Below are 140,731 nucleotides of genomic sequence, written 5' to 3'. Positions count from 1 at the left end.
AGATATAGCCCAGACCTTCACAACATCCTTCACATCTTCAATGGTACGATACTTTGCCCCTTGTATGACCTCATTCACTCTGTATTCGAACTACGGATATCTAATATCTTGTACAACTGGATTTCCAAAACCCTCTTCACGCCATTCACCTAGCACTGGGAAGCGCTCATCGTTCTCATCGTCCGATGAGTCCCCACATTGCTCCATTATTTGTGCATCCTGGTCTTCTTTCTCCATTTCCTCCACAATTCCAGGTATCCGCTCGCCTTCATCTGCTAAACCTTGTGGTTCTGGTTCTGTAGCTTGAACGTTCTCTTCTTCTTTATCCTCTTCCAACTCTTCATTCCAGTCATATGTTGTGTGTGTTGATCCTTCACCTAAATCACCGACCTTCTGGTGAATCTGAATTACCATTGCGAGAGGCCACCCTCTTTGAAGAGCTGCGTGCATGTAATGTTTCCATTCTTCCGTACTACTTATAAGCATCAACTCCCAGAAATCCCCATTTGTTTCCCAGGAAGTCACGGTATGAACCGTAAGCAAATGAGTCTTTGGATTCACATTGAACTTCCCGTGAAGCCATTTGCGTATGGAACCAGAACTCCTCTCTAGGGGTATATATAGACTGCACTGTCTTCATTTCAATGCTGATAGATTTACTCCATAAGAATCACGAGTAATTCTATAGAAATCACCGTAATGAACTTGAAACGCCACCTTGCTCGACATATCTGGCCATCCAAAGATTTAATTTTAATTAAACCAGTTTCTAAAACCATGGTACGGCTTCAATTATAACTACTAATCCGAACCCTAAGCGGTTACAATTATAAAAAACCACTAATTATAGAATTAAAAATACAAAAAATTTAGAATGACAAAGTTGATAAATATTGGTTACCTGCGGTTCGGATCTAAAATCCGGCAGGGCTTCGCTGTTGCAACTCCCTCCCTCACCCCACGTCTCTCCTTTTTCCCTCTATGGATGTTGTTTGCTGCAAATGCAGGTGTGGGGGGGGACCTCGCTTTTATATAGGGGGGAGCCTGCCGCCCCCCTGCCGGGCGGTAGGGGTCTAGACCTGTAAATTGTGAAACCGAAAATATATTTCTGTAAAAAATAATTATGAAAAATATAAAAATAAAAAAAAACGCAGAAGCCGAGCGTGGCTGACAGGCGGTGGCGGATCCGGCGGCTGTGAGGATGACTCAAGCATCGCATGGATATAATCCTGCGAGCCAGAGCTTATGGCCCATGTTCTGGATACGGGTCGGCCTAGCTGGTAGCCCACAAAGCCCAGTGGCGCGTAGCCCACTCTGCACCCCAGTAATGTCGCACAATGGAGGCAGCAGACTCCACAGAATCAGACAACTGTGACAAGTGGAGGGTATATAAATTGCTGACAAGAGAGAAAGAGTCTTGTTGTCTTCTTAAGATATAAATTGCGGTCGCCTGCAATCTCCTTCATCTCCCAAAGCCGGAACACTTGCCGGCGGCTCACTTTGATACTTTTGTCTTGCTATGTTGCTGGCACATTTGGAAGCGTCGCAATGGGATCGTCTTCCGGCAAGAGAGCTTGAACCTTCCACAATTTTTTGCAGAATTGTAAACTTGATGCTAGAGCGTGGAGCTGTCGCCTCCCGCGGCAGGATATGGGGGTTAGTGACCACTGGTGCAACGCTCTTTCTTTAGCAATGTAAAGCTACAAAACACTTGTAAAACTTTTCTATCCGGCCATCATGGGCCAAATATAATGGAATGATTTCAGGTGGGGGATCCTCGCCCCCCCCGGTTGACCCTTCAAAAAAAAAGATATTGTTTACACCTGCTGATTTTGCGTCCATGCCATGTATAGTCGTCATCCTTGAGCCGAGCAACTCCAACAGTTTGATTTTTCCCTTTTCCCTTTCTCATTTTATAGGGGAATCCCCCATCACAATTTTAGTTTATTGGGGAGATGTGCTCCATCAGATTGATTTTTTCCTTTCCCCTTTAATTCATGAGTGTTCAGGATCTTCTCATGCATGTGGATCTTGTGGCTAGAAAAGAATGGATAGAAAGGAAGAAGGTGGAATTACCTTTAAAAAGTGGAGAGGGGAGGGAAATATAGGGGAAAGGGGAAACGGGAAAAGAGAAAATCAATCTGTTGGAGCTAAATTTTTTCCCCTAAATCCCCTTTATGGCTAAAAAGTGGAAAGAGGAAAGAAGAAAATCAATCTATTGAAGTTGGTCTTACCACCTACTCAGGGAAGCGTCATTCTTCAATCCTCCAAGCTGAACCGCTGAAGAAGAGATAAACAAGCCAGCTAGAGTGTAGCATCAGATACACGTACCGTGTGTTTGGTTGCGGGATCACTGGGTTGGGTTGGATCCAACCCGGATTTTGGGGACGGAACCAACCCATTCATTGTTTGGTTGCACTTCTAATTTTGAGGACGGAGTGAACACATTCCATGTTTGGTTGAAGGAATTGAGAATACGGGTTGGATGACATGATAACACCGTTAGTGAGGGTCCCACTTGCAACCAATGGACCCCACCTGTCAAGCTCTCATCTTTTTATTTTTTTATTTTTTTCCTCTCACCCTTTTCCTTTTTCTTTTTTTTCTCTCTCCCTTCCCTTTCCTTCTTCCTCAGCCCGAGCGGGGGGGGGGGGGGGGCTGCCCGCGCGGCTCGCTGTGCCCGGCGAGGGAGCGCGTGCGTGCCGTGGCCACTCTGCCGCCGCAGCTCGCGGCGCTCGCCCATGGTCGCGGCCGCTCGAGCAGGGGTCATGGGACCCGGCGCGGAGGGAGGAGAGAGGTGCGGCGGAGGAGCCGAGGAGGACGAGCGCTGTCCCGTGGGCTCGCCGCCGCTCCGCGAGCCCGAGGCCACCGTCCCGCGGCCGTGAGCTCCGCCCCGCCGAGTCGCGGCTACTCGCGCGCTGGGGCCGCTCGGCCCGCCCGCGGCAGCAGCTCGCGTGCTCGGCCCGCTGCTCGCCGCCGCAGTGGCCGCTCCGCTCGCCCGCCGTGGCCCCTCCGCTGGTGGCGCCTGGATCCTGTCGCCGGCGAGGGATGGGGAGGAGGAGCGCCGGCAAGGGTGTGGGAGCGACGCGGAGAGAGAGAGGAATGGGAGGGAGGGGGAGTCACCGAGGGTGAAAAGGGAGTCGCGAGCACAACGGACGGAGAAGACGGAGAGGGCGACGGGAGACGCTGACGTGAGCCAACCTGGTTGGAGCGGCTCCGTTAGCCAGATTTCGAGGGAGGAGTCGAGCCCGCATCTAAGGATAATATTCCCCTCTGGAGCCAACCCTACTCTCCTCATCTCCATCCAAACAGCTATGGGAGCGGGTTCGCTCCATCCCAACCCGCCCCAACCCCCAACCAAACACACGAGTAGATGTTTTGCTGATGGAAGAGTAGGCCATGGCCATTGGCAGGAGCAATCATGCATGTGAATCCTCTCTCCCAGTTCCAGCCAAATATGTGGCATCAGCAAGGTTAAAATTAAGTGCTAAACTTTAGCACTTTAAAATATTAGCACTCGATCCAAACATCCCCTTAATAATATTTTCTCACTATTCATTACTAAGCAATGTTTTAAATAGCGGGATAAGTCATTTAGCTATCGATGTCCAAAAACGGGCTATAGCCAGCTATAGCGGGCTATAGTGGTGGCTAAGAGCTAAATTGTACGTGAAAAAATTTAGCTAAATTTCTTTCAAACAGCTATAGCCGGAGACAGCGGAAGCTATAGCCGGAGATTTAAAACCTTGTTACTAAGGCGGCTAAGTAAATAAACTATATACATAAATGTAGCCTCGTGACTAAATTAGTCTGCATTTCATGGACTACTGACTATGTCTATATGCATATCAGCCATGACTAATGACTACATACTTCTGAAAAGTGCACATACATACTTCTGACAAAGTGCACATTCATGGAGGGTGTCACCAGCGGCGGCGGCGTCCGGGTCGTCTCGCGGCGCACGGTGCGGCCGTCGACGCCGCCGCTGAAGGAGGAGGTCGAGGTGATCCACCTCACGCCATTGGACCTACGCCTGATCCGCACCGACTCCCTCCAGAAGGGCGTCCTCATGCCCAAGCCTCCGGTCTCCGGCGCCAGCCTCGTCAACGCCCTCGAGCCCTCGTTCGCGCGCGCCCTGCGCCTGTTCTACCCGTTCGCCGGCCGCCTCGCCGCCGAGGAGCGCGGCGACGGCACCTTGACGGTGTCCTTGCGGTGCACCGGCGAGGGCGCCGAGTTCGTGCACGCCACGGCTCCCGGCGTCGCCGCCGCGGACATCGTCTCCTCGGTCTACACGCCGTCGGTGGTCCGCGATGAGCTCCACTCGTTCGACCCGGCTCTCGGCGCCGACGCCGCCGTCGAGGCACTACCCTTGGTGTCCGTGCAGGTCACCGAGCTCGCCGACAGCGTCTTCATCGGCATGACCTTGAACCACTCCGTCGCGGACGGCGCCGCGCTCTGGCACTTCTCCACGCCGGCGCCGGTGCTCCAGCGGTGGTTCGTCGAGACCTGGCCCGTGTCGATCCCTCTGCCGTTCGGCAAGCTGGAGGACATCGCACGGCAGGTCAAGCGGACGACGGTGCGGGAAGCCTTCTTCACCTTCTCCACCGCGAGCGTCACCGAGCTCACGGCGAGGGCGAACGGCGAGATCGCTGGCACGGCCGCCACCGCCGCCGCCGCCATCTCGTCGCTCCAGGCGGTCCTGGCGCAACTCTGGCGAGCCGTGTGCCGCGCGCGGCGCATGCCGCCGGAGCAGGGCACGTCCTACTCCGTCCTCATCGATTGCCGGGGGCGCGGAAAGGGCATACCGCCGGGGTACGTCGGCAACGCCGCGGCGTTCGGCAAGGCGGAGGCCACCGTCGGCGAGATCGAGGGCAGGGGGCTCGGCTGGACGGCGTGGCTGCCGAACCGCGCCGAGGCCTCGTTCGACGAGGCGAGCGTGAGGGAGTCGGCGGCGCGGTGGGTCCAGCAGCCGGAGCTCATGTTCATCACCGACCTGACCTCCGCCGCCACGGCGTTGGCGACCGGAAGCTTGCCGTGGTCCGACGTGTTCGGGAACGACTTCGGGTGGGGGAAGCCGGTGACCATGCGGAGCGGCGCGGGGAACAAGACGGACGGCAAGGCGGCGGTGTTCGAGGGGCCAGAGCGGGGAGGGGGCATGTCGCTGGAGCTGTGCTTGGCGCCGGACGCGCTGGAGAGGCTCCTCACCGACGAGGAGTTCATGGACGCGGTGAGCTTGCCGGCGTGAGGGTCGACCGCGCAGTGATGGGTCACTTTTAATTGACAAACTTATATGTAAGTCAGTAAGTGTTGTGCTTTTTCTATAATTTTTTTTAAATGCGTGTTCTATAATTGTTGGTGCAGTGGTGTGAAACATTTTGACATCGCTCTGTTCGGCTGGCTATGGCTGGTAGACGGTGCTGATTTGTTGTCAGAGAAAAATACTGCTGACTGGCTGGTGGCTGATGCTGATTTAGTGTGAGAGAAAAATAGTGCTGGCTGGCTGACAAACTAGCTGAACGGAGCGAATTAAGGTCGTGATGGGGAGTATTGATATAATCATGCTTTGCCACTCTTACTATTCACTCTTAAGGGCTCCTTTTGAACTATAAAAGGGAGAGGGTCTCCCAGGTCGGAAGGACATGTTCACATATCACATTCAATTCAGACATAGGCATTCAAACGTACTCATACTCACTCGTGAGTTTGTAAGGGTGTGTTTAGTTTATTTTGTGTTTTTGTAAGAGAATCTTCAATATTTAAAGTACTAAATATAGACTAATTGCAAAATTAATTATAGATCTCGTCTGTAAATTACAAGACGAATCTAATGAGTCTAACTAATCCATCATTAAAAAATGTTTACTGTAGCATTACTGTAGCAATTTGGTGTCTAATCACGTCCTAATTAGTCTCATTAGATTCGTCTCGCGATTTACAGTCCATTTGTGTTTCATTTGTGTAATGCGATTTATTTTTCGACTACATTTAGTACACCATGCAAGCGATTTACAAAAAATTTGCATTTTGCCTTTACATATCTAAACACGGCCTAACTCCCCAACCTTCTGAGCACTTGGACTCAAGCAATACAACAAAGCAAACAATGACCGGACTGGACAAGGGCATTCAAGCCTGAATCAGTATAAATTTCGAGTCAGTTTGTGCTAGACCATCTCCAATCACAGTGCACGGCACACCCTAGCGAGTAGCATTAGCAGTCGGCTATTTCTGGAACCGACAAAACTAGTTTAACAATGTTATATGAAAATGTTGAATCGTTGTATCAAAAATATTGAATGCATGTATCCTAAATGTTGAAAGAGCATATTTAAAATGTTGTACTTTCTTTTAAAAATATATTAAGAGTTAAAATATATTCATCTTGGATCTTGTTTTGTTGCATAAATTCTAATTAGGGTAAAGTCTAAATTACAACCTTATACTTGTCATGGTAGTCTAAATTACAACCTAAAACCACAAAACCAGCCAAAACACACCCTTGTACTCTTAAATCCGTCTAAAACACAACCTTGGGTGGTTTTGTGGCCGGTTTTCGCTGACGTGGCACTGTGGGGCCCACGCATCATGACGTGGCACACTTCCCGAAAAAAGAATCTCGCATGCATGAAGCACTAAATGAAGTCTATTCGCAAAACCTTTTTAGGGATGGGTGTAACTTTTCGCGATGAATCTAATGACGGTAATTAATCGATGATTTGCTACAGTGGTTTTAAAACCAAATGGGGACACTGCATAGCCCACTCCACGGCCCACTGACATTGCACACGGAAGAATTCCAAGCCATACGGGGAGGTTTCTGGTCTGTCCGTTCCCCACGCTACAGTAGCCGAGGGCGATATCGAAGGCGATCTCCATTTCCGCCCCGATTCCGCCGTCGCTCGTATGTCAGCGGCGTCCTCTGTGGGCGCGGGGCGGATGGGGGCTACGGAATCGGCGTCCGGTGTGTATAGCCTAGCTATTTAGCTTATGAATAGGTAGGTTTTGCTTTTTCCTCCACGTTTCCATTCTCTTCGGCGATGGTGTGGTCGCGGTGGCCGGCTGGAAGTCGCGGCGACGCCGGTGTCGGTACTGCCGCGGTGCTCTTGCTGGGCCCGAGCTGGCCGCGGTGTTTGCCGTGGCCTGCCACCTCGTCTAGTTCGAGCTGGGGACGTCAGATGGAGTTGCTGGAGGTGGCCGTCATGCTTCACCGACAGCGTGTCCTCGTGCCAGCGATGCGGAGGCGCTGGCGCGTCTACGGAATAAGCTTCCCAATCATTCTCCGTGTCGACGGCGTCTTCCTCTCCGGTGCCGTCGGTGGGATTGTGGAGTCTTCAGGAGAGTTAGTCGGCAGTGGTCGTCGGCTCGGTCCAGCTGTTGCAGAGATGCAGCCGGTGGGTTCCGGCGGTTGGCGGCGCGGCTGGCGCTGGTGGCCTGTCTCCGGCGTCTGGTGGTGTGTTTCGTCCGACGGAGCTGGCGGCTCCTCTGTAATCTCCTGGGACCTTCAATCAGTACACTCTCTCACGCGTGGTGCCGCAAGAGGGAGTGCAACATGACTATTGCCTGCGGAGTTCAGAGGACTTCGTCGATCTCAAGAAGGCCGCGTTTGTTTTAGTGTTGTGTAGTTGTAGGTCTGATAATGTAGGTAGAGGTGCGTGTGTGTCTCTACGTACATGAACAGATTTTACAATTATGCAATGAAGTGTGAGAGGGTTCAAAAAAAATTGGTATACGAATCATCAAGCAACAAGTTCTGGTATAAGTATCGCATATATATATATAGTTGTCTGTGTATTAGTTTATAGTGATTTATGTGATTGAGTCGTGAATGGAGAGCAGGTCCGACTCGCATACGGGATGGACTAAGGCCTACTTGTCAATAACATAGGACAGACCAAACTAAAATTTTTGATAGAAATCTTACTTGCTTTAGAAATAGGTATAGATATAGATAAAATATTTTACCAAAAAAAGTTCTCGGGAGAAAATGACCGCAGGTACTATGTGCATGCCTTTTGCATTCATTGTTACATCACACCATGGGCCGCTTTACAAAGTGATTGCCCAAGCTTACAGTTTAAATGCCAGCGAATCTGAACCCATTTCTAGCCCTATAAATCCACCAGTCTTTTCTTTCCTATGTCTACCCCACAAAATCTCCTCCACTGAGACGTCATTCCTCCATCCATCCCATTTCATACACCCAACAAAACAACTCCATCAAAATCGACCGTCCAGATCGATTCTCAGAACTTCTCTCTCTTCCTCACTCAAATCCAACCGTTGATGTTATTTGGATCATCCAACTGCTTCATTCGCCCCTCAAAATCCATCAGCTGGCAGGCGAGAACACGGCCGGCGGTGGCCGGTTCCAGCGGCCGCCGGCGTTGCTAGGATGCGGGCCCCGGCGCGTGGATCTGCCTCAGGTCAATTTTTTTTTCAAGTCAAATGTTTTAAACTTTAATCATAAATGGTAAAAAAAATAAATCCCTCCATACTCCATACTTGAAAAGAAAGTCATTTTGGGTAATGTTTGGGTCAAACGTTGGCAATATAAATCATAAATAACTTTTAAGTTGTTGAGTTTCAAAATACAAAAATCATATGAATAGATTTATCTTGAAAAATACTTTCATAAAATATAATATATCACTTTGCAATAAATATTTTTATAAAAATAAGAAGTCAAAGTTAAGGTTTGAAGACCGTATCACTGTCCAAAATGACTTTCTTTTCGAGTATGGTGGGAGTATAAAGATTGACAACATAAAATAATATCATATTATTCGTAATGAAACCAATTATCAAAACATGTAATATTTCCTATTTAAAAATAATTATTTTAAAATATTATTGGTCAAAGATGAAAATATTTGACTTTGACCAAGCCAAAAGTTTTCGGCCTTTGCAACCGCCAATCCTATTTTGTGAGTGTCTGAGTGGTACCGTGCAATCTCAACAAAAGAAAAATTAAAGGCGCATTATCATACGGTGCCTTAGCTTAATGCTTAGCCCGCAGGAACACATTTTTTTCTTCGAAGAATAGTCCAAATAAATCTGCAACCTAGAAATAGCTAGCAGCCCTCTAATGTGAATCCATAACAGCATGCGACCTCACTTTGAGGTGGTTTTTCCAGCTAGTAGTTCAATCAAAAGCACAGTACAGACACGAGGGAGAAGCCCTCCTCCAATTAACCGCTCTGGAGCGCCTGTACCGGCATGACTCTTATTGTTGCATGTAAACTTGCATGCCTTCCCTGCAAGAGACTGCCGAGCATGTTTGGCGAGATTGTGCGCTTTCTTGTTGGCACTCCTGGGGATTTTGACGACCCATCTTCTGGCCGAGTTGCCATGCGCCTGGAGAGTTGTGACAAGCGACTGGAGCGCCAAGTTCCGCTGCAGTAGGTTGAGCCGCGACTCCCCAGGGATCTAGCGCGTGCCGGCCGTGGCCGTGACGATGGCCAGGGGCGGAGCCAGCGTGGGGGCAAGGGGGCTTGAGCTCAAGCCCCCCAACCCCCAAGAACTTCATTGGAAGCAAAGAGGAAGGAGGAGGTGGAGAGAAGGGAAAGGAGAAAGAAGAAGAGGGAGGAAAAGGAATGAGCCCCCTACGTGATGGGGCTGGCTTCGCCACTGACGATGGCTAGGCCGGAGCCCCTGGTGACGGCCAGATCTATGTTGGAGACGAGGTGCGTGCGCGGCAGGAATGCCGCGGCGTGCTGTAGGTCCAGCATCTCGTCGGCGAGGTCCCGCGTGAGGATGGTCTGCGCGATGGCCATGCCCACATTGCCAGCGCCGATGACGGAGACCTTGGTCAACCTCTGGCGGTGCGCCGTGGGCGTGGCGCCGCCGTCGGCGACGGGGCGGAAGAAGCCCGAGGACGCGTCACCAGTGTCAAAGCCCAGCTCCGAGAGCGACGAAACCTTCCTCATCTTTCCTGTTGCCGATGTTGATGAACTAGTACTAGCTGCAACTTGCTTAGTGTTGGGGATCTGATTGAGGCAGGGAAGAGGCAATCCCTTTCCTGCTGTCCAAGAAAGGAAGGGGAACCTTGTCTAAACCTATATATAAAAAAAAGGAAGGGAGAAGAGAAATGACTGAAACCGCTTATTACCATATACCATCGAATTCACCATGTTGTTGACTTATTGTGGATTCCACTCTCATTTTTTTCTTCTCGAAGAGGCTAGAAGGGGCTGGAAGCCCTGAGTTGGATTGACCCGTGTCGAATACAAAGAGGACCCTGGACAAAGAAAGAAAATACAACCCACACCTTCAAACACAATATCCAGGGACTGAAAATTACACAGAGGACCCTCAAGAAAGGTAAATTTGTAACCAAAGTCCCCGTGCCCCACACTTTGTTGATGACCAAAATTGGCAGACTGTGCAGACCGGTCAAGGTGATTTTGTCAAAATGCAAATTGGAATTCACCATTGCATAGCTCTCGTCGAGACGAACGAAATGCATATGTAGAACGCCCTATTTGGAGTTGGAATTCACCATTGCGTAGCTCTCTCGAGACGAACGAAATGCATATGTAGAACGCCCTATTTGGAGTTCGGATGAGAGAGTTATGGCTTCTGAAAGACTTGACACAGGGTCGGACCGGTCAGACCGGACCGGTCCAAACTACGCAGTCCGGATTTGGAGTTGTATTTTGACATGAGATTTGTATAAAATTAGACTCCTAATGGGTTACGGCCTCCCCTCCCTATAAATATAAAGAGCCACGACCGATTGAGGTGAATCCAATCGATCAAAAACACATCTATACATTACTTTTCTTTCCTTTGTATTACATTTTATCTTCCTCAAATCCTAGCTCTTCCAACCCCCATACCTGTTGTTCTTCCTTCGTCTCCGCGACGTCTGAAGGCGTTCTAGGTGGCCTGCCGATTCTAGAACAACTATGCGCGCGCTTGCCCTGACGGGGTCCCTCCTGGGCGAGCGTTCGTCGGTCGTCGCCGATCTTCACCGGCAACCGGTCTGACCAGTCTCCTTGACCGGTCTGACCGCCCTGCGTAGGAGAGCTGCATCGAGCTTCTCCTCGCGCCGCGTGTTCGAGCACAATCGTGTGTTGGCCCTAATTCGGCACCAACACACTCCTCCCAGAATATGTTATTGATACATAGGCATTGGGCAGTGTTCATGATTATCGCAACATCTTGCCGTGAATACGTGCAGGTATACTACAGCAAGCGACAACAGTAATTGGTCAAGAGTGTGTCTTCGTCTAATTCTCCAAGACGGGCCGACAAATGGTAAGTAACGCCGGAGAAAAGTCTAACAAGACGGACAGCAAGGCAGCGGTGTTCGAGGGGCCGGAGCGGGGAGGGGGCATGTCGCCAGAAGTGATGGAGAGGCTCGTGGCCGACGAGGAGTTCATGGACTCGGTGAGCCCATAGTCACCGAAGTTCCTGGAACGACGGATTGAGGAACGGGGAACGAGAAACAACATTTGGGATGGATTTTTACGCTGCGGGAATGAAAATGTTTCCTATTCCCATCCCTGAAACGGCTTTCCCAGAACGTGGAACACACCCTCGGTTACTATGGGTGAGCTTGCTGATGTGAGGGTCGACCGTGCAGTGATCTGATCGATCACTTTTACTAATTGACAAGGTTATACTATGCAAGTGTTGTGCCTTGTTCTATAGTTGTTGGTGCATTGGTGTGGAACATTTTGAAATTAAGGTCGTGCTTGGGAGTGTTGATGTAATCATGTCTTGCCATTAGCTCGTTTTCCAATACCATTTTCATGCGAAACTAAATTTGTTGGTCACACTGAGTACAAGGAGTATTAATGTTAACTCAGCTAGAATAGTCGCGCTGTCTGAATTGTTTCCTTGCATCATTCCCTTCCTGATGAAACAATAACACAGCCAGCAGCTTCACAAGTTTGAGCCCTGAGAGCCAAGTGCTGTCAACACGGACACAAAGCAGAGCGCGCGGCAGCCTCTCACAAAACGAAAAAACAAAAGCGCAGCGCAGCGCCAACGAATCCATTGGAGCCCATTAGCCGGATGCGGATCGGCCCGGTTGGGCGCCCTCCACGAGCTGAACGGTTGGCGCATAGCCCACTCTGCGGCCCACCAACACCGCACGCGGAAGCAGGCCGAGAAACAAGCAAGTCCCAGCTGCGGGGCGGGCCGAAAACACTCCAAGCCACTGAATTGAATTAATTGGCGTACGGGTGAAGAGAAAAGATCTGGACGTGAAGAGAAAAGTGGGGAAAAAAGTGGACACGCTCCTGTAGCCGATGACCAACGGTGAGTTGATGGTTGATGCCCCCTCATGCGTGCAAAGCTTTTGTGTGTTTGCTTGGGCGACAGCCGCGCCGCGTATCGTTTTCTCCAGGCACGATCGTGGCCGTTGCGCCCTCCACTGGAGCGCGCAAGAATTCCCTCACGACAAGGAAGGAGCCCATCAACCTTAGTAATCGCTTTACGCATATACCCTTCTCGACCCCCCCCCCCCCCCCTTTTTTTTTGAACAGCTCTCCCCCTTTTTTAAGTGGTAGACCTTGATTTATCAGTACAAGAAAATTTTGTTTTAAACCCATTTAATTTGCTGTAAATAAAATCTTTTTGAGTATAGTATAATATAAATCCGGTATACATAATACCTTCTTGCAAGGGTTCCGCTGTTCTTATCGTAGAGTACCGTCAAGATGCGCGACATTAAGTTGATTTTCAACGTGACATCTATCATGACAACTACAATTTGTCTAGCCTTTTTCACCCTTAATTGAAACTGCAAATCCTTGAATTTTAATCCGTTAATAAATCATGGGTACTATAAGTGTAGAGTGCTTTCAAATATTTTGAGTTGGCAAGGAATGGCTCGACCAGGGAAAGTAACAAAGCACGATAGGCTAGCTATTTTCATTAAACCCAAAGGCAAAACTAATTCAAGAACATATTATGTCAAACAGAATTCCAAAAAGAAAAGCAAAAGTAAAAGTAGATGAAAACGACAAAATGAGGAATGGTAGTATTCCCCCAAAAATAATGGTATTGCCGTAAAATCTCCAGAATTTTGAAGGGCAAAGTGGTCCCTTCCAAAGCCCTACCTTCAGAGAATAAACGAAACGAAACGAAACGATCTTCACCTGCCAACCTCCCCCCGCCGTCGTCTCGTCTTTCTCCACCGCCGCTCTCCCCTCCCCTCCCCTCCCCTCTCTCCCACTCTTCCAGAACCCCCTCGCGCGCGCGCGCCGCCGCCGCGAGATCCGCTCCGCCCGCGATGTGGCGCAGCTGCGTCTCGCGGGGCCTCTCCAGGGCCAGGGCCTCCGCCTCCAGGCTCCTCTCCACGGCACCGGTACGACTCCTGATCCGCCTCACTCCGCTCGACCGATCCACTTTCCTTATCCGGATCCCCCCGTCCGCTTGTTGGTCGCTGGTCGTGGAACCGGCGATTTGCCGTGGTCCGGACGGCGGGATGAGAATGCCGTGATTGATCCCTTTCGTTTGCAGTCGTCCTACACGGTGGTGGACCACACGTACGACGCGGTGGTGGTGGGGGCCGGCGGCGCGGGGCTCCGGGCGGCCATCGGCCTCTCCGAGCACGGCTTCAACACGGCATGCATCACCAAGCTCTTCCCCACGCGCTCGCACACTGTCGCCGCACAGGTAACGCTACTGTGCCTGCTCAATAGCTGCGCTTCGAGTCCCAGTTACAGGCTTCCCATGCGCTAAGTAATTAATAATGGTTTGTTAGGGTCCTCATTTTGTCGGTGGCATGATTTTAGGGTAGTAGTATGCTAGTGGATTTGGTGTATATGCGGTTGAAATTTCGTTAACTGGATCTGAGCAAGCTTAGGTTGCATTGCATCCACGCTGTTGCAACGAGCAGGGAGGCATGGGGCATTTGCTCTTAGAGTCTTAGTTGAGCAGGATGAGCGTCATGTTTGGCTTTCAAATTTCTTGTCAGTTAGCGGTGGAAAATTAAGTGCCTAGAGTTTTCAGTTTTGTATGGAACTAAACAGAAACCATTGCCATGTATGGTTTTGTTTTTCTTTGCCATTGTGCTGTCTCTTTGTCATGTTGCCTGGTAATGCACTTGATGTTTTCTTGGCACCATTCTTTGTATAATCCTAGTTGTCAATTTGTCATGCACAAACAGTTGCTTATCATGGTAGGTCTAAGATTTGCATACAAGCTTCAGCTTTTAGGTATGCAACTTTTGCTTATCAGGGTAGGTCTAAGATTTGCATACAAGCTTCATCTTTTAGGTATGCAACTGTTGCTCTAGGTCTATTCCCTGTAATAGAAGATGCTCCCTGTAATGATGTGGCAGCTGTTTTCCGCGGACATGCAACAACAACAACAACATAGCCTTTTTCCCAAGCAAGTTGGGGTAGGCTAGAGATGAAACCCGAAAGAAATAAGTTCAAGGTTCAGGCACATTGATAGCTAGTCTCCAAGCGCTCCTTTTTCCGCGGACATGATTGTCGCTAATTAGTTTTGTTTCGCTTAAATTGGATTTGAGCATCTTGTTTGCTCAGTGGCATGATTTTTTTTGCAGTAACATTCTAATTGAATGCTTAAACTAGTGAAATGTTGTTAACTAGCGCTGAGCTGCTAGCTTGAGTAATAGGTTGTGTCCAATTTATTTGAAGGAGTCATGGGCGATCTTTTTTCAATCCAGCACTTACTTATTCTTTCAATCCAGCACTTCCTTATGGTGAAAGTGTGATTTAGGGGTTCTATAATTGGCATTATGATAGGGGCAAAAAAACATGTAGCATAAAACCTGTCTATGTAATCAAAATTAGTTTCAACATACTGACCAGCCATGACTAATATGTGTATAGTTTGCCATCGAGTTATTCTTGTATTGTGATGTCGTGCCTTTTGTTTGTAGTTAAAATTTCTTCGTTTTCATACCTTTGATAACCCTAGTTCACATGGCTCAACCAGCATAGCAGCAGTTTTTATTTTGTCAAGTAGATCCGAGGTTGCATGCAAGTTTTTCAGCATTGATGCAAGAATATTTGCTCCAGTAAAATGCAACGCATATTATGCATTAAGCCATTAACTTGCCAGAATGTGATATCAGGGAGGCATAAATGCTGCACTTGGAAACATGACTGAAGATGATTGGAGGTGGCATATGTATGACACTGTTAAGGGAAGCGATTGGCTTGGTAAGCTAATTTATCATAATTGGATTTCATTGGAAAAGCACGGACATCTTTAGCTTAAAACAGTTTTTCTTAATAAGGGTTAACAGGGAATGATATCTTCAAGCAATTATCCAAGTGTCAGGAGTTTTGACAATTTTTTATTTTTTAATGTGCCATTCTCATCCATTTCCAGGTGACCAGGATTCTATTCAATATATGTGCAGAGAAGCACCAAAAGCTGTTATAGAGCTTGAGAACTATGGATTGCCATTTTCAAGAACCGAAGAGGGAAAGATATACCAACGCGCCTTCGGAGGACAGAGCTTAGATTTTGGAAAAGGTCATAGTTCTGGAACTTGTTTGAAATGCACCCTCTCACTTATTGTAGTCTGCTTGCTCTAACTGTGTATCAGCATCAGGTGGACAAGCCTACCGTTGTGCCTGTGCTGCTGACAGAACAGGACATGCTATGCTACACACACTTTATGGCCAAGCAATGAAGCACAATACTCAGTTTTTTGTGGAATATTTTGCATTAGACCTTATCATGGACAATGAAGGTAAGAAAGTTTTTTTTTTGTGCTGTCAGTTTCCTTTTTACCTAGTACTTTACACTGCAAGACTTAAAAGGGTGGATTAGAGAAGAATTCCATAGGTTGCTACTAGTTGCTCTATACCCTTTTCTCTCTTCGGTGCTTTGTTGGGCTTACATGATTGTAGCACTTTTATGTATTAACCCATTATTGCTGTGTTGGTCTCTTTTAATCACTATGGTGTTTCATGAACCTAGGTTTGCTTATAAAATATAGCAGTTCTTTCTAGTAGTTATGGTTTCTCTTGCCTATTCCTGTAATTGAACTAATTTTCATAATTCTATTACATGCCTACATATGAAGCTTATGCAGTCCATGGTTAAACTTCTATTTATGAACTTGCATCAATTTCCAGGCAACTGTCAGGGAGTCATTGCCTTAAACATGGAGGATGGCACCCTTCACCGTTTCCGTGCTTCTAATACAATTCTAGCCACAGGAGTAAGCCATCTTACAAATTTGGGGTATAAATTGTTTGTTTATATTGACAACAGTGATGAGTTTGCTTTTTCTTTTATGAACACAGGGTTATGGCAGGGCCTATTTCTCAGCAACCTCAGCACACACATGTACTGGAGATGGAAATGCTATGGTTGCACGTGCTGGTTTGCCTCTTCAAGTGAGTCTTTTATCCAGGGCTGTGTTGGCTATTTGCATTTTCCTGTCCTGATCATACTTGCCTCATATGCAATTGCAGGATCTTGAGTTTGTGCAGTTCCATCCTACAGGCATTTATGGTGCTGGATGCCTGATTACTGAAGGTTGTATATATCCAACCCTTTCTTCTTGTGCTTAGCTTAGGCAATTCATTTGTTTGTAAACAAGTCTCTTGATGGTGTATTTCTGCTCGTGAATGGTTTTCTTTTTCTGGCAATTTATATACTTTGTTCTCATTTTGTCATCAGGATCCCGTGGTGAAGGTGGTATCCTTAGAAACAGTGAAGGTGAACGGTTCATGGAACGATATGCTCCTAGTGCAAAAGATCTTGCTTCTCGTGATGTTGTTTCAAGATCGATGACAATGGAAATTAGAGAAGGCCGTGGTGTAGGTACGTGCTACACCACTAATTTCATGTTGGGTGCCTATGGGTTTTCCTACCTTCCTCATGGAACTTATCTTTTCATCTGATACTGTAGGGCCATTGAAGGACCACATTTATTTGCATCTGAACCATCTGCCCCCTGAGGTTCTGAAGGAAAGGCTTCCTGGTATTTCTGAAACTGCTGCCATTTTTGCTGGTGTTGATGTCACCAAGGAGCCAATTCCAGTTTTGCCTACCGTGCACTATAATATGGGTGGTATCCCAACAAACTACCATGGGGAGGTTTGTACTGGACATGCAGTAAACATGATTAGTATGGGTTTAATTTGCCGGTATTATAATAGCAATTTTATTCTATTGTTCTGCATAACAGGTAGTGGATATCAAGGGTGATAATCCAGATGCTGTTATTCCTGGTCTGTTGGCTGCTGGTGAAGCTGCATGTGCATCTGTCCATGGTGCAAATCGTCTAGGCGCAAATTCACTTCTTGACATAGTTGTTTTTGGCAGAGCTTGTGCAAACAGGGTTGCTGATATTTCTAAGCCAGGCAAGATTTTTTCTTGGTACTTGGTAATTCTTCTCTTCCTCATGCTCCTAATTGATGTTGCACTGTGTTATAGGTCAGAAGCAGAAACCTCTTGAAAAAGATGCTGGAGAAAAGACCATAGCCTGGTTGGACAAACTGAGGAATGCCAATGGGTCATTGCCAACTTCCAAGATCCGTCTCAACATGCAGCGTGTTATGCAAAATAATGCTGCTGTATTCCGTACACAAGAAACTCTTGAAGAAGGTATTCCTCATGTACTCTGTCTAGCTCTACACCTTGTTCTACTGAGTATTGTCACCTGTCATGATAACCTGCTGAGAACTATCAATAGAAGGAAATAATCAGGATACAAATGACTCAACTGGGGCTGGTATCCATGGAAAACAAAATCACCATCTATTCTCACCAACCTTTTGTTTATTAGGTTGTAAGCTGATTAGCAAAACATGGGAGAGTTTTCATGATGTGAAGCTCAGTGATCGGAGTCTCATTTGGTATGTTCAATCTTCCTCATAAGAACTGGTCAACTTCTCTGGCTTGTTTGTTTCATTTTTCATCCATTTTATTCCTTTGTGATTTGTTTTCACAGGAACTCTGACTTGATAGAGACCATTGAGCTGGAAAATTTGTTGATAAATGCATGCATAACTATGTATTCAGCGGAGGCTCGGAAGGAAAGCAGAGGAGCTCATGCTCGTGAAGATTTCACGGTTTGCAGCTGCTCTCTTTACTTCTATTCTTTTTGCTTCTACTTTTACCACATGCTTAAATGTTGTGATAATTGTTTTTTCCCCCTCCATGCTTACAGACAAGAGACGATGAGAAGTGGATGAAGCACTCACTGGGGTAAGTATCTCTGCTCATTAATCCTCCAGAATAGTCTCAAACAATTTCTCCTGTTGTTATGCTGCATCATTTACATGACAGACGTAAAACGTACCTGCAAAGCAGTCAACTTGCGCTTGAATGAATCTATAAGCAGTAGCAATGTATACCATGCATCAGGAGGTAATTAAAAATAAAACCTTGGGAACATAAATTCAACAACCAACATCTATGGTGGCCATAAAACGAAAGGTGCTGTGCGAGTGCAGAGAAATCATCTGAAGGAAGCACAGTTGTCTGATTTAGTAGTAACATCTAGATTTATTTATGTTTCTTCCTGTACAGGTACTGGGAGAACGAGAAGGTTCGCTTGGCGTACAGGCCAGTGCACATGAACACATTGGACGACGAAGTGGAGTCATTCCCACCAAAAGCGCGTGTGTATTGATTGATTCAGGCCTGGACACCACAGGAATTCTCTGTAAGGTGTTAATAAAGCAGGAGATGGGCATTCCTGGCTGAGAACGTGACCAGTATTCCGTCCTTTTTTTTTTCTTTTTCACTCTGTATCGTGTAATTTGATAGGAATAAAGAAGAAACACATGCTAATGCCTGACCGACGTTTGTGTAAATGAAATTTTGCATGGTTGGTAATACTCTACCCTATGCTCTGAACTCATGCGTGTGTTGGCTGATTCGTGCATAGTGCAGTAGCTCTGTTCGATTGGTCCTTTGGCTGTTTGGCGACCATACATAAACGTGCCGATTGCATTTGCGCTTGGCAGACCAAATTTTAGTTAAACGCAGAAGAATTCCGGATCGATTGCATTTGCGCTTGGCAGACCAAATTTTAGTTAAACGCAGAAGAATTCCGGTTCGAAAATGCACGCGGATATTAGCATTTTGCTTGTTTCTTGCCATTTGTGCCCCTCAAATTCCTGTTGGCTGTAGAACAACTGATTATCAGGTGCTGGGATTATCATTCTTGGTCAACACCATCAGTCTTGTATATATGATTTTTTTTTCTTTCCTACAAAGGAATCGTTTTCGCCATCTTGTATCTTCTGGATCTCAATCTGTTGTGGTTGGTGAATGCGTGGGTGGATGCGGCCGCCGGGCACTAAAATAATACACATCAAATTCATCGCCGCATGTCTTTTTGGACAATGAATTCATCGTCGCACACCAGTGAACAGCCACTGAAGAAGAAGAAGAGAAGGTGACGGTGATGGAGGGCTCTGCGCCTGCTTGCCACGGCGTCCGCGTCGTGTCCCGGCGCCTGGTCCGGCCGTCGCCGTCCACGGCGAGCAACCCGGGCTGCGGGGCGACGAGCCCGGAGCCGGAGACGGTGCATCTCTCGCCGTGGGACCTCCAGATGCTCACCATCGACTACATCCAGAAGGGCGTCCTGCTGCCCAAGCCGCCGGGTCCGGGCGGTGCCGGCGACCACCTCGTCGAACGCCTCGCCTCGTCCTTGGCGCGCGCCCTGGCCAGCTTCCACCCCTTCGCCGGCCGCCTCGCCGTCGAGGAGACCGGGGGAAGCAGCGGCGACGACGGGACCGTCACGGTCTCGTTGCGCTGCACCGGCGACGGCGCCGAGTTCGTGCACGCCGTGGCGGCCGGCGTCACCGTGGCCGACGTCGCGGGGCCGCTCCACGTCCCCCGCGTGGTCTGGTCCTTCTTCCCGCTCGACGGGCTGGTGGGCGCGGACGCCGCGGCGGGCTCCCGGACCCGGCCCCTCCTCGCTGCGCAGGTCACCGAGCTCGCCGACGGCGTGTTCGTCGCCATGTCGCTCAACCACGGCGTGGCCGACGGGACCGCGTTCTGGCACCTCTTCAACACCTGGTCCCGCATCAGCCGGAGCACGGGCGCCGCCGGCGAACGCGACGAGAGCGCCATCCCCGTTCCGCCGCCGGTGCTGGAGCGCTGGTTCCCGGACGGCTGCCCCGTCCCTGTCCCTCTGCCGTTCGGCAAGCTCGAGCAGATCGTCCGGCGGTTCGACGGCCCGCCGGTGGAGGAGTGCTTCCTCGCCTTCTCCGCGGAGAGCGTCAGGGAGCTGAAGGCGAGAGCCAACGCCGAGGCGGCCGGCCCGGCCATCTCCTCCCTCCAGTCCGTGCTGGCGCACGTGTGGCGCGGCGTGACCCGCGCCCGGCGCCTCCCGCGGCAGCAGGAGACGTCCTACACCGTACTCGTGGGGTGCCGGGGGCGGGTGCGGCGCGTGCCCCAGGCCTACGCGGGCAACGCCGTGGTGCGCTGCGCGGCGGGGGCGACCGCCGGTGAGGTCCTGGGCAACGGGCTCGGGTGGGTGGCGGCGCTGCTGGGCCGCGCCGTCGCGTCGCTGGACGAGACGGCGCTGCTGGACTCCGTGGCGAGGTGGCACAGGGACCCCAGGTTCGCGTACCTGGCCGGGTGGTGGCACCCCGCGGTGCTGGTGACCGGGAACTCGCCGCGGTTCGACGTCTTCGGCAACGACTTCGGGTGGGGGAGGCCGGTGGCCGTGCGCAGCGGGAGCGCGAACAAGGTGGACGGGAGGGCGACGGTGTATGAGGGGATCGACGGCGGAGGAAGCATGGGGATGGAGGTCTGCCTCTCGCCGGAGGCACTGGCACGGCTCGTCGCTGATGACGAGTTCATGAGCGCGGTGACCACAACGGGGCGACGCCAGTAGTGGGTTTGAATCCAGTTGCGTATAGAGTCTTGTATGCATACAGTACTAAATAAATTTATTTGCAAAATCTCTTTATAGATGGGTATAACTTTTCGCGATGAATCTAATGACGGTAATTAATCAAAGATTGACTGTAGTAATACTATAGTAACCATCCTCTAATTATGCAGTTAAAGGCCTCATTAGAGTCGTCTCGCGAAATAGCGCAAGAGTTGTGAAGTTAGTTTTATAAACTGACTTTATTTAATACCTATAACTAATGGTCAAAGTTAACTATAGTACCTAGCGCTGCAAAACCAAACAGGGCCACTGTACCCCAAATCTGGGTTCCTTACTTCCTTGTGCCTCTGGTACATGTCCAAATGGGCCGCACGCACGGCACAGCACTCGCACTGTGGCACTACCATGCTGTGCCATGTAGCAGGCCCGTTTTTCGGCCCGTGCAGCCGCACAGGTTCCCAAAAGTTAGAGGTCTGCAAAATATAATGTATATGAGATATAATTATATTGTAGGTTTTGTTTTAGTTGTCTTTTGGTCCAATACGAAGCAAACTGTGGCCCAAATATGCCACAGAAGAGTAAACGTGTCGCTCGATTGTTGTCTTTCGATACCCGCAGACCGCAGCGCGATCGTTTCCGCATCCGCCATCACCGCTCGCCAGGCATGATGCGAGTCACAACGTCTCCACTTCCGTTTCCGTCTTCCAGACTTCGAAGGGCACTCGCAGGTCGCAGCGATCGAGCGATGCAACACCCAAGCGTCCCATTCGCGTGGCTTGGCGCCCTACCTGGTGCGGTGGCTGTGTATGTCACTAGGGCCCCAATTCATAGTTTCGCACAGGGCCTCCGGATTTGCTGGTACAGTCCTGCCGTATAGTGCCACCATGCCGAGGTCGCGGCCAAGCACGACACTATGGGGGCTTTGCCGTGCCGTGCCCATCGGCACGGTAACCCACCATGCCCATGCCAGCTCACCGCCGGCTGCGCCTGCGAGAAGCAGGGACTGGGAGAGACGGAGAGGAGAGCTCGAGGAGATCGCCGACTGCGCTGCCGCAGCTGAGAGAAGCAGGGGCACGGAGAGATGGAGAGGAGAGCTCGAGGAAGCTGCCAACCGCCGTGGACGAGGCCATGCAAGTGTCGCCACGAGCGAGGCCGCCGCTTGCATCACCGGCCGCTCAAGTGAGGCCGTTGCTATAGCCTGTGCCATGCCATCGCTGTCGGAGCTGCTGAGGCTCTGAGAAGGCAGAAGGAGGAACACGAGCGAGCGTGCGTGAGTCATAGCATGCGGTGCGTAAGGAATCAGAGGTAGCGGCTGTGAGGGGGAGGGATGTTTTAATAGATAGGGTTTTGATCCAACAACTGTTACAGGGCCAGGAGGTAAAGGAGCTGGAGGTGCAAGCAGATTCTGTACAAGAAGCCTATCTTACAGGTTCAGAGGCGACTAATGTAGCTGCTAAGAAGCTGCCCGCTACTAGGCCAAAGGCCAAGGGCGGGAATAAGTTGGAGGATGAGACTCTCAAGCAAACCACAGTTCGTAGAAGCACTCGATCCGAAGCAAAGGCTGATGAACATACTCTGCAAAAAACAACGCGGATGGCTGCGAAAAAGAACCTCGAATCTCCAAGTACTTCTTTTACCAGCTTTCCTGATTCACGCATTGTTTCAAACCTTGGTAAACCTTGGTAGGGTAGGCATCAACCTAGGGTCAATTGATAATGTTGTTGAGGCTTCTAAAGTTACTATCAAAAATCTAGAGGTTGATAGGTTTGTGGTTGTTGCTAATCAAAAAAAGAGTAAGTCAAATTCTAATAATTTACAAGTTGAGAGCGACATTGAGAGGGGAGATAGACTGGATGCATTTCTCAGCCACGCGTGGTATTCTAAATGAGAATATGCAGGATACGGAGAATGATCACATTATTGATCTTTCTCCTGTCCGCCGTAAGAAAAAGTATAACACTGCCAAAAATCCTAACAAAGGTGGACTTCCCAAAAAGCCAAAAACCCCTTCAAAAATTGTTCTCAAATGAAAGGGGTATTCTGGAATAGCAGAGGTCTTGCAAACTTGGCTAAACACAGATTTTTGGCTGAATTAGTTAAGGAGGAGCAAATTAATTTTATAGCTCTTTCCGAAACAGGTCGCGATGACTTCCCAGATCACATCCTAAAAAACTTGTATGGGGGACATGAGTTCCTTTGGCATAGTATGGCACCACACGGTAGATCTGGAGGCATCTTTCTTGGTGTCGATTTAAATATTTTTGATATTGGAGCCATAATTGAGGGAGATTTCTATGTGAAATTTACCTTAAGATGTAAAGCTGATGGATTCAAATTTGTGTTTTATTCGGTTTATGGACCAGCACAATATCAAAACAAATAAGCCTTTTTAGCAGAGTTGGTTAAACTTGCTCAAAGGAATCGCTCCCTTATCTCAGGGGGGATTTTAATATAATGAGAAGACCGGAGGATAAGAGCTCCGGGGAATTTGAGTTTAAATGGCCAACTTTGTTTAATGCTGTTATCGAATCTCTTGATCTCAAGGAGATTGTTATGTCAGGCCGCCAATATATTTAGGGCGGGACCTGGAGACAATCCGACATTTGAGAAGCTTGATAGAGTTCTTGTCAGTATGGATTGGGAAGATAAGTTTCCTCTATCAACGGTTGAAGCAAGAGATAGGAATATTTCCGACCATACCCCTCTAGTTCTCAACACAGGGGCGTCAACTCACCAAACCGAATAACGACCTTTCAAATTTGAGAGAGGTTGGTTAATACGGGATGGTTTCTATGCTATGGTTGCAAATATTTGGCAATCAGAGAACTCTGGACGTTCTCCACTAGAGCAGTGGCAGAATAAGATTCTTAGGCTCCGACAACATCTCAGAGGTTGGGCCAAGCATACAGCAGGGGCTTACAGAAAAGAGAAGAAGAGACTTTTAGCTCTTTTAGACGATCTAGATAAGAAGGCTGAGAATGCCCCTCTGTCCGATCAGGACATTAATCTTAAACATTATCTAAAAGAGCGTTTAGTGCTTCTTTTGAGAGAAGAAGAAATCAAGTGGTATGAGAGAGATAAGGTCAAGACTCTTTTAGAGGGAGACGATAACACAAGGTTCTTCCATCTAGTGGCTAATGGGAAGCATCAAAAGCAACATATATATAAACTTGAAAATGATTAAGGCGCTGTTGTTGGAGATGACCAACTCAAAAGCCATATCACTCAGTTTTATAAAAACCTCTTTGGGACTCCAGATACTTCGGAGATTACACTTATGGAAGATCAAATCTCGGATATTCCACAAGTGTCTCCAAAGGAAAATGATGTGCTCATCAGTGAGTTCACTGAATCTGAAGTGAGGGATACTGTTTTTCAAATGGAGCATAACAAGGCTCCAGGTCCTGATGGATTCCCAGTTGAATTTTACCAAGTCTTCTGGAATGTAATTAAGGATGACCTTATGGCTCTCTTCTCAGATTTTCACAGAGAGGATTTAAACCTCTACAGTTTGAATTTTGGGATTATTACTCTAATTCCCAAAATCCAAGATGCTACCAAAATTCAGCAATACAGACCAATTTGTGTCCTTAATGTCAGCTTTAAATTTTTTTACCAAAGTTGCCACGAATAGACTGAATAAAGTAGCTAAGACTGTGGTGAGTCCAACGCAGACTTCCTTTATGCCAGGCAGAAATATCATGGAAGGAGTAGTTATACTACACGAAACTATCTATGAATACATACCAAAAAGTGAAATGGGGTCATTTTCAAAATTGATTTTAAAAAGGCCTATGATAAAGTGAAATGGTCCTTCCTTCAACAAACTCTACGCATGAAAGATTTTTCTCCGAAATGGTGTAGATGGATTGAAGGAATGGTGACTGGTGGAAGTGTGGGGATGAAAGTTAATGACGAAATTGGTCCTTACTTCCAAATTAAGCGAGGGCTCCACCAGGGAGATCTTATGTCGCCTATCTTATTTAACATCATTGCTGATATGCTAGCTCTCCTTATTAACAGAGCAAAAGCCAATGGTCAAATAAGAGGCGTCATCCCTCATCTTTTAGATGATGGTTTGTCAATTTTGCAATATGCTGATGACACCATTATCTTTCTTGATCATGACCTGGAACAAGCAAAGAATCTAAAACTTTTGCTTTGTGCTTTCGAGCAATTATCAGGGCTAAAGATCAATTTCCACAAGAGTGAAATCTTCTGCTATGGTGCGGCTAAAGAGATGGAAGAGTCTTATACCGATCTCTTTGGTTGTAATGTAGGTGAATACCCTTTTAGATATCTAGGGATTCCAATGCACCATAGGCAACTTCTTAATTCTGAATGGAGAAATGTTGAAGAACGTTTTCAGAAAAAACTCTCTTGCTGGAAAGCTAAGTACCTTTCTTATGGTGGGCGTCTTGTCTTGCTAAACTCGGTACTTAACAGCCTACCCATGTTTACGATGTCCTTTTTTGAAATCTCTAAAGGGGTACTTAAAAATCTTGACCATTTCAGGTCAAGATTTTTTTGGCAAGGATCTTTTGAGAAACATAAGTATAGACTTGCAAAATGGGACATTTTGTGTCGTCCTAAGGACCAAGAGGGACTAGGTATCTTAGATTTACAATTGCAAAATAAATACCTATTGGCTAAATGGTTGGTAAATTTGCTTAAAACGGATGGCATGTGGCAAACTTTACTAACAAATAAATATCTAAGATCTAAGTCTCTCACTCAAGTAAAGACCAAACCTTATGACTCCTATTTCTGGAGGGGTCTTATGCATGTCAAAGATGAGGTGTTGGTCAAAGGTTCCTTCGATATTAAAGATGGGAGCAAAACTCGGTTCTGGGATGATACTTGGGTAGGGGATTTGCCTTTCAAAATTAAATATCCATCCCTTTATAATATTGTGCGTGATCCTCATGCAACGGTGGCAAAAGTAATGGCCACGAGTCCCCTCAATGTTTCTTTCGGGAGGGCTTTGGTGGATAACAAACTTGTGGAATGGCATAATCTGGAAGCACAGATTGCTCATGTTGAATTGGTGGAGGGTTCAGATACTTTTAGATGGAACTTAACCAAATGTGGGTTATATTCTGTTCGATCGCTGTATTTGCATCTTATTGACACACAACCACCATTTCAACATAAGATGATCTGGAAGTTAAAGATTCCTCTAAATATTAAGATTTTCCTTTGGTATCTACAAAGGGGAGTTGTTTTAACTAAAGATAATCTCGCTAGAAAAAACTAGAAAGGAAGCTAAAAATGTTGTGGCTGTAATAGTGATGAGACTATCCAACATCTATTCCTTGATTGTCCTTATGCGAGTATGGTTTGGAGGATTATCTTTTTTGCCACTGGTCTGAATCCACCTAGATCAATAAGCCGTATGTTTGGCACCTGGCTTACTAATCAACATAAAAAGACTAGAAATTTGATTTGGGTTGGGGTCGCTGTTGTATGCTAGGCTATTTGGCGATGTCGAAATGATAATATTTTTAACAAAATCAAAGTTAATTTGATTTTACAGGTTATCTTCAGGGGAACGTACTGGTTACGTTTCTGGGCGCAGCTGCAGCGTGATGAGCAAGCCAAGAACACACTCTCTTTGATGAGCAAAAGTATTGAGATGATTGCTTTGGAGCTGTCCAATGGAGAGTGGAAGCATATATATATCGTTTGCTTTAGTTCTTTTGTCCGTCTTAGAGACTGGTCTTGCTCTTTTTGTGTTTTGGCAAACTCTGTAATAATTGGTTGTGTACATCTGCGGACGTAGAGGCCGGATGTTTCATCCTTTATCTAAAAAAACTGTTATTCATCTAAAGGCATCCAACGGTAGGAAACCACCAAGCTGCGTCGTGCCGGCTCATTTTTCATGTTGTGCCGGGCCAGCACTGCGGGCCGAAGACGCAGCCCAGGCATAGGCACGACGTGGGCCAGGCTAGGCACGAGCACGATGCCTACCGTGCTGCACCGGGCCGGGGCTATGCTTCTTTGTCCGGGCCCGTGCTAGTCTAGCGGGCTGAGCCTGTTTGGACAAGCACCTCTCCTTGCCTTTTTTTCATTTTTATATTAAAAAAACAAAACTTCAAAAATATATGTCGAATAGGGAAATTTTCAAAAACAGGGTGCCTGTCGCCCATCCAGTTGGCGACATGACCTAAATGTAAAAAAATTTACATTTAGGTCCTGGCGCCCAGGGCGCATTATACAGTGAACTTGTAAAATCGATATAAAATAGTATAAAAATAAAAAAAATACAGCATCAACTGTTCTGGATTCTATGAAATAAGCTCTACAACTTTTGTTACATAAAGTTTTTCAATTGATCAATGTATCTAAATCAAGAAAAATAGTTCTTGTACTTAGAAAAATCTGAAATAATTCATTTGGTCTAGTTGTGCTTATCTAAAATTTACCAAACTTTTTTTATAGCTCTTAGGAAATAAAATAATGATATTGTAAAAGTTATGGCTTCTAATACTCAGTATAGAAGCATGGATAAATAACCCATTTAAACTAGACATATTGCAAGATCTAATTTAAAAACATATTCTAGATATGTTTTATGGGCCTACCAATTTTGTACAAGCCTATGCTCACCATATGCAACACTCTGGCCAAAGATGACATGCATCCAAAGGATAGATCTTGAGATTTAAATAAAAGTGCATTAAACTAGTATTTAAAATAGAGAAAGATACATTGATCAAATGAAAAACTTTATGTTACAAAAGTTGTAGATATTGTTTCATAGAATCCAGAACATTTGAGTTTGTATTGTTCTGATTTTTTTACGATTTTATATCGATTTTACAAGTTCACTGTTTAATGCGTCTTGGGCGCCAGGACCTAAATGTAAATTTTTTTTACATTTAGGTCATATCGCCAACTGGATATGCGATAGGCACCCTATCGCCCATTAGGGGGGCGACAGATACCCATTTTTGAAAATTTTCCAATTCGGCATATATTTTTGAAATTTTGTTTCTTTTAATATAAAAATGTAAAAAGCGCCCTCTCCTCCCTAGGCAGACATTAGCAGAGGAGAGAGATGCTTTGCTCGAGACAAGAGAATGCCGTCTTTAGAAGAGGCGGGCAGTTGTCCGAATGGATACCTGCTGTAAGAATTTTTGAATATATTATTTGTCAAAAAGATGGAAATATTTGATTTTGACCAAGTTAAAAAGTTGTTATATTTTGGAACATAGGTAGTAGATAATTAGGGAACTTCGATTTGTTGGTTAGCTTAATTTCAAATAGTAACATAGTTCTGTTATCTAGTTATTAAGTAGTTGTTAGCAGTAACATAATGAATTCTTAATCAAATCAAAAGATTGTGAGAAGTTTATTCCGTATGCGAGTCGGACTACCTTTCATCAATCAAAATCCTAACTCCGAATCCGAACAAATCAACCGGAATCCCAATTGGATTCCGGACAATCAAACGCATGACCACAACACGGACTATATATGGAGTGAACAAACACAAAGTTGGTGATATTACTTTGCTGAAAATGCATGCTCTCAAAGTCCGCATTGGTTGATGAATGAATTTATAACACGTATGTCTTTTGGAAAATATTACAAGTATTAGCTTGTGCTTTCAAGATCGACAGCAGATAGTGGTAGGGAGTCGACCGACCCTCCTCGAACAGTTTTAAGGTTGGATCAGATTCTGAAGGCCACGGGTTGACCGCCGGAGATCCTCTGCCTCAACGAGTCTCTCTCTTTGTCCGTGCTCGGGAACCCCGTCCCCGCGGCGCCACACTTGCTGCAGGGCGTGTTCCTGCGCATCCTAATCTCCTCCAGGTTGACGGCTGCATCCACCAGACGGCGTATGCAGGCTACAACGTTTTCTCCCGTGCTGTCAAGGCCTAGAATATAGTGTAACCCGAGTGAGGCCGTAGTGCCTGAAACCAGCGGCTACTTCCCATGGCACCTTTCTCTTCTTGGCTGCGTAGCCACCCTCGTTGATCTCATCATCATGTTGCAAGCCGCATTCATGATCATCACATAGCTATGAATTGATGAACAAGAGAGGAGATCATCGATACGTTGTTCAAACATGAATGATGAATTGCAGTCTCATAATGAATGAATGCAATGTACTACTCTACCTTGATATGCAGCTCCTTTAGGCAAGGTGAAGTTTGGAGTAGGAAGCTAATCCAAGATACTAAGCCACAATTCTCATGAAGATTACGAATCTTTAGATGCTTCAGATTGTGAAACATATTCATAAACCGTTTTGGGCCTTCAGGTTTAACCCAGATCTGCACGGATCAGAAACACTAATTAATCAATTAATTAAACACACTATAGCTAGCCAATGATCAAGTACTGCTTACATCTTGGCCTCTGAAATTGAGACGCAGGTCGGTGATGGCGCTAGTACTGTTGGCAACCATCTGGCTTAACTTGAGAGTCGGTTCGCCAACGGCTCGAAGGGTAGACAGGGTAACGGTGGCGAGGCGTGGAACGTGACCCAAGGACATGGGCGGCCGCGTCCTGCACCACCACCAGCCGCGGTGAGCCAACCGTTGTAGCATGGGGAGCCAGACGAGGTCGATGCCCTCGAAAAAAGAGCAGTAGGAGATGGTCAGCTCGGCCAGCCGCGCGTGCCGCACGCGCCACGCCACTCGTGACACGGTGCTGCAGAAGTGCAGGGAGAGGGCCTCCAGCCTGGTGCAGGTGCTGAGGACGTCGTGGAAGTCGGCACCACCGCGGAGCATCACGTCTGACATGGTTAGCCGCGTCAGGCCCCCGAAGGTGCCCGGGCAGCCGTCCAAGAGCGCACTGAACCGCCGGCCACACGCGAACCCTATGTTGAGGGCGCGCATGTCGCAGCCGCGGTCCGTTAGACTGTAGGTGGTCGAGATGGCCAGCTCGACGGCGCGCGCCTTGCCGCTGGCCATGGCGTCGTCGAGGAGGCGGCCGATGGACATGAAGTTAGTTACCCCTCAGGAGAAAGCTCACGGCAAGGGTGCAGGCGGGGGTCTCGCCGGCGGCACGGGCCGCTAGTAGTGCCACGATTGCTTCGAGCATGGCTTTGCTTGCTTTGGCTATTGTGTCAGCCTCCGGCAACTCCATCTCATCATCACCCGCGTCCTCGTAGTAGTTGTAGTCTTCCTCGCCTGGCAAGAAATCTCTCCAGTCCAGCGCGAGCCTCGGAAGCTGATGAGAGAGACTCCGCCATCGCCGAGATAGGACGCCCACCTGCACAGCATCACGAAGATGGAGCTTCTCCAGGATAGAGACGAGTACGTCGCTGGGGTAGCTTATTAAGCAGGTCCTCTTCATTTTTCTTCTCTGACGGACTAATAATATTAGCAGATTCCGTGGCCATGGCGGCGTTCTAGTAATGACCAAGAAGAGACTTTTCTGCGATCGGATCTTCCGGCACGATTTATGCGCATATTTATGCAACCCTACAACCACGCAAGTATATTTGCAAAACATTTTCACAAATGGGTGCAACTTTACACGACAAATCTAATGAGTCTAATTAATCCATGATTAGCTACAGTAAGTAATCATTCTCTAATCATGCTGTCAAAGGCCTCATTAGATTCATCTCGTGAAGTAGCGCAGGAGTTATGAAGTTAGTTTTGCAAACTATCTTTGCAAACTGTCTCAAACACTATATACATATATACATGTTATGAAATATTCATGTTGTTTGAATAAATGAAAGTAGATGTGTGATTTTCGTACCGGCTTGTTATAGTTGAATTCAAGCTCAGTCGGTATTGACGCGACTCCTAATTGTGTTTTGAGGAACCGAGACCATGCCTTTTGCATGATGTCTTCGAGATTTTGATATAATTCTGGTGGCTTATTCAAGGAGTCCCACACAGTAACTCGGGACCGATCGATTTCGATCACAAGTAGGATCCAGTGGAAACTGTTGATACATACATATGGATGCAAGAAATGTTAGATATATACACTTATTGGCTAGTTGAAGTGACTCAAAAAGTGAATGGACTCACTTGAAGTTGTACGGCAACAGAATGAATGTGCTATCGTGTTGCCCTTCCAAGGACATGATTAAATTATTCTCGGTCCGATTAGGATATTGGCGTACACACTCCTCATGTATAACATTCGGATCTATGAAGCCAACGTTGTAAATCCCGCTCTTTAGGCATTCTTGCATTTTCATCCTGCACGATTACAAATAAAAGGAGAGAATGAAAAATCTAAACAACTTAGTAGAGCTAGAGTATACAATTGACAGAAAACACTTACATAGACCATACACTGACGAGGGACTTGTCTAGGGCGTCTTGATGGAATAGAAACAAAAAATGGTCAAAATCAATCCAAATGTCATCCATTCCCCGATAGAAATGGGTATGTTTAATTCGAGCAGCTAGCATTATATACCCCTCTGCACATGCTTTCAAGTACCATTGATGTAACTCACGCATTCTTGTTGGTAGGGTGTCAATCAACTCTGGCCACATCAGAGGTTCCCCCCAGTACAAATGACTTTCTTCCTGCCCCTTGGTGAACCGGGATTTTTTCCTGACCTAGGAGCTGAGCTTTTGTGAGGTTCATTTCCTTGACAAACTCAGCAGTAGATTCATCCTCTTTTGAAAGCACTACTAGAGGGGGTACGCTTTGTTTGGGTTGTTCGCCGAGCTGGGGGACTTGGTTGTACCTCCGATTACTCTTCTTCTCCCATGATTTTGTAATCGAGCAGTCGTAGTCCGACATCAGTGGAGGCTTTGGTTGGCACATCATGGATAGATAGAATTTCTTCGCTGCCGGATCCACTGGTTCTTTTGGCGGAGGCTTCTTTGGCTTCAACTGCTTGCGCACGTCTTCTTGCAGCCAAGCATCCAATTCCTCTGGAGTCATTTCGTAACCTGACTTCTCTGGCGCGGGCTTCTCTTTCTTCTTTCGTTTTTGGGTCTTCTTATATCTTGGAGGTGGCGGTGGCAGCACCAAAGCAGATTTCTTCTTCTTTGCGGGGCGAGGAGATGGCGGAGGCGGACTAACACTAGGCTCCCCGGAAGCGGCCGGTGACGGCGATGGACTAACGCTGGGGTCCTGGGCTGCGGGCGGTGACGGTGGATCCACACGGGGCCTCGGAGACCCTTGACCAGCTGGCGGTGACCTCGGAGACAGGCTAGGATCCCTTCCTGCAATTTTTATGTACTGTTTTTTCCAACAGATCCAAGTGTCGAGAGCCTGTCCTAGTTCCTCTTCTCCATCGCCTCCAGGGATCTCGAGGTCGAGGTCTTCCCATCCTTTCTCGACACGGTCAACCATGACTCTAGCATATCCTTCTGGAATCGTCATGCCATGGATTGTCCCGCCTTGAACAGGGACTTCAGCAACCCCGTGAGCGACTACTTTCAGTTTTTTCCTTAGCGGAAATAGAAGCTCACAGGGGGTCCTCACGGCGATGTCGTCCACGGGGTAATGTTCCGCAACCGTTTCCTCTTGATCTGCGGCTGGGTGTTCCGTTCAAGCGACGCTGCTACGACGCTGCGAGCCGACGGGGTTAGTCTCCAGCTGAGCCGTTAATCTGGCTTCTGGTGGCTGCTGTTGGTTAGCTGTAAGTGCACCTTCGATCGAAGCAACCCGTTCTTCTAGGGCACGCACCGTCTCTGCTACTTCAGCCTTTCTTCTCTATCGGCTTCGATACGTCTCTATATCGCCACTGAAGCCATGCTTCCATGGAACTACACCTATGCCTCACACACGTCCTGTGTGTTCCGGTGTGCCAAGAGCGTACGTCAGCTCATCTTTCTCTCTGTCTGACTTGAAGCTGCCTTCGGACACGGCCTTTAGTGCCACATCGAGCCTGTCGGCCACTTCCCTTATGGCATCGCTAGTGACGAACGACCCATCTTCCATATTCAATGAGCCTCCATGAGCGTAGAAGTAATGTTTTGCTCGCAACGGCCAGTTGAAAGTCGCCGGTACGATTCCTCTGGCAACAAGCTCATCTTCCATCTTCTGCCATTTCGGAATCGCCGACGCATATCCTTCTTGCCCAAGATGATGGAAGTGCTTCTTTTTGCTCGCATTCTCCTTGGCTTGGGCTGTCTTCTTCTCGCTATCCTCGGATGACTTGTACTGCATGAATGCCTCCCAATAAGGACGTTGATTCTTGAAGTTTTTCTCGAAGTCCGGCGTGAGTCCCTTTTTAACATAATCTTTGTTCAAATTTTTCTTGAACTTCTGAAAAGCAATAGCCATCTTCTTCGTGACCCAATCCTTAAACAGCTATTCTTTGTCCTCCGGAAAGGTGAAGTGCCGTTTGACATCTGCCCATATCATTTCTTTCTCGGTCTCGGGAACGACATCAGCATCGATATCTGTGGCTTTACTTTTCTTCCATAGCTTGAAGCTAATGGGAATGTGGTCCCTGACATAACATCCACATTGATTCACCACAGTCGTCTTCACACCCTTCGGAACTTTGGTTCACCGTCAGGATGCAATGAAGTGATAATAGTGTGCCCCTCCATGATTTTCTTCGACCCTCGTTTCCGTTTTGGTTTCCTAGTCGATCCGGATGCCTAAAAAATATGTATTTAGTACACATTGTACTTACATACATAATTAATGCGTATGTTTATATATATAAGCACGAATTGTATATACCTCTGCGCTATCATCTTGCACAGTCGTTTGTTCTGTCTGGTTATCATCGCCAACGCCAGTATCGTTAAGGTATTGGCTGCCATCGTCCTCGGCAGCATCCTCTTCGTTGTGGTGCGTGCCCGTACCAATTATGTCCACAAGAAAGGCCTCGTCGTCATCACGGTGAAAGGGTTCTATTTCGTTTCTTATGTGAATCACATATGTTTGATATGCAATTTTGTACTAATTAATAATGTATAAAAAAATTACAAGTGCACCTTCGATAAAGCCGCACAACGCATACATGAACAAAATTTCTAAAATTTACATCATATACATCTTATATACAATGTGCCCTGTAATTTTATAAAATGTGCCCTGAATTTTCTAAGATTTTCTACTAATTACACTTTTATAGTATAGAAAACTAAAATTTACAAAGAAAATTAGAAGTTCAATAGATAAAGCTGTACAAGACAAAATTTACATCACATACATTTCATAACATACACAATTCAAAAACACCAAATAAAACAATAAATGTGAAGCTCGTAAAGACATGAAGTTTTCTACAATATATAATATTTTTGTACAATATCCATAATTACTACAAGATATAAATACATACTTCTGTACAATATACCAAAGCAATAATTTTCCATATATTTTCCTTAATTTATCATAATTTCTCTACATTTTCCATAATTTTCCATACATTTTTCATAATTTTACATACATTTTCCAAAATTTTCCATAATTTCTCTACATTTTCCATAATTTTTCATAATTCCTCTACATTTTCCATACATTTTCTACAAATGTCAACAAATTTACTACATTTTGAACAAATATCTATAATTTTCTATAAATTTCAACAAATTTCTACAATTTTCACCAGTGCGTATCAATTCCTAACATTTTACTACTATTTTCATTATTTCTACGTATATATCTACCAATTTCTTACAAATTTTCAACAAGTTTCAACAAATTTACTATAATTTGAAAAAATATCTATAATTTCTACAACTTTTCTTCATTTTTTTACAAAATAGAATACTGCTTTAAACAAATTAAAAAATGGCTGACGTCAGCACATAGTCGTGCTGACGTCAGCCTGAGACCTCACGTCGGGGAGGCGCGAGGCGGCGGCGCCGGTTCGGTGCGGCGGCGGGGACGAGGCAGGACGGAGAGAAACCCGGGCGGAGGAGGCTACTCGGCACTGGAGGAGGCACGGGTGGCGGCGCGGCGGAGGCACGGGTGGCGGCGCAGCGCGGAGGAGGCTGGCGCCGGAGGGGACGACGCGACGACGGGCGGCAGCGGCGCGCACGCGAGGGCTCCGGAGGCGGTGGCGCGGGGCCGACGCGAGCAGTGCAGTGCGGAGGACCTCAGGCACCACGCGGGGGGCCGGACGGTGGTGGCGGCGACGGCGGCGGTCGGCGGCTGTTCGGTATCTCGCGTCGACGGGGGGGGGGGGGTGGATGGCGACGAACGCCAAGTCCCCACGGTTATATAGAAGATGCAGTTTAGTACCAGGCCATGGCTGCGCCCAGTACTAAACTGTCTACTGTGATATTTAGTACCGGCTGGTGGCACCAGCCGGTACTAAACTGTCCCGTTTAGTACCGGGCCGTGGCACCAGCCGGTACTAAACGTCCCCAACAGGCGGGAAAAATTTTGGGCGGCAGTTTAGTACTGGCTACAACCATGGCCCGGTACTAAACTCCCAAAATGATTCTGTCCTTTTCACTTTTGTAATTGTTTTGTAATTATTTTGTAATTCTTCATAATATGTTTTATGTGCAATAAAATTTAATAAATGATTAAAAAATAGATATATGTACTATTTTCACCATGCAAAATTATATTATTATTGTAAAACATATGTTAATCCTAATAGTATTAATCTTTGCACTAAATTTAGTACCGGTCAAGGGCATCGCCCGGTACAACCTGCCCCATCTCGCGGGAAAATTTTCACGTAGCTCTTTAGTACCGGGCTAAGATTCAGCCCGGTACTAAACAGCTAATTAGATAGCTCTTCTGTTTTCTTTTTGAGTGTTTTACATATTGTTTATTCATAATAAATTAATTATAAATACAAATTTATGTTGTTTTCACCATGCAAAATTATATTTATGTATTATATGTCGCTATGTTGGATATATTTAATGTGTATGCACTTAATTTATCATATTGAATCCAAATTTTTTTATATCTGTTTCAATTGTGTTTTCTGTGCAAACTTTTATATAAATGCATAAAAAATTTAAATCTCAGTTATTTCATACATGTTAATTAAACAGTTAATTAAATAGATTTCTATTTTTTGGGTGTTTTATCATATATGTGCATGCACTTAATTAAATAGATTTTCTATTTTAATTATGTTTATCACATTGAGTATGCACTTAATTAATTTATCATATTGAGTCTAAATTTTTTTTATATCTATTTCAATTGTGTTTTCTATGCAAACTATTATATAAATGCATAAAAATTAAAATATAAGTTATTTCATACATCATATATTACATCAATGACTTGGTTACATGAACATGAAAGTATAATATAATGATTACACATCATTGTTCAATGGAACGTTGTCAACCTTTCTTTTTACGAATGTCCATTGATCATGATCGAGGCGTAAGTAAGGAGCGTCCTCTTTGGACAACAGGATGCTAGGGTCAACATCGACAGAGAATGGAGGACGGTCGTAAAACTGATCAAAGTCTTCCGACTTGTCCGAAATATCTTCAACTCCAACGATTTTTCTTTTTCGTGGAAGAACTATGTGGCGTTTTGGCTCGTCGTCGGACTTGCCTTGATTTTTCTTAGGTTTGCTTGCCATGTCCTTCACATAGAAAACCTGCGTCACATCCTTGGCGAGGACGAATGATTCATCTTTATATCCAATCTTTTTGTAGTCCACTATTGTCATTCCATACCGGTCTATCGTTACACCGCCACCTACTCGGTTCACCCATTGGCATCGAAATAAAGGAATCTTCAAGGGGCCACAGTCACGCTCCCATATTTCCTCTATGACACCAAAGTAGCTGTCCTTATTTCCATCATGGCTTATTGCATCAATACGCACACCACTATTTTGGTTCGTGCTCTTTTCATCTTGGGCTCTTGTGTAAAACGTATATCCATTGATCTCGTATCCTTGGTATTGCATGATTGTGGCCGATGGTCCCCTAGCAAGCCATTGTAGTTGTACATCAATCGTGCTATCACCTATGAGTTTTCTTCTCAGTCAAACCGCAAAGCTATCTATGTGATGACGTGTAATCCATGCCTCAGACTTCCCTATGTTTTCATATCGGACAATATTGATGTGCTCATCCATATATGGGGCCACGAGGGATGAATTCTGTAGAACGGTGAAATTTGCTTTGCGGATTTCACTTTCAGGGATGTGCATATTAGATTTCTTACCTAGTGCGCCCTTTCCTTCCAATCGCCCATCATAGCGTGACATGGGAATCCCAATCGGACTAAGTTCATCAATGAAATCAAAACAAAACTCAATGACCTCCTCTGTTCCATAGCCCTTGGCGATACATCCTTCTGGCCGAGAACGATTCCGAACGTACTTCTTTAAGACTGCCATGTATCTCTCGAAAGGGAACATATTGTGTAGGAATACAGGACCTAAAATGTTTATCTCTTTCACAATATGAACCAGGAGGTGGGTCATAATATTAAAGAACGAAGGTGGAAAGATCATCTCAAAACTAACAAGACATTGGACCACATCATTCTGTAGCCTTGTGAGCTTATTTGGATCAATTGCCTTCTGCGAAATTTCATTAAGAAAGGCACATAGCTTCACCACTGCTAATCTTATATTTTCTGGTAGAATACCCCTCAACGCGGCTAGAAGCAATTGGGTCATCAAAATGTGGCAATCATGAGACTTTAGGTTTGTGAACTTTTTCTCTTTCATATTAATTGTTCCCTGCATATTCGAGGAGTAACCGGACGGTACCTTCATACTGTTCAAGTAATCAAACATGCTTTTCTTCCCCTCTTTGCTGAGAGTGTAGTTAGCAGGACGTAAGTAGTGCTGTCCATTTTCTCTCTTCTCAGGACGTAGGTCTTCTCGTTGTTTTGTTTCTTTCAAATCATGTCTTGCTTCTAGTGTATCTTTTGACTGCCCATACGTACCAAGGAATCCTATTAGGTTCACGCAAAGATTCTTCGTCAAGTGCATCACATCGATTGCGTTGCGGACCTCCAGGACATCCCAATATGGGATCTCCCATAGTATGGACTTCTTCTTCCACATTGGGGCATGACCGTTTTCATCATTCGGAACTTGTTTGCTTCCACGGCCCTTTCCAAACACGACATGGACGTCCTTCACCATCGAGAAAACACGCTTCCCGTTTCGGAATATAGGCTTAGCACGAGTTTCTGGTTCCCCTTTGAAATATTTTTCTTTTCTTCTTAAGGGGTGGTTGAGGGGAAGGAATCGACGATGACCCATGTACACGACCTTCCTACAATTTTTAGATACAAACTGTCAGTTTCTTCTAGACAATGAGTGCATGCCTGCTATCCCTTATTCGACTGTCCGGACAGATTGCTAAGTACAGGCCAATCGTTGATGGTAACAAAAAGCAATGCTCGCAGGTCAAAATTCTCTTGTTTGTACTCGTCCCAAACACGTACACCTTCCTCCTTCCACAGCAGCAAAAGTTCATCAACCAACGGTCTTAGGAACACGTCAATATCATTGCCCGGTTGTTTTGGGCCTTGGATAAGCACCGGCATCATCATGTACTTCCGCTTCATGCATAGCTAAGAAGGAAGATTGAACATACAGAGGGTCACAGGCCATGTACTGTGACTGCTGCGCCACTCGCCGAATGGATTCATTTCGTCCGTACTTAAACCGAACCTTATGTTCCTTGGGTCGTTATCAAAATCTGGGAAATCTCTATCCACGTTTCTCCACTGGGACCCATCCGCAGGGTGTCTCAGAATCTGATCTTGCTTACGCTCTTCTTTGTGCCACCGCATCAATTTAGCATTGGATTTATTTCTGAAAAAACGCTTCAAACGTGGTATTACTGGGAAATACCACATCACCTTAGCGGGAACTTTTTTTCTTGACGGGCTCCCCGTCGACCTCACCAGGATCATTTTGCCTGATCTTGTACCGTTTTGCATCACAGACAGTACAAGCATCCAGTTTCTCATATTCTTCGCCTCGATAGAGAATACAATCGTTAGGACATGCGTGAATTTTTTGTACCTCCAATCCAAGAGGGCAAACAACCTTCTTTGCTTCGTATGTTGTAGAGGGCAGTTCATTTCCCTCTAGAAGCATGTTTGTGACAGAACCGCCCAAATTAAACCGGCTTAAGTGCGCTAACTATCATCTTAAACGTTAATCAAGTAAACACGCACTTAAAACGGTGTAATCCGGCAGCCTGTTGGGTTAAGGATCGAAAACACTGGAAGTCTCGCATGAAGACGAGAACAGATGATTACAAGCAGATAAAAGTTTTCAAATTTAATTTACAAAGCGGAGTTTTGCAAACAAATTTACATAAAATATCAGAGTTCAAAATGCAGCGGACATTAAATAGAAGTTTAGTTTAGAAAAACAACAATAACTACGATGACGTGAGGACGTCACATCGAGCCCACCGATGTGAATCCTGGTTAGCTCCAACCAGCAGCAGCTACCTGAAAAGAGGATAACAACGAACCCTGAGTATACTAATACTCAGCAAGGCTTACCCGACTAGTGGTATATACTTAACCGACTCCTAGACATGCAAGGCTTTTTGGCTCTGGAGTTATTTTGCTCAAAAGCTACTAATGGTGAATCCTTGCTTTCATTATTTTAGCTCAAGTTTAATGTACAAATATCAACTAGGTTTGCATAAACATCTAGAGCAAACATGGTACATCACATTATATTTTCCAAGAATATCATAAACATATATTCCATCCTCATCTTTCAATTCTTATTCCACTTCTTTACTACGATGTGACGCAGTGACCAAGGCTCTCATATCCGCGAGTCACGGCGAATCGATCCGATTTAACCTTGCAAGGTGGACCTAACTCACACGACACATGCAAACCACGCCGGGCCACACGCGTCAGCTGTTTCCATCATTACCACGACATCTGAACCACGCCTGCTAAAACCCAGGTGAAGGGTCCCTCACGGCGAACTCCTAGAGAACCTGGAGGCGACATCCAATCCAACACCCGCCATCATCCCACGCCCAGCGTAGCAGGACGGAATTCAAAGTATCGTCGTAAAGTGGTACACAGTTTACCGGTTTCGACTACCTCCTACTTCCGGTATGTGGTTAGTACTGTTCAATCCTCGGTCATCAGGGCCAACAACGGTACGGTCCTCAATCGACACAGGCGGAGGTCCACTTTCCAAACATTCCATATCCGTAATCCAATTCCTCTCTGCCCGGTCTCCATTTTTCTTTCCTCACAGATTCATTCTCAAGCCACTTTTCCAAAAGTAACAAAAACCTATAGCTCGCGAGTGACAGCAATCACTCGACTTCTACCGGATCCTAGTTAAGCATGGCAATACTAACGACACCTGTATACTAGTATAGACTCATAGGTACCTAGGGAGAAACATGCATACTAGGGTTCCATACAACTCCTAAAAACGTAAATGCACAAATACTTAAATAAACATTGAATACTCAAATTAGGGGTTATGCTCCGGGGCTTGCCTGGGTTTGACACAAAGTCAGTTAGTTAGCTTGTAGTCTTGCACCGGCTTGACATCATCCCAGTCCAAGCATGCACTTCAGTTGGTCCTTCCGTCTTCTGGATTAATCCACCCGTGCACCATTTTCTGGCTCGGCTTCAACATTGCCCTCCGGTTCCACGTGTCGCACATTTAGCGTACCTAGATGATATGCAACGATGTAAATGCAATGCAATTAAAGAAAAGACATGACTGGGCAAACATTTATCGAGCAAGCACAGCATACACACTCACCAAGGCAAACTGGGTTGGTGCTACAACACAAGAGTTCATTCAAGTATTTTAGCCTGAAGTGTTTCCTACTAAAAAGTATTGCTAGCTTGCTTATAAAAAGCTAAGCATGGATATAAAACAAGAAAGAATAATTAGGACAATTTATGTAACCAGCAAGCAACTTTAGCAAGCCCAACAAAAGCAACCTACGACTGATCATAACAGATTTGGAATGATTTACAACTAAGCAAAATACATTTCTGAAAAGTACACATGCAGATAAAGGATTTACTTAACAACATAAAAGAAAACTAGAGCTAGAACTAAACAAAGTATTTGACAACACATTTAAATTGGCATTAAGTATATTAACACTAATTATGAAAACCAAGGTAAACATATAATTAACTTTTAATTAGAAACACTAGATGAGAGAATATTAATCCAATTAAATCTCCATTTAATTTTTTTTTAAAAAGGAACTACGATGCAATGACACTACTAAAAGATGGCTTACGCTAAGATGAAACTAACGCAACAAGAACTAGCTTAGACGGAGCTAAAACGAGGAAAATATGGCTAAAACAAGGTTCCGGGGACTTGATTGCGAGAAAACAGAGCTTCCAGGGGCTGTATCTGAAGAAACTAGCGGCTAGAATGTAAATAAAGGTTAGATCCAGGGGCTAGATAGCAAAAGGGAGAGTCCTAGATGGCGGGTTCTATTTTCAAAAAGCTCAGGGACTAAAACAGAAAGAAAAGGACCTTCCTGGAATTACTTTTGAACTAGTGTGGATGGCGGGTTGATTCTAAAGAAACACAGGGTCTCTTTTGCAAAAGTGCCAGGGACGGCTCTGGTTGACTCGGTCTAGATCTGATCCAGACCGTCGGATCAAGATCTGAGGGCTGAGACGACTCGGCTCGGCTCGGCTCGGCTCAGCGAGTGGTCGGCTCGACGGCTCTAGACACGAGCGGGCGGCTGGCGGCTCGGCGCGCGGCTCAGGGACGGCTCCGGGCGGGCGACCGGCGCTGGGCGCCGGCGGTCGGTGGCATGCGGCGGCGTGGTCGCCGGAGTTTCTGTGGACGGCACTCCGGAGGCCGGTTCGGGTGGGAAAAATGCATGGGAGGGAGAGGATAGCGTGGGGGAGGCGATGGAGGGGTCGAGACGACAAGGAGGCGGCCGGAGCATGCCCGTCGGCGGTGGGGTGCGGCATGGTGCTCCGGCAAGCAATTGCCGAGGCATGGGTGCAGGAGAGAGAGAGAGAAAACGAGACCGGGGCATCCTCACCATGCGGCGGAGCTCCGGTGGTAGTTTGTCATCAGGGAGAGGCGTTGATGAAGGAGGTCGACAGCGGCGGAGCTCGGGGCGGTGCTCGGCAGAGCTTTGATGCGGCGATGGTGCTTCACGACTCCGAGCGGTGAGGAGGAAATTTGCAAGCTTCACGGCACCATGGAAATGCTATTTTTGGGGTTGATTGGGTCGTGGAGGACCGGAGGTGGGCTCTCCAGTGCGAGCCGGGTGGAGGAGGCAGCAATGGCGTGCGGCGGCGCCTCTGGGCACGCGCGCAGGGCTCGGCCCGGTTCTGGAAGGAGTGGAGCAAGTGCGGGGTGAAGTGAGGCGGCCTGGGGCGTGAGGATTCGCAGTGGGGCGGCGAGGGAAGGCCGGCGCGACGCCGGCGGTGGCACTCTGCTCGGCTCGTACCGGAGGAGGAAGAGCTAGGAAGGAAGAAGAAGAGAGGGCGCCCGGGGAGAAGGGGATAAGGTCGTGCGCAAGGGATAAGGCTGAGCACGGCGTGGACGACGAAGATCGCCGGCGCAGTGACGCGTGGAGTCGCCGGCGGCTGTCGGTCGCGGTATGGGCAGCACAGGGAGAACAGGGAGTAACAGTGACAGATTTTGACCGATTTTTGGACTCGATTTGACCAGACAAAACTCAAAATTTCATATAGAAAATCGAAATTTGGCCAAAATAGAAATGGTAGAGGAAAAGAAGAGCTACAACTTTCGTTTTGGGCGAAAGTTGATTCGAAGCTCGGATCATTGAGAAAAACGGGGTCGAATGCAGCTAAGTAGAAAGTTACTATGCGAACTTGATTAGCACTAATGACAGTGATTAGCCTCGATTAGCGATTAAGCACGATATTAGCGTAAAAATTAACACCGGGGTGTTACAATGTTCTTTATGATTCCAAGTAGCTCCTCAAATCCCTTATCGGTGACACCATTAGCTGCCTTCCACTGCAGCATTTCAAGTGTGGTACCCAACTTTTTAAGCCCCTGCTTGCAATCTGGATACAATAATTTTTTGTGATCCTCCAACATCTTCTCAAACTTCTTTGACACCTTAAAAGTTTCACAGTCTCTTTGTGAATCCACTAGAACCTGACCTAATTCATCAGGTGGTTGGTCTACTGCTGCATTTTCTGCAGCCTCGTCCATTTCTTCGGCATCGTCCATGGGTTCATCTTCAAAGGCTCCCGCTTCATATAGATGAGCCCAGTCTGCAATATTATGATCATCATATTCTTCACCATCTTGCATCACAACTCCAGGTTCACCGTGCTTGGTCCAAAGAGTATAGTTATCCATGAAACCCTTTTTATAAATATGGGCGTGTAGAGTGATCCTCTTAGAGTATTCCTTTTTATTTTGGCAAACGCTGCACGGACAACACATAAAACCTTTCGATGACTTGTGGGCCTCCGCCGCATCGAGAAAAGACTTTAGACCATTAATCCACGCCATGGTGCACCGGTCGCCGTACATCCATTGTCGGTCCATCGATCTACAATTTTAAATTAAGTAACAACATTATTTTACTTGTATTCATATCATTTAAATTGGCACATAACATAATGAAATACAAAAGCCATTTTTGCGAATTTAACATTGAAATACAAAATTAATAGAAGTCCAAATTAATAGATACATTACACTACATGCTTAAATTATAGAACATGATAAATAGAAGTCCAAATTAATATACAGATCTTTGGACCAATGGCTCGTGAACTGCCTCGCGAAGTCTTGACACGAAACGGTCATATTCCGCCAGCCCCGACTCTTCACGTCTTGCATTATATAGAGTCATCAACTCACGATCATCATCAGTACCATGCAACTCGACATTAAATTCACGACAAAATTTACGGCTTTCTTTGCCAAGGGAGAATATATAAAAAGCTTTCTTAATCAAACGACGAATACGACCGCTAACAAGACCAACACGCTCTGCAGGGTGGAACTCAAGCGAATGACCGGTGCGCTCCAATTGATTGCGTACCGCCGCCTAAGCCGCAACTCGGCGCTCAAAGGCATCATGTTGCAAAGGCATTTCTAATAAGTAATATTAATAACATATCAATTATATGTCTCATTAAGAAACAAAACTAATTTTAGTAAACTAATCAAATAAATATAAAAATCTGAACAAATTATTAGAATTAAAATGAAAACATAAATTGTAAACCATAATTATTTTGACACTCTTCAGTTCAATGCGAACACGTCGTTCCACGCCATAAGGGATGCGCAATCAATGTTCGCGGCTTTGTTTCAGGCTCACTTTCTCTAAAACCATCGAGAAGAAAAAATGTTTGTTTCGAAACATGTCTATGTCATTAACCTTGACCCTGCGGTGATGACACTGACATTCGGGGCTAGTATTGACATCCACGACATAGTGCAGTACAATAGGACCCGATGAAGGATTTCATTATTGGGACCAAGACCGTACTCCTTCATCGCGTCCTCATATATACCGCACTGCATCGTGGATATCGATGCTAGCCCCAAATAGCAGAGTTTTCACCGAAGGATCAACGTTAACGACATATTCATGATCCGAAACATACATTTTTTAAACTTCTCGATGTTTTCAATATGAGCCCCAATAAATACATCATTAGAGTTACAAAATAATGCAACTAAATGCATAACAAATACCAAACTAATTAACCATGCCACTTGAAAAAATTGAAAAAAATCTGAACAAATTATTAGAATTAAAATGAAAACATAAATTATAAACTATAATTATTTTGACACTCTTCAGTTCAACGCGAACACGTCGTTCCACGCCAAAAGGAATGCGCAATCAATGTTCGCGGCTTTGTTTCAGGCTCACTTTCTCTAAAACCATCGAGAAGAAAAAATATTTGTTTCGAAACATGTCTATGTCGTCAACCTTGACCCTGCAGTGATAACACTGACATTCGGGGCTACTATTGACATCCATGACACAAAGCGGTACAATAGGACCAGATGAAGGAGTACGGCCTTGGTACGGATAATTTCATTCTTAACTGGCTCAAAAGGTGTGGATTTCATAATTGAGGCCAAGACCATACTCCTTCATCGCGTCCTCATATATACCGCACCGTATCGTGGATATCGATGCTAGCCCCGAATAGCAGTGTTTTCACTGCAGGATCAAGGTTAACGACATATTCATGATCCGAAACATATATTTTTTAAACTTCTCGATGGTTTCCATATGAGCCCGAATAAATACATCATTAGAGTGCCAAAATAATGCAACTAAATACATAACAAATACCAAACTAATTAACCATGCCACTTGAAAAAAATTAAAAAAAATCTCTATAAATTATCCACATTGAAACTATCCAATACACCATCTCCAAATTCAAGTAATAGATTCTATACATCTCAAATCCATGCATAAATCAAAGAAATCGTGCTCATTCTATATATTTCTAAAAATCACAAATATAGCATGAAACAAATAATAAATACCATCAAACAAGAGAGGATGATGACTCCTAATTATTTTGACACCCTTCAGTTCCAGGAGAACACTCTTTTCAATATCCAGAAACCATCTAGAAGAAAAAAAAACTTTATTTCGGAAAATGTATATGTCGGTAACCTCGACCCTGCGGTGATGACAATGCCTTTCGGGGGGACACGGTGCGGTACAAGGATGTCACCAATCGGCCAGTCGCAGCACCAACATTTCCGGTTAATAGGAACACAACACTAGGCACAGGCAGCGTGCTCGTTGATATGCTCTCAGTGCAACAACGGCCACGCTGACTGCGTCAAATGCTGTCTTCGTATCAATCGGAAGTGCTGGTGATGTGACCAACCGATTCGCGACGTCCATATAGCGCATAGTGTTTCCCCGAAAGGTAGTGTCATCACTATTGGATGGAGATTAACGACGTATACTTGTTTCGAAATAAAGATTTTTTTAGCTTATAGATAGTTTCAATGTGAGCCTAAATAAATACATCACTAGAGTGTCAAAATAATCAATTCATAATAAAAAAATCTATTATAATTCTTTCATTAGTTCATTATAAAAAAATTAACTATCCACATTATGGTTATATCTACTACAATCACATGTTTTATTTACACTCATTCTAAAAATTTCTACTATCCACATGCTCATCTGAATCTAAAAATAAAAAATGTTCTACAGTCATTTGTAATATATAGAAAATGATTGAAAATTATGTCTATAAATTTTTCATATTCAACCTAGCCAATAAATCTACTCCCACATTCAAGTCATCGGTTCTATATATCTCAAATCATTACATAAATCAAAGAAATCATACTCATCCTCACTATTTCTAAAAGTCACAAATTTCTCTAACTATAGAGCATAAAATGAAGAATAAAGACTATCAATGAAGAGAGGATGAAGTTGCAAACCTTTGGCGTACTTGGATAACTAGAACACTCACTAAAACTAGAACAAATGGCGGCAACTCTCTAAGGGAAGAACAACCCCGAGCTCGAGCTTCTCTGGTGAAATGGCACTGGCTCGGGCTCGGGGAGGAAGAAGGGTGCCAATTTATAGTGGGCCCATTAGTACCGGCTGGTGGCTCCAGCCGGTGCTAACGCACCACATTTAGTACCGGCTGGAGCCACCAGCCGGTACTAAATTTCCTCGCGGCAGTTTAGTACCGGCTGGTGGTTCCAGCCGGTACTAAACTGTCACTAGCTGTCGGTGGCGGACTTTAGTACCGGCTGGAGCCACCAGCCGGTACTAATAGGCTCACAGGGCCAATGTTGCTTTGGCCCGGTACTAAATTTGCACATTAGTACCGGGCAAATCCGTGACCAGTACTAACGGCCGCGGACGAATGTGCGTTTTTCCAGTAGTGTGGAAATACACATTGGATACTGTGGCACATATTTGAAGTATTAAATATGAACTAATTATAAAATAAATTACAGAATTTGTCTGTAAACTGCGAGACGAATCTAATGAACCTAATTACTTCATCACAAGAGTATGTGTTACTATAGCAGTTTAGTGTCTAATTATGATCTAATTAGATTATTAGATTTTCCTCCCAATTTACAAGCAAAATGTGCAATCAATTTTTTATTTTATCTAGATTTAATATTCCATGCATTATACCGTAATATTTCATGTGATGGTTTTGGAATTTTGAATTTTGCATCTAAACAAAACTAGTGCTGCACACTACATGTCATGCATGCTCCCAGGTGCTTTCTTTGCTGGCAGAGAGGAACCGGGGGCACGACGAGAACAGGTACCGTGACCGTGACGTGGCATGCGTCCAGGGTCAGGTGCACTGCACACAAGAAGATTTGGAGCTCCGTCCGTCGGAAGAAAAAAAAAATCTCTGCGGCACCGCCCAGGTTTCGACGCGTGTTCATCGGGTTCATTTGCACCAGGCCCATGACCGCACGAGCCGATTCATCGATGAGCCATCCTCTACACCTGTCCTGCCGTTGCGCAGAGCCGATAGCGAGCGATCAAGCCGGCCACCGTTGCCAAGGTTGCGAACGGATCAAGCCGCCCCATTCGTCGTTGATGCCGTAGATTTTCTGCAGCTTTCCATTCCCCTCTTCTCAATTGGCAGGCATCAACAAGGTCGTGCTTCTGATGACCTTATGAGCTAGTAGCATCAATCCTATGGAAGCACGGATGTATCAGCACTTGGATCCTGTTTGGATGGGGTGACTAATTTTAGTCATTCTACTTTTAGTCATTTGTTTTCCAAACATAGCTGATTAAAAGGGATTAAAATTTTCTTAGTCCATTAGTTAGGGAGGGGACTGCTAAAAATAATTAAAATGCTCTCACTCTTTCTTGGATCACGGGCCTGATTCTATCCCTCTTCTCTCTCCTCTCTCTCTCTCTCTCTCTCTCTCTCTCTCTCTCTCTCTCTCTTCTTTAATCCTCTTCTAGTCCCTCTATCCAAAAGAAATGATTAAACTTTAGTCACCTGACTAAAATGCATCCAAACAGACTCTTGATGAAAAACCTTCCTGTCAAGCTATATGGAAACTTCAAGTTTCAACGGTCAAGATGGATAGTGCAATGATCGCAAAAAGAAAAAAAACGGAAAAGTGCAAACTCGGTGGGTGGATGCAACCACGGCAAGTGTTCGTGTCGGCCATGGTGGGTGTTAATGGCAGAAGGTCACGGATCATGCGACCGCGCGATGATGAGGACCGCTCGATCCTGTTTTCTCAGAGAAAATATTTCCCGCTTTATTTCAAAGAAATAAGCACAAAGTTCACATGTTCAAGTTTGGAGTGTAACACGTATTCTAAGCGTGTATGCTAAACATCACATAAACAGATAAAACACCCAGAAAGTCCGACATTATGTGAAATTTGTGGAAAGAGCGGAAGAACTTTTATTTTTTACTTTTCTAAAAAAATATTTTAAATTTAACCTGATGGCTGTTTTTTCGCACTCTATAGCGTGGTGGCCGCCAGTGCCTGCCTGTCGCATCTGAGCGGGTGACGCGACCAAATGGACTATGGCTTGAAAAAAAACCACCAGATTAAATTTAAAATATTCTTTAAAATATTAAAAATTAAAAAAAAAAGCAGAATCGGCACCTTTTTGAAGGTAAACTCCAATCGAATGCAACAAGCTATGAAGAGGATAAAAGAGGATCTCATGCAATACAAAAGAACATTTTAGTAACGCAACGTTTTAGTTTTAGGTTTCTCGTGAAGGGGCACAGGGACTGACCCTTTTTCTCGTGCTTTTTTGAACATACAAAAGAACATTTTTAGTAACGGAACATGTTTAAGAAAGGCAAAATAGGCAAAATCATCTCTGAACTCTTGGTAAAAAGTTAACTTCATCCTCGTACTTTTCCCGCAGACCAAATTAGTCCTCAAACTGTTGGTTTTCGCTTCAGTTACGTCCTTCGTCCCGTTTGGACGTCGATGACATCAGTTAACGCTTAACGGACCGTAACAAAAGACATATTTGCCTCTGTTCTTCTTTCCAGCCTCCCCTTCCTTTTGCCAGGGCGCCGGCGGCCGCATCTTACCCCGCTGCCGCCGCTTCCGCAAGCTGGGAGGCCCTCATGGGTGCCCGCGCCGCCGTGCCAGAAGCTGGTCTCCTCGGCACGCCAGCCCTCCATACTCCGCGGCGGCGCAGCGGGGACAATCGTCCAGATCCTCTCGCTCTCGCCCGCCGCTCTCCTCGTTGACGGCCGCGCCAGGTAGTTGCTCCGCCTCTCCCGCGTATAAGACCGGCCCATAGGATTGCTCGCCGAGGAGTTCTTGGATCACGCCGCTCCTCTTGCTGCGACGACTACTACCAACCACCACCACTGGTCCACACCACTGCCACTAGCAGCAGCCGCCGCGCTCGGTCGAGATGGGACCAAGGAGGCAAGGAGAAGATGCCGCCCGCTCCTAGCGCCAGCGGCGGCGCGGCACCGCCGCCCAGCAAGCTACAGAGCCCACTGCGCATCACGCACAATGGCGAGTTCTACGCGCGCCTGCTCACCAGGGAGTCATTCTCATCCCTGAGCAATCCGTCGTTCCGCTACTACGGCGCAGGGCCAGCGTCATGCCCTTCGTGTGGGAGTCGCAGCCGGGCATGCCCATGGACGCCTACTCCTCCTCCCGGATGATGCTGGCCGCGGGCGCTAGCGCCCCTGTCATCACCCCGCCGCCGTCGTACCACCTCCGTGGCGCGCCGCTCGACCACAGCGCCCGGCGCCACGGCAAGGCCTGCGGCGGCAGGTGCAGCGGCTACAAGCTCAGGTGGATCAAGGTCGGCTTCATCGCCACCATCTTCCGCCGCCTTAGCTTCGGTAGTTCCTGCAGGTCCTCATCATCGTTGGTCAAGCCCTCGTTATCCACCCGCTAGCTCTTCTCCGGCTCCAACGCCGCCGAAGCCCGCGACCAGGAGTACTGCGGTGGCTACGAGCCCGCGCCGTCACCGACGAGGACAAAGGGGGTGCTCTGCCTCGGCATCCGCTCAAGCGGAGGATCTGGACGATGGCCCCCCACAACGTTGCCGCGGAGGATGGAGGGCTGGCATGCCGAGGAGACCACCTTCTGGCACGGCGGCGTGGGCACCCAGGAGGGCCTCCCAGCTCGTGGAAGCAGCGACAGCAGGGTAAGAGGCAGCCACCGGCGCCCTGGTGAAAGGAAGGGGAAGTTGGAAAGAATGGGGGCAAATAGATCTTTTGTTACGGTCCGTTATGCATTAACTGATGCTATCGACATCCAAACGGAGTGAAGGACGTAATTGAAGCCAAAACCAACAGTTCGATGACTAATTTGGCCTGTGGGAAAGTACGATGACAAATTTGACCCTTTACCAAAAGTATAGCGATGATTTTGCCTATTTTGACTTTAAAAAAATGTTGAGTTACTTCTATTAAAATATTGAACATGTTTGCAGCAGATAATTAGACCCTAGTGGGCTTTAAAAATAAATAGCTTATCTATTTTCCACAAAACAATAGCCCCCATCGACAGTATCTTGAGTACACACCTTGTAGAGGTCAGGAACCCAAAATCTCAGCAGCCAAAAATATAATAATTGCAAGTACCGGTAGTCCTCCTAAAGCCTCCTCCATTGGCTGACTTAGAGTTAGTACAAACATTATTCTATATGATAAACAGTAGAAGCCTGCGCTAGCTCTAGCTAAGGGCACCCGCAAAGGCCGGCTATTTGACTGGCGATTTGATTTTTTAATTAATGAACAGTAGCCACACAGTAGTCGCTAGTGAGGAGGGAAGCTAGGCATGGGCATTCGGTTCTAACCGAACCCATCGGTTCAGTTCTTTGGTTTCCACACAATTTCTTTTAAGAGATTTACTCTTTTTAAGCTGACTTAGATTTGGTATTTGCATAAGTCACCAACGTGGGATTCTGTCCAGGATCGATTTGTGTATCTTATTTTGTTTTTGTTTTATTTTTGTGTGTAGTGTTATAAGTGATTTACGAAAATGTAATATCTAAGTAACTTGATAAGGAGACATATCCGTTTTGTAATCCCTTGAATCAGACTGGTGTTTTCAGGCCTGCAAAGCATGCAGATGGAGAGATACCGCATACCAGCGCAAATTTTATATCGTGTGTCGTCCATTCACTAACCACACATCTAGATCATATTTCCATCCGTTGTGTTTGCTTGGCTGTGGCTGATGGCTGGTGCTGATTTATTATGAGATAACAGTACTGCTGACTGGCCGATAGCTGGTGGCTGGTGCTGATTTAGTACGGGAGAACAGTACTGTTGCCTGGTTGGCTGACAAGCCAAATGAATACAGCGATGTTTGGGCACACCAAGTTTCAGAACGCAGTTCCCCGTTCCTGTGAGTAGTCGTCGTCCTCAATGTTAAAAACCCATGAGCTTCTTCTTCTAGCCGGCACGTCGACATCAATCACGCATGCACCAATTCCTTGAGGGAGCAAACAACTCGCCTGCAGGTACCCGTGCATTTGTCTCCGGCTGCCTACGTCTAGACTTTCTGGAAGACTGACCTGCAGCAGCAGCATGAAACATGCGAGCAAGACTTCATGTCCGGCTGCTAGAAGAGTCTAAAATTGTTTTTGCCCATTGCTAAACATGTGCAGATGTCATGGATAAACATCCAGATAAGCTAGTACTGATTTCAACTCTTGGAGAGAGAGAAAATGCACAGCCCTACTGGTACTGGTCTTCAGTTTCAGAAAGCTGTTTTGGTGATATTCTGATATCTGAGTCTGACGAATCAACGGCAATCACCATGAAAAGGATGGATGCTTGGCTTCTACGGTTATCTTTCTCTCAAGACACCCTTTATTATATTTCAACTGTCTGTCTCTGATAAAAATGCTTCCTGCTCTTGATTTCAGAACACTGTTATCCTGATTCTGAATTCCTGACTTTATTTCCTGATGAGCTATGTGATGCATCCACTTGTGCTTTCCTTGATCAGTTTCATCCGGGGAAAAAAACCCTTAGCTGCAGGCCACCGCCCACAGCTGTTGTCACTTATCAGCCGGCTAAATATCCTTAATCACTGAAAGGGCAAAAGGACATCGTCACTATACAAACAGAACATTACTAAACTACCCCTGACGTCTGACCTCCTTGCTTAGTAGGCCGTGCCTATTTCTCCACTCACCAGAAGGAGCCAACACCTGAAAAAAAAAACGATGCCAGCAAGAACCCTCGTGGAGTCCATTGCTTGTATAAACGCAGAGCAGAGCGCCTTTCTGAAAGAGCACGGCGATCCAAAATTTTGTGGCAGTCTGGGAGCATTCGGGTTCAGGTATCGCTCTTCTTCCTCCTCTCCTCTGTCGTTTCGGATGATTCCTGGACCCTCTCCAGTCTCCACGGGTGCTTGGAGTGCATGTCTTGGATCGCTTTCCTTGCATTCAGGCTTTTTGCTGTTTCTTGGCATCATTCAGGTGATATTGTGTACTGTGTTCTGTGGTTCCTTTGCACTATTCAGGTTCTTGTGTTTTTGATTGTCTGTCTACAGAACCCTGACTGTTGTTCAGCTTCAACCCAGCCAGAACCGACATGGGAAGTGCAGAGTTGCAGCAAGCCAAGGTACCTGAATCAGTACTCTGTTCTAGGAACTTTTGTTCAGAAGCACCATCTCTTCTTCCCTGTATTCCTGCGGACGCATCCCTTTGTGTGCTTGGACTTCTTTTGTCAAGTGGCTTTCTTTCCAACTTCTTATCTATAACATAACCAATCATGAGATGTTCCTCTGATAATCTGCAAGGATATTATTCATTGTTTCAACCATTTCTGTCTTCAGCAAGCACACTACTCTCACATGAGTGTTCCTACTTTAGGCGCTCTCGCACATCGATTGTTCACGGCCTGCATCGAGGACTTGGCAGAGGAGATTCGACGACGAAGGCAAGAAGGTTGCGATGTTTAGAATGACCATGAATGATATGATGGCAATTGTAAGTTGTACTGCCATTTGGCTTTCTGTTTTAGATGGTGCCAATGGAAGTGGGTTTTTTTTTTCGAAAGATAATGGAAGTGGTTAAATTGGCTCTTTTCTACAGTATTTCACTAAGAAAATGCCAAACATAGGGCCGTCCTCTCCCATAATTCTATTGACCTGGACGGCAAATGTAATTCTCATACTAGAATGCCACTGATTAATTTGGCTTAGTCGTATCAGCACTCAACACTGATCATGTTTAGCAATAACTGTGCATACTGCTTTTCTAGGTTAACACTGACTGTTTTTATGGTGGCATCGTAAGTTCCCATAATTGTCAAATTATTGAAATTGCAAGTTGAAGAAAGTGCAGAAGGCCGAGTAAGCTACTCTTTTGTCAACAAACTTTATGATAGTGTTTTTTCTTTTCCAAGACCAACTTTTTTCATTGGATTTCACTTGTTGAACATCACTACATTGTGCTATCCTGTCACTAAACTTCAGAACTTTTTCTCACTTTTCTAAACGCTGCAATTTATTATCCACTGAGAAAATGGATGGATAACTGCTACCGTGGTGTACCACTCGGTGGGCTAGGGTCAGTTTTCTCAGCCTTTTATGTATAAATCCTAGAGAAGCTAAATTTAGTGTTGGTATAGGATCAAGTTCAGTTATTCTCTATATATATTACCTTAAATTTGCCGTGGTGAGAGCTAGTACAAAATTTGTCTATAGCTGATGACAGACAGTTTGTTCAAATCACTTCCATTTATCAGTGCAGGAAGCATAGGGAGAAGCTACAGAGGGTACTTTCAGCAATTTCAGATATTCCCTGTCATAACTGAAGAGAAACCTATCCTAGCAAATCAATTTTCAGTAATCATTCTACAACTCCATTCATGGTTTGCAATACCCAGTTGCACTTAACTGTAAACAACTTCTGATAGCTACTATTTTCTTACCTAGGCATTTGTTTCACGCCCGAATGGGAAGAAGTACTCCACCGTGTTGTCTGCACCGACTGCAGATCTCCTGAAGTGAGCACTGCAATCCTATCACGTCCATTTGTATGCATCCGAATAGGTAAGACATCATGGTTAAGCATTGTGCAAATTTAATTTTACAGGGGAGTCGGTAAAGCCGGTATTGGATCTTGGGACTGGAAGCTGAAGGAGGACAAATGCACTTACCACGCCCTGTTTCCGAGATCATGGACAGTATATGATGGTAAATTGATGACTGCTTCAGTTCCAGATCAACAATTTTAGCTAAGAATGAAAGTGTTGCTGTAGCTACATAAATCATATCAATTAGATGATAATGCTTGAAAATTCCAATGAAGGTGAGCCTGACCCAGAGATCAAGATCACCTGCCGTCAGATATCACCCTTCATCCCTCACAACTACAAAGAGAGCAGCTTCCCGACTGCAGTTTTCACGTTTACGGTACAATTTGTTTCTTCTCCTTTCATCTATGCTGCAGATGCAATGACTGAAATTGAGTTGTAACTTTTTTATGTATAGCCTGATGATGTCTGCATTTCAGGTGCACAACTCTGGGAGCACACCTGCAGATGTGACGCTGCTATTCACCTGGGCTGTAAGTGCAGACCAACACCTTGCTTATTCTTTCAGTAGAAAGGGATCAGATCTTTGATGGCCTGACCTTTGATCCATATCTTTGATGGCCTGACCTTTGATCCATTTGTCTTGTAGAACTCGGTTGGTGGGAGATCGGAACTAACCGGGAATCATAGCAACTCAAAAATGAAGTAATGGACATGACATTGTGTTTATTAACATCTCCAGCTAATGCAATGCAGCAGAAACCAGGAATCATTCACAGTGCCTTCTTACACGTTGCAACTGCGTTCTTGCCTGTTTTGCAGAGATCGGGACGGCGTCATTGGCGTTCTCCTCCATCACAGGTTTGTTTGATCATCCATGGTGCCTTTTTATCCCCCACTTGCGCTTCTGTAAATGCCGGTGCTGAGATGACACTGACGCCAATGCAGGACGGCGGGCGGGCACCCTCCGGTGACGTTCGCGATCGCATCCCTGGAGACGGACGACGTCCCTGTCAACGTCTGCCCGTCCTTCACGATGGGACTGTCCAGCTCCGGCCAGTTCACGGCGACGGACATGTGGAACGAGATCAAGAAGGTAGAAACATTCCATCCATCCATCCATCCATCCCTGAACTCTGAATTGTTGTCCTCTGAATCCCTGACGCTCCACGCGCCGTACACGTTTGCCGCAACAGCACGGCTCGTTCGGCCACGCCGGCGCCGGCAACGCGTCGACGGCGGCGTCGAAGCCCGGGTCCTCCGTCGGCGCGGCGGTGGCGGCGTCGACGGCCGTGCCGGCGGGGGCGACACGGGTGGTGTCCTTCTCTCTGGCCTGGGCGTACCCCGATGTCAAGTTCCCCGCCGGGACAACGTACCGCAGGTGAGTGTTGCTGATCCTGCATTGACCAGTGGATTGTCTTTGTCTGTGATCACTGACATTGCATGATGTTGTTGCCCGGTGAGGCAGGAGGTACACAAGTTCTACGGCGTTGATGCCGACGCAGCTGCAGAGCAACTGGCTCATGATGCTCTTCTTGGTGAGCTTCGTGACCGAACCTTCGTGCAGAAAGAGAGATGATCAAAAAAAAATTCATTTTGTTTGACGCGTGTTTGAATTCACAGCATGACTAGAGCATGTGAACTGGGAGTCCCAGATCGAGGAGTGGCAGAGGCCCATCCTGCACGACGAAAGGCTGCCTGAATGGTGAGGATTCAGTCAGATTAATTTCATGACAAAACTGACAATGCAGCATTGATTGGACAGTTATTTTGGTCTGAAACTCTGAACATTTGGTTTCAGGTATCCAGTTGCGCTGTTCAACGAGCTCTACTACCTCAATGCTGGAGGCACCATCTGGACAGGTAACTCCGAGCAGCTTGCTAATGATCAAACAAGAATCATGAATTGGCGACTGACAAAGAAATGTAAGCGACAGACCGGCAGCCTCCAAAGAACGCCGGCTTCGCTTCATCCCGTCCGTTCTTGCTCGACGCGCCCACGGGTGGCGGCAGCGCGGTGGACAGCATCGTGAGCGCCATGGCGTCGGCGACGGAGCGCTCCCACGCGGCGGCGACGAGAACGTGGGGCAGTTCTTGTACATGGAAGGGATGGAGTACAACATGTACAACACCTACGACGTCCACTTCTACTCCTTCGCGCTTCTCGCCCTCTTCCCGGAGCTGGAGCTCAGCCTGCAGCGCGACTTCGCCCGGGCCGTCCTCCTCCACGACCCGCGCCTCCGCCGCACACACGACGTCGGGCTCAACGACCCGTGGTTCGAGCTGAACGCGTACTTGCTCCACGACGCGACGCGGTGGAAGGACCTCAACCCCAAGTTCGTGCTCCAGGTGTACCGCGACGCCGTGGCCACGGGCGACGCGGCGTTCGCGGAGGCGGCGTGGCCGGCGGTGTACACGGCCATGGCGTACATGGACCAGTTCGACCGGGACGGGGACGTCGTGATCGAGAACGAGGGCATCCCGGACCAGACCTACGACATCTGGTCCGTCTCCGGCGTCAGCGCCTACACGGGCGGACTCTGGGTTGCCGCGCTGCAGGCCGCCGCCGCCATGGCGCGCATCGTCGGCGACCGCGCCGCCGAGGCCTACTTCCACGAGCGGCACGGCAAGGCGAGGCGCGTGTACGACGGCGAGCTCTGTAACGGGAGCTACTTCAACTACGACAACAGCGGCGGCGCCACCAGCTCGTCGATCATGGCGGACCAGCTCGCCGGGCAGTGGTACGCGCGGGCGTGCGGGCTGGAGCCGGTGGTGGAGGAGGCCAAGGCCCGGAGCGCGCTGGCGACGGTGCTGGACTACAACGTGATGCGGGTGAGGGGCGGCGCGGTCGGGGCGGTGAACGGGATGCGGCCGGACGGCAGCGTGGACGCGTCGTCGCCGCAGTCCAAGGAGGTGTGGCCCGGGGTGACGTACTCCGTGGCGGCGGCCATGGTCCACGAGGGCATGCCGGAGGCCGCGTTCCGGACGGCCAAGGGCGCCCACGACGCCGCCTGGTCCAAGGACGGCTTCGGGTACGCGTTCCAGACGCCGGAGGCGTGGACGGTGGACGGCGGCTACCGGTCGCTGCACTACATGCGGCCGCTCGGCATCTGGGCGATGCAGTGGGCGCTGTCGCCGCCCAAGCTCCACAAGGACCTCAGGGTGGCGGCAGCATCAGAGGAGTCACCGGCAGACGCCGCCGTGGGGCAGGCAAAGTTCGAGAAGTTGGCGAGCATGCTGAAGCTGCCGCAGGAGCAGCAGCAGCAGCCAAAGGGATACCTATGGGCCATCTACGACGTCATTAGGCAAATGGCGTTCCCAGCATAAGAGCTGGTTAAAACTCTGGAGGGGTACTCCCCGTCTTGAAACAATTAGTGTTCCCGTGGCAGTTTGGAACTGCCCCAAGATTGTCAGCAGAATGGCAGAATGTATTTGTTTCATATAGAGAGAGAGATGATGAAACTTAAGCTTTCCAAGCACTTGTGTTCGACGGTATTTTGAACATGTTTCTCAAAGTAAACAAGCTAAGATATGCATACGTATGAGATAAGAGAAGCAAACTAACATGTAAAGAAGTCCACACATGCTAGCTGCACGTACGTGTCATCTGCCTTGTTCTTTTCAGAGGTTGCACAAACTGATTGGGCTAATGCATGTACGCAACTTGTGATCAGCGTGGCCGCGGTTAATGGGCTGGAGTTGCTAAGCTTCAAGCATTATTGGGCTGATCAATAAAGAATTAGCACTAATTAATCTGATGCATGTGGGCTCTTACGTGACCCATGCATGGCCCATGCATCAGCCCATGTGAGCCTCGTGCGGTGCATACGAGTGGATCATCTCCACGAATTATCTTCTGGAAGCTTCTCGCATGCACACGTGCGCCAGCTGAAAGATAAGATCAAACTTTCAAATTTTGAATTAGCAGCCGCGCGGCGTGGAACTGATCCGAGCGCTTCGCTCGGGCGCCGGCTTGCTCGGCAACGGATTAGAGGCGGCGCACGGCTCGACGCTCCTCTCCTGGCCCCTGCCTCCAGCCTATAAAAGAGACCCCTCAGTCTCTCACGGGAGGAGACACCCACATCCATCTACACCACGCCGCCCGACTGCGCACGGCCACCATCGTCACCACGCTCTGCACTGCGCCAATCCGCCGGCCGGAGTTCGTGATCAACGACGACGACTGCCGTGCGGCCATCTCCATCTCCATCACGCATACGACGCCGGCGACCGAGTCCGCAGCCTGCGGCGGAGTTCCGACCTCGGCTTCACGACGCCACGCAACTGACGTCATCGCCGTCGAACACTTCGGCGTCGACTCCATGGCTCCCATCCTTCTCGCCGGTGACTCTGGTTGAGATCGATCTATCTTATTTGTTTTATTCTTGTTCTTGCATGTTTCCTTTCAGCACGCATGCATGAAGGAGTTCTGCACATCATCGTGGGCATCTCATGGTCACCATGAAGGAGATTGTCGCTCCTCGCGGTGAGCAGCCTGCCATGTCGCCGACCGCCACCGAGATCGCCGCCGCGGCTCGATGTTGTGCAGTTCGCCGCCGGAGCTCGTCCATGAACAGCCCGCCTTGTCGCCGGCCGCCGAGATCATCACCGTCTCGCCGCCACGGATCGCTGCTGTCCAACTCGCCGCCATGCAGCCGGTCATTGGAGCTCGTCGTCTCTGAACAGCCCATGTCACCGAGATGCATCTGTCCAGGAAAGGCCACGATGCCCTGCATGCATCAAGTCAAGAGTTATTCCTGTACAAGTTTAGAAGCCACCAGATTGGATCAACGTGAAATGTGGTGCCTCCTCATCCTCGACGTTCACAGATAGAGGAGTGATGCCGATGTGTTCTGTCTTCGACCGGGCTGCAATCGCCTAGACCCCGTCTCTGTGTCGTGGGTTGCGTTCCGGCCGGATCTGCGCCTGTCAAGTCCCTACGACGATTATTGAAAACACTTCTATTTTGCTACGCCATCTGACGTCCAACTGATCGAACTGAGCGTCACCATGCACTACATCAACGACTCTATTGTTGTACTTGCTGTTCGTATCCGACGAGGCGGACGCCGTCGACGTTTCGACGGCGTTACCATCGGCCCATGGACCGACGAGGTCATGATAATGCCGACGCCTGCATTCATCCATCATCATCATCATCATGCATGCATGGAGGACGCAAAGTGAAGATCGAAGAAGACGACCATTGCAGTTTAATCGGAGGTGTTTTGCAACTATCTCGCAGATGTAATTAACTAGGAGCCTTCCGAGGCCCTAGGAACCAGAAGACCACATCGCCCATGTTCGATTTGCCCCACGGCAGGCTATGGAGCGCCCATATATATAAGTAACCTGTATTTATATTTGTTGGAAAATATGAATAAAATATATATTCCTTATTTGTTCTTTGTCTATTTATTTTTTGTGTACTTAGTACACTGGCACGCCCGCAATTTATTTCCCCCCGCGTGTAGAAGAAACCCACTTGGTATTTTTCTCCCCCAAACAACTTGATATGAAAGGAATGTTTCTACAGTGTCCATTCTCGTCATGCTAACACAAATAACAGATCAAATAATATGAAACTAACGAAATTTTAGATGCTCATGCGCAGAAACATTACATTTCTGCCAACTCCCAAGAACACCTTATCTTGCCTTGAACAACATAAGGCAAAACACGCCAATCTTTCCAGGAACGACAGTGCAAAACTAAGCAAAAATATTATAGATGAAGGATCAAGAAATTACTTGACAAGCTACGAAATATAATAATAAAACAAAGGTTCTCTTAAAACTGAATAGGATGTTTAATGTCACCTTAACCAGACTACTAGGTACTACAGCAATGCAAGTATTACAACTTGGAGGGTTACAATCTCATTCAGATAACAAAAGTCCACACTAACCATTGCATCCCCAGAAACATCCAAAAGATCCAAACATTGGGATAGGTATGAAACAAGATCTGCTGTCAGTGCCGGTTGAGAGAGGTTCATGCTGTCCACTGCCCACCGGCATATCCAGCAGCAGGCTGTGGCGACACCACCTTTGCTGGAGCAGGCTGTGGATTTGCAGCAGGTGCAGCGTATCCGCTTTGAGCTGGTGCTGCTGCAGACTGATCATAACTTGGAGGGTTTGTAGGTGGTTGGGTGTACCCTGCCTGGCCATATGCTGCAGGCTGGCCAGCTGCTGGCGCAGAAGCATAACCAGGCTGACCAGCTGAAGGAGCAGGAGGTCCATATCCTGATTGTGAGTAGGCACTTCCATAGTTGGGATCTGCTGGAGCTCCCTGGTAGCCATAGTTCGCATTGGCTGGAGCGGCTTGATCACCATATGCTGGTTGGGATTGCGGGTACTGTGCATAGCCACCTTGCTGTGTGCCTTGCTGAGGATAACCTGGCGCTGCTGGTGCATTCTGGCCATATGGAGTTGGTGCTTGCCCACTCTGCTGTGGGTAGCCCTGTTGAGCATACCCATCAGGTGCAGTTGCCACGCCATATGTTTGGCCATAAGCAGGAGGTTGCTGGGAGGGTGGCCCATAAGATGCAGGCGGTGGTGCCTGGTAGGAGCCATCTGCAGCCGGAGCACCTCTGGGCGCCCATTGTCCCGGTCCACTGTAAGGAGGCCTAGCATAAGGATCTGCCTGTTGAGGATAGCCTTGCTGGGGGGCCATTGGTGGCTGCCCATAGTACTGGTTTGGAGGCGGAGCATTGTATCTAGGATCACCATACCCATGGCCATAGTTCTGTTGAGGCGCATGTTGCTGATACGGAGGTTGTCCATAGCCAGGAGCCTGAGATTGCCCATAACTGTTGTAGCTCCCTGGTCCAGGAGGGTAGTTTGGTGGCTGGCTATCATATGGTTGAGATCCCTGCTTGTAGTAGTCAGAACCACCACCCTGATATGAAGGATGGGGCGGAGGGCCCCCCTGCCTTTGATCCCAGCCCATGCCGCCTCTTGGTGGTCCCTGCTGCGGGTAACCACCATAGGGTGGGTTGTAGTTCTGAGGTGGAGGCATACCTCTTGGTGGGTACCCATAGCCAGGCTGACTTTGAGAACGTGGCCCCCACTGCGAAGCTGCACCATGACCCTGAGGGTGGTAACCTTGCGGACCAAATCCACCAGATTGGTTCGCATGCTTTGAGAAATTCTGTAAAAGAAAGCCTGTTAGAAACCAGAAAATAAAACTAGATAATAAATAGTGGCAAATACACCTATCGAAAAAGCAAAAGGCAATTATAGGATGCTATCAAGGGGCAACCAGACAGAGTTCACATTTTGCAATTAAATAAGAATAACAATGAGAAAATATGCCTGCATATCTGGCTGTGTACCATACTTAAGACAGTGCAACATTGATCATAAAATCATTCAAGAAAATTGTTCAAGAACAGAATTCCATCAATACGAGTCAAAATTTCCACAGACTTGTGGAGAACATGATGTATGTGACACCATTAATATAATACAAATAATAAAATTACAAAAATAATAAAAATATCAACAAGACCTTGGTTACCATAATTGAAAACAGCAACAAGAAATTTAAATAAAAAAAGAAGGGTAGTTCAGTATTTAAAATATTTGTTCATCTCATAAACATACAAGCAGCTTCAATCCAAAGCACATAAATATTGAGAGATTAAATACAATGCAGCACACATTATCTGATAGCAACTGTAAAAAATATTGGGCCTATAATAGTGCTATGTAACCCGCATTTCATTATAGTTAATTCAACATTCTACATAAGAGCGCTATACCGAAGTACCAATGATGTGCAAATGCTTTGTTCAGCTATAGCATATGGAAGTGGTGTTTTGCAGACAACATACAGTCGCAAACGATTCAGTTTAGCAAACCTAGACATGCTGATGCAGTAGCCTTGTCATGGCAATGATACACCTGTTGCAGTCTTCAAATACCATACTGTTTCTGTTTCCTTTTGGCAATAGGCAGCCTTACCAGTTACCAACTACATAAACCATGCAAGGGTAAGGGATAATGGAAATATCCCTCTGCGGTGCATGTATAGGATGAAGAACGATGACCCCATGAGGAAAGCTAGCTGTATCTGCATTAGGATACCCAACCAACTCCAAATTTGCACCTTCAACAAAGACAATCCATGGAAACTGGAAGCGAATGAATCTGATTTGTCAGTTGTGACTGCTTATGTAGGAAACATAATCAGATCGTATCTAGTAATTAGCAAAATGCCAATTGGACAAACTGCTGGTATGGTAACACAGCACTTGAAAAGCTGAAGTCAAGGATCTTGTGTTCCACCTTGTTTCAATTAAGCATGCCCATGTTTGTTATTAAGTCAACAGATAAAAAAAGTTGATAATGTGTTTACTACTAACAGTCAAGCTTGTGGGATAAAGAATTCTATCAGTTTTATCCAAATTTCCCAAACAAACCACTTGCTATGTATCGTCAACAGTCCATCCCATCTCTGAATTATTTGATACTGTATTATTTTGACGATTTTATAATTTATATTCTTTATAATCAGGAGTGGACAAGTATCGAAGAATGCATAGTGCTGTAAAACGGGAAGACAAATTAAGGCAACAAAAACATAATGCTTAGTGCTAAGGATAGGGATTTATACGAGCGGAAGGAAGTGAAACATTCATGGAGGTATTCAACTTGATAAAGATTAAAAACCTAAGAGAAGTATTCCTAAAAAACATTGTGGATGAGATAATAGAAATTATTGATTCCCTCGGTCCTCACAAAGTAATGGTGTCTCATCTATCTTTCATCAGAAAAATGGAAAAGAGAACACAAGCAGATCACTGATTAAGAAGAACTTACCTTTCAGCCCAACTAGGCCCTGCAATATCAAGATTGGTACTTCATACAAGGGCCATTGTAGAAGAGAGGTTAGTTTATAACAACACTTGAATTAATAAAAAACCAAAGGTCCAACACTCCCACGCAAGAAAATGGCAATCTACTTGCAATATTAATAACAAAATAGTGAAACCAAGCAGTGTTTCTCTTTATAACAAAAATATCAGTATACTCAGGGCATCTATACAAGCTAAAAAGCTTATCAAGGAGGACTGATTAAAACAATGACAGAAAATCTCAAGTTTGGCTCCAAAATATCATAAATATCATACGAACCGTACAATGATACAGCAGGCATATCATGGGCATGGCATCCAAAGCTCAGAACACTTATCAATCAACCAATCAATACAATAGCACAGTATGCAGTGTTCTCAACAGTAATGTCATGAACTTGACAAGGTAACAGAAATACCAGGAAGAGAAAATTGAATTCTGTGTCTAGCATAACGTGAATAACCATATCATGAGTGAATCAATCATGAAGCAAAATCACGTCAGCAGCTGGCATCAGAGTAAATCACAGAGTGAATGAACAAACAAAAGCTTGATTCAAGCCCCTAGGCTTCTAGCTACACTCAAACACTGAAAGCACGAATAGACTAAAAACAAAAGACAAAGTAAGATCACATCACCTGATTCATAGCCTGCTTGATCAAATCCTTTGCGACTTCAATCTGTTTCTTATTCCCAGTGACACGTACAGTTCGTTCAGTCAATGTAACACCCTCTGGAGGATGTTGGGGTATCAACTACAAAAAAAAAAACAAAGTTTTCATCAGCTTAGACCACTCGATATATGGGCAGTGAAGGCATTGGCATGCCAGCATAACAAGTAACATATCCACCTGAATACGAGCACCAGATCTTGTTTGCAGGCCTTTAATTGTCTCGCCACCTTTTCCGATAATCAGGCCAACCTATAGCATATACAGGTAATGGTTGAGCAAATAAAATGGCACCCTATAACTACATCATCAACGCAATGAAAGGACCTTATTATCAGGAACTGTCATCTCAAACTGCTCGGATCCTGACTGCCCACTTCCAAAGCCTCTAGCTATTAAAGCAGGGGAACCGCCAGCCTCAGCCTGGAATAGAGTGATGGAATTGTTAGGATTTGCGCGGGTGGATGCACAGGTAAAAAATAACTAGAATCGACGAATGAACACGCATATTTAGTACCTCAGCTATAACACTCTTAATAAGCTGCTCAGCTTTATCAACACTTGCAAGGGTTCCAACTAGTTCAACCGACCGGGTCAGAGCACTCGAATCTGCATCGATGTCCTTGGTGATTTGGATCTTTGCACCCGAGCTCGTTTGCAAGTTCCTGATTGTTTCACCAGCTTTTCCAATCAGCACACCAACCTGCATTAATACCCATAATCAGCATGCACCGAACAACACATCAAAACTAGTAGTGCCTATAAATGCTCTTATCCGTGTTTGCCGTTTCGTCCGTTCCTCCTAGGCCTAGCTAGTATCATGTATCATCACAGCTAAAGCAGAATCTCAACAGTAAATAAGCTCAACAGATGAATATACCTTGCTATTGGGCACTTCGATTTTCCGAGATGTCTCCTGAGAGGCAGTTGCTGCATCACCTTCTTGCTGTGGAGCTCCAGCTGCTGCTTCTGGTGTGGGCTCGAGTGGCAGAACCTCAGAAGCCGCGACCGGGCCATTATCACCATCTACCACCCCCTCGGTAGGGGCAACCTTGCCGTCCTCCGCAGCTGCGGGCTCCTCGGCATTCACGGAGGACCCATCGTTCTGCTGCTCAGTCCCTGATCCCAAACGAGAAAGCGAGCGAACCGACCGGATTAGCTGAAAGCTTGAAAGCGAAGTAGCAGTGCCCACGGCAAGGGATTAAACAGATTCAGAGCGAGATTGACAAGGGGGGCGTGAGAGATCCACCTCCGGAGGCGTCGGTCTCGCCGTCCACGCGGGGTCGCTTGGCGTCCTCTCCGTCGCCGTTCGCCTCCGCGTCGGCGCCGACCTCCTCAAGCTTCCTCTTGTGATCGACTTCGCCCGCCGCGGCCTCCTCCTGCGCCGCGGAGGCCGCGGAGTCGGTGGCAGCCGGATGCTCCTCGGGGGCTACTACCTCTGGCGGCGGGGTCAGCGGCGCGGCGTCGGGGTCCGCCATGGGGGAGCGAGAGGATTAGGGTTTGAGGGTTTTCGCCGCCTCCGATTTTTTTTTTCTTTTTAGACGGGTCGGCGTGGAGGCGCTTCTGGGGAGATGGGTCCGTGGCTGTTCTTGCCCGGTTATATAAAGGGGGAAAAGGGCGTTTCTTGCTGCAGCTAGTACGTATCATGTGTAGAAAGGCGTATTCTCCAGTGTGCAGGTGAAAGCAAAAATAATGTATTTTTACGGTACAACAACGTATGGTGTGCAGCTAGACTTAATAATAATAAATATAAATATACGTTCATGCATTCGAATTTTCAATCCTCGAACAATTAATAAAATCACATCCACCACTTCTTTTTTGAAAAGGAATTTTCATTCCATTAAGATAGGGAGCTAACCGACTCGGTGAGCACCGGGTCCTCAAGCTCCATGAAATGCCCTCCCAGCGGAGAGTGTCATTATGTGGACATCTACAACCAAACACTGTGCAATCCTATTACGTTCTCTAGGAACATATGAAACTAAAAAATTGTTAAGGAACATATGAAACTAAAAAATTGATATAATTTAATGCAGCCATACACCACTTCGAGTTTGACGTTCCATCTTATTTATTCTTACGTTTTCTACACTCGAGATAATGTGTTTGTATTTTTTGCTTGTGGTTTTTTGGGTTGTGCAGTGCTCCTCTTACGTGTTATGAATCCATCGAAAAATCTAATTGACCGGCTTGTTGCACCTTTTTCACTATGAGTATAGAATGAAATTTCAAAAAGCTATAAGTATACAATGAAATAATCAGTCACCACAAAACAGCTATAAACCATAATATCAACATCTTTACAAAGTCATCATAATCCTATAGTTGATACTTGTCCCATTCGATGGCCATCTATGGTATTCCTAAAGCATGGAGCTACTATAAACAGGCAGCTCCAGTGTGTGATAAAATTGAATCGTGGGCTACTCAAACCGAACAAAGGACTTAGTGACGGGTCGACGTTTCGTCATCAGAGCGAAAATTGATCATAGATCCAAGAATCTTGTCGGTGGTTTGAACTTTGGACACACCTTTTAAATTCGACGAATTTTTTACAAACTGGCTGCATAGAAGAGATTCGGCACTACTGCTCCAACCGGCCGGACCTGATTCCACCCAGGCCGGCCGGACGTTGCGGTTGGGCCGGGCTCTTCTGATTCGCCTCGCGGCCGCTCCTTTCCCAACCCTTCTTTGGGGCCCACCTCGCGCCGTCCCCACCGCCCTCTTCTTTCCCGTCTCCTACTCGCTCTCCGCCTCATTTTCCCTCGTCGCCGGCGATCCCCCGGGGGCTACGCGCATGGCGGGGCCGGACGAGAGCTGGGCTCAGGGCGGCGGCCCGGGGGACGACGCGTCGTCCTCGGGCGCGTCGACGTCTGCGAGCCGCGCGGGGCCCCCCGCCGGAGAGGCGGAGGGCGCGTCGCCGGACTCGCTGCGGAACACTGAGTCCAACATCCGGCGGCTGGAGGACGCGATCAAGCACTGCGCCGCGCGCCACAAGTACCTCGCGCGCACCAAGAGCCCCTCCGACGGCCAGGAGGTCCGCTGGTACTTCTGCAAGCTCCCCCTCCCCGGCAAAGGTGCGCCGCCCCGTCCCCTTCCCTCCCTTCCGGCTTCCACCGCATCCACCCGCGTGTGTTTGACTAGGGCGTTTTGGTTTCCTGTGGTGCTCCAACAGTTGATCTGTGCCCCCCCCCCCCCCGCCTTAATCATCTGCGTCGGAGCACCTCATCCATGGCTCATGCGAACTCTCTCACTAGCGTTACTTGGGGTTTAGTTTTCGGGATGTCACGCAAACTAGTTACTGATTTGGGCTCATGGCTGACATAGGAACTGGAAACTTAAAAGGTGGCAAATCGGGGTCATTCAAGTTCCAGCGACCTGTATCTACTTTAGGGTCATTATAATTGAACAGTAGCACGACATATCTGCACGGTTCAGCACACATGCTATTGTCGTACTAGTTCATGGGTCTCGTGAACTATCACCTTATTATCAATGCTTGAGGTAAAAGTATCCCTTGTTCAACACTTGAAGATTTCATGTGATTTATCGTTGATGCAGTGCTCTCTTCTTCGGTACCAAGGACAGAGATAGTCGGGAAAGGAGACTATTTCCGGTTCAGCGAGAGGGACTCTCTAGCACTGGAGGCGTCTTTCTTGGAGGTTAGTGTCCTAACGGAGATGCAGATGCATGAATTCTTATTCTTACTTAAAAACCACTCCAACATTAGTATTATTGCTACAATTATTGAAATGCATCCATCTGAGAATTAGTTAGCATCTTCAAACAATCGATCCATATTTCTTAGTTTTACATTTGCTATTTTATCTATAGTAGTCTATGCTTGCACATTTGAGTTTAAACTTGTTTTGCTCTTCTTTTTCGTCTTATGTACAATATAAGGGGAGCTATATTTTCCATTCGCAATCAAGAGTTGAAGTTCATCTTATCGGCTACTGTTTGTAGAGGGAGGAGGAGCTTCTTGCGTACTGGTGGAGGGAATATGCCGAATGCAGTGAAGGGCCAAGAGGATCCTTGGTTGAAAGTGATGATTCTGAATATCTTTATAAGATGGAGGAAGAGCGGGTTGGGGTTCCTGTGAAAGGTGGACTATATGAGGTTTGTGCTCTCTTTTCTGGTATGTTCAATCATTACCAATACGAATCACATATAGATCATTAAGAAGTAAAACTTTGGCTCCTATTTGTATTCTACCCATTGTTACTGACTACTCCCAGTATGCTATTTAGTGAATGTGTTACTGTCATAACAGCCTGCTGTCCTGCAGGTTGATTTGATGAGGCGCCATTGCTTCCCTGTGTACTGGAATGGGGAAAACAGGCGTGTCTTGAGAGGCCACTGGTTTGCTCGCAAAGGTGGTCTTGATTGGCTTCCCTTGCGTGAGGATGTTGCTGAACAACTGGAGTTAGCATATAATTGCCAGGTATTTTGTGGGATGTTGTTCAGTAATATTTTGCCAAGACTATCCGTAAATATTTTCTGGACTGCAATTTACCATAATAAATATTTTCTGGACTGCAATTTACCATAACTGCTAAGGAATTTTGAAAAGTCATTTGCGTTAGGAATGATAGCTAAGCTTGCCTGACCAGATCCAAATACTTTAAGGCTCCGTTTGGATGTCGATATTGGAGGGTGTGGCATTGATTTGGGTTCAATACCAAATCAATCATGGTATTGAAATGAACCACAATTCCAATTCTGTTGTTTGGATTACCTGAAATTAGCTTTTGGAATCTTAGGAAGCAATCCAATTTCAATTTCTGTTTGGAAGACAAAAGGATGGAATTGAAACTTGTGTAGCCAAAAAGAGGAGATCGGGGTACTGGCTTGCAGGAAGAAGGGGGCGCCAGTGCCAAGGAAGAACAGAGAGATGCCAACCATTGCTGTTGGCTGCCGCCGCCACCACTTGCGCTGCTGCGAGGGGGGCCAGACCTGCGCCGCTGCCGCACAAGCCCCATCCCGAACCTCCTCCTCCGCCTCCTCCGTCGCACGAGCCCTGCCCGGCAAACCTCCTCCGCCACCATCGTTTGGGGCCGGACCTGCGCCACCGCCGCTCATGGATGGGAAGGACTGTCATCGGGGAAGGGAAGGAGGGAGGAAGGGGACAGCGCGTGATGTGAGGCAGCCGTTGCACGAGAGGAGAGGGAGGGTGGAAGGGGATCGGACCGACGTGGAGAGAGAGGGCGGCGCAGGAGGGAGGGAGGCCATTTCCGCCCATACAGAGCAGGACTGCTCGACATTGCGGAAGGGTGTGCGGGTGTATAATGAATGCCGTTTGGTATTGGGTCGAGATTCCGGCTGCCAATTCCGAACCCATCCAAACAGCTGGAATTCAAGTGTACCAATACCAATTCCAAATTCTAGACTACAATATCTACATCCAAACAGGGTGTAAATCAATTCAATGGGCTGGGAGCTGAATTTTTAACTATTTAAGGAATCTTTGGATATTATATTTGTGCTACAAAGGATAACTAAACTTAGTTATCAAATAGTTATATTAATTCAATGGGCTGGGAACTTAGCTCTGAATCATGGGCTTCGTGATTGTGATGGGCTGATGCCTGATGGCAAATGATACAACTACATAAGTTGTGATGTGATGTGCACTGTGCATAAGCCTTTCACTCTAGTCATCTTGCTCTGTTAGTTTTGACATACTCATACTCCCTTCTCTAATTTTTAGCTCAGAAAATAGCTGAACACCCTGTTGTTGTCAAAACTAGGTCTGGCATCGTCGCAAATTTCAACCTTCAGGCCTATTTGCAGCACGGGTTGATCTCCAAGGAAGTACACCGGTATGTAATGCTGATAAAGCTTTGTCAGCAAAATAAAGATTGGTAATTTGTGGTCAAGCCTAAGATATGATTTGTGCAGGATTTGCATGCTCTTTTTACTGGAGAGGATGATACTTGGGAAGCTTGGCTTGTCTTTGATACAGGTCCTAAGCTTGGTAGCAACACAATCAAATTAAGGCGTGGATTTTGTCTTCCTGAACCTGCAAAGCCTTCACAGGTAACCTACCATGTTACTGTTTTGATCATAGAAAAACAAATGGACTATCGTGGAACAACGATTTTGTTCTCTATTTTTTGCCTTAAAATTTTGAAGTGCGCTCCTACTATTGGTTATGAATCTGGAATGTGGACAATTGCCTGATCAATTCTTTTAGTACATAACTGCCGTCTGATTTTTTTGCCAGGACGAGTTGCGTCAGCAAAAGGAAGAGGAAATGGATGATTACTGCTCTCAGGTATTTACTGTTTCAGATGCAGTGACCTTTTCTTTCTCGATATCGGTAGTCTGAATTTGGAAGTGAGACTGAAGAGAACTGTGAATATATGTTCCCCACAGGCAAATGATTTAGATATACATTATTGTTACAGGGAAAAGTACTTTAGAATATTTTTTCCCTACTATTTTCTCTAGTTAACCTAATTCCCTTATTGGTAGGCCGTTTGCAACATTTTTTTTTGTTAAATATACAACTAGGTGGTATGATGTAACTTTTTGTACTAAAAAAACATGAGGGCAGTCCCAATGCTCCAACATGGCAATGTGTTAGGCATTAATTAGGTGACCTCCTAGGATAAAATCTGATGTGAACAATTAAAAGAGGAGAGAGAAGAAGCTAGTGTCTCCATGAAAGAACAAGCTTGGCTCAGATCTAAGACCAAGAAACCACAAAACAAGCATTGGTGGAAGGTAGCATCCTCATAATTCGTTAACTCATTTGTCTTTTGGCCATGAAAAGTACCATAGACATAATGTATGGAGTATGGACACTAGACATCAGATGTTTAATTATTTATGCACTCTCTCATCTCTTAGACATCACCTTGGACATTTTGCATTTCGATTGGCCTGATGGCAAATGACTGTATGCGCAAAACTATATAGTTCACTGGAGCAATATATAGTTCAATGGAGCACCTTTTCTGTCGTCTGAATGCTTAGCACTGTCATCTTACACCAAAAGGTTGCTAGATTATTGGATAATCAGAAGTTCATTGTGTTGAAATTATGCACTTGAATTTTACAAGGTTTCTTGTTCAGCAAAAAACTTTGAAGTGATAATACATTCTGCAATTGCTTCTTCTTAGGTTCCAGTTGGTCATCTTGTATTCATGGTTCATGGCATTGGTCAGAGACTGGAGAAAGCTAATCTTGTTGATGATGTTGTTGATTTCCGTCGAGTAACTGCTAATCTAGCTGAAAGATACTTAACTTCTTATCAAAGAAGCACCCAGAGAGTTCTATTTATTCCCTGTCAGGTAAGAATTCAAAATTTCCCATAAATGATACATCCTGCTGAGATCTTTCTTTCCCCCTCGAATAAGAGGAGGGCTGTGCATTATTTCTTTTAATAACAAGAATAAATAGGTACCGAAGACACCACATGGACAAATCCCTCCCTCGCAACACAACACAACACAACACAACACAACACAACACAACACAACACAACACAACACAACACAACACAGCACAACACAACACAACACAACACAACACAAGCAATGCAATTAGCTTACCACTAAAGAATTCTGGATTCAGACATCCTGGATTAACATGTAGCCAATTGTTAATTATTATGAACTTTGTTATATATTCTGACAAAAAAATGCCTACAGAATATTACCTTTGAGCACATACACACTTAATAACAGTTGCTGAGTTGTTGCTTGTATATATTGATAAGATGACAGATCACAGAATTGTTTTTATGCAACCATGATATGTCGTATGGTTAAATCTCCATTGTTGCAACTTCCATGTCTAATACTGGTGCTTATTATGTCAGTGGAGGAAGGGTTTGAAGCTTAGTGGTGAACATACTGTTGAGAAACTCACTTTGGATGGAGTTAAAGGACTTCGAGTTGCGTTAGGTGCCACGGTTCATGATGTTCTGTATTACATGAGTCCTATCTACTGTCAACATATTATTGACTCGGTAATTTGCTATATCATTGCACTAACCTCTGTTTTCTGTGTTTTGGTCTGTTTGTTTTTGTGAAACCTTGATTTTCTTTGGTGGCTTTGAACCAAATCTGATTAGTCCAAGCAACTGTTGATGAGTGATGGTACTGATACTATGTCTTTTGACTCTCCATCTTACTGCTCCAGATATCCTCCTTTTGTGTATATTAGAAAACTTGAATATTCATGTTATATTTTTGTATTAGCTAAATGATTGAAAGCATTGTTGAACTCCTTACAATAAATTAGTAACTTGAACATATTACAGGTCTCGAACCAGTTGAACAAGCTGTACATGAAATTTCTGAAGAGAAATCCTGGTTACAGTGGAAAGGTTTGCACTCCATGACTTGTTCACAATTTTCTTGATGATTGCAATTGTGTCGATAATTAAACGAGAAACATTTTGACTTGCCCTTTTTCTTGCAGGTTTCATTGTATGGCCACTCGTTAGGAAGTGTTTTGTCTTATGATATACTTTGCCATCAAGAAACCCTTTGGGCCCCTTTTCCAACAGACTATCTGAACATGGAATGGACATCTGATAGAAGTCAAGGAGCAAAATCAGCCAATGAAGTTGCTGTACATGATTCAGCCACAAAGGATCACGATATTGCTACTCTAAGGCATTCTTGTGCTGATAGTGTAAATGGTGTCGTTGATGAAGATAACACCAGAACTGATGCTTCACATATGGATGGTGCACCCCCGTCATGTGTGATTGAGAATTCACCAAACAACGATGACACAGTTGTGTCACCTGGTGCAGTTGACACTGAACAAAATGAAGAAGAAAATACAATTGAGAATCATCAGACAATACATGCTGAGGAAGGGACTACTTCAGCTGTTAGCTCAAAAGATGCTGAAGGATCTAGCATGTCAAGGTCTGCTGAGGAAGTCAATGAAGAGGTCCTTGACAAAGATAAATTGATATTTTCACTAGAAGAAGAGGTCTGACTAAACAGAATTCAGCTAATTTATAATGTGGTTATTATTTTTGAATCTTCAACTTCATAAGAAGGCTCACCAATTGTTTATTGCCTTGAAAGGAATCATACACAAATATATTTAATTAATATTGAAATAAATTTATTATAGTAATATGTAAGATTTACATTTACTTGCTCAGATATTCAACACCTCACTGCGAAGCCCAAAATTAACAGTGTTAGCTTGAAGCCTAGCAATAGTGCTAGTTAAGCTACATAACAAATTGATGGCTATACTTCTCCGTTATTCAGGTGAAACGTCTTAAAGCTAGGCTAGAACAACTTGAACAACAGAATCATCTAGTGGCTGAAAGCATCAGTGGTGTTGAGTATCATGAAGGTAAGTAGTTGCTTTTGGTTCAAGTCTTCTCTTATGAGGTTTGTAATGTGTTTGTTATTCAGATTTTAATATGTATTTGTGATAGGTAAAAGTGCCAATCTTACTATCAACTCTGGCAAACTTTTCACGGTTCAAGGAGGTACGAATCAGTCCTACTCACCACAAATCAGATACACTAAACTAAACTTTAAGGTAATATAGCCTGAGTTATTTTCAGTATTTTATCATTGTTTCATTCACTTGAATTTTATGTCATCGTTGCATTATTTTTGGATATTCAGGTTGACACATTCTTTGCTGTTGGATCTCCCTTGGGTGTCTTCCTTTCCCTGCGTAATGTCCGTATTGGCATTGGTATGGAACCTTTGACTTTTTTTTTTTGAAGGAGAAAATCTCTGCTTATATTGGAAAGCCAATATGGAACCTTTGACTGATGATAGTCCTGTTTATAAGTGGTTATTGTTGGAACAGCAATCAACCCTTTGTGTATTTTTTGCTTGCTTTCCATTAGTGTTGATGTTTTTTCTTTTTGGGTCCTTTTTTGGTTTAGATAAATTTACATCAACTTTTGAACTACCTGCTCAATAATGATTTATCCATGAGTAACTAGAAGAAAATTATGTATGCTTCATTGCATGATAGCCCTAACAAAGACATGTGAAGTTGCTGAAAACTTTTTGCAAGAATAATAAACTTCACTTGACAATTCATTAAACGTACTCAATGGCCATCAAACTTTTCTAAAGTTGCTTTTGTAATTTGTATATGTAAAAATCTTAAGACTTTTGAAAAAGATAAATTGGGCTGCTGTTCCTATGTATTATCAAGGATGATGGCCATGTAGTGGCACATTTTTTTCTATACACGCAGGAGAACTGCGTGTTGTTGTATTAATAGATAGTAAAAAGGGTCCGATTACAGGCGACTTTTGAAGAGGATAAATTAGGCTGCTGTTCCTATGTATTATCAAGGATGATGTCCAGATAGAAAAAAAAAACGGTCCGATGACAGGCTGATTCCATGGCTTGGGTTAGTTTTTCTACTATATTCGTGCCCTTGGTTTTTTGGACTACCGCTCATACTCCTCACTGCAACAGATCCCCTAGTTCTTTCATCCCCGCCATCCTCATAGTGGCACATGTTTCAAGTTACTTTTAGCATTTCTTTCTGTATACAGATACTGACAATTCTCCCTGGAAGCTGGCAACTGCTTCCATTGTTGCCAGTTGCTCTATGATTTGCTGTCTCCTATCATTCCATGACTTGTATCTGAATTTTATACCTTGTTCTAAAGGCAGGGGGCAAGATTATTGGCAGGATGAGAACATAATCGAAGAGATGCCATGCTGCCGGCAGATGTTCAATATTTTTCATCCTTTTGATCCTGTAGCATACAGGTCGGTAGCTTTCTAACACTAGTTTTTTCTTATGTCACGTTTGGCGAGTTCATAAAATATACAATACCGCAATGGAATTAAATAATGGCAACCTGATATGAAAAGATGTGGATAGCCTTTGTCGCACTTAGATACAGTTCTTTATTGCACTGGAAGACAGTGTACTTATCTGTTGCGTAGTGAGGAATATGTCATATGAATCTAGGTGGGCTTTTATACAGAGTTGAACCACTTGTATGCGAAGATTATCTAAAGAAGCGCCCTGTCATTGTACCCTACCATAGAGGTGGAAAGAGAATACATGTTGGAGTGCAGGTGGGTTATTCATCAATTTAACTGCCTGTTCCTAGCAGAGAATGTGTTTTTTACTTGACAGGACTTTGTATCTTGATTACCTTTTTTGGGTTGATATACCATGTAGGAGTTCACAGAAGATATTGCTGCACATTCCCAAGCCATTGCCCGTCAATTGAAGTCATTAAAGGTAAGGTCTGCTCTGCAAGGGTTTTGTGAATTTGGTGTGTGCTTTTAACAAACAGTGATGTGAACCTTGGTGGGTTTTGATCTATTAAGTAGTATGTGTTATGAATGATCTAGCAATGAAGCTCTTATTATAGCCTTAGTGAATGTATGCGCTTTCAACTCTTCGATTTCTTTGCCTTCTATAGGTCAAAGCAGTAGCTGCTATGCTAGCATTGAGCAGAAAGGAAACAGAAGGTATTCATGTTTCTTTATCTTTCATACATTTAAAATTGCAAATAAAACAGTTCTGACAAAATGATAATTGCTATTCATATAGAGGATGGTGAGACTGCCAATGAGAAAGACAGATCATATGGTTCCATGATGATGGAAAGGTTAACAGATGCACCGGATGGTCGAATTGACCATGTGCTTCAGGTGATAAAATTTCTACTTTATATTCGTTTATATTTGTGTATTACAGCACATTGGGCAACTGGTACACAGTCACACACCATCTTACAATCCCGACTTCACAGTCCTTCTGTGAAGACCTGGGTTGCACCACCAGAATTACTAATTACTCATTTAAGAAAATAATGACTAATTATTGAACTGTAGTTTGATAACCCTGGTTGAGGTTTGATCATACAAAGGGGTGTGCAACTCCGAAATTCTGTTAACACCATGTCAGAGCACTGCACAGTATTTACACATTATTTGTAACTGGCTGGCACCTTCACATGTGCAGAGTGCAGTGAACTCCTTTGGCAACATCATCCACTTTCTCCTCACTACCGTTTTTGGCTTTGCCGTTCTTGTATGTTTTAGATTCAATGATTTTTTTTAATCTCGGAGTCTTAATAATGTTCTTGCAGGAGAAAACATTTCAACATCCATATCTATCTGCTCTGGGAGCTCATACGTGAGTTAAAAAACCTTTCGTGTTGACTGATTATATTGTCATTACCTGTTTAAATCTAGTTTCAGATTTTCACTGACCTTGGAGTTGTTACCTTACCTGTAGTAACTATTGGCGAGATCATGATACTGCTCTTTTCATTCTAAGACATTTGTATCATGACATACCTGAGGAACCTCCAACAGATGGCATCGGAAGGAGGCCTATTAAACTATTTTATGAGAGAGATCCATTTGTTGAAGAAACACCCCTGACATTTGCAGATGAAGCATCAGTTAAGGAGTTATCCAGAAAGGTGAGAACACACACAAGAAAACAGGATAATGATGCCAACTGCGAAGCCTCTTGATGGTATGTCGGATGAATATTGTTCTCATTTCCTTTCAAGATTGTTATTATGTGCAGAGTTTGGTTGGTTGGGAATAACATCTTGCCTAGTTTTTTTTTTACGCTGCTAAGGTACTTGTTTTACCTGAACTCTAAATAATCCAACGTGATCATCAAAATAGCTGAGTTAGAAAAAGGTAAATTGGAGGGAACTAGCAACCTGTCATGCCCTGCATTTTTAGTTGATGCAATGGAACAATGTGTATGATATGAGGTGGAATCTTTTGCTACTTTTGAATGAACACTAAACCCAACGCTTTCTTCCTCCCCCAGGTGCCAATGTGCCATTATCTGTTGCAATCATGTTACAACCTCACGGACCGCGCCAAGCATAAGATGCAGGCATGAGATGGAAGGACAATTCCACAAACGGCTGTCCTCAGGAAACTGAACCCCACAAAATGGTGCGGTTTCGCACTTGTCACCAGAAATAGGCACTCCAGTGAATGTTGTACATGAACGGTTGCTGCCAAGTGCGACTCGCTCTTTCCTATCCTGAATGCGATGTTGCAGCTGTACATATTAAGGAATATTACAGGGTGTAGTCTCGAACGATGGTGGTAGTCTTTTTGTCACGCGCGTCATTTATACTAGTAGGGATGCACGTGCCACATGCACGTGTTTAAAGAACAATTATATTTAGAAATAATTGAATCTCATCAAATAAATACTAAAAAATAAATTTATTTATTAATATCATGGCAATCCACTCTAATCTAATATAAACTAATACATGGGGTCGAATGAAGTTCCGGACTTTTGGTATTTTGGAAATGCTCTTGCTATTTATCGTATGTGTACTCGTCGTATTTCATTGCAGACTTGCATCCCTTTTGAATCCAAACGTGATACATCATAAAATTTCTTTACAAACGTACCATATATAGCCGAATAAAAAAATTTACAAATCTAGCAATTAATACTTTATAAATGAAAGCACACCGATGCAAATAGAGTTAGACATATACACATTATGAATTCTAGCATATGAAAACATTCCGATATACCATACGTATATATATTCAGTCATTACGAATTCTTGCATCTGAAAACATTTCGATATGCCATAAGCACTCACAATCTTCAAGCACTTGACCTAAAGGAAAAATATATGTGATTAGAAGGAGCACAATAACACACAACTATATGAGTGCACAAATGCATGTTACTAAATATGATTATAGAAAATTATCTGTGTCCCTTGCCCGCGTCCATCCATCCTCTACTTGCCATCGCTCCCGCCTCCAACCCCAACCATCCCTTTTCGTCTTCCTCCTTTTACCGGGCTTCGACGCTACTCCATCTCGATCCACTTTCTCTACCAGCAGCAAAAGGCCATTTTGCTCAAGAAGGCGTTTTAACTCTTCCAACTGCTACTGGTCAGTGGAGATATTTCCCCATTCCTTCTCCTATCTTCCTCGTGAGATGAGAATAAGTGTGAAAGCTTCGATTTTAGCTAGTGGGGTTCAACCTTGGATGGTCCAGAACCAATCTAGTTCTTGCAGGACTTCAATTGCTGACATGATTGAGCTGTTAATTGTCTTGAATTATATAGGTTGCCAAGAAGTGACAACTGACAATGCCACCATAGCATGACGCAAGTGTTACCAATGCTGGATCCCCTAATCAAAAGCGTCCTGACACTTTGCAAGCTGAGAATCACTTTACATAAAAAAAATAATTATGCGCTAATAAGCAAAAAGTTCGGCACTGTCTTGACATTTAGGTCATTAAATAACAAACAATCATTTTCTGATGAATCTTAATATGAAACAAGTGAATTCAGGGAACATCAGCCCTCCATTTCAAGACAGTAACAATGAATCTGGAATAGATGTATTCTCATTTTACACCATGCCAACATGGGCATCATGAGTTAGTAAGTGTTTTGAATAGGTTAGCTGCTAGCAGATTACAGAAACAGCTCCAGGTTTGACTCGCAAAAGGGAGCAAAAACAAGAGGGCATATTCTTATCAATTGGAACAATGCTGATATTCAAAGCCTCAGCAATGTTCACTCCTACAGCACCACTCTGCTCTGATAAATATGTACACTCCCAGCAAAAGAGCCATGAAAGGATTCGCAAGCTAGTTCATTGCAATGCATCATGCTATCTCAAACATTCGGCTAGCTTTGATGGTTGATGACCTGGTGGCATGGGTGTTGCAAATGGAATGATGTCATGATCATCAACATATACTGCAAGCCTGCAATAATCTTATGAGCCAAGCAAATTACTTTTCTCCGATGCAACTTAAACTGTCAGAACTCTGCAGGACCAGATGAACCAAGCTAAATTAGGAGACTATATGAGAAATGAGATAATGTTTGCAATGAAATCATCTTTCCAGATTTAAGTACCTGAGAGTTTGGGGATAGGAACACGTTCCAAAACCAGAGTGTTTCATCACCAGCACCATTAAAAATGGTCTATTGATACCAATAGTGGAAGCCAGTGAGAACAAAATATGCTTGGTATATCAAAACACAACTCGGGACAGGTCATCAGACTCGCCTGTCCATCAGGGGAAATAGCTAGATACAATACTTTGTATGTATGGCCTGTCAAAGTGGCAAGCTGCAAATAGCAAAGGGGAATGGGATTGATACAGGCATAACAGGTATAGAATAACTTAATTTCAGAATAAGCTTGTACCATACCTTAGACATTGTTGGATATCTCCAAACAATTATTTGGTTTTGAGAGTATCCGTGGGTACTAACAAGATCATTTACATTCTTTGACCACACAAGATTGCAGACCTGTTAAGTCATTTAGCTCCGTCAGTATTTGTAAGCAAACAAGATGTTCAACCCTACCTTGCCCCCAATTCTATACAAACAATTCCTTGCTTTCACAGTGGTTTGAGATATGTCTGTGAACTCCTCAAGAAAATCATTTCCCTGCTGGCCAACATAACAAATTTCTGGAGTGACATAACAGAATGCTATAGGATAATGGGTTACCTTGGATATGTGTACTCCAAGACTTCTATGAGCTCCTGAGCACTTGATGCAAATGAAAACACCAAAAGTCATTGATCTGCAAATATCAAAACCATTTGAGGAGTTAGTAACATGCATTACTCAGGTTGTTCATTGTGGCAGTAAGAAAGAAGATATTTCTAGCACGAAAAGATCAGTAACACAAAGCATTATCAAATAGTCACATTGGCCTATATGTGAATAACAAAATGGCTAGGAGGAGATTGGCACCCAAGCAAGATCTAGGAATTGACCTGGTGGAAGCAGGTTGATACATGGCTGCTCACCTATGACCTATGGCCCACTTAGATTTTTTACATTTTTAGCTTTCCAGCTCACGTAAAGCAGAAATAGGAACATGCAATTCAATGCTTCTGTCAAGTGAACCGATATGTGATGTTTTTCAAAATGATGCATAAATGAACATAATTAGAGTTTTATTGGCACTTAAATGGCATCAAACCATGAAATTTAGTAGAACACAACCTTACTTCAGACTCAAATACAACTGCATCTCCTTGTTCAGTACAACGATTCTTGGATTGCGAGTTGTCTAAGATACTCCAAGGTCTCCAAACCTTCAACCCGCACTTCACTGGAATGTGAAAGCATGTTTCAGGGCATCAATTATTTTTCTTCCAAAATTATATCATGTGATAAATTAATGAATTTTCAGGGGAACGACAACAATCTATGCTAGTTATTACCAGCAAAGCAATTGTTTACTAAACTGTACACTGAAATCAACAAGCTAACCAACCCTTTTAATCAGCATCCTTTTAATCAACAAAAGCCCTTAATATTTATATATATTACCAGCAGAGCCCATGTGTGGCGCGCACATGTTTTCATATATTATATTATTCATCTGAAAAAAAGATGTTAATTTTCATAAATTATGTATCTAATTTCACACTGAAATAATCAGATCTCCAAGACATTCTGGGCAGTAGTATAACTGCAATGTAGAACAAAAAGTTAAGTTCAGGTGAGTACTTGAAGTTGCACTCAGAGCTGATAGTATCCCTTAGAAGGAATGCAGCAAGTACCCTTCCCAGCCCAAAAAGAGTTGAATCTGAAGGAAGTTTTTGGTCACTGGAACAACATACTGCCCAGTCTTCACATACTGCCCAGTAAAGCAAACATATGCATTGCCCAGTCTTCACATTAAATATGAAAATCTCGTTGAAGCCAAAGAACATAATTGTCAGCTCCATGGAAGATCTACAACATAAGGAAAAAGAGAAATGTGAGTATTTAGGATGCCTTACAGTGTATCTTCTATTTTAGGCTTTGTAATTAAGTGGCAAATAAATGTAGTAAAGGAAAGAAAAAACAATTTGTTGCCATCAGGATGTCCTACAGCATATATACCTCTAATGCATATCCAGAAAGAACAACTCAGTTACCTTTCAATGGAATGTAAATAGAATTCATTGCATCATGCATCTTTGCTTGTACTGTAATAGAGCTTAAAGGCTTCCTATATTGAAAGAGTGGACAACAGAGGCTGAGCGTTTTGCAGTGAACATGCACATTCATTACAAAGATGTGTTACATACTTATCTTACACATTGAAGGATTGGCAAACACTGGACGCAGCATGCCCATCACATCATGCAATGCAACTGTGTCTATCAAATAATCTTCCTTCTGTGTAGAGTTCTAAAATAGAACAATTCAACATTAAAAAATAACAAACTTATAAAGAATAGAATGTGCATTACTGACTATCAGTAATTACCTGCATTAGTGCAGTATATCCTAGGAAGGACCAAACACTGTGCTGCTCTGTATCAACAGCAAAAGCCTTTTCCTCGCCCAAGAATCTTGTCAAATGCTCCAGTTGAGCATCTGTATCAACCCAATTATATGGAGCACTCATTTTTGGGCATTGGTCACCCAGCATAAAGCTATGCAAACCCTGGCTTGTTTAGCAAAGATGGGATTTCCTTCTCGAATGGGTGGACTCGTTGTAATGATTCTGTATCAATTAAAATGGACTGTCAGAACCATTAAAATCATTGCACCATTTGACACACAATCCTACGAACAATCAGTATTCAATATGCTAGATACGCAAATTTCATATCCGACAGCAAAACTTATGCACTCAACCATCCAGCTTAGCACCTTCGCTACCTTTACATCCCCTTTGCTACTAATTCCTAATTATGACTCAAGTTTCTCAAGTAAAATAGTCAGAAATTGCAGTACAAATATCGAAGTTACTTGCGCCAAGATTTCCAGATCCAAACCATGAGAAACAATTACTGTTTCAAATGATATCAGCAACAACCTATAGTCTTATGTTAAGGGCATGGCCTGGAGCCCTCTTGCAAGGCTATAACACTATGGCATTTTTCCAATACGTTCATCACTAAAGTAGCATAAATGAATAAATAGAAGCACACAATAGACCAGCATTTATATACTTATAAATGGGATGTGGTGATCATAGAATGTGCCAACAACAGGAAAAACTGGCCAGAGGCAAACCAAATGAAACATCAAACTTAATCCTGCATGCGTGGCTACAAGAATATGCAATCAGCTCTGCAGGTATTCCCTTGGATTTCCTAGACAAGCTCGGTAGAACCTTGCCCTGAAGTGTTCAACGAAATTCCCCAGCGACAGCAAATCGACATGAAACTGCATTCCTCTAATCCTCTTCTAGCCTCCCGGTGCAAAGAACATAGAGGAAATATAAAAAAACCCATGAATTATATGACTAAGCATATCCAAACCTACTATATGCAATAATGATTTCAATCTGCTAAAGGAAGAAAAATATCACTGCCATGTATATATGAACAGATTATAGGCATGGACACATACTCAGATTAATGGAGTGTAGTAATGGAAAGAACAAAAAAGTGAACCAAGAAAACTGATGCTCACCTCGAAACCAATCAGGACCTCAGATCCGGTCCAATCACTGCAAGATTGTGACGAACAAGAGAGAGATTGAAGACATTTGCATCAGTTAACAGGGTTACAGGAATAAGAAATAGAGAGAAAAGACAGGGGATATGAGAGAAGTGGAAGGCAAACTGAGACATCAGCACTGCAAGAATCAAAACGGGAGAGAGAGAGGGAGGGAGGCGGCTCCGCACGGTTCTTGCGTTGCCGTCTCGTTCGCTGCACTTGGAGGCGGGGCCCAGCCAGGGTTCACCAAACCGGTGGGAACCGGTCCGGTTTGACCGGTTACCGGTCAATCCGGTCCGGCCCGGTTCCGGTTTGGGCCGGTACCAAACCGGACCAAATTCAAAATTTAAATTTAAATTCAAAAAAATGAAAAAATCCCAAAAAAATCCTAAAAATACTTCAAGGTGCGACGAATCTAATGGTGTCAAATTTTCTCAAAAATTCATTCATTTAGTATAGTTTGCGGGGATTTGAAGTTAAACAAAAAAAACGTGCATACAAAAGTATACAAATACAATATAAAAGTAGTACAAAAGAGGGTTGGATGGTTCATTTAGGCTAAAATATGTTATACAAATATTTATTTAGTATACTTTGCGGGCATTTGAATTTAAACCAAAAAAGAAAAAAATTGAATTTGACCGGTTACCAGTCAAACCGGCCGGTATACCGTACGAACCGGCTGGTATACCGGTACGAACCGGTTGTACTGCGAAATTTGAATTCAAATTTGAATTCCACCGGTACCGACCGGTTTCCGGCCAAACCGGACCGGTATACCGGTACCGGACCGCACCGGTTGGTAAGTAAAACCCTGGGCCCAGCATCGGTTGTTCGCAGGGTCACGGCGTGTGGCACGCCGGCGGCAGGAGCCCGCAGCCGGAGCGTGTCACGGCGGAGCCCGGATCCCGCCGGAGGCCGCTGCCGGCGCGCGTATCACGAGCCCGCAGCGGGGCACGGTGGCGCAGGAGCCTGCAACCGGCACGTGCGGGGCACGGCGGCGCCAGGAGCCCGCAGCGGGCACGGCGGCGCTAGGAACACGCAGCGGGCGCCAGGAGGGAATAGGGAACAGGGAGGGGATGCCATCCTGAGCGCAGATGGATATGGATAGGGCCAGGGCATGCTTCCGTCGGAGGGGCGGCGGGGAAGGAGAGCTGGGAAGGCAGGAGGAAAAAGTCTACTTAACCCCCTGAACTATCAGTGGTAGTCTACTTTACCCCCCAATTTTAAAACCGTTTAATTTACCCCCCAAATTATCCAAAACCGGTCAAATAACCCCCTCAGGCGATTTCGGACGGCGGTTGTACTACAGTAACACGATTTTATCTTTTTCTTTTTTATTTATTTCCACTAAATCTTTGAAAAATCATAGTAAATCGTAGAAAAATCATAAAATGAAAAATCTAATTTTGTTGGACTCTAAATGAGTAGATCTACATAGTGAGCATATAATATGGTATAGTTTTGTACAAAATTTTTTATGTAGCTTTAGATATATATTTTTCTATAATTAATTGAAATAATTCATATGTGCAGCTTCTATGGTCTAATTGGGGTGAAATTTTTATGGTAAGAAAATTATTGTATGCTTGAACTATAATAAAAATTTCATACTCATTGGACCATGTATAATCTAGTTATAGATTTATTTAGTTTTATGCTCGTTAAATCTATGCTCCAAATCTATTAAATCTATAACTAATTTATAATTGATCCAATGAGTATGAAATTTTTTCTACAGTTCAAGCATACAATAATTTTTCTACCATAAAATTTTTACCCCAATTGGACCATAGAAGCTGCACATATGAATTATTCCAATTAATTTCAGAAAAAGTATATATCTAAAGCTACATCAAAAATTTTGTACAAAACTATACTATATTATATACTCACTGTGTAGATCTACTCATGTGGAGTCCAACAAAATTAGATTTTTTATTTTATGATTTTTTTGTGATTTACTATGATTTTTCAAAGATTTAGTGGAAATAAATAAAAAAGATAAAGATAAAATCGTGCTACTGTAGCATACCGCCTTCCGATAGTTTGGGGGGTAAAGTAGATGGTTTTAAAGTTGGGGGTGAAGTAGACTACCACTGATAATTCAGGGGGTTAAGTAGACTTTTTCCAAAGGCATGAGGTGTGATTGGCGGGCGGAATTGGACGCGGTGCACGAACGGGTACGGCGGGCGGGTATGGAGAAGGGTGCGGTGAAAAAAAAACAGGGATTTGTGGCAGAAATATTTTCCTTAGTGGTGTTTTGAGGTTTGGTCAAGCACTAAGATCTTCCATGTAGGCCTAAGAGAGGTACTTTGTGAGAGGGATGAGTGGATTAGAGTTGGTGACAATTGTTTTCAATTATTTCATCTTTTATAGTATAGATATAGATGGATGAGCACCAAGCTGAAACGACGATCGCAAGTCTCAACCGTTGCTTCCACTTGCTTTTGTGGCAGCATAGACTTTTGGCAAAGTGGTTTTGACTTCGCCCTAGCAATTTCTGCTAGGCTGTATTCTTTATGTTATTAGTGTAATTTTGCTTCTCAACTTGTAAACATACAATTTCTTTTTTAAAACATTCTACACATACAATGTCAGAACCTAATTGTGGAAAGAAGAGTTAAATGTAGTAGTATATCACAATTTATTTCAGACTGTTAAATCAAGCAGACGTCAAGTTACAACTTACACGGTAGAAAGAGAATCGCAACGAAATTTTAACTTCCCATCAACGAACAAGCAATTAGCTTCAATAAAGAAAACGAAAAAGCAATTAAAATGAGAAGACTTATTTGGTACAGAACAATTATAACTTGTACATCCATGATCCATCGAACAATCATAACACCACAGCTAATAGCATATACAGGACAAAATCTCGGTGAAGGTAAGTTGCTACCAATGGATAAGCTATACAAAAGAAATCCTCAAAAAAGAAGAGAGAGAAAAAAAAGAAACCAAAACGATACCATCTAAACAGACAACACTCACTGCCCACAACACTTACATGAGATGAGCTTATAACAATCTCAATCTATGAACAGTTTGAGAACAGGGCACTGCATATTCCAGCCCACGCATCCGGCAGTGCCAATGAAACAACAGGATCCCAGTCGCGAGGAGGGGCGTAAAAGGCAAAGCTTAATGTACACTACAACAAAAAATTATGAAGGCTATCTCCTCGCTGAATTCCCATGTCTTTGGCTGCGGAAGTAGCTGAGAAGAGCTTGTGCCTGAACGACAAACAGCATATCACACCGCAGAGTTAGGTTATACTGGCATTAGGAGGATGATTTAGAGGTGGTTTGTTACATTTTCTATTTCTAAGAAATACAACTCGTGGAAGCAGCGAACCTTCTCTCTCGCTCGAGGTGTTCCTGACTGTGAAAGGGCGACTAGAGGAGGCACCGCACCCTCTTGAAGAACTATACTGCAAAATCTGTTGCTGTTTGTACAGAGCTGAAGCAGCGCGGCAGCAGCATTCTCCTTCCCTCTTGCAGAACCCAACTCAACAACTTCAACGAGGGCTGGAATGCCACGTGCCTGCCCAATCGCAGTCCTACCTTCTGGTATCGTAGCAAGGTTTGCCAACACAGCCACAGCTTTGTCGACCATTCCAGCAGCAGGATCCATAAGCTCAACAAGGTGCTTCACAGCATCGGCTTGCACAATGCGACCTTTGTTCTCATGAAGTATAGACAAGTTAAACAATGCAGTAGATGCATCTTTCTTTCCCCGAGGGGTGCCATTTCCTAGCAAGTCTACTAGAGGCTTGATCGCACCAGATCGCCCAATCCTCACTTTATTTTCTTCAATAACCGAGAGACTGAATAAAGTGGCAGCTGAATTCTCTTTAGCTTCAGGGTTCCCAGTCTGAAGGACATGAATGAGAGGATCGACAGCATCAGCATTTGCAATAGCAATTTTATTGTTGTCATTTATCGACAGATTCAAAAGAGCTGTCACAGCATGCTCTTGGGTTTTAGCATCTGGTGAGTGAAGAAGACCAACCAGCAGATTTACGGCCCCGCAGTTTGCAATGACAATCCTGTTCTCCATGTTGTGCTTAGCTAGAAGACGAAGCTCTGATGCTGCTGACCTCTGAACATCTACAGAATCACTTCTCAAATCCTCAATCAGCTTCCGAACCTGATTCTCAATGGCAGAGAGATCACTCCGTGCATCCATCGACGAGGAAGATATAATTCTGGCGAAACCCCTATCGGATGCTTGCCGTCTAATAAATTGGCCTCTAGTAGCCAGTCTTGGAGGGATTAAATGTTCCCTTTGAGGAACAGAAGATGCCACAGGCGCACCACCACCATCTGTAACCTCTCCAGATGCATCGCTACTGTAATTTGTCCTATCACTTGGAACCCTTGTCACCCCATTGTAACATTCCCCATCAAGTTGACCGCTATTTGGAAGACTGCCATTCAATGAAGAACTGCCCATGTTGTCCTGCATATCCCTATCCAAATTAGAAGATTGAAACGCTTCCTCTGTCGATTGTTCTGAAGTTTGTCCAATCGAACCACCACGTCTTCCTTCCAAACTAGACTCTCTTGCTTCAGAACTTGCAAGTGATAACCTTGATACATCAGGTGCAGAACCATTTGCATTTTCTGAAGTTTGACTTGTCGAGACCTCATGACCAGAACGGCTGGCATGCACATGAGAGTTCTGATTGGCCACACTGTGGGGAGGAGATGCTCCATTCAAGTTTCTTAAATACACATCAGCTTCTGGGGATCCAGGAATACTAGCCCTTGAGATGACACTAGGATGTAGAGGACTGCCACCTGCAGCACCCAAATCTTGGAGGGAGAAGGCAGCTGAAGGAAAGTTTAACTTCAGGGATTTCATAGGATCAGGTAGCCTAATGTCATGAGATTCACACCAGTTAGCTATCAAAGCCTTCACAGTATAATTAGGAATTAAATTGGAGTGACCAAGTCTTTGGCGTGTTTTCGGACAGATAGTAAAACCTTCATCAAGCCACAACTTGATATAAACCCGCTCATAGGTCTGGCCAGACGCTACAATAACTGGATCAGACATCAGTTCCAAGGACAGCGGACAGCAAAAATCAGCAGGAATAGGAACCCCGTTTATGCTAAGCTGTTGTTTTTCCCTGAGAAGGCGATCATGCATATGGTTGACCAGGGGAATAATCTGCTCAGCTAGATCCAGTTCTTCACGATTCTCACTTCTTAGTGCCCTTGTTCTGAGATTCTCAAGGGAAATAGCTTCCATGTACAATTCCATGTTTGTTGACAAGCTCAATAAACTTGACAGTTTCAATAGATTATCTGAACTCACTGCGCTTGTCTCAGCAAGCTCCTTGGCAGCCTCCTTAACTAGATCAAACATGTGCTCATAATTTATGTCCTGGAGTTCCTACAAAAGGTAGAGAAACACAGATGAGCTTGATTGATGCATACAAGAAATTAGGGTGATCAACAAAAGCAATAAAAAAAGTAATTGGTGTTTATTACCTCAATACATGTGCAGGCACGGCCAGTCAGAGAAGGCAATAGAGAATTTGCCAGCTGACACAGCTGAAGGGAACATCCCTGAATATCTGATATTACTGATTCAATTTGCCAACCCTGTTTTAAGGTAATAAGAACATTACCAAATCAGAAATTCATGAGTATACTTCAATATTTATGGCACTAATCAAGTGGTGTTAGCTAAATGCTAAACCTTGCAAGTTCAGGGGAAAATCCATGAACATGTATACACCTACACCACGTGATGGACAAGAAAGTGTTTCATGTGTAATGGCATAAACATTAAGGAATATCAGCAATAAGGACAAGTACATTGTTCTCTGCATAAGACGAAACTGACCACCAATTAACTTATGCAAGTTCCCTCGTACATGAATAGCATGTAAGTATGAACGCATCTAACGAACGCACGGTTGTGGTATAGTCCAGCTGCAAGCATACCCCATAAAAGAAAACGAAGATTAGGAAAGCAAATTGCATTCCATTTTTGGCCTTCCCTGCAGCCGCCACAGCCACCAGCAACCTCACAGCCACTCCGCCACCACTGCCAACAGCGACCTCACGCTGATCCGCCCACCGCCGCTGCCACCCCTACACCTCGTCCTCCACTAACTGAGGCAGATGGAGCCCAGCTGGCGGCACCCTCAAGCCTACCACCCATCGGCATCGTTGGGCTGGCTGCCGGCCCGGCTATCCCTCTACAGCTTCCGGACACCCCAATCCGAACCTTGAATTCCCAATCAAGAACCCCCAACCCTAAATCCAGCTCTTAAACTGCGACCGCTGAGATCCGATCAGGCAATCGCCACTACGCCTCCAATCTAAAGGAGAGGGAGGGAGACCGACCAGCCTAGTCACCTGTAGTTGGCCACCGCCACCACTAGCGGTGTTGGAGCTGCCGCACCAGAGATCTGAGAGAGTTCTTGAGAGAGACTTCACGAGAGGTGAGGCAGCATCGGTGGGGCCTCGATGGCGAATGGGTAAACTCATTTGACTTGCCGTGCATGCATGGGCCCCGGTGGGAAAGTCAAGCACATGCACGACTAATGTCAAGTCTTTACCTATAAATATATCCTTATGATGGCTACCCAGTTTTCTCTTTGCGTATATGTATTATCTATTATCTAGGTATTATGGATTTACATGCTGCCTCCCTTGAACCAATATGCTAACTAGATAAACCATATTAAAATGTCAATGCACTGGTAAAGCTATTCAAGCAAGTCTAGCTAAAACATCCAGGCTACCAGTGACCAAGATCGATTTCCAGCACACTTCAAAGGTAGGAAGACTGGTAATTGTATATTTTTATTTAACACAAGAAGTGAACGATCATAGTTGCCTAAAAGTTTATTGTACATAAGAATTGTAATTTTATTTAACCCAAGAAGTGACCAATAATAGTTACTGCTGGCCTGAAAATTGATTGTATTGAATTTTCAAATGCTTCAGCTCATACAGGCATATATGCTGTTAGCAACAGCTAAAAAGATTAACTATATTTCAAGGACCAAGAGTTCAAGTTATTAGGATGATAGCAATCTTCGTGATGTCCTATCTTGTTACTGTAAATTCTAGACAATAAAAAGAAAGAACAGAGGGTGAGTAAGGCTATATGGTGATGCTAACAGACAATACAAAACATTTGTATGTAGCCAATGCATGTAGGATTCTGAGTTTCCACACAAAAGAATCAGAAGAGTACCAGCTTGCTAGTAAGAAATGGAAAGGGTGCAATGCTGTTAAAAAGCGACAGATTTATTTTCCTTGGGTGGCATAATTCTAAAGCATAATACATGGAAAGTAAGGTGAGCAAGTGAAAAGCGAATATATTGATTTGTATGCACTTACTAAATGTATTTTGCTGGTTGTCTGGTGCCAGTTTCCAATGAGGCCTGAAGCTTCATTGATAGCAGTGTCAAGATCTCTTAGGACCTCATTGAGTTGCTCTTCTGGAGACTTGCAAAGATCTTCAAGAAGGGGGTTCACAATGCTCGAGATATCATATACATTTTGGCAGTACTTCTGAATAGGCTTGGGTCTCACGGTAGGGCCATCAGATGTTAAGACACCAAGACGGGAGATACTATTGAGCAGAGTGCTCGGGGAGAGGTTATCCATCAACCCTGTTCAAGAAGCCATACATGTGGAGATTAAGACTACATAATAAATTCATAATTACTGAAAATGCAAAGGCATCTGTATATGTTGTGTCATTAAAACCATACAGGTGGTTGTTAGACCGCATATTATTACTGTGCATACTAATTGGTAGTCATCCCAGCATATTGGTAGTCATTGAAGGGCGGGCCTGGTGCAGCGGTAGAGCCTACCGTCTGTAACCGGAAGGTCCCGGGTTCGAGCCCCAGCCTCTGCACATTTGTGCGGGTAAGGCTTGTGGCTTAAAAACAACCCTTCCCCAGACCCCGCACAGTGCGGGAAGCCTACAGCACTGGATACGCCCTTTTTTTTTGGGGCATCTCTTTTTGATTCACAACAATGTACAATATGCATATCCTGATTGGCATTCTAAGTGTTGATAGTAAGAGCGATATGCATAAGAATGACAATTTAATGTAGGTTAGGTCCAACCAAAAAAAGAAACAGAATATGGCGTTAAGGTAGCGAGTAGAAAAAAAAACAGAATCCATCGTTAAGGTAGCGAGTAGATTTTGTAGGGGACAGATAGTTGTATGGAACAGTCATGGTTGGCAGATAGGATACATCTATGAAATCTGCATGTCGACTGCGAGCGGACAATTGTAAGGTACAGTTCCTGGTATGCTGTCGCGATGCTAGCATCCAGACAAACAAGATGCTGGAGCTAGACGCCATGATATTTATTGCGGCACGTAAATGACACAGAAACTATGTTGGAAGTCGGGACATAACTGACCGAAGGATTGCGCGGGAATACGTGAGATTTGAACAGCAGCAGCTGAGCAGGGCAGGTAGTGCGAATAAGAGGGCTGCGGAGGCGTAGGCCGCTGTACATGTGGCACGAGACGAGCAAGCGTGGGAGATGTGATTCCACCACAGGCAGCAGTTAGCAGTGATGCTGCTGCCATGCCGTGGCATGGCAGGTAGGAACTGAAGCAGCAGCGGCAGCAGTAGCAGCAGCAGCAGCTAATAATCTAGCAATAAAATTGATGGAAGGCTAATTAATCCACGAGCGAGCCGCGGCCAGTCGGGGCAGGGAGTCCAAATGGGGAAGGTTTTGAGCAGGGGGCCTACGTGGAATCCCGTTCCGCCCCCCGCGATGGCGCGAAACAGCGCGCGAGGAACCGCGAGAGGGTGGAGCGATGGCTGGGCGGGCGAGGCGGAGCGGGGAGGGCGCGGCGGCCGGAAGTTCCCGGGGCGAGATTCGGCTGGACGGGGTTGGTGGTTGCGGAACCCTAGGAGGCTAGGACCGTGGGAGCGGGAGGAAGTGGTCGAGACGGGAGGGGAGGCGCGAGCGAGGGGGGAGCGGCGGTGGAGGAACCCTAGCTAGGATTGAGGCGGGGAAGCGGAGGGCGGAGACTGACCTGGCCTCGCGTCGCGGCGGCGACGGCGGGGGGGGAGGAGGAGATCCGGGGCGGACGCGGTGGCGGTGCGGTTGGAGGAGATCTCTCTCGCTCTCTGTGTCTCCTTCCTCTGGCCGGCGACGCGGAGCGGCGGTGATGATGTGATGAGGAGGGAGGAAGAAGAGGAGGAACAAGGAAGACCGGCTGCCTCGTGCCTGGGTTCCCTTGGAATGGAGGAACCGGCCGAACCGAGCACGGAAGTGGTTGGGCTCCGTTGGGCGGGTTTGGTGAGGTCAGGTCGGTCAGGGCGGGCCGGGCCTGTGCGTGCTCACCTACAGTGGTAGTGGATTATTGATTGATTGATGATTGGTCCAGGGAGGCAAGGCAGGCAGCACACGAGCAAGGTGCGGTGCGGCGGTGGTTGCAGCATTGCAGTGCCCCTCGGCCCTCTCCCGCCAGCAGGCCACAAACAAGGGTCAAAAGCCAGGGAATTTTTTTTTAACTTTTTTTTAATAATATTTTAAATTTAATCTCGTTCCAGTTTTATTTGCGGCCCATAGCCCGCTTGGTCGCGCCAGGATAATTGACGCGACTGGCAGCCTTTGTCGCGCCAGTGCATGCGGCGCGACAAGGGTGCCACGCTGGCGGCGCCAAGAGCGGCTTGACACGCTAGCTGCTGACGTGGCTGTCGCGCCAGCGCGACAAGAGTTTTGTCCTAGACCCGCGCAGGCCCCCTCCTCCCCCATCCTCCAGTTCGAGCTCGACCGGCGCAAGAGGTCGCCGCCGGCCGCCCGGCCCCTCAGATCCCCCCCCCCCCCCCCAAATCCATCATTTTTTTTGGGTGGAGGGGAGTGGAGGGAATCGCTCGGGCCCCTCCCCCGAAGTTAATCTTGCTTGTACTTGTTTAAGTTAGAATACTTGTTTAAATGCATAATAGAAAAAGGAAGAAGTTAATCCAAGATCACACATGGCTTTTGATTAAGTTAGAATACTTGTTTAAATGCATAATAGAAAAAGGACATAAGTCAGTCCTAAAATTTACCCAATGATCATGTGCCCAGAATATTGCTTGTACTTTGGGATTGATTACCTTCTCATTTTGAATTTCCACCATAATTACAAATATTTTCTGTTGCAGATACTGAAAATATTGAAGCATGGAAGTGCAGTCACGGCAGCCCATTCTGGACTGAGGGCATTCTGTGCTTGTCGAGCCACTGCTGTCATGTCACCATGCAAAAAATGCGACCCATTCTGATTTGGGGGAGATGTTGGCGTGGCAGTTCCTTCTTGTCGCGCCATCCGGACTGGCACGACAGACATACTCGGGCACACTAAGTCCTCTCTTTGTCGCGCCAATGAATGTGGCACGACAAGGTGGGCCACGTCATCGCCCACGTGGCTGTGGCAGTACCGCCCTAATTAATCCGGCTCAAGTGCGCTAACCATCATCTTTAAGACAATCCCGGCTAACACGCACTTCAAACGGAGTAATTCGGCAGTGCTGTCGGGTAAAGTCCCGAAGAATCCACCTGAGCGTCGATCGAACCCAAAGCTTACATGTAACCCACACGAAGGTGAGTCCAGAGAGTACAACATTTCACAAATATATTACATTACAGAGTCTTACTTAATTATTACAAACCAAGTTCGAAGTCTTTGAAAGGTACTTGAAAGTCGAAATGATAATAGTTCAGAGTTCACTGCAGCGGAAATAAAACGAGTTCTAAACGACGATACATGATGTCATGATGAAGCCCGTACATGACATCACTCGGCATTGCCATCGTTGGCCGGAGTCGTATCCCACTCCACCGACCAACCAGGGGGTAAGGTACACGGCCAAGTCAAGCTAGCAATCATGTCCTCAAAAGTATTACCTGAAATAAAATTGAGCCACGAGCAAGGCTGAGTATACTAATACTCCGCAAGGCTTACCCGACTAGGATATAACTAACCTTCTAACTAGACATGCAAGGCTTTTGGCTTGAGGGGTTTGTCTTTGCCGAAAAGCAGTAAGTCCTTATTTTCCGATTTTAGCTTTCAAGTTCTATTATGCTTAACCATTCTACATTAGCATCTATCCTAAAGCATACATGGTGGAAAGCAATTATTTTTCGTCATTCAACCATATTTCTCATCATCATTGTTCCACTTCTTACTCTATGTGGCAAAAGGGTTAAGCAGTCTCAATATCCGTGAGAGACGGACGATTCGAATCGAATTTGTTAACCTGGCCAGGCAGACCTAAACACACGCATGGGGAATGCAATCACCCACGCGACTTTTCCCCTTTTTCCCCGGGCATGGAACAGGCCCACCGTCCTAGGGTGCCCTGCACCCGTGCGTGACCATAGACCAGACAGTGGGGAGTATGTTCCACGGCCGGTTCCATCAGGTACTTAAGCTTACCGATTACCATATTCTCGGCATGTGGTTAGTACGTTCAAACGCTTAACCACCACTACCACACACCGCGACCTTATCCATTTTGACTAAACAGACGGGGTATCACAAGTACAACAACCCCGCCCGTAATCCTTATATTGCAGTGTGTAGTAAGCATTCAACTCCTATGAGCTCGCGAGTGACAGGAAATCACTCGACTTCTACCGAATTATTAGCATAGCCAACTAGCGACCTATACATACTAGTGTTCAAGCATAGGTACCTAGGATCATGCAACTAAGGTTCCAATCAACTCCTGTAAACGTAAATGCACAACTATAAAGAAATATAAGCAGTTGCATAAATCTACAGTAGATAGGACATGCTCCGGGGCTTGCCTTCCTGAGCGTAACTAGCTGTGGGCTCTTCCGAAACTGGGTTCGGGTCTTCGGTAGCTTCAGTCAGATTTACTTGAGCTTCACGCTGCTCACTCTCGGACTCCGGCACCAACTCGTACGTACCGTCAGGGAGAGTAGTCGAATCTATATGAAATGCATACGCGTGAGTTATTTTAGTGATACGATTTAATCAATTCTTCACTAAAGAATTGTACTCCAACACAAACTCAAGATGATTTACAAAAGATTATGTTACATCATTTTGGACAACCATTTATAGAGTAATAATCATTGTACTGACTTCACAAGTAACTCGGATGGGTTTTCTCTTTTATCCCTACGCAGCAAAAGAAGATTTGTCTTATTTATTACTAGGTTAAGCATGTCCTTATCATAAATAATGTTAAACAGAGATTCTGGGTTTGAAATTTTTATGTATGATACATCTCTAAATACTTGCCTACTGTGAAATTTTCAGCCCATTTTATGCAGCCTATTAACCACGAAAAATAAAACAAACAGCTACTGCTGGAAACAAAAATGAATTTTGCAGGTCAAATTATACAAGTACTGGTAATGAAATTTTAACTGAGTGTTGTTTATATAAAGATGAGCCTGCCATAAATTTTTCACAATTAAACAAGCATTGTACAGGGCATGAAAAATAATACAATGTATAGTTGCATGGATCAAAACTAAATTCTACAGACGGTTATAGCAAGTTACAGGGCCTCATCTTTTACCAGAACGGTTACATACTCAAGATTAACCCCTAGAAAAATTATTAGAATTTTTCATGTACAGAAACTATTTTTCTTGATTTAGTGTAAATATCTATACTATTAATTAGTTGGACTGGTTCCACCTATCTAAAATTTCTCAAAAATTTTGTACAGTAACTAAATATCAAGTTAAAGTCACTGTAAAAGTTTGAGCTCATTAAACCAAGTTAAACAGTATGTACAAACAAACTAATTTAAACAAGGCATAAAGCAAGATTTAAATAAAACCGATAGCTAGGCATGTCAAAAGTCTATGAAACTTTTACACAATGTTATACATCTAACATGTACCCTACTGGCCAAAAATGGCTAACAACTCATGCTTGTAACTTGAGATCTAATATAAAGTATATTTTCTTTGTATTTTAATTGAAGTAAAAACTATTGAGAAAATGAAAAAGTACATGTAACAAAAGTTGTAGATCTATTTTCAAGGAGTCCAGAACAGTTGAGTTTGCATTTTTCTGATTTTTCTACGATTTTTAAACGAATTTACAAGTTCACTGGAAAATCTAGAAAATACAAAAACACAGATTGCAAAGGGGTCCCTGGAATTCTCACAGAACCCCCTGGAAACCTAAAACTCTTCGCGCAGGGGTCCCTGGCCGGAGTTGGGGACAGAGGCGGCGGCGGTGGGGGTTTTCCCGGCGAGGAGGGGCTCGCCGGCGGCTGGGATGGGGCCCAGGGGAGAGAGCTCACCGAGCTCTACCTAAGGATGGGTGATGCGGTCGACGGGGGCGGCCGGAGCAGGGTCGGCGGCGGCGCCCAGGGAGCGGCGGCGGCTGCTGCAGCGGACGACGGCGCTCCGGTGTGGGAGGAGGGGCAAGAGCAGGCCGGGGAGCTTCACGGCGCCATGAGGAAGCTAGCTCCGGGGTCGATTGGAGTCGGGGAAGGGCGGGGAAGGGGCTCCGCGGTGAGGGGGTGCTCGGCGGCGGCAATGGCGTGGGCGGCGGCGTTCCGCGGCACTGGGAGGCTCCGGGCGGAGATGGGCGGGCCTGGGAGTTGCCTGGAGTTGGAGTGGAGCCTGCGGGGTGCTCAGTGGGGGTGGAGGGGCGCTGAGCTGGGCCCTCCACGGGAGCCGTGGCTCGGCGGGCGGGAATGGGGGCGCGGCGGCGCTGCGCAGTGGCGCGGCGGCACTGGCCGTTCTAGGCGAAGGGGTGGGGCTTGGGCATGGGGAATAGGGTGTGGGCGAGCGGGCACACGCGCGGCGCGAGCTAAATGGCGAAGTGAGGGCGCGAGGAGGGGACTAGGCGCCCGCGCGGGGGAAGCAGGGCGTCGGCGGCGAGGGTGGCGTGGCGCTCTGCGTGCGCGTTTAAGGCGCCTTGGCGTGGCCGAGCGGCAAGGCAGCCGCGGGGCAGCGACGCAGCGGGGGCGGGGCGATGATGGCGGGGTGGCGTGCGGGCGGCAGGTGCACGGCCGGCCCGTTGGGGTGCCACGGCGGCGTCGCGGCGCGTCGCCGAGCGCGTGTCGCGGCGCGCTCAACGATTGCAGGCGTGACGGGATGGGGGGAAAGTCAGCGCCGTGCGGGCGTGCGCACTCGAGCGGGGAGGGGGGTCAGCGGCGCGCGGCTAGGCAGCAGGGCAGCGAGCGGGAGCGTGCAGCGGCGCAGCGAGCGGCAGCGGCGCGCTGAGCGCTCGGGGCAGGGGAGGGTCAGCGAGGAAGAGAGAGAGGAGAGAGAAAAAAAATGAGTGGAGAGAGAGAAAAGAAAGTCCACAGTTTGACTTAGCAAAAACTCGAAATTTTCAATTGAAACTCGAAAAATTTTGAACACGAAAGTTGTTCAAAATTAAATTTCCTACAACTTTCCTTTCAGGCAAAACTTCCTCTGAGCGATGGTTTGGAAGTTCAAAATTTGAATTCAAGTTTAATGATCCCTCTTGTTTTTCGGGGTTAATTCAAATTTTCATGTTAGAACTCGAAAAACTTTGAACACGAAAGTTGTTTGTTTTGTCCAACTCTACGACTTTCGTTTTGGGCAAGAGTTCATTTGAGCAAAAGGGTGAGGGTTGACTTTTTGGCGTGGTTAAACTGAATTTCGGCTTTGCAGTAATTGAGAAGTTGGGGGAGAGTTTAACGTGTCGTTGCATGTTAATTGCCTGTTTAATATAGTGCTAAACACCGGAGGTGTTACAGCCTACCCCCCTTAAAAGAATCTCGTCCCGAGATTCAGATAAGCAAGCTAAGTGCAGGACAGAGGCTTACCTCCCGTGGAATTCAGAAAACCGGGGAAATTTTGATTTAGGTAGCTTTCAGTTTCCCAGGTAGCTTCCTCTTCGGTATGGTGACTCCATTGAATCTTGTACATTCTAACTGCTTTTCTTCGAGTGGCCCTTTCCTTTTGATCAAGAACCTTGATAGGATGCTCGACATAAGAGAGATCTGGTTCCACCGATATTTCTGTTTGTTCAATGATCTCGGTGGGAACCCGAACACATTTCTTGAGTTGAGAAACATGGAAAACATCATGTACTGCTGCCAGTCGAGGAGGAAGTCGTAATCTATAGGCCACGGGTCCACAAATCTCAGTGATTTCATAAGGGCCAACATATCGGGGAGCTAATTTGCCCTTCACGCCGAATCTCTGTACACCCTTGGTTGGCGAGACTCGAAGATAGACATGATTACCCACTTCGAATTGCAACGGGTCTCTCCTTTTATCAAAATAACTCTTTTGCCTAGACTGGGCGGCCTTTAGATTCTCTTGTATTACTCTTACTTTCTCTTCTGCCTCTGTTACGAGATCGGGTCCGAATACCACTCGTTCTCCGACTTGCGACCAACTCAAAGGGGTACGACACCGTCGACCATATAAGGCCTCAAATGGTGCCATTTTCAAACTCTCTTGATAACTATTGTTATATGAGAACTCCGCTAGAGCTAGACATTTGTCCCAACTCTTGTCATAATGAAGGACGCAAGCTCTCAACATGTCTTCCAGGATTTGGTTCACCCTCTCAGTTTGTCCATCAGTTTGGGGGTGATAAGCTGAGCTTCGAATCAATTTTGTCCCAAGAGATGCTTGTAACTGTTCCCAAAAGCGTGCAACGAACTGTGTTCCACGATCAGAAATGATTGTCTTGGGAACCCCATGCAAGCAAACAATGCGATCGAGATAGATCTCAGCATACTTCTTGGCAGTGTAAGTAGTATGTACTGGAATAAAATGTGCCGTCTTGGTGAGTCTATCCACGATAACCCAAATGGAATCATGCCTCTGGGATGTGTTGGGTAATCCAATAATGAAGTCCATACTTATATCTTCCCATTTCCACGATGGAATAGGCAGAGGTTGAAGCAAACCGGCTACTCTCAAGTGGCTGGCTTTGACTCTCTGGCAGGTGTCACATTCCGAGACATATTTAGCAATTTCCCTTTTCATCCTAGTCCACCAGAAATTTTGCCTAAGATCTTGGTACATCTTGGTACTGCCTGGATGAATAGAAAATTTGGAAAGATGTGCCTCGTCGAGAATTTGCTTCCGAAGATCATGATTTTTCGGAACAACTAAACGACTTTCGAACCATAGGACTCCCTTATGGTCCTCACGAAAACACTTATACTTTCTTTCTCCTTGAGAGAGTTTCTGTTTAATGATCCCAACACCCTTATCATGTAATTGGGCCATAATGATCTGATCATGAAGGGTTGGTTCAACTAAAATGTGATTTAAGGTACCTTGGGGAATCATTTCCAACTGGAGCTTCCTCAGCTCATGACAGAGGGTTTCCGAATAGGATTCCACGGATAGGCAATGGCAATGAGCTTTGCGACTGAGTGCATCTGCTACAACATTAGCCTTGCCTGGGTGATAGTGCACCTCAAGATCATAGTCCTTGATTAATTCTAACCACCGTCTTTGTCTCATATTTAGATCAGCTTGAGTGAAGATATATTTGAGACTTTTGTGATCGGTGTAGATATTGCAATGAGTACCCATAAGATAATGCCTCCATATCTTTAGAGCATGAATGACCGCTGCTAATTCAAGGTCGTGAGTAGGATAATTCTGCTCATGGGGTCGAAGAGCTCGTGACGCATAAGCAATAACTCTATTGTCTTGCATGAGCACACAACCAAGTCCAGTACCTGACGCGTCACAATACACATCAAAGGACTTGGTGTTATCAGGTTGAGCTAAGACAGGTGCTGTAGTCAACTGCTCCCTTAGGGTGTGGAAAGCCTTTTCACATTTTTCATCCCACACAAATTTTACTCCTTTCTTCAATAGTTCAGTCATTGGCTTAGCAATTCTGGAGAAATCTGGAATGAATCGGCGATAATATCCGGCTAAACCAAGGAAACTGCGAATCTGATGAACGGAGGTAGGAGGTTTCCAGTCCATCACTTCTTGCACTTTGCTAGGATCCACGGCTATGCCTTCGCTGGAAATAGTGTGGCCCAAGAATTTCACACTATCTAGCCAGAATTCACATTTGGAGAATTTAGCATAGAGCTGATGGTCCCGAAGACGTTGGAGAACAATGCGCAGGTGCTTAGCATGGTCTTCCTCATTCTTGGAATAAATAAGGATGTCATCAATGAAAACCACGACGAACTTGTCGAGCTCAGGCATGAATACCGAGTTCATGAGATACATGAAATAGGCAGGTGCATTTGTGAGACCAAAAGACATGACTAAATACTCATAGAGTCCATACCGTGTGGAGAATGCGGTTTTAGGAATATCACATGGACGAATTTTAATCTGATGATAGCCGGAGCGAAGATCAATCTTTGAGAAAATCCTAGCTCCAGCCAGTTGATCGAAGAGAACATCAATGCGGGGAAGGGGATATTTGTTTTTGATTGTCACCGCATTGAGAGGTCGGTAGTCCACACACAACCTCAAACTATCATCCTTTTTCTTTACAAAGAGGGCTGGACAACCCCAAGGTGATGCACTGGGGCGAATGAAGCCTTTGTCCAGAAGTTCTTGAAGTTGGATTTTTAACTCGGCCAACTCTTTAGGTGGCATTCTATATGGCCTCTTTGAGATAGGGGCAGTGCCTGGTTGTAGTTCAATAATAAACTCAATCTCTCTATCTGGTGGCATTCCTGGCAAGTCATCCGGGAATACATCGGCGTACTCGCATACCACAGGAATTTCTTCTAGGCTGGATGTGCTCAGGGTAAATGCACAAGAATTGACACACTCTCGGAAGGGTAAATAGAGAGTAGTGGTTCCATATTTTGGCGAATTTAATTCGACCGCCCTGGCGGGAATATCTATTATAACCCCATGCTGAGTCATCCAATTCATCCCCAAGATGATATCTATACCCTGAAGTGGTAGGAGTATAAGGTCGGTGTTGATGGTCAGGCTACCCAACTTGATTGGCACAAGCCGTGTTATTTGATTCGAAGCGATTTTACCCCCTGGGGTTGATATCATGTACGACCCTTTTGTGTGAGTAAAATCCAAACCCACTTTTGCACCAAATTTTGCACCAATGAAACTATGCGAAGCACCAGAATCAAATAATATAACTACAGGCTTGTTGTGGATAGAAAATGTACCCGTCATCACTGGTGCGCCCTCAGGAAGTTCTGCAAGAGTGGTGAAATTGATACGCCCTTGCTTGACCTGAACAGTTTGCCTTCTGCCCTTGTTCTTGTTGTTTTGATTAAAGCCTTGGCCCGGGTTTTGTCGCCTGGGTTGCGGGCACTCACGGGCGAAATGAGTTGAGCTCCCACAATTGAAACAACGATTTCCCTCACTTGGACGAGCTGGCGGTGGAGCAGTTGGCCGTGGACCAGTTAACTGAGGAATAGGGAAACGTGCAACACTTTGCTGCAGTGGAGGCCTGATAACCCAACGCCCTGGCTGAGGGGCTTTCTGAGGAATCTGGGGTGCAACATTCTGTACTATGCGATATCTCTGTGGCTGCGCACTAGAGGGTCCAGCTGGCGCTTTCCTCTTTTTCTCAGCACGGTGAGTCATGATACAGTCTTCTTGAGTGAGTGCGAGATTTACCAGCTCATTGTATGTGTCGACCCTAATGGGGTTTAGTCGTTCCTTGAGCTTGGTGTTTAAGCCTCTACGAAAACGATCACGCTTCTTAACATCTGTGTCAGCATGATAGCCCGCGTACTGACAGAGATTGTTGAAAGCTTGGGCATACTGGAGAACTGTACGTGTCCCTTGAGTAAGAGCCAGGAACTCATTCAGCTTCCTGTCCATGAGTCCTTCTGGAATATGGTGGCCCCTGAATGCAGCCTTGAATTCATCCCAAGTGACAACTTGATCAGCTGGGAGCATGCCAAGGTAGTTATCCCACCAAAGACGTGCCGAACCGCGAAGCTGTTGCGCGGCAAAACGGGCCTTGTTTTGCTCTGAGCATGGTGCCAGAAGTAGGGAAAACTTGGACTCAATTGTGCGAATCCAAGCATCCGCATCTAGTGGCTCTTCGGTCTTGTTGAACAGAGGGGGCTGAGTTGCCACGAATTCCGGGTAACCAGCAGCTTGAGGTTGATGAACATTGGGTCCACCCCGTTGCTGTTGCTGTTGTTGCTGCCCCTGGACGAGTTGACGGAGTAACTCGGTTTGGGCGGCCAGATATTCCGCAAAGTTGGGGGGCGGTGGTGGCGGTCGCTGCGAACTGCTACCATTTGCGTCCCCGAAACCCTCAGGGTTGCCACGTGTCGCTCCCACCATCTGGAATGGCAATTTCACTCATTAGTAGGATGACATATGACAAACCCCAAGAACAGAAGGGTAAGCGCGGAAAAGTAGAACTGAAAGGAGCACGTAACAATAGGGACAGCAACGCTGTTTGTTACAAGAGAATTCATAACTTGCACTCTGTTCATCGAAATGCGCCCAAATTTTTACAGCAGATAGATAATTTATCATACTACAACTTTGGTATTCAACTCCAAAGCTGAATCGACAGTTAAGGTGGGCGAAAAATTTAATTTCTACTGCTCTGTCCAGTCTGTTTTTCAGCAGGCCGAGGTGTAATATTCGGGCCATAAATTTTGACACACAGGTCTAAAAATGCTGAAATTTGGTGAGCACTTAGATCATGAAATTCCCAACCACTTTGGTATTCAACACACAGCCCAGAAATGCAAGGAAACATGGATAAAAATTTCAAACAAGTTTCTGCAGCGATAGACTCCACTGCAAAACAACCATTACCACCATCCATCGAGTTCTTAACCAAGGCCTAAGCGATTAAGGTACTTTTACATATAAGTGGCACTCCTTTACAAAAGCGAGGTACTCCACTCTTAGTTAGCCTATTACATCACCATCCAAAGTTAGGCTACCCTATAGAGGAGTATGCGCGAAAGACTACTTAAGACATCATCTAAAAGTCGTCCAGGTTGTTGACGGAAGACTCGCTCCTCACTGGAGAGTGAGCTCCCGGAAGTGGTGGCAGGGGCACTCCAGACATAGTGTCAAGTCCTGAGATACCCTGAACCTCCTGGGGCTCCTCCTCCATGGCCTCGGGCTGGGCCTGCTGAGCCTCCAACATCTCAATGTGATCAAAGGCAGCATTCAACTGAACCTGCTGGGCGGTGAACTGCTGCTCCAGAAGTGCAAAGTCAGCATCCCTGTTGTCCAAGAGAACATCACGCTCCTCAATTAGACCCTCCAGTTGGCCAACATGGGCATCCAAATCCCTGATCTGCTCATTCTTAGCAATCACTATCTCGTGGCTAGTCCGTGCAGAAGCAATGATCTGGGTCATGGCCTTGGCCTGTAAAGTCTGCAAGCGGTAAAGTGCATTCATGCACTTCACTGACATGGAGATAGTCTCTGCAGCTCTGTTCTGCTGAAGGTACCCAGTGTGTCCGACCCGACTAAGCCAGTTAGGGTCATTGGGCTGTTCTGCTGGGAAGAGGCCAATAGGAGCTAGTGTGACAGCTGCGTAATTCTTCTCACAAAACTTGTTGAGTGCTGTCATGGCTGCAACTTCCCAAGTGTCAACCAGACGGTGTCCAACTACCTCCAGCTCCAAGGAAGCCCAGTGATCTGGAAAAGGGTGGGGAGCATGAGTCATGCGCACGCGACAGCGCGCAACTCCCATCTCATGGAACTCCTCGCCCACGTAGCGCGGGGGACTGGGATATCCAGCATCGCGCATCACCTCCCAAAGAATGGAGGGAAAACCCTGCCAGTGTGTGCACTCGGAGTGTGCACGCCCATCCTCATCAAACACCAGGAGAGCAGGGGCAGCCATCTGTACAGAAGATGTACACAAGTGAGTGATGGCTAAAACAGATTTTTGGTAGTGCACAAAAACGAGTATAACTGAAAGCATGGAGCTCTAAAAATTCTCAAAATTTACAGGGACATTCCTTAGGTTGTTAGAAACAACTTTTCTAGTCAACTCAAGAGCTAGATCAGAGCCTAAGAAGGTCTTATCCTTATAGTTTGCTTTGCTGTCAGCCCAAAATTTTCAGTGACCAGAGAGCTAGTAAACTGAGTGCTGAGGTCAAACCACTAAGCCTAAAATCACCAAATTTTTACAGAAGCTTGGTGAGTAAATTGGGCACAAGTTTTGTGTTGAACACATCTGCAGAAAACATTTCTATGACGGCCTAAAAATTCGTGCAACACAGGTGCTCAAAGCTGACAGAAAAACAGGGTGTCAAAGTTTCTAGTGTACCCTATGGTATACAAGTTGGAAAATTCTCAAATTTAAACAGAAGCTAGTAGACAAGTTTTGGAGCAAAATTATCCACTGGCGCTTCTACCGATAAAGTCATCTACCATGTCAAATAAATTCACCTTCCAGGCTATAGCAGAAAATGACAGATTTCTAGATAGACCTTAAGTGAAAGGAGAGGAACCGTGCTCACGGCAACCTTAACATTCCCGACTAACCCACATCTATTTTCTTTGGCTTTCAATTTTATGAGCATGATGCATGCACGACCTAACCGTCCTTCCAAAGAAAACAATTGCCAATTAGTTTTGGGCTTACGGGGTTAGCACCGGTGGCATGGCACAACTTACGTCTCTCCCTATATACATTTCTAGCCGAGTTCTAACCGTGCTTAACTTACGTAATCGCGGTTAGCGTACCTGCAGAAAATTGACAGATATAAATTTCATTGAACCTTTCATGCCAGCACACATGAAAGCGTCCCCATACATTACCGCTCACTATAGAAGCGGCATCCATGCGTCCCTCACTGCATGGACAGTGCTCATACGCTACCGAGGCGACGTATTCACGGTTTTTCTTTTACTCCCAATATAATCGACTGATAGTCGGTATATTGGCAGCAGCTCAAGTAGGCCACTGCTTGAGCACAGCGTTCGGTTCGCATCACCGACGGGAAGGTCAGACTCCCTCAGCTGACTGAGTATACTTTACTCCCAATATAGCCAACTAACAGTTGGTATATTGGCAGCACCTCAAGTAAGCCACTGCTTGAGGGCAGCGTTCGGCTCGCATCACCGACGGGAAGGTCAAACTCTCTCAGTTGACTGAGGATTCTTACCGTCTTACCTTGGCGTAGGTGCGTCGTCACATAATGTAAAGTACTGAATTTAAAGTACAGAAAGTAATGTGCTGGAAGTCAGATATAAATAAACCATAAGTTAGATAGCCACCTAAAACTCCCATAATATTCCCTAGGGCTTTACGTACTATATACAATCCTTAACGAACCAACGTATTTACCAAACGCAATTTTGTGGCTAAGTTTTAAGTAAAACTTTTAAAATCTAGTCGCACTCTCGGGTGTGCGCTTTGTTCGGCTCTGATACCAGCTGTGGCAGTACCGCCCTAATTAATCCGGCTCAAGTGCGCTAACCATCATCTTTAAGACAATCCCGGCTAACACGCACTTCAAACGGAGTAATTCGGCAGTGCTGTCGGGTAAAGTCCCGAAGAATCCACCTGAGCGTCGATCGAACCCAAAGCTTACATGTAACCCACACGAAGGTGAGTCCAGAGAGTACAACATTTCACAAATATATTACATTACAGAGTCTTACTTAATTATTACAAACCAAGTTCGAAGTCTTTGAAAGGTACTTGAAAGTCGAAATGATAATAGTTCAGAGTTCACTGCAGCGGAAATAAAACGAGTTCTAAACGACGATACATGATGTCATGATGAAGCCCGTACATGACATCACTCGGCATTGCCATCGTTGGCCGGAGTCGTATCCCACTCCACCGACCAACCAGGGGGTAAGGTACACGGCCAAGTCAAGCTAGCAATCATGTCCTCAAAAGTATTACCTGAAATAAAATTGAGCCACGAGCAAGGCTGAGTATACTAATACTCCGCAAGGCTTACCCGACTAGGATATAACTAACCTTCTAACTAGACATGCAAGGCTTTTGGCTTGAGGGGTTTGTCTTTGCCGAAAAGCAGTAAGTCCTTATTTTCCGATTTTAGCTTTCAAGTTCTATTATGCTTAACCATTCTACATTAGCATCTATCCTAAAGCATACATGGTGGAAAGCAATTATTTTTCGTCATTCAACCATATTTCTCATCATCATTGTTCCACTTCTTACTCTATGTGGCAAAAGGGTTAAGCAGTCTCAATATCCGTGAGAGACGGACGATTCGAATCGAATTTGTTAACCTGGCCAGGCAGACCTAAACACACGCATGGGGAATGCAATCACCCACGCGACTTTTCCCCTTTTTCCCCGGGCATGGAACAGGCCCACCGTCCTAGGGTGCCCTGCACCCGTGCGTGACCATAGACCAGACAGTGGGGAGTATGTTCCACGGCCGGTTCCATCAGGTACTTAAGCTTACCGATTACCATATTCTCGGCATGTGGTTAGTACGTTCAAACGCTTAACCACCACTACCACACACCGCGACCTTATCCATTTTGACTAAACAGACGGGGTATCACAAGTACAACAACCCCGCCCGTAATCCTTATATTGCAGTGTGTAGTAAGCATTCAACTCCTATGAGCTCGCGAGTGACAGGAAATCACTCGACTTCTACCGAATTATTAGCATAGCCAACTAGCGACCTATACATACTAGTGTTCAAGCATAGGTACCTAGGATCATGCAACTAAGGTTCCAATCAACTCCTGTAAACGTAAATGCACAACTATAAAGAAATATAAGCAGTTGCATAAATCTACAGTAGATAGGACATGCTCCGGGGCTTGCCTTCCTGAGCGTAACTAGCTGTGGGCTCTTCCGAAACTGGGTTCGGGTCTTCGGTAGCTTCAGTCAGATTTACTTGAGCTTCACGCTGCTCACTCTCGGACTCCGGCACCAACTCGTACGTACCGTCAGGGAGAGTAGTCGAATCTATATGAAATGCATACGCGTGAGTTATTTTAGTGATACGATTTAATCAATTCTTCACTAAAGAATTGTACTCCAACACAAACTCAAGATGATTTACAAAAGATTATGTTACATCATTTTGGACAACCATTTATAGAGTAATAATCATTGTACTGACTTCACAAGTAACTCGGATGGGTTTTCTCTTTTATCCCTACGCAGCAAAAGAAGATTTGTCTTATTTATTACTAGGTTAAGCATGTCCTTATCATAAATAATGTTAAACAGAGATTCTGGGTTTGAAATTTTTATGTATGATACATCTCTAAATACTTGCCTACTGTGAAATTTTCAGCCCATTTTATGCAGCCTATTAACCACGAAAAATAAAACAAACAGCTACTGCTGGAAACAAAAATGAATTTTGCAGGTCAAATTATACAAGTACTGGTAATGAAATTTTAACTGAGTGTTGTTTATATAAAGATGAGCCTGCCATAAATTTTTCACAATTAAACAAGCATTGTACAGGGCATGAAAAATAATACAATGTATAGTTGCATGGATCAAAACTAAATTCTACAGACGGTTATAGCAAGTTACAGGGCCTCATCTTTTACCAGAACGGTTACATACTCAAGATTAACCCCTAGAAAAATTATTAGAATTTTTCATGTACAGAAACTATTTTTCTTGATTTAGTGTAAATATCTATACTATTAATTAGTTGGACTGGTTCCACCTATCTAAAATTTCTCAAAATTTTTGTACAGTAACTAAATATCAAGTTAAAGTCACTGTAAAAGTTTGAGCTCATTAAACCAAGTTAAACAGTATGTACAAACAAACTAATTTAAACAAGGCATAAAGCAAGATTTAAATAAAACCGATAGCTAGGCATGTCAAAAGTCTATGAAACTTTTACACAATGTTATACATCTAACATGTACCCTACTGGCCAAAAATGGCTAACAACTCATGCTTGTAACTTGAGATCTAATATAAAGTATATTTTCTTTGTATTTTAATTGAAGTAAAAACTATTGAGAAAATGAAAAAGTACATGTAACAAAAGTTGTAGATCTATTTTCAAGGAGTCCAGAACAGTTGAGTTTGCATTTTTCTGATTTTTCTACGATTTTTAAACGAATTTACAAGTTCACTGGAAAATCTAGAAAATACAAAAACACAGATTGCAAAGGGGTCCCTGGAATTCTCACAGAACCCCCTGGAAACCTAAAACTCTTCGCGCAGGGGTCCCTGGCCGGAGTTGGGGACAGAGGCGGCGGCGGTGGGGGTTTTCCCGGCGAGGAGGGGCTCGCCGGCGGCTGGGATGGGGCCCAGGGGAGAGAGCTCACCGAGCTCTACCTAAGGATGGGTGATGCGGTCGACGGGGGCGGCCGGAGCAGGGTCGGCGGCGGCGCCCAGGGAGCGGCGGCGGCTGCTGCAGCGGACGACGGCGCTCCGGTGTGGGAGGAGGGGCAAGAGCAGGCCGGGGAGCTTCACGGCGCCATGAGGAAGCTAGCTCCGGGGTCGATTGGAGTCGGGGAAGGGCGGGGAAGGGGCTCCGCGGTGAGGGGGTGCTCGGCGGCGGCAATGGCGTGGGCGGCGGCGTTCCGCGGCACTGGGAGGCTCCGGGCGGAGATGGGCGGGCCTGGGAGTTGCCTGGAGTTGGAGTGGAGCCTGCGGGGTGCTCAGTGGGGGTGGAGGGGCGCTGAGCTGGGCCCTCCACGGGAGCCGTGGCTCGGCGGGCGGGAATGGGGGCGCGGCGGCGCTGCGCAGTGGCGCGGCGGCACTGGCCGTTCTAGGCGAAGGGGTGGGGCTTGGGCATGGGGAATGGGGTGTGGGCGAGCGGGCACACGCGCGGCGCGAGCTAAATGGCGAAGTGAGGGCGCGAGGAGGGGACTAGGCGCCCGCGCGGGGGAAGCAGGGCGTCGGCGGCGAGGGTGGCGTGGCGCTCTGCGTGCGCGTTTAAGGCGCCTTGGCGTGGCCGAGCGGCAAGGCAGCCGCGGGGCAGCGACGCAGCGGGGGCGGGGCGATGATGGCGGGGTGGCGTGCGGGCGGCAGGTGCACGGCCGGCCCGTTGGGGTGCCACGGCGGCGTCGCGGCGCGTCGCCGAGCGCGTGTCGCGGCGCGCTCAACGATTGCAGGCGTGACGGGATGGGGGGAAAGTCAGCGCCGTGCGGGCGTGCGCACTCGAGCGGGGAGGGGGGTCAGCGGCGCGCGGCTAGGCAGCAGGGCAGCGAGCGGGAGCGTGCAGCGGCGCGCTGAGCGCTCGGGGCAGGGGAGGGTCAGCGAGGAAGAGAGAGAGGAGAGAGAAAAAAAATGAGTGGAGAGAGAGAAAAGAAAGTCCACAGTTTGACTTAGCAAAAACTCGAAATTTTCAATTGAAACTCGAAAAATTTTGAACACGAAAGTTGTTCAAAATTAAATTTCCTACAACTTTCCTTTCAGGCAAAACTTCCTCTGAGCGATGGTTTGGAAGTTCAAAATTTGAATTCAAGTTTAATGATCCCTCTTGTTTTTCGGGGTTAATTCAAATTTTCATGTTAGAACTCGAAAAACTTTGAACACGAAAGTTGTTTGTTTTGTCCAACTCTACGACTTTCGTTTTGGGCAAGAGTTCATTTGAGCAAAAGGGTGAGGGTTGACTTTTTGGCGTGGTTAAACTGAATTTCGGCTTTGCAGTAATTGAGAAGTTGGGGGAGAGTTTAACGTGTCGTTGCATGTTAATTGCCTGTTTAATATAGTGCTAAACACCGGAGGTGTTACAGTGGCGCAGGGCCGGCTCGCCCTGCCAGTGTGGCGGTTTCGTTGTGCCAACAGAAATGGCGCGACAAAGGCTACTTGTCGCGCCAGTACGCTTGGCACGACCAAACGGGCTATGGGACACAAATTAAACTATAATGGGGTTAAATTTAAAATATTATTAAAAAAGGTTAAAAAAAATTCCTGGCACCGGAACGAACCGACGACGCAGTCGCGTCGCGGTGGCAGGGCAAGGCAGGCGCCCATTCACCTACTAAGTCTATTCCGACCAAGGAACATTGACCGCCTGTAAGCATCTAGGCCCTCAAGGTATGTTTCGGTGATTAATGACAACCATTATTGTGACTAATGAGTTTGTGCAGCTTAATAGATCATTATCGCTCATTTGGTCATATGTCAAAAGAGACCCCTCAATTTCATTATTCAAAAAGGCGATCTCGGTATTCAACTCAATTTTATGTCAAGACTAAGGATCTTTCTAGTCCTAAGTGTCATAAGGTTGAGAAGGACACTTAGGTTAGTATAGGTTTTATAGTTTTGTAGTGATCGCACTATTAAGAGGGGTTAAGGCTAAGTAACTTGAGCATGGACATGATCATTTGAAAATGGATGCACACTATGGTCACTCAGGTTTCTAGAAGTTCAAATAAGTGGTTCTCAAACTATATCTCAAGAATATTTGGATTTCATTCAAGACTCAAATCAGAAAAGACAAAATCAGAAAAAGTCTATACATCGGTTTAACCGACGCTCTCAAATTTCTATACGTCGGTTAAACGAAGTCAGCAGAGTCTGGACAAATTCAATACACCGGTTAAACCGACGTGTTTGAAGTTAACGTCGGTGCATTGGTCCAGAGTTGGTTTTTCCAGGGTATTTCAAGTTCTATACACCGGTTAAACCGACGCTGTTTAAATTAAGACGTCGGTGCAATTGACCAGTGAGATGGTTTTTCAGAGGAATTCAAAAGTTGTACTCACCGGTTAAACCGACGATAGGTTTAAGTTAACGTCGGTGCAGTTGTCCAGAGACTTGGTTTTTCAGTGGATTAGTGGACAACTACACTCACCGGTTAAACCGATGGTACGTCGGTCAATCTGCCCAAGTTGTAACGGCTAGTTTTCAGAAGAGGCAGTTTACATTCACCGGTTAAACCGACGATGACAAATGGAGGGACGTCGGATTAACCGGCGCTACGCAGTTTTCTGGCAGCTTTTCTCCAACGGCTCTATTTGTGTGAGCTGCCTATATATACCCCTCCAATGGGTCATTTCGCCCACTCTTGACACCAGGCAACATCCAAACACTCATACCATAGTCAAGAGCCACCTTGAGCTCCATCATTCACATACTTGTGCATTCAATCAATCAAGAAGCAAGATTAAGGACTTGAGTAGAGAGAAGCTAGTGTGCATCCGTTCTTGGTGATCGGTTCTTGCTCAAGTGAAGGCCTTAGCTTGTTACTCTTGGTGATTGGCATCACCTAGGCGATCTTGGTGATCGAGGTGTTTCTCGCGGAGCTTGCCAAGGATTGTGTGAGCCCGGAGAAGAAGATTGTACGTGGCTTGATCTCCACCACGCCGGGATGGTGAACGGAGACTCTTAGTGAGCGCCCTCGTCTCGGTGACTTGGGAGGTGACAATACTCTTTGTGAGTGTCACAACGTGGATTAGGGGTGTGTGCCAACACATCGATACCACGGAAAAAATCCGGTCGTCTCTTGTCCACTCTTTTTATTCAAGCATTTTCTTTCATGCAATTTACTCATGTGCTTGACTTAGAGATCATAACTTAGCTCTACCTTGCTAGACTTTACTTTGTTTTATCTCTCTTAGCTTGTGTTAGTAGCTTAGTTATCCGGTTGGTGAATTGGTGCCCTACTAGCATTGCATAGGTTAAGGTTGCTATACTTTGTTTTAGAAATTGAAAAAGGCCCAATTCACCCCCCCTCTTGGTCCATCGATCCTTACACCGCCTAACGAAACGACCACTCACACTGGATAGTTCCCGACCAGGCGACGACCACCGTGGCAGGTCGGGATACTGGTTTTGCGGGCGACCGCTTTCAGCGGTCGATGTGCGCTGCCGTGCACGTGACGTGGGGCCAGTGTGCAAACTCTTCCAACTCCACTTTTTTTATCTTCTCTTTTTTCTAACTTTTACGTATGTGTTCTATTTTTTGTCTTTAACATTTTTGCTTCTTTAACTATTTTATCCTGAAATGTTTTTTGTCAAAATAGTTTTCTCCAAATTTTCTATCTCAGATTTTTTTGCTAGACTTTTTTGGCTCCTAAATTTTTACTTGTACAAAAAATTTGCACCACAATTTTTCTTTCAAAATTATTGACCTAAAAATATTCTAGTCTAAAATTTTACGAAATCTTTTTGTTTATAGTATTTTTCTCTTTTAATTTTTTCTCAAAGCTTTGTTTAGAATTGTTTGTATAAGCTTGGTTAATTATTGTTTTATTTATACAAGTTAGCCTAGTTTTTATAATATACAAATGTGTCATGGCAGTTTGTTTTACTGGAGCTGTCAACAAGACTTGATGACGTGACGTGAGGTCATTCGGACAAAGGAATCGACCGTATGAAGCCTAGATTACGGTCGACCGTAAATTAGTCCCACCCTCCAGATACTAGTAGAGCTAGCTGTAGTGTAGAGCCGCCCGGCCGGCTCACGCTCAACCTCGTAACCTTGTATTGGGCCGCAGGCCCAAAAGAGCCGGGGCGGGCCGCGCCCAGCAAGCGTTGTGAAGAAAAAAAAACAAGTTCAGCGGAGGACACGAGCCCGGTCCCGGAGCTAGCCAGGCCAGTCAGCGCAGCGCGGTGACCCCGTCCCGTTCCCGTCCTTGTACTCCACTCCACTTGCTTTGCCCTAACCGCGTCTGACTAGCGACGGGGGCTTTGCATCGGGCTGCCTGAGGGCTGACCGTGACCGTGACCTTGACTTGGCCGGCCGCCCGGCCCTGTTCTGAAATGAAACGGACGGTCTCGGTCAATGGCGGGCGTCGACTGGTCTACAGGCCAAAGTAAACGGCATGGAGGCGGTAGGAGATGTTTGGATCCGAAGTAAGGTTTTACTATTTTTTCAAAATGACACCCCTAATCTGAAGCACTAAAGTTTAGCTTTGTCCCTTAGGATATTTGAATATGCTAATTAAAAATATTAACTATAAACTTAAAATAAAACTAAGTTTATGGCTAATTCGTGAGATAAATCTTTTACCGTCTAATTAATTCATAATTAGCGCATGTTTACTGTAGCATCAATTGGACTAATTAGATACGTCTCGCGAATTAGGTAACTCTAAGCTTTTGCAATTATTTTTGTTCTATGTTTAATACTCATAATTAGCATACAAATATTCAATGTGGCAGCGCTAAACTTTAACCATAGGATATCTATCTAAATGGGCCCTCATATATAAGTACCCTGTAAATAATCCACAAGATCGAAGAGTACAACACGCGCTATGGGACGGAGTGATCTGATCTAGACAGGTTCGGGCCGCGAGGTGCGTAATACACTACGGCTTGTGTGGTTGCTTGTATTGCATTAGATGTTGATGTGTTTCGACGGGGTCCCTGCCCGCCCTTATATATTCTAGGGGGACAGGGTTACATGGAAAGTCCTAGCCGAGCACAGTTGGAGTCCTACCACAACTCGGTCGGGTAGTTTCCTTGTACTGCAGCTAGTCCTACGCATATTCGGGTAGTTACAAAAGAGGTAAGATACATTCATGCGCTATCCCTTACTCTAGAACATTCTATGCCTATAAGCAGTCCCGCTGCTCCGGGTCTGACAAGCCCCCGAACTCTTCGTAGCCGAGTCCTGCTGGCGTCGAGTACTTGGCGAGGTGTCTTCGAGTGTTCCAAGTAGTCAGAACATCATTCTAATTACTTCTGGACCTTCCTCCGAGTACATCGAGTAGTCTTCTAAGTTTTTTCGGTTGCTCTGAGGCTGTGAGGTGCTCAAGCCCCGAAATCCTGATCATATATTGTGCGCGAAGTACTCGCGCTCCATATGGAGTAGCCCTCGAGCCTTATGTTGAATCGCAGAATCAGGCTGAGGGTCACTTCAATATTTTTCTTCTTTATTTTCCAAAAAAATTGAAAAATAAATCTCTGATAACACATGTCCCGCAGCCCCTGAGCCTTAAATCAAAATCTCGTATCTTGTGGGTAGCCCCCGAGACAAGATTTGGAATTAAGGATCTAATTCGTGGCATCTAATTTTATTTCAGAGATATCAACAAGTTTAATCAGATCCGATATCCGAAAAAATCCCTTTTTCGGATAATATCCTAGAAAAATGATACGATTGGATATGCTACACTGATTGCACCCGTGATATCCTCGAAAATAAAACCTGGGATGTTTATCTCTTCACTATACGTTTACGTGGAGATTCACTGTGCGGAGAATCTACACTATTGCGCTTGTGATTGCTGCGTCTGTAGCGTTCACGGGTCGTCGTTCAGTGAAGCCCACACGGCTATAAAAGGTGAGCAAGAGGCCTCGCCAGAAGTACCAGTTCAATGACGTCATGGCTCGCAAATGGTGTTTTCATCTAGGAAGCTCTCGCCCCTCATGAAGTTACGTAGTGTTTTCTCGCAAATGGCATCTCGGAACAAGTTCGAGGGCTACTGGTATATTTAACTCTTTTGAATTTATAGCATGCAAGGATGATTATACTGCGCGTGCAGTGGCGGAGCTAGCGGGCGGGGCGGGGGGGGGGGGGGGGGCTCAAGCCCCCTACCCCAAGAACTTTATGGAAATTAGAGGGAGGAAGAGAAAAAAGAGATGAAGAGGAAAAGGGAGGGCTAAAGGAAGAAGAAGGGAGATGAGTGCCGGGGGCGGAGCCAAAGTTTGGACGGGGGCTTGTTTTTTTCTTCTTTCTTCTCTCGTTCCCTTCTTCTTCCTCCTCTACACTATGCCAAAATTTCTAGAGAGGCTTCACTACTACAGAACATGCCTTTGTTCCAAGCCATTTGTCCCGGCTGCCTTTGGGCCCGGGACAAAAGGTGGCTTTTGTCCCGGGTCCAACGGCTAGCCGGGCCAGCGGGGGGACAGAGGTCTTTTGTCCCGGTTGGAGGCACCAACCGGGACAAAAGGGCCAACCGGGACAAAAGGACCCCCTTTTGTCCCGGTTGGTGGCTCCATCCGAGATAAAAGGCCCAACCCTTTTGTCCCGGTTGGTAACACCAACCCGGACAAAAGGCCCCTCCACTTGATAGTTCAAAAGGAAGTTGTTCTTTACTGAGTCACATGTACTATTTAGGTGAGTTGGCAAGGAAGCCATGCGCCAGGCAATAGGCCTTGGATTCAGTGGCGGATGCAGGATTGGAGGCAAGGGGGGCTGAAACAATAGAGATGTTGATTTGTGTGAAGATTTAATGGTGATTTGGAGGTCTTGCTACAGTGTTTTACGTGTAATTAGGGGAGCTTAGGGGGGGCTTGAGCCCCCCTAGCCCCCCTCCTGTATCCGCCCCTGCTTGGATTCGAATCCCGCAGGGCGCAAAAAAAATTTAGCGTGAGGGACATTTTGTCCCGGTTCTACCACCTGAGCTTTTGTAACCGAACAAATAGTCCTTTGAAACCGAGACAAATGACCCGATCTGTAGTAGTGATTGTGGATGTTCTAATGGACAACATGGGGTAGGGGCCGCAGCCCCCACGCTAGCTCCGCCCATTGAGCTTCTCCTATCTCCAAAATCCACCCTTGTGCACGTGGATACTGCAGCAGGATCATTTGATTGTACAAAGCCGCCCGGATGGAAGATGCATGGGAAACCAAACATGCATGCATGCTTCTCTTGGGTCCAAGGAATATATATAATCACGATTAGAGGCAGATCTAGATGGTGAGAGCAGGGTGGGGCTCGGCCCACGTTAAGATTTAAGTATTTTTATCCTCTAACTTCTTTTATCTGTTCTTATTTGTTTTATTCATATAATATAACAACTAAATATTTTCTTATGTACAACAATATATTTTTTAAAAAAAATTCTATTAGACTACTCTAACTAGTATCCTAGATTCAACACTAATCATGGCCAGCCCGAGCATCTGATACGATTCCAAAGACAGCATGCATGTGGGCGCCAACCGGATATAGGGAGGATCCGGTACGTAGTATATCAACGGCGACGATGCAGCCATCATGAGCGGGTTCGTTTCAGCAGGGGAAAAAAAAGCAAAGCAATAAGCTGACAGTCATCATGCCTGCTGCTCGAATGCTCGATCCGTCCAGACATGCACGACGATTCTTGCAGCAGCTTGTTGCCACCATGTCGCCTCTGCTTTGCTGCCCTTGCATTGTCTGTCTGCGTGCTGATCGAAATGGAAGTTGCGGGACGAAACAACGACGACATGCCTGTCCAAATTAAATAAAATTTTGTGCTTGCTCAGCGGAGGAGCCAGGAATTTACAGCTGGATATGCCGAGCAAATATAACCGCCTAGCGAATGTAATCACAGCCCGCGAGCGATGGCCGATGGGGGCGAGGTGCTGGTGCTGCCCGCCGGTCGCTAGAGTGAGTGAGTGGGGTAGCCATCGAGCGCCAACCGCAGAGCCGAGGATGCACCGTTGGTCCGTTGCAGCCTACGCAAAGATGCCGAGGTGAGCGAGGAAAGGGGTGATACAATGTGACTCGCCACTCGCGAGACGCGACTACGTGAGTCTGGACTTGTTTGGTTAATTGAGATTTACTATAAGTCCTTAAGCATCTCACATGGAGAGGTTTATAATAAGCCCAAATAGGTGTTTGGTTGTATGCACTTACAATAAACCTCTTTACTAACTAATAACTTTTGTGTCCCGGCCCTCATTAGTGTGCTTTGTAGGGGCTGAATGGATAGGGTTGTGGAGGGGTAGGAGTTGGAAACTGTTGTTTTCTTAGTGAAGCCCATAGAAAATAAACGTCATAAGCACCTCTTAGAAGAGCTTATGGGCTTATGAAGAAGATGCTTATAATAATCTTCACCTTTAAGCCTAGGCCTAGGCTTATGGGGATGAGCTTATTATAAGCCTAAGTAACCAAACACCCCCGCTACGGACGGGAGGAAGTTTCTCCTTTGCTGAATTAGTGGGCTTTATTTCTTCATAGACTGAATGTACATGATATGTGTAAATTAAAATGCGTACTTATTAATGTTTGATCTCAAAATATAGTGGGTATGCCATGGCAAATATGGGCATACCCCTGCCGCTGCCCATGACACGCATCCTACGACGACTACGACTCCACTACGCTACGTCTACAAATAAAACAACAAACGAACACGTACGCGTGTGCAGGGGCGTAGACAGGGAGGACGGGCCTGGCCCCTATGGTCCCTAAATTTCCATTGAATATTTGAATTTTGATTAAATTTTTTTTATAAATTAACACGATTGGCCTCTCCTAATAATAAAAAACAAATTCCTGGCTCCATCCCTGCGCGTGTGCATGCGAGATATAGTACTAGCCAGCTAGATGGATGCCACAGTTAAACATGCACGTACGCCCAAGTGCATCTAGACGCGCGGGTATGGCGTACGTGTGTAGTAGCTAATTAAGCCTAGCTAGTAGAGTAGACGCGTGCGTGCTTGCTTTGTTTCTAACGCGCGCGCGCTTACCTTTCGCTTGGCCACTTCGCGTTGCTGCGCAACAAATGGCAAAGCATATAAATAACGGCCGTAATAACGAAACGACAGCACCTCGACAACCGTGTTGTCCGTCGTGTAGGGGCAATATAATGTGCCATGGCCCACGGCTATATCTTTTTTTACCTACGTGCGTACGTGCACAAACGAAAACGATATGAGCTAGTACGCCGTTATACTAGGTACCTTGCATTGATGATCGAACGCCGTCCGTCACATGACCATGGGCCCTGTTTGATTTGCTCCGTAGCACACACTTTACCAATAATTAGAGGTACCAAATAAAGGAATTTATAAAATTAACTCCACAACCTCTCTGCGCTACTTCGCGAGACGAATCTAATGAGCCCTTTGACCACACGATTAGAGGATAGTTATTATAGTATTACTGTAGCCAATCATTAATTAATTACCATCATTAAATTCATTGCGAAAAAATTACACCTGTCCGTAAAAAAAATTTACAAATAAATTTCGTTTAGTACTTCATACAATTAAAATTCCCTCGTTGCCCTAGGAGCATCCAAACAGAGCCCATGATGCCAGGAAGACGCTACGCGGGCCGCGAGCCGACCACCGGCCCAACGGCCGGCCGCCCCACCCGCATCGCATACCTGTCAGTCAACACGGCACACCTCACGTGCCCCGCGCCACTGACGGATGGGACCCCCCACTCCAGCCCCGGTCGCTGGCCGGCCGTTCCAGTCTTCCAGACGCCAAAGGCGGCCCGGCACCAGCCCGTACGCCACGCTACGCGGCGGACCTCTCTCGGTCCATGACAGGCGGGCCCCGCTGCGCGAGCCCGGTGGCGCGGGCGAATTCTCCACGCCGCGTGGGCCCCGCGCCCGGGACACCTGGCCGCGGCCCAAGCGAAGGGGAGGAACGGCCACGCCGCGGGGCCCGCGGCCCTGCCTGCGGGCGGGCCCCGCCCTCTGACCGTTTCCCCCTTGGCATCCCTTCCCCCTTCCTCTTCCTCGTCGGCGACCTCATCGAGAAATCCCGGCCGCGGAGGGATCCCTCCCTCCCATAAATACCCACGCGAGCCCCGGCCCCGAGCCGCCTCCCTCGCTCACTCCCCCCTCTCGAGCCGCGTCTCCACCACGCGACGGCGACCTCGCCCTCCCCTCCTTCGCCGCTAAGCGTCCTGCCCCCCCTCTCCGCGCGCCGACCTGCGCGCGCGGCTCCCCGGCGGCACAAAGGGCGCCCCCACAACCCCCTCCCGCCGGGGGCCGGCCAGGCAGCCAGCGGCGCTCGCTCCGCCCGATCCCATCTCTCCCGCGGGTCGGGCCTCCGATCTCGCCCGATCCCGCGCGCGGCGGCGGCGGCTCCTCCCGATCCGAGATGTGGGGCGCCGACTCCAAGCAGACGCTCAAGTCGCGGGGCGCCGGCGCCGGGGCCGCCGTCGGGGACGAGGAGTCCGACTACTTCCCGCCCACCCCGCGCAAGGACTGGTCCACGGGCCTGCTCAAGCTCGTCACCGCCACCGTCATCTTCATGGGCGGCGTCGTGCTGGGCCTCTCCGTCAGCGGCAGCGTCGCGCGCTACTACTACAACTCCTCCCACGCCGAGCTCTTCTTCCCGGCCACCACCTTCGGCTGCGACCCGCGGGACCGGGACTGCGGGATGGGCCTCGCCTTCAAGGCCTTCGTCCACCCGCCGCGCCTCGCGCACTCCATGACCGACGACGAGCTCTTCTGGCGGGCCTCGCTCGTCCCCAAGGCAGAGGACTTCCCCTTCCAGCGGGTGCCCAAGGTCGCCTTCCTCTTCATGACGCGCGGGCCGATCCCCTTTGCGCCGCTCTGGGACAAGTTCTTCCGGGGCCACCAGGGGCTCTACTCCGTCTACGTCCACACCGTGCCGGACTACAAGCTCAACGTCTCCAAGAACTCGGCCTTCTACGGCAGGCAGATCCCCAGCGAGGTTGCTTCTTTCACCTCATTCCTCCACTTGCTATTACTCGTGACTTGCTAGATGATTGCTAATCCATACACCCGTTCATCCATTCATTATTGTGCATATGAATCTTTCCTACTAGCACATTGCAATCCAGCAGCTTGACAATTTGCGTTGCATTGCATTATTGTTGTCTTGTGCATAAAAAAATTATATCTGGTTCCCCCTCAAAAAAGAAAAAAAATATGGTTGTTCCTGTTTGGATAGCTGGTGCATTGGTGGCCTCATGTCGTGCTAGTTGGTGCCTGCCATGTGCTCAACTTAATTGGGATATGTGTGTGCGCGCAATTTGGTGAGGATTTGCTCTAGGGGAATATGCCTGCTTGTCCCAATGCTAGCTAGGTTGGTAAACTACTTATTTGTTCAACGACTAGTGGTGCTCACAAATTTCAGATGAGTGATGATGAGATTCTCGCTTGACAAATATTCCTGTTCCATCATTTAATAAACTACTAACAGTCAAGAAGTTTGGGCTGACTGACCTATTCAGTAAAGTCGGTTTTCAGAGTGATATATCCCAGAGGACCTATTATTCTCCCTTTTTATTTTTGTGCTAAAGTATGACCTTCGAATTTCAGTGTAATGTGTGTGTTCCTTCTCTACTTCACAGCACAGTTCTTCCCCTTATTGTGCGCTTGCAGTTCAAAACCCTTTGTGGATGGATAACTTTGTTCCAAGTTCTAACATATTGTTTCTTTCCAATGCAGGAGGTGTCCTGGGGATCAATAACTCTTGTGGATGCTGAGAAGCGCCTGCTGGCCAATGCTTTGTTGGATTTCTCAAATGAGCGGTTTGTGCTGCTCTCGGAGAGCTGCATTCCTGTATTCAACTTCCCCACCGTCTATGAGTACCTCATCAACTCGGCGCACAGTTTTGTTGAGTCCTACAACATTGACACCCCTCAGTGTGCTGGCCGGTACAACCGCCGCATGGCACCTCACATCATGGCAGATCAATGGAGAAAAGGGTCAGAGTGGTTTGAGCTTAACCGTGAACTGGCTGTCCAGATAGTAGCAGACTACAAGTACTACTCAATCTTCAGAAAGCACTGCAGGCCATCCTGCTACCCAGATGAGCATTACATACCAACTTATCTTCATTTGTTCCATGGGCCCCTCAATGCAAACAGGACCATCACATGGGTTGATTGGTCAAGAGGAGGCCCGCATCCAGCAAGTTATGGTGCTGCAGACATCACAGAAGAGTTCATCCAGGCCATCAGGAATAATGGCACACAATGCTTCTACAACTCAAAGCCCACCTCTGTCTGCTACCTCTTTGCGAGGAAGTTTGCTCCAAATGCTTTGGGTCGGTTGATGAACCTCACCTCGACTGTGTTGGACTTTTGAGTTGTTTTTGCCATGCGCCGTCCTCGCCGTCTTCAGCATTATTCTATTGAGGGAGGTATCTAATGATGTGCATGCCGGTCAGGAACTAGAGCTCCTTTACACTACTACGTTGGAGTTGGCGACATGTGTCTCACTATAGATGGATGGTCAGAGATGGTTTTTGATGGACGATGGGTCTCTCGCGGATAATGCTGTGTGGGACAGTGAAAATTGCTTCACTTGTCCAGGTTATCCTGAAGCTGAGTCCCGAGATATGGACAAATGGCATTGCCAACGGAGAGGACATTTCTTTCACCTCCCATTCTTTTTAATATATCATAGTCATATGATAGAGGATCGTTTTTCTTTTCTTCCTCCCCCTATCTACTGTAATGACTTGGTCGGATACTAATTTCTGTGAATATAACTTATCAATCATTGCTTCACTTCAAGTCTGGCATTGCCAGATGTCGCTCTATGCTTGATAGCCTGTCTCTAAACCTTGAAGGTACAGATTGCCATTGGTTGTTCTGTCGATGATGCTTAAGTTACAGAAAATATCGATGATGCTTAAGTACAGAAAAGATAGATAGGGAAGTATGCGGACGCGGGCAGCAGAATATGCCATATTCTTGCAGAGCATTGTGTAGACTGGCTATCCTTGCACGAAGAAAAGCAAGTGGGCTCCTTTTTGAAAGCCACGCAGGAGTATGCGTCGGCTGATCTTGATCACTTGAACAAACATGGGTTGCTGCTTTATCACTTGGAACAGATTGCCAGGAACATGCTTGATTGGCCTTCATTTAGCAGATGACCCAATAACCAATATTCTAAGATTGGTTGTGGGCCCGTTTCTCGGACACCTGATGGTCTTTACTCTTCCATCAGAGTAAACTTCGTAATCGTGGCTAGGGTTCAGTGGACCCGTTGGCTACTTCCTTCTGTGAAGCGTGTTACAATTCAAACTGAGTACTTGTGTTCTGCATGTGCAGTATCAGTCTATCAGACATTCACCAACCCTGCGGATGCTAAACAATACGTAAAGGATCAAGCCCCTATAGTTGTTAAAGCTGATGGATATTGTCTGCTGGGAAGGGTTTAGTAGTTGCTATGACTTCAGATGAGGCTTCTTTTGGTTCTGCTGGATCACGTGTCATCATTGAAGAGTTTTTAGAGGGAGAAGAAGCTTCTTTCTTTGCATTGGTAGATGGAGAAACTGCTTTGCCTCTTGACTCAGCCTCTTGGATCAACATCTCTAGAAATTCCTTCACCTGTGCAAGTCATGTGGCTGTATTAGTTATGATAGAAAAACTATTAGACAGCTGGAACCCAAAATATATTACGTACCTCGGTTAGGTTTTTGACCGAGTAAACCACTGCAGTTTCCCGGGTCGTTTCCGAGACCAGTATTCCGATCCCCTTATGTTGCACCCGAAGCACATGAAAGATGCAAAGTATTAGCTAGGAGGATATGATTTAATTGCACGCATTTTTCATAATAAAATCAATTACCTGAAATGCATCTTTATCCGTTTTATCATCTCCGATAGTAGATGGAAAATGTGTTTTCAACGGGTTGTCCAGGCCAAGTGTTTTAAGAAGATAGTCTAACGGCATGACCTTTGTTCCAATCCATTAATTAGGGGGCGCAATTCATAGACCTTACAATAAAATTTTTCATTAGTGCTCAAATTATATAAAGAGAGATCTCTCTGGTTATGTGTTCTCATATTTTTTTTACCCTAAAATTTGTTAATTTTCGGTCCAATTAGATTGCATGACACGTCATAGCAAAGGCACATATCAAACTTCAGCAAATTTTCAGCAAGAAATATATCAAAATACTTGAACTAGAACTTACACTATAGAACATAAAAGATACGTGCAAAATTGGACAATAATTCGGTAATGTATGCGCTGTAATCACAAAAATGGAACATTTTAGATATATAAATGAACCATGGACACGACAAACACTAAAAACACACGTGTCACTAGAGAAGCAATTCAAGTTTGAGTTATTACAACTTACATGAATATAAAAAAAATATAAAATATTCGTACAGCAATTTAAGAGTTCATAAATGTCAATATTCAAATTTGTTAATAATGGACCACAGACTGTGGTTGTGGGATCCAGTAACCAATGACACATAAAAATCTATTAAATGCAGTACAGATCTCATAGAACAATATGTGTGGATGCAGATACATGGAGTAATTATCTATAGAAAGTGTTTTATGGGAGAAAAAAATACCTTATGGCCCTCTGTTAGCTTCGGAGAGTGCTGTTCCCGGGCATACTTTACAACTTCTTCAAGGAGGAGCTGATCTTGGATACAAGAAAAGAAAGTGATGTAAATAAACAGTTCTAAGTTGCAACTCGAATACATTAAGAAACACAACAGGGTTAGAATTTAACCTCGTCTGCTACATTACGGTAGTGGACGCTCACACAATATTTGTTGTTTTCAAGCTTTGCACCCTTGATTCTGTCCGTCGCACGTTCTACAAACTCATTTTAAAATTTTATGTTAATATTTTCACACAGCACAACTAATTTTATCTAAGCTTTCCAGATGGTTGGACCTAGTATACCTCAGATTTTTTAAAGGAAGTCCTTTGCTGGTTCGTACAAACTGGGTTCTATGATTTACAGTAAAACCAAAATTATGAAGCAAACATATATACGGTATAGTCAGGAATTACACAGGCAAGCAACATCGGATCTTGGGAGGGGGGGGGGGGGGGGGGGGCTCATGCCCCCTACCCTACTCCCCGAGATCAATGAATACCCCCTAAGCCCCCTCGAAGAAGAAGAAGAAGAGAAGGAGGAGGCCCCATCTTCATATCTTGACTGGATTCGCCCCTATGGGCAAGCAAGATGTATGATGCATCAAACGTTGGTATTGTAAAATTGGGTAAAATGCTCACAATCTCACCGGTACTCACTGGTTCTACTATCGTGGTGGTCATTATTTCGAACCCATGACTGTCTGCATAATTGATTTCCCTAATCTTGAAAAATTCCAAGATATGGTTAAATATCAAGCCAAGAAATTATCAGATTTTAACATCTACTAGATATGGTTGAACATTTTTTTTTTTGCTTCTAGTTTGAAAGTACCTTTGCCCGAGATCAACTGCTGACAATTGAAGTTGTGAAGAGCATTGCAGCTTTTCTGACAATCGCACGCATCTATTTGTTTTATATTCAGAAACGTGAGATTTTGCAAAAGACTATAAGGCATTAGTAAATTTTTGGAATTACCTCCTAATGCATGAATGCTTTGTCAGGGTCATTGACAATAGGGCTAAAGCCTGAAGGTACCATCGTAATCAAGAGGAAGAGTGCTATTCGTCTCTGTAGTACCGACTTCATGACCACCTCAAATGAAACTAAAGATGAAGGACATACATCCTTCGGGGTAAGAATAGAATGGTTCACAACCATGGAAATGAACTCAATAAACTGCAAACACAGTATTCATATGCAGGTAAAAATGCAAAGCTTATGTAGTGCAACCACAGACATGAGACCGGAGTCTAGCTGGCCGGCGGCGGCCTCCTCTCTGCACAGCCAGCCAGCTCCAACATCATAGCAACACTCAAACTAGCTAATTGCTGCCACAACTTGCAGCAGTTTATGTATGCCTTGATCCTTGGTTTCTGAATTGAAATCCTTCGTTTATAGACTTATTTTCAGGGACTATCCGTACATCACTACTGACCTGCAGGAGTTGTACCGCACATTTGATTCGTTTGTGGGTTATACTGATTTGAGTATTTCCTGATCAACATCTTGGTTTGTTGCTGAACAAACGAGCTCTTTGATTAAATCTTGACACTGTTACTCGCATGCAAACAGGTAATTGCATTCCAGTGATGACTATGGAGAAACTCTATGACAAGCCGATTTTTTTTTCTAACAGAGTAATATGATCCAATGATGCATTGCCTCGAGATTTATTGCATATTACTACTTAACTGCACGTCTAATCTAAGAGGTGAGCTAGGCGTTTGCGTCTGTGATATTATTCTGCCTAACTTTGAAAGTGGTATATATACTGGGATTGGAAGCTGGCCAAAGGACACTGTGATCGGTCCGACAAGAAGAGGTGCTGTCCGGGATAACTGTTAGCATCGATAAGAGGAAGAAATCAATTATATTAAGAATTTGTTGCCATCACTTGAAAAAAAAAACTCATCCGACATGGACGTGTTCCGTGGCAGCAGCTGCTGCTGCTTTTGCTTCCTGTACCAACTGACCAGCTGCTCTCGAGAGATCGAAAAAAAGAAAGTAATGGCAACGCATGCAGAGGAAGCTTCTTGGAGCCAGTGGACCGTGATTTGGAGTCGTGACAAAGTTTTGGCAATCAGCGGATGACAAAGAATGTTCGCACGCATTGTGCAAGTGCATAAATGCATTGGCGACAATTCTGCTGCCCTATCAAACAGAGGGCCAATGTGGGAAGCGGTACCCTTTCGAATCATATGTCTTCATGAATAGCTGCCCCTGACTTGTTGTACCCGAGAAACATCATGTCATTTGCAGAAGTATTCATTGAAAACATCCCAAACTCCTTATCCGAGAACGCGATAGTGTGGCCTTGTTTAGTTGCAAAATTCAAAATTTATCTTGCGACACATGCATGGAGTATTAAATCTAGACAAAATAAAAAACTAATTGCATAGTTTGCTTGTAAATTATGAGACGAATCTAATGAGCCTAATTAGGCCATGATTAAACACTAAATTGCTACAGTAACATGTGCTGATGGCAGATTAATTAGTCTTAATAAATTCATCTCGAAATTTATAGACGAGTTCTGTAGTTAGTTTTGTAATTAGTCTATATTTAATACTTCAAAAAAATTTATTTCAAAAAATTTACGGGCAACGCCATTGATCGTATAGCATGACCACGCCCCTTTGAACAGGCAGGCTACTGATGCCTCCTGAAGAGCATCACTGAGGCAAGTCTTGCAAATAGTTAGTGCATATATCTTTTCGTTTTGTGAACCAACACTATCGTTTCTGAAAAGCAGGAAAGTAGAAAAAGACCTTTACAGGAAGGCTGGATGCTACATACTTTAGATTTCTTTCAAAGGAACTCCCCGAGGCGAAATCCCCACTTGAGCACTTGAATTCCCAATAGTCAGCACAAGTGGCCAATCCAGGCAGCATACGAAGAGGGCTATCTCCCTTCTCTTCATCTTCTTCATTCTTTTTCTTTCTTCCAAATACCCATTGATCTAGAGAAGGTAGGGGGGCTTAAGCACCCTACCCCCCCCCCCCCCCCCCCCCCCAAGATCCGCCCCCTGGTCAGCACTTGATCCCACTGCAGGTACAGGCTGAGCCACCAGCAGAGGTGTGAAGAGCAAAAAACAGATTAATGCCAAATTTAATTAAAATAAGAATTAGTGTCGTTTGGAGATATATGAAGATCATTTGGATAAGGGAGCATAAGAAATGCCATGCCAATATAATGATATATGAAAACAGTTTGCAGAAATTCACCCTCCTCGTTTGTCGCTCGCCACCACTACTCACCACTGCGGCAACGGGTCGGAGGAGGGCGGTGGGCGAGTCAAAGCTAGAGCTGGAGGCGGATGGTGGGCGGGTCAACGGCGTGGGCGGCAAGGACGGCCGGCCAGCAGCATGTACACAAGATAATGGAGCGGTGCTGCAGCGACAGAGAGACTAGCTGGAGGTAGCTTGGTCGCTTATCCGTCGTCCAGGCTTTGCCCTAAATGGGCATATCCAAAATTTAGACAGGAAGGGCTTTCTCCCTCTCGTCACTATCGCGTGGGCCTGCCACCCAGCAACGGAAAGCATATACTTAGGGCTTGTTTGACAACATTCTACTCTAGCTTTTCTAGCTCCGCTCCACAAACTTATTGCCAAACATGTCCAGCTCCAGCAACTCCAGATCCAAAAACTTCAGGAAAAAACCTGGAGTTGCGGGCTAACTCCATATTTTTCATGGAGCTCCTCAAGGGGTGCTCCAAAACACTTGTTATAGATATCCTCATGGAGTTGGGATAAAATTATCCATCATTACCACTGGTTACACACTTACCGCTTCCTGAGAAAAAAAAGGGGTGCATGTCTTCTCCCCTACTCTCCTGAGCCTGTCAAACCCTAGCCCCCTTCCCAAAGACCTCACCGGCGGCCACCAATTTGAAGCGGAATGGATTGTACTGTAGATGACCTCCCTCCCCATCTAGGTATGGATGTGTAATCCCTTGTAAATTAAATCGCCTTTAATCTGCCTTCTTGTCACTCAAATTGTCTTCCAATCCATGGCGCTACAACCTCTGCTCCTTCCTCAGGGGCCATACCCCTTTCATCTCACCGGCCGTGGCAGAGCCTAGTGCTGCCACGGTTATCGAGGTTACCAGGCTCGGACGTGACCAGGCAGTAGGTCTGGGCATGCAACCGGCAGGGGCCGTGCCCTAGCGCAAAAAGAAGGGCAAAAAGGACTATTCCTTGTAATGCTTCCCTTCCTGGAGCTGGAGTCAGCCAATCAACCAAACACGTTGAACAACTTCTTGTTTTCTTGGAGTTGGGGAAGTGGAGCTAAAAAACCATGGGATTGGTGGAGTAGACCTATTTTTTTTTTGAGTTGGAGTACTCCCAAACAAACTCTTACTGTATGTGCTATTGTATTTCATTTTTCTCCTTTTTCCTCTAATCTACCACGGTGTGTAAGGCAGACAGACATGACACCTAAGCTAGCTGCCTACCTAGTTTCATTAACAAAGACTTGGTTGACTGGCGGCTAATATGCTAAACAAAGAGCTAGAGAGAATCCAGAAGACATAATGAGAATAAGAATGGGAAAACTCTCAAAGTAGTCAAAATCCATTTATCACGTTCTGATAGGAATTTGTATATGGAGAGGCAACAAATAAATCGTTACAATTCGCATATAGGCATTGAAGTAGTTTCTTTTTTTTTAATTTCATGTTCTTACCGCTCCATAATATACATACTCTCTCTACATGAAACACGGGATTATTATGAAATTGTCCTATGTTAAACTATTCTTTGTTTGATCAAAAGTTTATATATAAAAATAATAAATAATATTACGTGTGATATGAAACAAACATAATTTGCATTGGTCCGTTACGGAGCATCTAACCTCGTGTCCATGCCATTTCTACTCCATGGTGTGGACTAACCTAGCTTAATAATCTCACATAGAAAATTTTAACCTCGGGAGCATCTAATCAAAGGCTTAACATTGTAGCCTTACGGTAGCGCACTAGAGCTGCATGTGCAGAGGATCTCTTTCATCATCCTCCGCCTCCGTGCAGTACGGATCGAGGATTAGGGCTCTGTTTGGTTTGCTTCGTAGCACAGATTTTGACCAATAACTAGGTCTATGCCCGTGCGTTGCCACGAGACAAAATTTATGTCACCCAATCCACATTGTCCAACCCGACAAAATTCATGTCACCCAATCCACATTGTCCAACCAGGAAATCCCTCTTGGTTCCTGATCAAAATGCAACATGACCTAGGCAGTGCAAGACCTAAAGCAACAATAGAAGAGCAGGGTATGCAAAAGATGCAGCAATGCTCAAAAAGTTGTCATATGAATCATGTTCAAAAGTAGGTCATGGATAGTTACTATTTTCTGTATATCCATAAAAATAAATGCATTTTGATAAGAATAATAACAAGCTAATTTACAAAATTCTAGGTCGACTTTAGAACTTGTATGTGCGTACTCATTGTCGAGTTGCTTTTTCGAAGATTTATTTTTTCATAACTTTCTCAGATCAACAACACTGATAGCTATTACTTTGAACGGAAAATAAATTATTAATAGCTCACATCACTTTCTACATAAAGCTTTGCCTTCTGACGAAGTTCAAGTCCAGGCAATCAAGGAAAGCAATAAAATAAAAGGGGCAACTTGTTGCAATGAGTCTGTTGTAGCAAATGAAGGTGATATTGTGGGCACTGGGCAGTCAGCCTCCACGGTCGTCATGAAGGAAATCGGCTCTGCCATATCAATTACTTGACACGTGAGTAATGAGCCGGCAATCTAAAGCAAGTAACTGCTGTTAGAAATATATCATAGTGGCAATATTAACATGGGTATAAAACAGCTAGCATATTTGCATGAATCCCCAATCCCATTTTGTCTGCATCCTCGTGCTACCCAAAGTATGAAGGCACCTTTCTCAGTTGAAGGCCAAATAATACCACCATATGAGAACCGGCAAAAGGCTAACTATCTTCAAATATCCATATAGCTACCATGAACAGGAAAAGATTTTGTCATACTCTGAATTGTTATAAGAAATAGGGGGACAATACTGAGCAAAGCTGTTAGTAAATATTTTTCATTGCTAGATGGTAGCATTACCACTAACAATAGTGAGGACAAAGCATAAACATCGTAAGTTAAAACAACACATCTGGATTTCTTTCAGCAACTGCTAGTTAATAATTGTTTTCAAGATGGATTATAATTGTCTGTCAGAGTAAAAAAGCAAAAATAATATATGAATATAAGGAAACTTGTATGTGCAGCAGAAAGGAAGCATTCAGGCGAAAAGGTTTCGTTCGAACAACTGAAAATACATTAGCAAAATAATTTGACTATGCATTGTTACCAACATGGTATATTCAGACATGAACAGAGCTAGTTGACAATATATTAGCAAAATAATTTGACTATACATTATTACCAACATGGAATATACCGACATGAACAGAGCTAAATTTAGTTACATACCTACATGTGACTACAAACATATACTGCAGTAATTACCTCTGTTTGGTTACCAATACATAATTTTTCAATGCAAATGGTTGTTTCCCTGCAAACGTAAATTACCTGCAGCGAGTTGCCATCTAGCTCATGAATAGAGGAGCAGCAGCCGACGATTGCTATGACCTATGACCTGTAGCTTCTCAAGAGTAGAGTAGAGAGTGATCTAAGGAATTCACTAATTATTAATAATCCAAATCCAACTTGTCAAGTAATATAACACATAAATCAACCGAGACAGGTAACAAACTGAAGGGGTAACACATAATCAAAAGGCAAAGGTGCTAACTGGAATTCATCAACGCCAATTAACATTTTTCCACTAAAAGCTGCTTTCACCATTTTTCCACTGAAGCCACTTTGAGCATTTTTCCCACTTGAACCAACTCAATAAACAAATGGTCATGCCCAGCGACGACAGCAGCTGACAGTTTACCTCCTGCACTCCATCCCTAGGTCACTCAAGGGCAGCTTAAGCTAGAATTATAATATAATTATACTGGAGTCTAGCAAAATAAATTTGGATGATACATGTTTTTACTTTGTCTGATTAAGCTAGAATTATGAATATCATCCATATAGTAAAATATTTTATGTGTAGTTACTTTCATTAAGAAAAAAATCAGCACTTATTATTGTAGAAGATGCGAGAAATTAAAGATCGCATTGCTTTTGGCTAGGTTGCGTGACAGTCTGCAAACCTGAATGGGAAGTGAAGCAACAGGTATTTTGACTGCAGGAATGATATTTGGATCCCCACCCAACCGGAAGTCCACATACAATTTAATCTGCACTTTCCTAAAACTACGAATCCAAATGCCTGAACACAGAAAAACGTATGTCATAGCGAGTTTTTGTGAGAGCACATAACTGTGAATTCAACCCCATTTTGTGTCGGCAACCTTCTATTTTCGGTGGAATAGTCCCAAGGGAGAGTCTGCTGAACTTCAGTGAGGATATCCCCGGCGGTGATATCCATTGAGTAGTGGTTCCACAGAATCCCTGATGACCATGGTTGCTGCCTGTAATCAGATGCAACTGCAAATCATGACAGTTCTTGACAGCAAAATGGCCAATTAAAACGGCAAATTGGTCAGATCTGCCTATATCTTAACATGGAAGTGTCCCCTTTCCGAGTTATCTTACCTTTTCGACAAAGGGCCAAAGCTTGCTCAATTGTTTGTTGAGCCATTTGAACTGAAAACAAGACCACAATGTGTGTTAAGGTAAGCATACAAGCAACAAATCAAGGGGCTTAGATCTAGAGAAGCAACTGCAAGCAATGGAGTAGTGGATGTTTCAGTTTTCAGCTTTATTCATCAATTGCAACAATTAAAATTCAGATAATGTGGCAATACTGACTGGGACGGGAATCTGGTAAAATATACATTGTAGTACTGTACCCGATGTAACGATCACATTTTGCATGTCATGATTAGCGAAGCGCCTCCTAACGCACGCTGCACGCAGGACAGGTCGTCAGGAGAGTGCTTGGGCCGGTCGGGTCGTCACCTGAATGGCGCGCTACATCTACGCCCGGGTATAGTGAAAAATGAGCAAGGGTCTTCGCACTTCCCTCGACGGGTGCGAAGGGTAAGGAAGCTAGCCGAGCCAACTAGGATTCGTATAGGTAGCTGGAACGTAGGGTCCCTAACGGGTAAGCTGCGAGAGCTAGTTGATATAGCAATTAGGAGGCGTGTAAATATTCTATGCGTTCAGGAGACTAAATGGAAGGGTCAGAAGGCGAAGGAGGTTAAGGATACTGGCTTCAAGCTTTGGTACACGGGGGCAACATCGGGTAGGAATGATGTTAGTATCTTGATCGATAGGAGCCTTAAGGATGGAGTCGTAGAGGTTAGAAAGCGAGGCGACAGGATTATCCTGGTCCGGATGGTAGTTGGAGATTCGGCTCTGAATGTGATCAGTGCCTATGCCCCTCAGGTAGGCCTTAGTGACAGCACCAAAAGACAGTTCTGAGAAGGGATAGTATGGTCAGTACCATGCCTATCAGCGAGAAACTTTTCATAGGAGGAGATCTCAACGGCCTTGTGGGTACAACTAATGTAGGGTTCGAGCGAGTGCACGGGGGTTTTGGGTATGGTAGCAGGAGTCAAGAGGGGGAGGATGTTTTGAACTTCGCGTTGGCCTATGACTTGTTGATAGCGAATACCCTTTTTAGGAAGAGGGAATCCCATCTTGTGATCTTTCGTAGTGGACAACACTTAGCCAGATCGACTATATCCTTGCTAGGAGGGAGGATAGACGGGATTGCTTAGATAGTAAGGTGTTACCTGAGGAGTGTGTTGTCCCTCAACACAAACTTGTGGTGGCGGATTTTCGTTTTCGGGTACGTGTCCACCGGGACAAACGTGTCAAGATTGCGAGAACAAAGTGATGGAAGCTTAGAGGGGAAGCGGCGCAAACGTTTAAGGAGATGATGCTAGGTGAGGGGCCTTGGAAAGAAGGAGAAGATGCAGACGACATGTGGCTAAAGATGTCAACATGTGTTCGGAAGGTGGCCTCAGAGGTGTTTGGCGTGAGTAGGGGGAGGCAAACATGGAGAAAAAGACACCTGGTGGTGGAATGACGAGGTGCAAAGGGCTATTAAGGAGAAGAAGGAATGTTTCAAGCGTCTCCACCTTGACAAGAGTACAGCAAACATCGAGGGCTATAAATTAGCGAAAAGGGCTGCAAAGCGAGCTGTGAGTGTAGCAAAGGGTAAAGCGTATGATGATCTGTATCAACGGCTAGACACGAAGGAAGGGGAGAAGGACATTTATAGGATGGCTAGGATCCGTGAGCGGAAGACAAGGGACATCAACCAAACCAAATGCATCAAGAATGGGACAGATCGACTTCTAGTGAAGGATGAGGAGATCAAGGACAGATGGCGAGAGTACTTCGACAAGTTGTTTAATGGGAAGAATGAGGGGTCTACCCTTGAGTTAGATGACTCTTTTGACGATACCAACAGGCGCTTCGTGAGGAGAATTCAGGAGGCAGAGATCGAGGAGGCTTTGAAGAGGATGAAGGGAGGTAAAGCGATGGGCCCTGATGGTATCCCCATTGAGGTGTGGGGATGCCTAGGTGACAGAGCGATAGTTTGGTTAACTAACCTTTTTAACCTTATTTTTCGGTCAAACAAGATGCATGAAGAGTGGATGAGAAGTATATTAGTACCGATTTTCAAAAGCAAGGGAGATGTTCAGAGTTGTACTAACTACCGTGGAATTAAGCTGATGAGCCATACGATGAAACTATGGGAGAGGGTTATCGAGCACCGCCTAAGAAGAGAGACAAGTGTGACCCAAAATCAGTTTGGGTTCATGCCTGGTAGGTCGACCATGGAGGCGATTTTCTTAATACAACAATTGATGGAGAGTTATAGGGAGCAAAAAAAGGACTTGCACATGGTCTTTATTAACATCGAGAAGGCGTATGACAAAGTACCAAGAAATATCATGTGGTGGGCCTTGGAGAAGCAAAAAGTCCCAACTAAGTACATTACCCTTATCAAGGATATGTACAAGGATGCGATGACGTTTGTCCGGACATGCGATGGCGACACCACCGATTTTCCTATTAACATAGGCCTACATCAGGGGTCAGCATTGAGCCCTTATTTATTTGCTTTGGTGATGGATGAGGTCACAAAGGACATATAAGGTGATATCCCTTGGTGTATGGTCTTTGCTGATGATGCGGTGCTAGTTGACGAGAGTAGGACAGGGGTTAATAGGAAGTTAGAGCTGTGGAGACGTACGTTAGAGTCGAAAGGGTTCAAGCTTAGTAGGACCAAGACCGAGTACATAATGTGCGATTTCAGCGCGACTAGGCATGAGGGTGGAGATGTTAGTCTCGATGGGCAAGTGGTGGCCCAGAAGGATACTTTTCGGTATTTAGGATCGATGCTACAAAAGGATGGCGACATTGATGAAGATGTTAGGCATAGAATCTCAGCTGGCTGGTTGAAATGGCGTCAAGCTTCTGACGTCCTCTGTGATAGGAGGGTGCCACAAAAGATAAAAGATAAGTTCAATAGGACAACCATTTGCCCGGCGATGTTATACGGTGCTGAATGTTAGCCTACAAAAATGCGACATGTCTAGCAACTGAGTGTAGTAGAGATGCGGATGTTGCGGTGGTTTTGCGGGCACACAAGAAGAGATAGAATCCGGAACGAAGTTATTCGGGAAAGGGTAGGGGTGGCACCAATTAAGGAGAAACTTACCCAGCATTGGTTGAGATGGTTCGGACATATCCAACGGAGACCTCCTGAGGCGCCGGTGCATAGTGGGGTTCTAAAGCGTGTCGATAAGGTAAAGAGGGGTAGAAGTAGACCTAAACTGACTTGAGACGAGTCGGTTAAGAGAGACCTTAAAGATTAGAATATCTCTGAAGAGGTAGCTTTGGATAGGAATGCTTGGAGACTAGCTATCAACATGCCTGAACCGTGACCTTTGTGTCTTTTGGGTTTCATCTCTAACCTACCCCAACTCGCTTGGGACAAAAGGCTATGTTGTTGCTGCTGTTGTATACTTCATGTATTCACGGTTGAGAGATCCCGGTGAATTGATATCTGCAACCTATTTCAAAATGTATCATTGTGAAATTTATCATAAAAGACCTACAAATGTAACACTATGAACTGAGACCATAAACAGGCTCAATCCGAAGCTATGGAACACTGTGAACTGAGACCATAAACACTATGGAACAGGAGGCATGGAGCACAAAGTGAAAAGGTAGAGGATAATTTTAGTACCTAGGTTGGTGGCGTACTGGCTTCCTAATGTTCTCTATCGGTGGAAAAGAAAGTTGGAAACTATCAGCAAATTGGAAAATTATAGAGTCAGAGTTTCAGCAACTGCTACCGCATCATAGACAATCTGTATCATGCCTTGAAGCGCGTAGTTCACTTACCCGGGTGACCACGTTCTGCTTGGTCAAAGGCTTGCTGGTGTCGGCGGCCCTCCTCCCGGAGATGAGCTGCACGAGCACCACCCCGTCGATGTACACTATCAGACTTTACGGTGGCCTGCCCGCTCCGGTCGTACTCTAGCGCCCAGCAGCCTAAGGAGCCCATGCGCGAGCCCGAAGTCGGAGAGCATGGGCGTGAGGTTCTCGTCGAGGAGGATGTGCGAGGCCGCCGCCGCGGAGGCCCCCCTGCCCCGATCCCGCCCGCGGCCGAGGACGCTGTGAGGTGCTGCAGCCCCATGAACTGCAGCCACTGCACCATGACCGCATCCTCGGAGTCCCCCACGACGTTAGACGACCCACCTCCGCCACCGCCACCGTGCTGGGACCGCTTCTGGGGCACCAAGTTGGCGTCTGGCGCCGGAACCGCTAAGCGCGGGGGCGGCGAGATCCGGCGCCCCAGATCTGGCCAAGGCGGCCGGCGAGCAATGGCAATCGGGCCGGCGTCTGCCTGGGGCAGGGATCGAAGGGGATCAGGGCCCGGGCTGTGGAGGGTGGAGGTGGCCGTGACCTCGACAGCGGCGTATGGGCGCGGAGTCGATGCCGAAGAGGGAGGGCCGTGGAGGCTGGAGGCGACTGCATCCTCAGTAGTGGCGAATGCATCCTCCGTAGTGGCGAATGCGACGGGAGGCCAGAGCGGCGGCGGGGCAAGCGTGAGTGCCTGAGTGGGAGGAGATAGCGGATGGCCTCGACCTTGGAGTGCGGCCAAGCGTCCGACATTGGGGTGCGGCGAGCGGCGAGCGGCGGAGCGGGCGGATTAGGCGAGGAGGAGAGAAGGTGGTGGTGGGACGGCGCCTGCGTTTTGCGCTCTGGCGGCGGCGGCGGGGGCAGAGGCGGGTTCGCGTGCGAGCGGGGTGCAGGGAGCTAGACGTGGACGCACGGGATTGAGGCCTCGTTTGGTTAAGCGCGCCTCTTCTAGTATCAGCGTGAAAGACCAAATGAAGTTGGTAAATTTTTTCTAAAGACTTTTCGCGACGAATCTAATGACAGTAATTAATTGATAATTTGCTACAATGACACTACAGTAACCATTTTTAAATCGCACGGTCAAAGATCTTATTAGATTTTTCAGGATCACTAGCGCGGGGTTCTAAAGTTGGTTTTGTAAACTAACTTTGTTTGGCACTGTAATTAGCGGTTAAAGTGTCACTATTCACTAGCACGCTGCAAACCAGACGAAGACTGAAAACCTTTCGATCAGACGGTCCACGTTGGCTCGAGGCTGAACCACGGGGAGGAGCGACGGATCGCACCCCCACGACGTACCAACAAAACTTCGTCCCTCTTACTCGAGTAGAGATTAGATAGAAGATACAAAATAATGGTATTTTATAAAACTAATTTTACAATCCCACACTACTTCGCAAGACGAATTTAATGAGATCTTTGATAGCATAATTTGAAGATGGTTACTATAGCATCACTGTAGCCAATTATCGATTAATTACCGTCATTAGATTTGTCACGAAAAGTTACACTCATCCGTGAATAGGTTTTTCAAATAAATTTCGTTTAGTACTTCATGAATACAAGATTCTTTTTTTTAATGCGTGTGCTAGGAATGCTAGATGAAACCAAACAGGACCTAGGTCAGTTTCAATGAAGTCTCATAATCATTAATTTTTATACCAGTGTCAGTGTATGATTTTATCGCACTATTACCAAGAGTGTTATGTCAACTTTTCAATAAAATAAAACTATCACTCTTAGGGCATAGTTTCATAGATAGCCTAAATTATTTAAATTTTGTGTTGTCCTATGAGCAAATGTATCATTTCATAGAACCATAACATGCTCAGTGCAAGTTTCATTGCGTTTCATGGAACTTGCTAATCGTTCCAAATAAGTTTCATGAAGATAAAACTCCCCTCTCCTCACAAATAGCCTGGCTGGTCAACAGTTTTGCCGATGTGGCATGTGATTAAGGCTTTATTTGGTTCCCCGTCAAAAAATTTACACGTCAATCACATCAATATTTGGACTCATGCATGATTTATTAAATAATAAATATAGACAAAAAAATCAGTTTTACAGATTGACTGTAAATTGCAAGCCGAACCTTTTGAGCCTAATTAGTCCGTGATTAGATAATAAATTGCTACAGTAAATATGTACTAATGACGGATTAATAGTTTTAATAAATTTGTCTCGTAGTTTACAAACGAGTTCTGTAATTAGTTTTGTGATTAGTCTATGTTTAATACTTTAAATGTGAAAAGATTTCATTTCCAAAAAATTTACAGAAAAGACCTAAACAAGGTGTAAATGCTCATGAAACTTTCTTAACACTCCCATTTGGAATAGCCTAAAAGACACATTTAGCTAGTTCTTCATCTTAATAACTGTACAATAAAATTATGCAACTGAGCCTTATAAAGTTCTATTCCAAGTGAAAGACCGACTGCTGCGGTGGTGTTGGAGCTGCTAGCAGACGGTCGGGCGAGAGGAAAAGTAGCATTTTCCTTCTTTTGTCAACCACACTCAACAGCAACACGATGGAAGTTCAATTATTTCAATGGAATACAAGAAACACCTAATTTTTTTAAGGCATGCTGGAGTTGGAGATTATTTACCCATCATTGAACATCTAATTTTTTTTACTTGCGATTGGATGAGGACGGCTAGAACACATGGAACGTAGGCGTGTTTAAGAGAGCTCCACTCCAATAACTTCACCAACATGTCATGCCAAACGCGTTCAGCTCCAGCAACTCCAACTCCAAAAAAAATCTAGAGTTGGAGGCCAACTCAATATTTTCTTGGAGCTGCTCAAGAGGTGCTCCAAAAACACTAGTTTCACACCTACTCGTGGAGTTGGGGGTTATTTATCCACTATTGCCACTGATTACACAACATACCCCTTCGTCGTTTCTATTTTTTCTAGCCCCCACCCCAACTTTCTTCCTCACCGCCCCTGCTTGCCGCCACTGTTGTTGCCCCTACCTCCCACCGCCCTTGCCTGCCGCCGCCATCGTTGCCCCTCCCTCCCGCCACCCTGCCTACCATGCCTCCCGCCACTGCCACTGACTGCCACGCCTTCCTCCCGCCCGCCCGCCGCGCCCGCCTCCCGCCGCCCTAGCCCCTGCCACGCTCGCAGCCCACCGCTGACGCCGACCTGTCTACCACGCCCGCAGCCCACCGCTGACGCCGACCTATCTGCTATGCCCGCAGCCCACCGCTGACGCCGCCCGCTGCTGATTGACACTGCCGCCGGCCTCCCAGCCACGCCACCCGCCGCCGCCACCCCTGCCATGCCCGCCGCCCACTGCTGACTGCCGCCGCCCCTGCATGCCTCTGCCGCGCCCCTGCCTCCCGCCACCGCAACCTCTGTCTACCTCCCACCGCCCCCGTGCATGCCTACCTCTGCTGCCTGTGTAGAGAGAGAGGAAGAGAAGGAAAGAAGAGAGAGTGACATGTGAGCCCATTCACAAGAGTTAAAAATAGACTATTCACAACAACTCAGCTGATTTCTGGAGTTGGAGCACTGTAATAAGCCAAACACGTACAATAGCTCCATATTTTGGTGGAGTTAGTGGAGTGGAGCCGCAAAAACGCGGAGTTGCTACTCCAGAGCTATTTTTCTGGAGGTGGAGTGCTCCCAACTAGGTTAGCATGCGGTTGCTAAGGCTGTGTTTAGATCCATTATTTTGACGTAAAGTTTACACTCCAAACATTTTGGTGTAAACTTTACAACCTCCAAAAGTTTACAGTTGTTTAGTTGCAAGTCAAATTTTGACATAGCACAAAGAAAAAAACAGATTCCTCCCTCATTAATGGACCTGGCCTTTTGGGATCCAAAATTCCAAAATTTTAAACCTCGGCCCGTTTAGATCCATTCTTTCAAAACTGTCACTGTAGCACAAAAAATTTGCCATTTTGAAGCCATCTAAACACGGCCTAAGTCTTAGAGGCGGGATTGTGTTTAGTTGGAAGCATGGAATGCCTGTTTTTCTTTAAGAAAAAAAAACTGGATTTATGACATCAAAGATTAGCCTTTTAGAAATTTATCATTAAATTGTCTTGGTACACTTTAATGCCAATAAAAGATATGGTCGTTTAAATTTGTGAAGACGTCCTGTTTTGACATCGATGGGACTATGCGCATCTCTAACCCCTTCAAACACAGAGGTTGTCCGAGCTGGTTCAGAAGGTAAACCAACACAGCAGAGCGAGTTGCAATTGCAAGCATCGGAAGCAATCGCTCCAACCAGTTTCCGAGTTCCAAACCAACACAGAGGTTCGCCTGTCGTGAGGCGAGTCCGTCGCGGGTGGGAGCTGGATGGTAAGCTCCTCTGTAAATATCATGATTGTGGATTCTAAATGTTATCGGATATATATGCCTCCTTGGAGTTTCCTTTAAACCTAGATATCTCGGAACCCTAAAAGCTCGCCGGAGGCAGAGAAGAAGGAGAAAAAATAAAATAAAATTATGGTAGGTGTCACAAGTATGGCAAGACGACCAAACCACATCCGTTACGTTTTTGCCAAAAATAAAAACAAACTGACTCGTTTGGGTCTCCTTTTGTAGTTTTCCGAAAATAAAAACAACTGCCCATGAATAGTAGATTGATTGGATCAAGAGCTTGCTTGTTACTCCGATCCATGGCGTTGACGATGAGCATGAGCGCCAGACGGCACGGCGCCCCGTCGTCTTGGGCGGCATGGGCCACGGCCAGAACATGCATCCACACGACGTCGACGAACGGGTTGCTTGTCCTCAGTCCTCACGACGCATGCAGTGCGAGTACCCGTCGATCCCGAACGACGAGGCGCACGACGGCTTCGCGGTGATGGTGCAAGTCAAGGCGCCCTCGCTGGTGGGCGAGCAGGCGCCTGATCTGGACCTCGTCGCGGTGGTCGACGTCAGCGGGAGCACGGCGGGGCCCAAGCTGGAGGAGGCGAAGCGCGCCGTGGGACTCGTCGTCGACAGCCTCGGCGCCCGCGACCGCCTCAGCGTCGTCGCCTTCTCCGGCGACGCGCGGCGGGTCGTCCCCCCGACGCGCATGTCGGGGGGCGGCAAGGCCGCGGCCAGGCTCGCCGTGGAGTCCCTCGCCGCCGGCTCGACGACCAACATCCGAGCCGGTCTCGACGAGGCGGCCAAGGTGGTCGAGGAGTGCCGGCACGACAACGTCATCCTCCTCTCGGACGGTTACGACAACCACAGGACGAATACTACTACGCCGGCAGACTACGGCGACCTTGTGCCGCCGTATCTCGCGCTCGACAAGGGCTGGTGGGGCGCGCCGGTGCACACGTTGGCGTTGGGCTCCGACCGCGACGAGGAGGCCCTGCACGGCATCTCGGCGGCGACAGGCGGCACCTTCTCCTTGTTGACGGACGCGCTGCCGCCGTGCATCGCCGGGCTCCGATCGGTCACGGCGCACGATGTTTGCATCGAGATCGACTGCCGATGCCAATACCCCGAAATAGGCATCGCGGCGATCAAGTCCGGCCGCTACAAGAACAAGATCACCACCACCGACGGGGAGCCGGCCTGGGTCAGCGTCGGCGACCTGTACGCGGACGAGGAGAGGCGTTTCCTCGTCTTGTTCGATGTCCGGAGTATCGGCGACGCCAACCGCTTCCGCACCCGTCTCTGCAAGGTTCGCTGCGAGTACATGGACGCGGCGACCGGGCAGGCTGTTTCCGTGGAACCGGCGGACGTGGACGCCGAGGTGCTGAGGCCCCTCGACGCCGCGCTGGAGGCGCCGGCGATGGAGGTCGAGCGGGAGCGCCTCCGCGTGGAGGCAGCGGAGGACGTGGCGCTAGCCCACGCGGCCGCGGAGCGCGGCGCCTACGCCGAGGCCGCGCGGATCCTCGGCGCCCGCCGGGTGTCGGTGGTGAGCCGGTCGGCGGCGGCGGCGCTGTCCGGCGGCGCGGCGTGCGAGGCGCTGGCGAGCTGCGGCGGCGCGCGGCGGGCGAGCGGGAGTACAGGCGGACGGGCCGCGCATGCTTCCTCGCCAGCATGAGAGCGCACGCGCTGCAGCGCGGCCCGTCGGTGAGGCTGCAGTCTGGGTGGGCAGGCTCGGCGATGTTCGCGACACCGGCGATGAGGAAGATGGAGGAGTTATGGGAGATGCGCAAGGTGGCGCCGGCGCCGGCACCGCCGCAGAATGGACCAAGCAATGCTGCGGCTGCGGCTGCGGCTGCCCCTCCGGGTTCACGGCTGGAGGCAAGGCTGGCGGCGGCGGCACCTCGTCCCCGATGCTGATTTTAAGATCGACCGGTGATTTTTTGCTTCCGGTCGACGACGCAGACACGCGTCCGGAGCTGGGGCCCACCATCCAATGTTTCTGCTGGCCGGGTGATTGGAGTAAGTGCCACGTGAAAGTGGGAAGCGGTGGGCAAGCTGCTGCTTTGACACCGCGCGCGACGAGCAGATGCTGCAGATCGGCATGCTCCGACCAGCCGGATTAAGTGCTCCAGCCCGTCCGTCAAACTCCGATTCATGCGCCGGCGAGGTAAAGCTCACCACCGGTTCTTTTTTTTATCTTTCCAAAGTTTGTTCTATAACATTTGTTCATAATTTTTTTATCTTCCCAAAGTTTTGCTCCAACTTTTTATTTTAGGATTTCTCTATATATTTTCTTTCTGATTTTTTGTTTCAATTTTTTAACACAAATGCTTGTCTCCAAAAGATTTTGTCCAGATATTTTTGTGTTCTTTTTTCTCTCCCACACATCTCGATTCCAATTTTTTTGTGCAAAATGTGTTTCTGAAAATTTTGTTTCCTAATTTTTACTCCAATTTCTTTTTTCCATTTTTGGCGTTTGTAATATTTTTGGACAAAAAATATTGATTCAAACTTTTGCTTTTCTCTTTTTTCCTCAAATTTTTCTCTTTTTCACAAATTTTTGTGTGTTTAATTGTTTTCCTTGAATTTTTGTTCTGTCACAAATTTTGATTTCAATTTTTATCCAAAATTTATTCGGAATCTTTTTGGACAAAAAAAATTGATTCAAACTTTTTGCTTTATCTCTTTTTTATTATATAAATTTGTTTATAATTTGCATTATGTAAATTTTTTATACTTATATAGTTGTATTTATCAATGGGATCCATCGTCACGAATATAATTGGAGGAGCTTACCAAGCGTGGGAACTAGATGAATCCATGCATATTGCACATGACTTAGGCCCTGTTTAGTTCACACCCCATAGAATAGTTTGGTAGGAACTAGCAGATGAATCTATGCACATGCATGTGGAATAGGCAGTGGGGTGCGATTTAATGTTTTTGCGTGCAGCTAGACTCGTTTCTCGAAAAACAAGGAAAGAAAATCAATTTTTTACCTAAAACGGAAATCTGCGCTGTTGGAGAATCGACCGTGCAGTCCCATCCTCACGGGCGACCGTAAATTAGGCGGACCCCACCTCGTCCAATCCTCCAAGGAAAGATAATATACACTACGGTAGCATGATAGGTGTATTTATATGTATACACATATTCCGAGATGTACAACTGACATGGCTTGCAACGAATATATACATGGTGTGGACGGCGTAGCTGGGATTTTGAAAACCAGATCCACCTCTCTCTCGGCAGAAATAGGCCGGCGAGCTGAGCAGCGGCGGCCGGTCGGCGGGTGCGCCGCCGGCACCCCTGTTGGGATCTTTGCTTAGTAGATGCCCAGACAGGGAACATGAACAGTAGGAAAGGTAGCAATGAAAGCAAGTGTCGAACTCTCCAATAATAATTAGAAAATTCAACCATCTATACTGTGGAGAGAGGGGACTATTTATACCCCTAGCCCTCGGCCAGGTTTTCCTGAATTGCCCCCTCCCAACTTATTTACAGCTCACTCTTGGCCGGTTCCGGGGTAAAATTACAAGGTGAG

General features: G+C 45.9%; 10 protein-coding genes, 2 long non-coding RNA genes and 2 pseudogenes across 25 annotated transcripts; 7 read left to right on the top strand and 7 right to left on the bottom strand.

The window, feature by feature from the left end:
• Positions 1 to 3,916: 3,916 nt before the first annotated feature.
• LOC120679973 (uncharacterized acetyltransferase At3g50280-like) lies at positions 3,917 to 5,251 on the top strand. Its single transcript, XM_039961625.1, has one exon. It carries the CDS (start codon positions 3,917 to 3,919, stop codon positions 5,246 to 5,248), a length of 1,332 nt encoding a protein of 443 aa, XP_039817559.1. The 3' UTR covers positions 5,249 to 5,251.
• A 7,903-nt stretch (positions 5,252 to 13,154) lies between these two features.
• Positions 13,155 to 18,835, top strand: LOC120678670 (succinate dehydrogenase [ubiquinone] flavoprotein subunit, mitochondrial-like). The gene is made up of 16 exons (XM_039959951.1): positions 13,155 to 13,321; positions 13,477 to 13,632; positions 15,062 to 15,149; positions 15,322 to 15,468; positions 15,548 to 15,688; positions 16,077 to 16,162; positions 16,248 to 16,340; positions 16,419 to 16,482; positions 16,627 to 16,770; positions 16,859 to 17,046; positions 17,138 to 17,312; positions 17,386 to 17,556; positions 17,738 to 17,807; positions 17,903 to 18,023; positions 18,122 to 18,159; positions 18,484 to 18,835. The coding sequence occupies exons 1-16, from the start codon at positions 13,247 to 13,249 to the stop codon at positions 18,584 to 18,586; spliced, it is 1,860 nt and encodes a 619-aa protein (XP_039815885.1). The 5' UTR covers positions 13,155 to 13,246; the 3' UTR covers positions 18,587 to 18,835.
• A 131-nt stretch (positions 18,836 to 18,966) lies between these two features.
• On the top strand, positions 18,967 to 20,918 carry LOC120678671 (uncharacterized acetyltransferase At3g50280-like). Its single transcript, XM_039959952.1, has one exon. It carries the CDS (start codon positions 19,367 to 19,369, stop codon positions 20,804 to 20,806), a length of 1,440 nt encoding a protein of 479 aa, XP_039815886.1. The 5' UTR covers positions 18,967 to 19,366; the 3' UTR covers positions 20,807 to 20,918.
• Positions 20,919 to 28,466: 7,548 nt separating this feature from the next.
• LOC120679709 lies at positions 28,467 to 29,760 on the bottom strand. Its single transcript, XM_039961365.1, has 3 exons — positions 29,164 to 29,760; positions 28,933 to 29,088; positions 28,467 to 28,832 (listed from the first exon to the last, which is right to left on the bottom strand). Exons 1-3 carry the CDS (start codon positions 29,758 to 29,760, stop codon positions 28,683 to 28,685), a joined length of 903 nt encoding a protein of 300 aa, XP_039817299.1. The 3' UTR covers positions 28,467 to 28,682.
• Positions 29,761 to 48,543: 18,783 nt separating this feature from the next.
• On the top strand, positions 48,544 to 50,673 carry LOC120679616 (annotated as a pseudogene).
• A 999-nt stretch (positions 50,674 to 51,672) lies between these two features.
• On the top strand, positions 51,673 to 57,117 carry LOC120680107 (annotated as a pseudogene).
• A 2,260-nt stretch (positions 57,118 to 59,377) lies between these two features.
• Positions 59,378 to 64,754, bottom strand: LOC120677689 (far upstream element-binding protein 2-like). Its single transcript, XM_039958861.1, has 7 exons — positions 64,423 to 64,754; positions 64,054 to 64,292; positions 63,691 to 63,876; positions 63,501 to 63,596; positions 63,354 to 63,425; positions 63,141 to 63,257; positions 59,378 to 60,793 (listed from the first exon to the last, which is right to left on the bottom strand). Exons 1-7 carry the CDS (start codon positions 64,649 to 64,651, stop codon positions 59,636 to 59,638), a joined length of 2,097 nt encoding a protein of 698 aa, XP_039814795.1. The 5' UTR covers positions 64,652 to 64,754; the 3' UTR covers positions 59,378 to 59,635.
• A 1,162-nt stretch (positions 64,755 to 65,916) lies between these two features.
• LOC120677688 (phospholipase SGR2-like) lies at positions 65,917 to 76,362 on the top strand. Its single transcript, XM_039958860.1, has 22 exons — positions 65,917 to 66,253; positions 66,738 to 66,838; positions 67,143 to 67,295; positions 67,465 to 67,620; positions 68,927 to 68,998; positions 69,078 to 69,215; positions 69,403 to 69,453; positions 70,304 to 70,474; positions 71,005 to 71,154; positions 71,449 to 71,514; positions 71,610 to 72,134; positions 72,425 to 72,512; positions 72,598 to 72,704; positions 72,794 to 72,866; positions 73,807 to 73,909; positions 74,131 to 74,224; positions 74,331 to 74,393; positions 74,578 to 74,626; positions 74,709 to 74,809; positions 75,250 to 75,296; positions 75,399 to 75,644; positions 75,954 to 76,362. The coding sequence occupies exons 1-21, from the start codon at positions 65,974 to 65,976 to the stop codon at positions 75,640 to 75,642; spliced, it is 2,832 nt and encodes a 943-aa protein (XP_039814794.1). The 5' UTR covers positions 65,917 to 65,973; the 3' UTR covers positions 75,643 to 75,644; positions 75,954 to 76,362.
• Positions 76,363 to 77,483: 1,121 nt separating this feature from the next.
• Positions 77,484 to 79,510, bottom strand: LOC120679277 (protein FIZZY-RELATED 2-like). The gene is made up of 7 exons (XM_039960822.1): positions 79,483 to 79,510; positions 79,153 to 79,261; positions 78,649 to 78,724; positions 78,343 to 78,444; positions 78,197 to 78,259; positions 78,043 to 78,111; positions 77,484 to 77,951 (listed from the first exon to the last, which is right to left on the bottom strand). Exons 1-7 carry the CDS (start codon positions 79,508 to 79,510, stop codon positions 77,916 to 77,918), a joined length of 483 nt encoding a protein of 160 aa, XP_039816756.1. The 3' UTR covers positions 77,484 to 77,915.
• Positions 79,511 to 79,832: 322 nt separating this feature from the next.
• Positions 79,833 to 81,776, bottom strand: LOC120679278. 2 transcript variants are annotated; one of them, XR_005677090.1, is made up of 4 exons: positions 81,568 to 81,776; positions 80,411 to 80,650; positions 80,229 to 80,331; positions 79,833 to 80,149 (listed from the first exon to the last, which is right to left on the bottom strand). It is a non-coding gene; the product is annotated as an uncharacterized LOC120679278 (long non-coding RNA). The 2 variants fall into 2 exon arrangements; XR_005677091.1 differs by having other exon boundaries at positions 80,238 to 80,331.
• Positions 81,777 to 84,355: 2,579 nt separating this feature from the next.
• LOC120677734 (U-box domain-containing protein 4-like) lies at positions 84,356 to 90,853 on the bottom strand. The gene is made up of 5 exons (XM_039958916.1): positions 90,638 to 90,853; positions 88,965 to 89,239; positions 87,096 to 87,209; positions 84,952 to 86,997; positions 84,356 to 84,830 (listed from the first exon to the last, which is right to left on the bottom strand). The coding sequence occupies exons 2-5, from the start codon at positions 89,232 to 89,234 to the stop codon at positions 84,771 to 84,773; spliced, it is 2,490 nt and encodes an 829-aa protein (XP_039814850.1). The 5' UTR covers positions 89,235 to 89,239; positions 90,638 to 90,853; the 3' UTR covers positions 84,356 to 84,770.
• Positions 90,854 to 116,858: 26,005 nt separating this feature from the next.
• Positions 116,859 to 119,568, top strand: LOC120678347 (glycosyltransferase BC10-like). The gene is made up of 2 exons (XM_039959472.1): positions 116,859 to 117,761; positions 118,502 to 119,568. The coding sequence occupies exons 1-2, from the start codon at positions 117,183 to 117,185 to the stop codon at positions 119,141 to 119,143; spliced, it is 1,221 nt and encodes a 406-aa protein (XP_039815406.1). The 5' UTR covers positions 116,859 to 117,182; the 3' UTR covers positions 119,144 to 119,568.
• A 327-nt stretch (positions 119,569 to 119,895) lies between these two features.
• On the bottom strand, positions 119,896 to 120,617 carry LOC120678349. The gene is made up of 2 exons (XR_005676496.1): positions 120,470 to 120,617; positions 119,896 to 120,393 (listed from the first exon to the last, which is right to left on the bottom strand). It is a non-coding gene; the product is annotated as an uncharacterized LOC120678349 (long non-coding RNA).
• A 6,258-nt stretch (positions 120,618 to 126,875) lies between these two features.
• Positions 126,876 to 133,782, bottom strand: LOC120678348. Of its 13 annotated transcripts, none has more exons than XM_039959475.1 (6): positions 132,840 to 133,782; positions 129,063 to 129,113; positions 128,819 to 128,938; positions 128,618 to 128,736; positions 127,983 to 128,082; positions 126,876 to 127,184 (listed from the first exon to the last, which is right to left on the bottom strand). In XM_039959475.1, the coding sequence occupies exons 1-5, from the start codon at positions 133,153 to 133,155 to the stop codon at positions 128,005 to 128,007; spliced, it is 684 nt and encodes a 227-aa protein (XP_039815409.1). In that variant the 5' UTR covers positions 133,156 to 133,782; the 3' UTR covers positions 126,876 to 127,184; positions 127,983 to 128,004. The 13 variants fall into 13 exon arrangements, 8 of the variants coding, with proteins under 8 accessions (XP_039815409.1, XP_039815408.1, XP_039815412.1 ...); XM_039959474.1 differs by having other exon boundaries at positions 126,876 to 127,141; XM_039959478.1 differs by having other exon boundaries at positions 126,876 to 127,141; positions 127,983 to 128,055.
• Positions 133,783 to 140,731: the final 6,949 nt, after the last annotated feature.

This window comes from Panicum virgatum, chromosome 6N (genome assembly GCF_016808335.1).
Source record: "Panicum virgatum strain AP13 chromosome 6N, P.virgatum_v5, whole genome shotgun sequence".
Classification (NCBI taxonomy): domain Eukaryota; kingdom Viridiplantae; phylum Streptophyta; class Magnoliopsida; order Poales; family Poaceae; genus Panicum; species Panicum virgatum.
This window is presented reverse-complemented; position numbering and strand designations above follow the sequence as displayed.

Excerpts from the sequence above, each read along its gene's own strand:
- LOC120678671 (XM_039959952.1), top strand. The coding sequence starts at position 19,367 with ATGGAGGGCTCTGCGCCTGCTTGCCACGGCGTCCGCGTCGTGTCCCGG.
- LOC120677689 (XM_039958861.1), bottom strand. The coding sequence starts at position 64,651 with ATGGCGGACCCCGACGCCGCGCCGCTGACCCCGCCGCCAGAGGTAGTA. Across the intron at positions 64,293-64,422 it reads CGAGACCGACGCCTCCGGAG|GGACTGAGCAGCAGAACGAT; the intron begins GTGGATCTCTCA and ends GTTTGGGATCAG. Across the intron at positions 63,597-63,690 it reads TTAAGAGTGTTATAGCTGAG|GCTGAGGCTGGCGGTTCCCC; the intron begins GTACTAAATATG and ends ACTCTATTCCAG.
- LOC120679709 (XM_039961365.1), bottom strand. The coding sequence starts at position 29,760 with ATGTCCATCGGCCGCCTCCTCGACGACGCCATGGCCAGCGGCAAGGCG. Across the intron at positions 29,089-29,163 it reads TCAATTTCAGAGGCCAAGAT|ATCTGGGTTAAACCTGAAGG; the intron begins GTAAGCAGTACT and ends TGATCCGTGCAG. Across the intron at positions 28,833-28,932 it reads TAAAGGAGCTGCATATCAAG|CTATGTGATGATCATGAATG; the intron begins GTAGAGTAGTAC and ends ATCAATTCATAG.
- LOC120677734 (XM_039958916.1), bottom strand. The coding sequence starts at position 89,234 with ATGGATAACCTCTCCCCGAGCACTCTGCTCAATAGTATCTCCCGTCTT. Across the intron at positions 87,210-88,964 it reads CAACCAGCAAAATACATTTA|GGTTGGCAAATTGAATCAGT; the intron begins GTAAGTGCATAC and ends ACCTTAAAACAG. Across the intron at positions 84,831-84,951 it reads CACCTCGAGCGAGAGAGAAG|GCACAAGCTCTTCTCAGCTA; the intron begins GTTCGCTGCTTC and ends TTTGTCGTTCAG.
- LOC120677688 (XM_039958860.1), top strand. The coding sequence starts at position 65,974 with ATGGCGGGGCCGGACGAGAGCTGGGCTCAGGGCGGCGGCCCGGGGGAC. Across the intron at positions 66,839-67,142 it reads TGGAGGCGTCTTTCTTGGAG|AGGGAGGAGGAGCTTCTTGC; the intron begins GTTAGTGTCCTA and ends TACTGTTTGTAG. Across the intron at positions 71,515-71,609 it reads ATCCTGGTTACAGTGGAAAG|GTTTCATTGTATGGCCACTC; the intron begins GTTTGCACTCCA and ends TTTTTCTTGCAG.
- LOC120679277 (XM_039960822.1), bottom strand. The coding sequence starts at position 79,510 with ATGTGCGCGCCACACATGGGCTCTGCTG. Across the intron at positions 78,260-78,342 it reads GATATCCAACAATGTCTAAG|CTTGCCACTTTGACAGGCCA; the intron begins GTATGGTACAAG and ends TGCTATTTGCAG. Across the intron at positions 78,112-78,196 it reads CTATTTCCCCTGATGGACAG|ACCATTTTTAATGGTGCTGG; the intron begins GCGAGTCTGATG and ends TGGTATCAATAG.
- LOC120678670 (XM_039959951.1), top strand. The coding sequence starts at position 13,247 with ATGTGGCGCAGCTGCGTCTCGCGGGGCCTCTCCAGGGCCAGGGCCTCC. Across the intron at positions 16,483-16,626 it reads TGGATGCCTGATTACTGAAG|GATCCCGTGGTGAAGGTGGT; the intron begins GTTGTATATATC and ends TTTTGTCATCAG. Across the intron at positions 17,047-17,137 it reads CAACAAACTACCATGGGGAG|GTAGTGGATATCAAGGGTGA; the intron begins GTTTGTACTGGA and ends TCTGCATAACAG.
- LOC120678347 (XM_039959472.1), top strand. The coding sequence starts at position 117,183 with ATGTGGGGCGCCGACTCCAAGCAGACGCTCAAGTCGCGGGGCGCCGGC. Across the intron at positions 117,762-118,501 it reads GCAGGCAGATCCCCAGCGAG|GAGGTGTCCTGGGGATCAAT; the intron begins GTTGCTTCTTTC and ends TTTCCAATGCAG.
- LOC120679973 (XM_039961625.1), top strand. The coding sequence starts at position 3,917 with ATGGAGGGTGTCACCAGCGGCGGCGGCGTCCGGGTCGTCTCGCGGCGC.
- LOC120678348 (XM_039959473.1), bottom strand. The coding sequence starts at position 133,155 with ATGGTGCAGTGGCTGCAGTTCATGGGGCTGCAGCACCTCACAGCGTCC. Across the intron at positions 128,939-129,062 it reads TTTGGCCCTTTGTCGAAAAG|GCAGCAACCATGGTCATCAG; the intron begins GTAAGATAACTC and ends ATCTGATTACAG. Across the intron at positions 128,083-128,617 it reads TTGCTTCACTTCCCATTCAG|ATCACTCTCTACTCTACTCT; the intron begins GTTTGCAGACTG and ends TGAATTCCTTAG.